Genomic DNA, 124155 nt, shown 5'->3' with positions numbered 1-124155 from the left:
GAGGAAAGCAGAGGCAGGAAGCTCCTCTGCCTCTGTTTTTGTAACTTAGCATCTAAAAGACGATGGGAAGGAACCAGCTCTACTCTCCCTGGTTTAGTGTCAGAGTCTGGCCCTTTAAACATTTCTTAAAATAATATAATTTCCCCAGCTCCTCTTGTGGCCGCTGCGTACGTATAACTGCTACCTGTTACACGATGCTATCATAGACTGGATACCTTCTAAAGCCTTCATGTAGCCAAGTTATCTGAACTTCACTTGCATAGGTAAGATAATCAGATACTTGTGAATTTTTTTTTTTTGCAGCTGGAAAAGTAGGCTTTTATTTATTTTCATTTTATTTACTTATTAATTTTTGGTCTGACTGTGGTTGAACTCAGGGTTTCAGGATTGAACTCAGTCAGGGCTTCTGCTTAAGCCATACCTCCAGTCCAAGAAACCTTTAAAAATCCAGATAGCCTTAAAAATGTGCATAGTAGCCGAGCACTGGTGGCTCACTCCTGTAATCCTAGTTTCCTAGGAGGCTGGGATTGGGGAAGGTGAGGTTCCAGGCCAGCCTGGGCAAATAGCTTGCAAGATCCCATCTTCAAAATAACCAGAGCAAAATGGACTGGAGGTGTAGCTCAAGCAATGGAGTGCCTGCTTTGCAAGCACAAAGTCCTGAGTTCAAATACTAGTCCCACAAAAAACAACAAAAAACTGTATCATTAAAAATTGTGTGGAGGCTGCTGGAGTGGCTCAAGCGATACAGTGCCTGCCTAGCAAGCCTGAGGCCCTGAGTTCAAACCCCAGTGCTGCCAAAAAAAAAAAAAAACCCAAAATGTAGAATATATCTCCTAGAGTAGAAAAAAGTTTGAATATGTTTTATTCCATAACATATTTATAGATATCAAATTTACTAAATGAAAAGAAAATAGATTAAATTGAAAGAAAATTTAAATTCCTAGAGATATAAGCTCTCTGAGCCGTAAGTCCCTGAACTATAATGAATTATGCTTTCCTTGCTCAATACTGAAAGTGGAGCAGCCTCAGGATGTATAGTTAGATATCAAAGAATTTGTGCATTGCCATTAGATCAAAAAGAATTGTGGGAGATATTTCCAGGAATTATTAAAAGGTAAGTGAAAGGGTGGAAAACACCATTTGAACAGCGACCATCCAGCTGTGTCTCCGTTTGCCTCATGCTAGTTTTTTAGTTTGTTTGACCTGTCTTGTCGGGTAGCAGCTAGCCATGAGTGATGGGAATATGCAAAGAAAAACACTTAACAGCCCCTGTTAGGATCAAAGTAGCCCACCAAGGTCATGGGTTGTCACGAGACATTTTTGAGTCACCCACCCTAAGGTGGGTCCAGTTCCTGAAATCATAGATCTTTACTTAACAAAACAAAGACACAGACTTGTAAACCATTTTCTAGGGTCAGGTGGAACCAACAGTAGCTTGTTCTTTGTAAATTTGTAGACTTACCCTAATCTCATGACCTTAACCGTGACTTCAGCCTCCTAGAGAGGGAACTAAGACTCCCAGCCCCTTCCACCTCAATAAAAACTGGTGCAAGTCATTCTCATTCTCACTCTAGAGACTTTCAGTCTATTGAAAGTGTATCCTGTCATGATAAACTTTGCAGATTTCTTCACCACTTTCCCTGGGCACAAGGATGGAGATAGATGGTTGTGCTGACTTTCCCCTAAGAGTGTGAGCTGCAATTTCCTCGGGTGGTCACTGCCATCAGCAGAATAATCACCTCCATCACCAACTAGTATCTGAGAGTTACTGTAAGTCAGTGGGTATACAAGTGCTTTCCACAGCGGATCCATGCAACCTGCGCATCAGCCCTTTCTTCCAGAGGAGGGACATGCTCAGAGGGGTTAGCTAGCTTGTCTAAGGGCACACAGCCCCAGTGAGGGAGCTGAAATCCAAATGCAAGCAGACTGAACCTGCCTCTCAAAGCTCAGCTGTAACTTTGGTATATTTTTAAACGGTACTTCCTGTTTCTGTTTTCTTCAATTTCACTTATTCAATAGTCAGGCAGCTCTTCCTCAAAACTCTCTAAAAAATAGTAACTGGCTTTTTTTTTGGCAATACTAGGGTTTGAACTCAGAGCCTCACACTTGCTAGGCAGGCGCTCTACCACTTGAGCCACTCTGCCAGGCCCTCAAGTTGTTTTATGAGACAGGATCTCCCTTATGTAGCCTACAACTCATGATCCCAAGTGCTGGGATTACAGGATGTTCCTCCATGCCTGGCTCAAACTCCCACTTTTTCTAATGTCTGTTCAAGCCTCTTACTCTGCTCCAACTCTCTCTCTAGATGGATCTCATTATGATCTACCCCATGGCCTGTGAGGTGCCTGAAAGCCCTTGCCCAGGTGCTGCCCTTTAGGCCTGGGTCACCCACGTGTGAAGGGGGAAGGGGCCTGCCTCAACCCAGCTGGAAGTCTATGGAACAGACTGAAAATTTGTGTTATTTCCTTAAATACAATGTCATGTGTAGTTATCTGTGTACATAGTTATGTCCTTCAATAACCTGTAAGAATAGAGAAGCCAGGGTAGCACTTCCTGTACTCCTTTTAGGAGTTACTGCTTCTGGAAGACATGGATTGTGGGCTTTTTTCAGAAGTGGGACTGGAGCTTCTGTGGCCTGGTGGGGTGGAATTTTTCACAAGATCTGCTCTATGCAATGGCGAATAGTGTTGGTGGGTAGAGGAGGACTAGCTTCTTTTACCATCACTTTACTTTGTTTTGCAAACACCAAAATGAAAGCTGTTACACCCCAGGCCATAGGAGTCAGCCTTGAGTCAAAGTCAGCACTGTGGACTTCAATGTTCTGCATGTTTACTGAACGACAACCATAATAAATAAATAAATAAATAAATTAAAAATCTGAGCTCTTCCTCAGTTCTGGAAAAGTCTGCTTCACAAGCGGAATTTGACCCTGTAAGTTTGAGGCTGAAATGTTAGGTAGTGTAGTTAATAAAATGCCAATCAGAACTGCCTCTGCATTTTGTCTTTTGCAGTGCCAATGTACTTATATCGTTGCGTCACAATTAAGAAATGTCCCGTTCCCTCCTTTACAAGGGTTCAAAGCCCTTCAGCGAGTGGGACTTGGAGGGGCAAAACACACTCCGTGGCCGTGGCTGTGGCTGTACACACAGACACTGGCTGAGGCTGCCTCCTAGTGTCTCACGGGGGTGTTGCCCAGCAGCTCGGACCTGAAGCCCTGATAGCAAGTGTGGGTCTGTGTGTATTGCCAGCATCGAACTATGGCTTAAAAGTTGAATTGTCAAATTAATCCATGGATCTCAAACAGGAAACCTCTGCCTTTTTACCACCAAGATTCAAATTGGGTCTAGAAGCTCCTATGCCTTCACAAGCATGGTCGGCCGAAGAGATTATGCAGGAGCGAAGGCAAAAGCATGCCCTTATGAAAATATCACTTGCTTCAGTGTTTAAAATGTCACATGAGCCCTAAACACCCTTGAGGACCACATCAGGGGCTAAAGTACCTGTGTGCACTTAACGGATTTTTTAAAAATTTAATTTAATTTATTTATTTTTGCAGTACTGGAGTTTGAACTCAGGGCCTTCACCTTAAGCCACTCCACCAGCCCTTTTTTGTGATGGGTTTTTTCAAGACAGGGTCTTGCAGAACTATTTGCCCAGGCTGGCTTCAAACCGTGATCCTCCTGATCTCTGCCTCCTGAGTAGCCAGGATTACAGGCGTGAGCCACCAGTGCCCACCCACTTAATGGATTTAAAAGGGAGAAAAGATTTGCTGTCTTGCAGACCTTCTGTTAGATTCTGAGATGTTGCCATAGCTAGTGAACTGCACTGCAGTTTGCAGACCAAGTTTCTTCTTTTTCCAGTGCCTGTCCCAGCACAACAATATGCCGTGATCTGTAACCACGATTGGCCTCATGGGCGCATGACCTGTAGCAACTGGATCCCACACTGAGGATGGTCCCACACTTGCTTCCAGGCTATGGTCACTGACTTGAAATTCCTAATAGTTTTTGAACCATGGTCTCCACACTTTCATTTGCTACTCCACCTCTCTCCTGCACGTTTACTTCCCACACTTTGGTTTTGGTACCAGGCTCTGCCCTAAGCCTTCCTGGGACCAGAGAAGAAACCTGGCAACAGCAGTCTGGGCCCATGTTTTGCCTCCCAACACAGTCCCTGAGATCAGAGCATGTCATGTGCACCTCCCAGGTCACCAGAGCAGCACTGCAGGGCCATGCACCATTCTGCTTTGTATCCCGTTACCATGTTTATTTCTGCTCCCAGCTGTTTCTTTAAACACAGGAGAAAGGCACGAGAGGCTGACTGCTCTTTGGCTCAGGGAGCTATTCCAATAGACCACACATGACCTTGTCTCCTTGCCTACCTTCTCTCCTGTCCACTGCTGGCAGATCTCTGCTCTCCTATATGGCTGTCTACCTATCTATCCTCCTACCTGCCTGCCTGCCTGCTTATGAGACAACATCGAATTCTGGCTGTGTGCCAGACACTGTGCATACTTTTCACCACAAACTACAAGGTTATTGCTGCATTTTCCACTTGAGAAAACTGCAGCTCACAGAGAGGGTAGGTGGAAGTCATCTCAGATTGTTCTGCATCCATAGCCCATACCTCTAATCAGTGGTTCCAAACGTGGGATCTCCAGATCAGCCCCTGGGAACTGGTGGGAAATGCAAATTCTAGAGCTTCAGACCTACAGGTTCTGACGCACTGGAAGTGGAATCTAGTCATCTGTGTAAGCAAGCTCTCATGTGACTCTGACACACATTGAAGTTTGAGAACCACTGTTCCTCACCTGACTCTAGCCCATTCTTGACTACCTTCCCATCTCTCAACATTCTGCAATTGGTGTTGGGCGCTGGTGACTGACTCACTCTTGTAATCCTAGCTAGGCAAAGACTAGGAGGCAAAGTCTAGGAGGATTGCGGTTCGAAGCCAGCCTGTGAGAACCTATCTTGAAAAAACCCATCACAAAAGGACTGGTGGAGTGGCTCAGGGTGTAGGCCCTGAGTTCAAGCCCCAGTGCCGCAAAAATTAATGAATACATAAATAAATAAATACTGCAGTTGGCCACCAGCTTGTTGAACTTGTGATGGTCCTCTAAAGTGAATCATGTCCCCTCTGCCCCTGTCCATAGCACTGGCACATGGGACTCAGGGTCCCTGCCTTTGGTCTTCTCTCTATCTGGTTACCCTACATCCCTATTTACCTAGCATATCCCAAGCCCCGCCTCAAACATGCCTCTCCCTCCACCTCCTTGGTCCCGGTTAATTCCGTCCCTTCTTTCCCATATTCCCAGGCTGAAAACCGGAGTTCTCTTTAACTCCTGCTTCTTTTGCTACTGCATGTCTATCATCTTAAAAATACCTCTTTCATTAAGCCCGGCTGTTCTTGCCCTCGTGGCAGCTCCTCATTACTTCTAACCTTCTGTTTCTTGCCTCTATTTCAGCCAGTCTACTCTGAAGAGTAGCTCCTGAGCTTGCCATCAGATAGAGAACATTTCAGTCATCTGGTCTTGCACGTGTCCACAGTCCTTTGTCCTTTTATGGACGCTTCCTTGAATTGTAGCCATTTGTGTGCATGTTGGATGGGATGACATGGTAAGAAAATGAAGCTGGTTTCTCATTTATAATCTGCTTCTGTTTTTTAAAAATATATATATTAGCTGGCTGATTGGACCTCTAACATTGGGAGGGCATTTGAGAGGTGTTCCCAACATTTTTGCAGACCGATAACGAACATTCCCAGTGACCCAGAAAAAACTCGGTAACCCAGAAACCACTTTTCAGTGGCTGCAATAAGAAAAGCCCTACGGTTGACAGGAGAAAGCCTTTTTAATGACCACAGAATCACTTTTGGAAAAGTTGCCTTAGGGCCAATTTACAAAGTAGACAGATCCTCAGTATTAGGTCCTTAATGACACAATTACTACCACCCTCCTTATTTAGTCTGATTCATTAGTCCTTGGTTTCCATGAGCTAAATCCAGTCCTTTTGTTTCTGGTTGAGGTAATAAATACTGAATGGCACCTTTCTCCTGCCACCCATTTGATTAGCTTAAAATGATCTCATACTACTTTTACACAGCAGCCTGACTCAGGCTGATGTCACCATGTCCTGTTCCACCACTGTTGATTGCCTCTTGGCAATCGGCACCTTCCAAAAGCTTCAGCACAGAGCATTCGGTCAGAGCTTTTTGTTCTCCCTTCTTTGTCTGGATGTGTAGAGGAGGTTGAGACTTAATTGTCTTCTAAGTTTTAGTGTCTTGCATGCAAACCACTCTTTGAGAATAAGCCACCCCTTCATTTCCAGTTTTTGGTAAAAGCTATCTACTAATACGACTAAGTGGAATTAAAAAACCTAGATCTGAGAACCAATTTTTGTTGGTCAGAAGACACCAGTGTGCGTCTCCACTCCTGAGTCACTAACAATGTCTGCATCTGCACCCTTCTCCTCCTCAATGCACTTTCTCATTCTTATCTCACTTGACCATCCAATGCTCCTTTCAGGTGGACAGCGAAGGCATTGGGATCTGCCCATGTTGACAGCGAGGGTGAGTGAGTTGATTGCATCAGGTAGCTGCTGAGTGGCAGAGGAAAATTCCAGAAAAAGGCAAGAGGATGATATTAATTTCAAAATGTTAGTAATATCTTAAATTTTTGAAAAAATTGGTTATCCTAGAAAATAGAGGGAGCAGGAGTGAAGAAAAAGAAGAATGAGGGGTAAGGGAGAAGGAAGGAGAAATTTTTCTATTAATGGATATCAAATCTTAGGCCCAGGGCCAATCCAGTTATGCTCATCAAACCTAACTTGCTTTGCTTGTCTTTAGTTGACTTTGAAAATTGCCATATATTATTAGACTCCCCTCCCACTGGCTTGCTGGCTTTGCTGTAGATATCGCCTTTGTCATGGGTCTTTTTTTTTTTCTTTTGCAGTACTGGGGCTTGAACTCAGAGCCTTCACCTTGAGCCACTCTGCCAGCCCTTTTTTGTGTGTGTGATGGGTTTTTTTGAGCTAGTGTCTTGCATGCAAACTATTTGCCCAGGCTGGCTTAGGACCTTGATTCTCCTGATCTCTGCCTCCCGATAGCTAGGATTACAGGTGTGAGCCACCAGCACGGCTTTCCTTTATGAGGTGCTTTAAAAACGTACACTAACCCATGAGAAGGGCAGAACCACGTGACTTCCGTCCACTAATCAGTTAGTGGGGAGGGCATGGTGAAGGTGGTGGTCTGGGCCATTCCTGGGCAATCTACATATGAGTCCTGAACTTTCCCTACTTGTAGCCTGCCTCAGAAGCAAACAACTGATCCCTTCCTGGGGCCTCTGAGTGGAGCATGACACCTCGAGGTTTGCCCTGTAACATTGATTTCAGTCTCCTGGCCTCCAGAACCGTGAGAGAATAAATGCCTGCTGTTTTAGGCTCCCAAGTTCGTGGTGATTTGGTATAGCAGCCACTGGAAACTAATACAAAATCCAAGACCTGATTCAGTGGCTAGGGCAGGGGATGTGGCTCAGTGGTAGAGTGCTAGCCTCACATATCCGAGGCCCAGAGTTCCAACCCCAGCACTGCCAGAAGTGAATAAATATAGTTCATGAGACCCTATCTTGAAAAACCCTTTGCAAAAAAGGGCTAGAAGAGTGACTCAAGGTGCAGGCCCTGAGTTCAAACCCAATAACTGCACACACACAAAAAAAGCCAATAAATGAGCAGATAAATGTGATACAGTGTGAACAAAGCTGAAGTGATTTAAGGAAAACGTTGAAATTGAGTTGTTGACAGTGAGCTGATTGGTCACAAAGGCCCCACATTCTCTCAAGAAAAGACTGTACCCAGATTCTGTTTTCCCAGAGCCAGCTGCTCCCACGCTGACAGGAAAGAGACCCCACCGCTTTGGAATCTCCAGAGAGCATTCCTAGACAGCGGGCACCCCACGGTAGATGGCTCCATGCTGGAGTCTTGGTTCTCCCCTGCCTCGTCTTCTCTGCCCACTGTCAATGTCTGTCATTACTCAAGGGCTTATTCTAAAGCCCCAGAAGGCTGTTCTGTCCAGAGACTTGGAAGTCCAGCTGTTGGAGGAATTAACTCCTCCCAGCTGTATTAATCATATTAAACGTTTTCAATATTGTATCATCATGACATCTTAGGCTGGGGGAGAAGCTCTACCTCTCTCTCTCTCTGACACACACACACACACACACACACACACACACACACACACACAAGTTATTAGACAACCCACCCCAAATCTTTTATGTGTAAACAAACAAATCCTGAGTCCATATCCCCAACCGTGTCTTTTATCCAAGTTCTATACACCAAGCCTATACTCCCCCCGCCCTAAATCAACCCAGTGCCAGGATCACACAAGTAGGGACAGCCCCTGTGCCTCAAAGCCTGCTGGAATTATTCAAATACTCAGTCTTATACTGTGTGGCTTGTCCTATGTTGTCTTTGCTTCAGGAACCCTAATAAGTGCTGGGTCTGTGCCTTCCCTCAGTCCTTTCTGCCTCCTGATCTAACCTGGCTATGCCTTTTATTTTAGGGGAGCAGTGAGTAACATTCAACTTGTCTTCAAAATGAAGACTCCAACCAGTAACTGGCGTGACTTGGTGCTATATACCGAGTGGTTTGATTTTAGAAATTTCATGCGGATTAGCTCCAGCTGAAAATCAAGGTAACTGGCTTAATTTTCAGCCTCTTTTTTGGTATTATTGAACTCAGTGCCTCACACTTGCTAGGCAAACATTCTTATGCTTGAGCCACTCTGCCAGTCCGATTGTCAGCCTTTATCCCCTTCCTGTCCCAGTTTGCACTCCAGATGTTTCCATACTTGCTAATAAGTCCTTGCATCATTGTCTTTGGATTTGCCTCTGGGCCACCTGAAACTAAGCCACGAGAGGAGACAGAACAGTGAACAGTAAGTACAAATTCCTAGAAAGGTTCCAAGTGTATAAAGATGCAGGAAGAGGGCACGAAGGAGGGTGTAGTCAAGCCTACCTGGCTAAGGTAGGATCAGCTGTGGAACAGCTGATTCTTGAGTTTTGAAATGAGTAGGTAGATAATAGGTGAGTTTTTAATTTTTTTAAGTAGGTGAGTTTTGAAATAAGGCAGTGTTTCAGATCATTTGAGTTGCTATAACAAAATACATGGACTGGGTGGCTTATAAATAAGTGACCTATATCTTATAGTTCTAGAGGCTAGAAGTCCAAGATCAAGGTGCTGGCAGATGCAATGTCTGAGGAGTGCTACCTCCTGGTTCATAGACGGTGCCTTTTGCTGTGTCTTTACATGGTGGAAGGGGTGAGCTAGCTCTCTGGAGTCTCTTTATGAAGGCTCTTAGCCCATTCGTGGGGCTCCATCCTCATGACCTAATCACCTCCAAACACCATCTCCTTGGGGATTGGGCTTCAGCATATGAATTTGTGTGTGTGAGGGGGAAATACAAACATTCAGGCCATAGCAGTTGAAGTGTGGGGTGGGTCAGGAGAAGGAATGACATTATCAAGGAGAGGATTCCAGAAGGGTGAGCAGAGATGTGAACCAGCACTGTGTAGTGAGTAGCAATGGAGTCCAGGCAAGAGGCAAAGACAGATCATGGGGTCTCAAGAAGCCCCTGAAGTGACTATCTCATTAAGAAAAATTATCCAAAACCTGCCAATACTGTAAAAGACCAAACCACACAGCTCTTCAATGACATCCAAGGACAAAGGCCTATCCAAGAGCGATTGATTACTTGGGGAATGGGCTTTGCTCAACAAACTGTTCATTATTGATTAGGGTACTGAGATTTGAAGAAGTTACCAGTTAACTTATAGATTTTTGTCTGGTAGAGATGCAAATGCTTTCAATTCAATAAGAAAACCCCAAAAGTTAAGGCCTAGTACCTGCTAGGGTATTAACCAGTTTTGGACCCATCAATCTCATCCTCATTCTTCTGTATTAACTTGCTTATAAATACCTAGCTCCTCATTTGTTCTTTGAACAAGTCTTAATTGTGGGTAGCAGATTAAAGCCTATGAGAACTGGACACAAGCAGGGCCCGAGATGCAGTTAATTGCTTTTACCTGTAGGCCATGAAATAGGGAAAGGCAGAACAGCTGTGTCTCCTAAGTTGTGTTCAGAGAAGCAGGCATGCAGGTTTCTCCTGTTGCAATGTCACGCCCGTCCCCTGTTCTGCCCTGTTTGCTGCTATAGAAGACCCCTGAAGGAGGAAGAGGGGCTTTTGCTTTTTAGGGCTTTACTTTGGGCTTTTTGCTTTGGGGTGGGGGCTTTTTGCCTTTGAATATTGGGAAGAAGCTTTTACTTTGGGCCTTTTGGTGTGGGAAGTTTTTGGAAGGGAAAAGAATTGTTGAAGGGGAAATGCTAAAGAGGGGTTGACAGAAAGTCTGCACCGAGAACTTTAACTTAGTCTTCAGAAAGCAAAGCTGAGAAAGAACTTCATGCATAGCCTTAGGAAAGCTAAGCTAAAGAAAAGCCAAAGAGAACAGGGGACAGTGCACAGAGCGAGTCTAAGGACGACACCTTAAGAGTTGTGCATGTGCAGGTTGTAGGCTCGGCTGTTTGCATGTTTGAGCACCGAGGCTTTGAGAGGGATAAAGAGAGGTGGGACAGTGCAAGCCTGGGGCAAAAGACTTTAAGAGCGATTGAGATAAAGATAAGCTGAGAGCAAACATGGGACAGTGGGATCCTAAGGAAAGAGGTTTTAAGCCAGGTTTTAAAGACTTTAGAAGCAAGGTTTTAAAGAACTGCAAGGAGTAAGGTCTTAAAGAATCAAGGTAGAGAAAAGAAGCAATGAGGGTTGTGTGTCTCCAGCCTGACCCCAAATTTCTGTCTGTCTGTCTGTCTGTCTATCCTGTGTCTTTTCTGAATCTCCAGTTGCCCCCAGTGAAGCCCAGTTAGGTCCAGTAATAACCAAGGAGCGAGAGAGAAAACCTCGCTCCAGCAAGGGAGGGAGCACGAGAAACAGCACCTCCTTCAGTTAATATCTTACCATTTCTCTTATTAATTAATGAGTTCAATACAATATTTGACAAGTGTTCATTCTATATTTACACAAGAATCATGATTTTACCCTTTTGAAAATTGTACTTGGGCAGGGGGCTTGAATGACTGCGGATGTCTGGCTTTGGTGACAATGTGAATAATGATGATTTCCTTCAGAAAGAAAATCTGGTTTGGCAAAGATAATAGCTTGTGTGTGCTTGAACTTCAGATGCCCTTGGAACAGTCTCAGGTAAATGTTTACTGAACTTCCTAATGGAGAGAGGAAAGCATCCTAAAGAGTGGGGCAGAGTGATCTGGGAACTCGGGATCTGAGTGGATGAGCACCCCTGCAAGTGTGGGGTCCACACCCACCCATCCACCACAGGCATGCACTCACACAGGCTGAATGAAACCACTGCGACCTGGAGATTGTTTTTCCGTCTAACATATGGAATGCTCCTTAAGCTTCTTCTTTTTTTTTTCTTTTATTATTCATACGTGCATACAATGCTTGGGTCATTTCTCCCCGCTGCCTTACCACCCACTCCGCCCCCTCCCTCTCCCCCCACCCCCTCAATACCTCCTTAAGCTTCTTGCACTGAGATGGAGAGTGTCCCAAGAAATTTTCTGATCAAATCAAATAGCACAATAATTACTCTCAATCCAGAGATATTTGGGGAGGGAATATTCCCCAAAGGGAAGGGGACAGCTTGAGGTCTGGTTTTCCTGTTGCACATGCATGGCAATCGCTTTTATTTAATGTGCAGACAGAACACTTAATCCATTCCAGCCAGGCATTTGTTTCCCTGTAACCAGTTTCAATAGCTATCATCTGTCTTAGATCTTTGACTTCCACTGCAGTTATCCCAGTCTAATTATGATGGGGCTGTGGAGATAGTGCTGGGGACAGGGCATTAGAGGATGCTGTAGTGGCAGGTTCTTTAAACAATTCTAAGAGAAATGAACCTATAGGATCAATATTCCCAACAAGATCAGCTCCTAATCCATAGAGCCTTAAGACAGATGGCTCTGTGGTCATAGAATGGGGATCATTTATGATAAGCTTAAAGGGGTTGCATTGGAGGGGCTGACAATTGGGAGGAGGAATAATTTTCTTAAGCTGGATTTTGTCCTTAATTCCTTTCCCCATTTTTCCTTCCCTCATGTCACCCCATACTTTGGTGAGACATATGCCTCAGGTGTAGTTGTCCATCCTATCATGTCCATGCACTGCATGGAATATAACCACTTTCATATCTACCGTCTGAGTAAAAGGGGGTGGGGTCTGCATGTGCACACGTGTGCACACACACATGCACACACCCATACACACACATCCACACATCTTGGCCCTGTCTGGACATAACGCTGGTTCTCAAGATCCCCACAGGGCATTATAATGCCTGTATCAAATTCAACAGCTATAGGAGAAGAGGACTGAGCGACACTGATAGTAGCCAGTTTCCCAGGTAGAAAAGGAATAACATCTCTATTACAGTCTCTTGAAGTTTACTTTTCTGTCAACAGGACTTGAAGACACAGTACATCCTTCCTCATTGGGAGCTCGTTTTATTTGGGTGTAGGGGTCCATCCCTCCTCAGTGGTAACTTCTGTTGTCTTGGTCATTAGTAGCACCTGATAAGGTCCCTTCTGGGATGGCTTGAGTTTCTCTCCACTCCAAGTCTGGGTCAGGATGTAATCTCCTGGTCGGTGTGGATTCACTGGAAATCCAAGTGGTGGAGTCCGGGCCAGCAGTCCCTATTGCCTACGGGATGATAGGGCTGAAGACAGACAGAGCACATAATGTTGGAGATACTGATCTTTGGTTTCAAAGGATGGGAGGCCAGAGGGTTGGCCCAAATAAGGTAGACCATATAACATTTCATAATGAGAGATTCCTATGTCCTTTTGGGGGGCCATCCTAATCTTGAGTAGGCTCAAGTACTCTTGGTCCTGAGTAATCTGGTCTCAGGAACTAGCTTAGTGAATTGTCTTTTAAAGGTCTGATTCATTCTTCCAACTTTTCCCAAAGAGGGTGGGTGCCATGGAGTAGAATATTCCCACCTAATAACTAATGCCCTCGCCAATTCTCTAATTACATTGGCTGAAAAGTGACTCCCACTATTTGAATCTGTTTTCAATAAATTCAAATCGAGGAATTATGTTGTTTAAAAGCATTTTAACTATGCCATTGGTTGTGGCACTAAATAGAGGCACAGCCTTGACCCATTTAGTTAGGAGGTCCTCTATAACCAGTAAGTACTTTAGACGGCCCACCTGAGGTAATTCAGTGTAATCCACCTAAACACTTTGGAAGGGCCTCAGGCATGGATTTCTTCCCCCTAGAGGTTGCCCCTTTAAGGCCTGTTTGTTAACCTTCCTACAGGTTAGACAGCCCTCAGTAATCTGTTTTGCTAGAGTATAGATTTCTGAACATATGTAATCTCTGAGAATGGCATCATAAACAGCCTGGCTGTCCCAATGACTTCCCTGCTGTAATTGGGTTAATATTTCTCTCACTATAGGTTTAGAAAGTACTTCCCTCCCATCTGGGTTACATTTTCCTTCTGAGGTCTGGGAGGCACCTAGCTTTCCGAGTCAAGCTTTTCCTGGGGAGTGAAACCTGGGGTGAGGGACGGGGTCTGCACGACAGGAATGAGATGAAGCATTGGCATCTCTGCATGGAGGGCAGCCTCCTTTGCACCTTGTCAGCTAAGCTGTTTCCCTGAGCCTCAGGGGAGTCCTGGGACATGGACTATTGCAATCTCCTCAGGAAGCGTAAGATTCTCCAGCAATCTGATAATCAGCTCCTTCTGTGCCACGTCCTGTCCTCTACTATTAATTAACACTCCTTCAGCCCGTATTTTCCCAAAAGGATACACCGCCCCAAATGCATATTCACGACCAGTATAGATCATTCCTTCCTTGTCCTTTAAGCACTTCACACTTGAGTGAGTGCAAATAATTTCATACGTCTGCGCAGACCAAACCTCCCTGATTCAATAACTTTTAATTTCACTCTATCTACCACAGAATATCTGTTATGTCTTTTTCCTTGAATAACCTAGAGGAACCATCTACAAACCGCCTAAATTCATTCAGGAAGGGAGTTTCCCTAAGATTGGGTATGATTTTAATCTGGTATTTATTAAGGTCCAGACAGCAATGCCCCATGGAGTCCTGGGCTTTCCCTGAATTTCTACTGTGTTTAAATAGTTTTTGGTGGTGCGAACCAAGTCATCCCTTTCCAGTAAGATAGCTTCATGTTTTAATATTCTGGAGTCAGTTATCTTCGTACTTTTTGCTGAAGAATAGTTCTGACCTGGAGGGGTGTGCAAACTCTCAAGAACCCTCCAAAAGTTAATTTTCGACCTTCAGTCAATAAGGCTGTAGTGGCAGCTGCTTGAATACATTCTGGCTGGTTTGAGAATGGGTCCCTGGGTCCCGATAAAGCAGAGATATTTGATTATTTGCTGATTCTTTTGGCCTTGGTTCGAGGATTATTGGACCAATATTTTAACATCTGTCCTAGCAGACTGTCTGGTGGCATTTTATTTTTAGTTTCACCTTCCTTAGAACTCTTCTTTTTTGTGGTGTTCCCCATCCTGGTCTGCTCAACCTCCCTAATTTCCTGGAGGTGTCTCACAAGCTACCCCGTGTGCTTCCTCCATCTTGGACAGATTCCCTCACAGGAGGATATCCAGTTGGTGGTGCTCCTCGGCAATAAGCAGGTCAGTATAAGCCCCTAGCTAGGTCCACATGGATTGCTGATAAGCCATACGTAGTTGCCTTGGTAGCTACAGAACTGTAGATTGGGACTCCATACTCGCCCTGTGTCTCATTCACTCTCACAACCTCCGAGATCCTCCCGACCATCAAGGAATACTTTGCAAATCGATGGCATTTCTTACCTTGGTCCATGCACAGAATTGCTTGGTCCCTGTGGTGTTTACTAAGGCCCGTTTCCATGCTTGCTGAGATAATTCAGGCCTGGAATAAATTTCCAGTCCAAGATCCCCAGTTGCCTAATACCCAGGAGCCACTGCAATGAGGTGGAGGCACCTGTCTCCCTCAGGGAGAAGGCTTCTCTCCCAGATGGAATCATCCCAGAGAATCCTCCAAATTGTTAGAAATAAGACCCCCTGAAGACCACCGGAGTCACAGTTGAAGATACAGAAATGGAGAATTGTCTTAGCAAGGCGAAATTTACTTCTGCAGAAGGGTGTGCAGGTGCACGGGCACAGCAAGCACAAAGAACAGGTGGTCTGTCTTCTTTTATTCCTGATGCAGTGGATTCTGCCCCTTTACTTGGATTGGTCAAGCTCAGTTTCACAATCTGCTCATGATCGGTTGAAATTTGACACTAGCCCAGGAAGGGACTAACATTTGTAGTTTTGCAGGCAAGTTTGGTGGGCAAATGGGGCTTAACAAGAATCCAGAACTCAAAACTGTAAGCAGTGAAGATGGTGACCCACTGTGATAAAAAAGACTGCTTCCCTCACACTGGGGAAAGTACTTTATTTTACTCCTATCTTCCTATTCATTCAACATGAGCCTAGGCACTGAAATAAACTCTTGACGTCTTCCAGGAATATGTGCTTTGGAGGCATGGCTCAAGCAGTAGAACACCTGCCCAGCAAGTGTGACCACCCTGAGTTCAAACCCCAGTACCAATTAAAGAAAAAATAACTTCTCCAATTATAAGGTATCATTATTTGTCACTCATCAAATATTCTAAAAACTCTATTAAAAGAATTTTTCTCAAAAAGCTGTTGTGAGTGAATAATGCACCTTGCCATTAGGAAATATCATCCTGCTTTTGTTTTTGTTTTTTTTTTTCTTTTGTTACCCCCTCCCCCCCATAGGATTCTTGAGATTTTTGCCTGGGGCTGCCCTTGGACCACAATCCTCCTACCCACAGCCTCCCAAGTAGCTGGGGTGACAAGTGTGCACCACCATGTCTGGCTTGTTGAAATGGGGTCTCATTTTATGTGTGGGCTGGCCTCCAGCTGAGATCCTCCCGACTTCCACCCCGGAGTAGCTAGAATTAAAGATGCATGCCACTGCAGCTGGCTTAGTTGAATTGTATTTATATCCCTGCAAGACTTTATATTATTAATCAAATCTTCTGGTTTTCCGTTTGTCCATCTAATACACTGACCAACACCAGTGGTAGCAATAGCTGACAGCCATCAGTCAGTCCGCCACAAAGCACAATTATTAGAATAAAATTGTCAGGACTTTTTAATTTTCTTTTCTCATGGAGTGACTGCTTTGACTACTAGACAGAGTGAAGCAAAAGATACGTAATATTTTGACTTGAATTGAGTTTCATATTTTGAATAACAGTCAGCCACAGTTAATAATTCCAAAACAGTTTTAAAGACATTAATGCTTTGGGTTACTTTGGGCGCTGTCATAAAGTAGAGAGGCCACATGGTCCCTTCATAGATACACATGGTGATTTCAAGGCTTATCTAGGCTGTTTCTGCCAGTGCAGTGATGTAGTAAAATCATTACACCTTTCATTTGAAGGTGAGTTGAGGAAAATGCAATAAAAGCTATTGAATATTAATCTGGGCCCTGGGGGCATAGGTCAGTGGTAGAGTCTTGCCTAGCATGTGCAAGGCTCTGGGTTCCATTGCAGACTGACAAAAAGAGAAAAGAAAATTTGGTTCATTTGCTGCTTTGTAATATTCAGAGAGGAGATCACTACAGTAAATGGCCAGTTCAACTACCTCCCTGGTTCCGGTTGGTCATTGAAAGAGAGCTGTGAATTTACACACATGCCAACCTTCCTGGTGAAAGACACTGGACTCTGAAGACCTATCATTCCTTGTCATGGTGCACGGGGCAATGAGGAAGCCAGAGACTCTGGAAGGGGCCATTTCAGAGAGGGAGAGAAGATGCTTCTCAAAGATCTTTGTCTACATTTTCTTCAGGTTGTTTTTCCCCGTCAGAATATGTTGTCTCTATGGCCTTTTGATACACTGAGTTTCCAGCACAGAGCTCTGCATGGACTCTATGCTGTGACCACGGAGAACCTAAGGTGGTGAATAGTCATCGTTACTGAGGATCTGAACAGGCAGAGCAGGCACCAACAGGGAAATGCATTGCCCGAGTGGAGAAGACGAGGAGAAGGGATGGATGTAAGTGGGGGTCAGTCCAGTCCACTTAATTGTGAAAATGTTTAGAAAGGTACCTTCAAAAAATCTCAAGTGTTGGTTTTGTAAAGGAGACATGTTTCCTGGGACCAATCCTAATTTTCCTGTACAGTAGAGAAGGGCTTGGCACGTGACAACTTTGGCCTGTGTATTCTGAATTCCACAGTCACTAGTAAGCTGGGGAATGTTTCCAATTTTTAATACTGTGTTGCTGTACATAAATCCTGAGAAGTGATTCTCCAGTATAGCCTGAGTGCTCACAGGTCTGCCCTCTCACAGCCATTCTGAAGGCCAAAAGAGCTCTGAAAACTGTTTTTTTGTTGCTGTTTGTTTCTGCTTCTTTGTTAAAAGGATATGGTCAACTTTTTGGCTGCCAAACCAGTGTGAGCCTATTTTTTGTCTTTATCCTATCAGTATGCAAACTCACGTTTCACTGCTGACATAAGAAATGGGATGGATGCAGGGTTCGTTTGCAGTCCTACTCATATCAGCGAAAGTCCACACATGAACGGTGTTACCTGGCAGAAGTCCAGGCAATTCCCATTTCCAAACTGCAAGTACCAGGGTTATGGATAAAAAATTGTGGAAAACTGTTAATTTTTTTTTCCTTTCATTTTTCTGGGGGGGGGATGGGATTGGGGTTTGAACTCAGGGATTCACACTTGCATAGCAGGTGCTCTACCACTTGAACCACACTTCCAGTCCAGTTTTCTCTGACTATTTTGGAGATGGGGGTATCACAAACTATGGGCACAGGCTGGCCTTGAACTGCCATCCTCCTGATCTCAGCCTCCCAAGTAGCTAGGATTACAGGCGTGACTGTCTTCTGCAACCTCAATACACCTCTCCCATTCCAAGAAAGGTCCCTCCTGATCTTTTTGTATGAGTGAGCAGCACCTGAAGTTGCTCTAGGTAAAGTAGTGACTATTTTTGTTTGCTGTGGCCTCACTGGAGCAGAGCACAGGCTATGAGGGAAAACAGGAGGGGCTCTTAAATCCATTTGGTGTCACCTAAGTTTTCCAACTCTGGAGAGGGGTATTTTTCAATGTTACTGATAAGCAAACTGAAGCTGAGGTTGGGTAACTTGTCCAAGACAACACACCTGGCCAGTGGCAGGGTGTTGGAACCCCAGGCAGAGGTACTCCTGAAGTCTGTAGAAAGGTTTAGACCAACACATCCTCCTAAGGGTTAAAATCACTTTCTAGAATATTCTGTGGTCTTTTGGGTTTGTCTCCATATGTTCCAGTACCTTCTTACCATAAACATTGCAAAGTCAAATAAGAAGGTGTTTTTTTTTTTTTTAAGTGATTGATCCCACAACTTAGCTTGAGAACTTTCGTCATTTTTCTCTTTTGTCGGCTGTAGAATGTCGTTTTTCTCTTTTGTCAGCTGTAGAAATCCCAGTGGGACTTATAAATACAACTGGAGTGCTGAGAGGGAAGCTGCTGCTGTAGGCTGGGGAACACACTTTTGGTGATTCATCTGCCCATAGATTGCTTGGGGGAAATCCTTTTGAATATCTTAGGATGCAGCCCCTGACACTTGAGAGAAGAAACAGAAGGCATTACCCAACTCAGCTGTTTTGGTGACACCATGCCGATTTCTTGTTAGTTTAGAATCCCCAGCCCACCCTCTGGCATTTCCAGGGGGCGGACAGAGGGACCACTGTCACTAACTGAACACCATTAAGTGCCAGACACACTGTCCACGCTGTTTAATCTCTGTACCATTTCTATAAGGTTGGCCTTCCCAGATGATTGAATGCAGCAGGTTTCAGAAAGGATGAGTAACATGCCCAGGGGAGCTCAGCAGATAAATGGCAAAGCCAGAATTTGAACCCATGGCTCCTCAGTACCACTCCTGCTGCTGCCCGTGAGACACCCAGCATTGCCTTGTTGCTGAGTGACAACTTTTGGTTCTTTCTTTTTTTTTTTTTTTGCAGTACTGGGGTTTGAACTCAGGGCCTACACCTTGAGTTACTCCACCAGTCCTATTTTTGTGAAGGTTTTTTCCAAGATAGGGTCTCACAAACGATTTGCCAGGGCTGGCTTTGAACTGCGATCTTCCTGATTGCTGCCTCCCTAGTAGCTAGGATTAAAGGTGTGAGCCACCAAGTGCTTGGCCTTTGGTTCTTTTGAATGAAAACAAGTGACCCCCACTGAACATAGCTGATCAGGATTGTGTCTGGGGAGTGAGCTGTTTTGGAGTCTGGTTGCTGCATTTGAATCCTAAATCCACTTCTAGTTTCTAAACCTGCTTCATCTCTCTATGAAATGAAGGCAGTGATGGAACCCATCTCATACCTACTGTGGAAAGCTGTTTTTTTGATGCTGGGGTTTGAACTCAGGGCCTTATACTTGCTAGGCAGGTGCTCTAGCTCTTGAGCCATGCCCCCAGCCACACATAAGACCTTGAGCACAGTGATAATTGAGTTTAAAGTGCAAGTTCCAGGGCTGACAGAGTGGCTCAAGTGGTAGAGTACCTGTCTAGCAAGTGTGAGGCCCTGAGATCAAACCCCAGTGCCCCCCAAAAATAAATAAAACAAAATGTGAGTTTGAGGGCTTAGTGGAAGAGCACTTTCCATTTCCCCAGCAACCCCCTCACTCCCAACACACACACAGTAGTCGCTAACTTAAATGCAGATTGAGCTCCAAATGTTCACTTTACATTCAGTCGTATGAACTCAGAGCACACTCCTCTATGTAAAGAATATTAGGCATTCTGCCTAATTACCCAAAACTTTATTTTTTGGGGGTCCTGGGGGTTGAACCCAGGGCCTGATGCAAGCCCAGCATACACTCTACCACTGCCCTTCCGCAACAACTATGAATGCAAGGCACTGACTGGCTGCATTGCATCCTGGGAGCGGGCCTGCAGGATGAGGGAGGGAACATGCACTACATCCCAGGGCTTTCTCCTAGGGTGCCCTCCAGTAGCCCTCAGCTTCAGTTCTGTAGGTTTTCAGCCTCAAAAATTTAATTACTCTTCTGCAGTAGTAATTAAATATTCAGTGTTTCTGGCTGTTGTCCAAATTTTAAAAAATAAACAACCCTCTTCTTCCCCCTATACCTTGTGCCCTGCATCCTCAATTATTGACTCAGGAAGCAATTATTAATTTCTGATGCTGTGTGTGTGCCCTGTATCCCTGATCTTCCGGGAGTTGTTCACGTCCAAAGGAGGGGTGGGATCTAGCATTTCAGGCAGGGACAGGGAGAACAATTCCAGAATCTGCCCTACTGGGATATTAACTCTGACCACCTTATGGGAATGAAGTGCTCCTTGGACAGGACCCTGCCCCATCTATTTGCTTGTGGCTCACCTTTGCTGCTGAAGGTACTTTGAGGCAGACCACACACACCCAGAAGTTCACCTGGGGTCCTCTCTCTCTCTCTCTCTCTCTGTCTCTTTCTTAAGCTGGTCCCTTTTTCTTCATCACCTCTTTCCTTCTTCCATTTCTTCAGCCAGTTTTTCTAAGAGCCTGGGAGCTTTTGGAGAGTTGTAGATGGAGTTTGGTACACACTGAGAGTGTGAGGGACCCTCTGACGGGGTGTGTGCCTATTCAGTGATTGTCAAAGATGGTGTGTTTGTGAGACATGATGAGTTTATTCAAGCCAGTGACAGAATGGGTGGCTCTGGATAACTGACAACTAAGGTTACATGAATTGTCCAAGCCAGAAACTGGGACACAGATTCTGACAAGTACAGATAAACTTATGGAGACAATGAGACCAAATAATAGAAACTGGGAGGTACGCCAAAGTCTGGCAGCTGACAAGCCAGCAGAAGACTGGGAAAAGGAGACTCATGGTGAGGTGACAAGAAGGTTGACATTTCTACATCTCTAAGTCAGACAGAGAAGAATAACCCACAGCTCTCCACACTCTCCCACGTGCAAGGGAGAGTCAGCCAGGTGCTGTCATGAACCAGAGCAATGAAGAAATGAAAAGCACCTGCCTCTGCCTAGTGCCACACCACCTCCCAGTCTCGGTGGCCTCTGAGGTGTCTCAGAGGGAGCCTTCTGGTTCTTTTCTGATCTACAACATATTGCTCCACCATGCCCAGGGCCATCCACTGAAAGCAGCAATGATTGCATTTTTCTTCCCTTCATTTTTGTTCCAAATGGTGCCTGACACCTCTACTTCTACCTCTGCGATGTCTTTATCAGTCCTATGGCCATTGTAGGACCAATACTAGAAGCACTGCTATAGTGCTCCAGTGAACTTCCTTGCAGCCAGTCTTACACTCCATACTTCTTTTGTGGTGAAGCCAGCCAGGAGAAATGATGAGTCCCCAGACCCTCCACCTTAGAGGGTCATTTTTACTTTTATTTCTCTTTTTCCTTCTGCACATCCGGGGGAACGGGATTAGATCCACCCTTGGGAAAAGCAGCTGGGAGACATCAGGCAGCCCATGGGACCCAGTGGTGTCTGTCCACCCAACATGTGCTTGGAGTTCCTGCAGAGGTTCCTGTATTCCATGGTTTCCCTCTGGGGCAGGCTGCTTTAAAACCGCTGTGCTGTTTTTCCTTCTGCCCCTCTCCCCGCTTCTCCCTTCTCTCTCCTCCCTCTCTATTCCCCCAGGCCCAGGCAGCATGGTCCAGGAGGCAAGCTAGCTATGGTGGCCACCTTCCCAGGCACTCAGGCTGGTTCCTACACCATAAAAAAATTAAGATTGCTTTAACTTTTCAGAAGGGGCAAAACCTCAATGTTCAAAGGTAACAAAATACATGGTGGAATTAATATGGCTATTATTTAAAAGGTTATCTAAATCCTTTCCTAAAATAAAAATTCAGTAAGCTAACTTAAAGCTGGCATCTAATTCTATCTTAAAGGTGTTCTCCTCTTAGTAATACTTGCTAAAAAATGACATAGGAGAGATTTTATGTTTTATCAGGTTAATTCTTTGTGAAATTAGGCTTTTGATTCTGTAGGAAACTGAGTCCTAACTAATCAGTTTATGTAAGTATCTGCCTTTTCAGTGTCTTTAATACATTTAACACCTCAAAAATGTGTGGGCTGAATGTGTAACCTTTATTTAAATGCTATCCAAAAGTTTACAGGGTCAAAGTTATATGAGTTTAATACAAAGTGACCAACACCCGGCCAATAGAAAACAAGTCTATTTGGGGGAACTGGCACTGTCTTCATAAGCTTGTAAGAGCTTTAAAAACTTTGATTTTTGTTACTGCCAGACGCCAAAGATTCCAAATTCCATTCAAAGGTAAAACCTAAATTACCATATATGATGTCTGTGTAGCTTTGGTATTAATTGTTGCTGTCTTTAAATGTTAAATGTACTTAAATCCTCTAAGTGTGTTTTCTAATATTAAAAATGGGGCATTTAATTAAAGATTGGACACTGGTCACCTATGAAGAATATCTGTAATAAAAAACATATTGTAACTTATTTAAAATTCATTTACTTTAGGCAAAAGTAAAAGGGGGAATTTATTCTATTAATAAGATGTCATTTTTTTAACACTAGAATGAGTTTTAAATATATACTCGAGATGAGGCAAACTTAATGGTACTAATTAATCTGTCCATCGTAATTATTATCCTAAAATGTGGCATACAATAAAAATTGTCTTGTCAAATTGCTAAACATTTAAAAACATTCTAATGATAACTGTTCTAAGTTTTTGTTATCTACAGTTTGGCAGTTTGGATCCTTCTCTAAGACATTTACAATCAAACTCCCAGAAAACCGTTTATTTCTCAAACGGTTGTCTATTTAAGTATTTGCCTATCATTGGTTTTGTTTTGCATTTTCCTTACAAAACGCTAACTGTTCTCTGGTGATATTTTGCAAAGTACAACATAAATAGCACTTTTTTTAAGTCCCATTACCTGCAGAGAAAAAAATTTGTCTTACAGCCAAGAGACTAAAAAGAATGGGTTCTTATGTGTGGGTATTTTGAATAGGCAACTTAGAGGTTTTATTCTTAACAATTAAATGTCTTCCATCATGATACTTGAATTATCAATAATAATAATTATTATTTTGCGAGGGGTAACATTAGCTCTAATGCTGGAAATTAATAAAACTTTGTTCTCTTTATCTCAGTGTAGTATGTCAGATTCTAAACTTACTTAGGGTCCTTTCCAAACCGTGGATCTGTAAATGGCTGGGTTCTATAGGATTTAGATTCCTGGCTTTCTAGGTATAGCAAAGTCCCTTAATGAGGCAACCCAGGATTTGATTATAAACACCTGGAGTAAACTGGACAAAAACAAAAGCCCCTCAAGATTTACTGACATTTGCCCTAGCCCTAGTAATCCTAAATTTAGATTAGCTTTTAAATCTAAAAGACAGGACATTATATTCAAAGAAGGAATAGTTCTGCAGCCTATGACTAATTCTCCAAAACTATCAAATGACAGTCACATCCAAGGAGACTAACAAAACATGTTAAATCCCAGCTTAGTTTGCTTCAATTTTTTGGTCTTTCCGTTAGCATGCCTAAGTCATGGACACAGTCTCCCAGGGGGAAGGACCTTTTAGGCCTATAACAGATTGCCATTTTGAGCCTGTATGTTGCATGTAACATGTCTTTGTGTTGCATTTGAGAGACCCTCTGGAGAGACCATGTGGTCACAGAAAATGCTGCCCCCATGATTGAGCTACCACATATTCAATGCCATCTTGCCACTCCCCAGGGATGGGAAACTCATGGGTGATGCTACCTTGCCATCCTCTAGGAAAATTACAACTAACTTGTGGTTAAAATTCTCTAATTTATACATAGTTTTTATACATGTTGTTAATGCATTAATCTGTTATGGTATGTTATAAACTAAGGAACCTAGCTGGCTAATCTACTAAAGATAATTAAAAAACTGATTTGTTTAAGAGTAAACTCTGACTTGATGTGATTGTTTTGTTTGTCATTGTGTGCTTTCTGTGTATGTCTTAGTCTATCTCCTACCTAAGTACTGGGGCCACTAAAATTTTGAGCTCATACGTACAATTATATTTGATGTTCTTTGGCATGCCTAGGTCAAAACATCTCTCTGTGTGTGTTTGGATGTTTTTAGGATAGTTCTTAAGCTACTTTTTAAAGTTAAGGTGCACAACTTTCTCAAAAGTTATCTGAAGTTCTAATCCCAACCAGGCCTAACTATCCTTTGCCTTAGGACTAAAGAAAATTTATAGATAATAATGTATCATTCTATCATGAGTGTAATTTACACTTAACCCTTTTATAATTAGGTTTATAACCCATGTGTTCTTACAGATTAAGAATATATATAAAAAGAGAGTTCAATTTAATTTTTTTCCTAAGTCTTTTAAGGTATAAGATTGCTAAGATTTTTATTAAAAACAGTGTTATCTAAATTTGGGTTTTTACAAAGGTTGTTTCAAGATACAAATTAAGGTCTTAAGGCTTATAAGTTTATATATGTGTGATTGGGTTGGCTATAGTTTAAAGTTTACCTAGAGAGTTTTCTAAGATCAATAAAAAATTAAGGTACTAATGTGTATTTAAAAATGGGTTTCTGTTTTATTAAGATAAATGTCAGAGATTTTTGCACCCAGTGTATGACAGTTCTGATGCTCTAATAGTTGGTTGACATTCAGGATCAGTGTCCCATTTAGGCACCTCATGCTGGGGGTAAGAAACTGGCCATTTAGAGAATGGTAGGAAGTTAGGGTACCCTGCAGCTTGTTCATGCAGAGATGTCTGCACGAAGACTTTTTAGGCAAGCCAGGTCTAGAGGACCTGCAACTGAGACTTCCAAGATATAAGAGGGATGCCTTGAGGATCTTGGAACTAATCTTGCTCTCACTCAAAGGGCAATCTCCCCTGCCCCCCAGCCCCAGCCAGCATAGGAATTCCATTCAGGAGCCTTTGTGCAGGGTAGAGGGGTGAAAAGATTTTCCTTCTTCCCTTTCTCTCTCTCCCTTTCCACCAGCAGCACAGGGGAAGCCCACATAGTCACTTGGTATCTTTAAGTACTGGGAGTGCTTTGATCCTGCTAACCAAAAATAAGATGAACTTCTCTTCATAGCCATTTAAGATTATTTACTATTCTTTGCATCCTGCCTAAATTAATCTCTTGACAGATGCAAAAACCCTAAGATATTTTTCTGGTAACACTGAGGAAACTAAGTTTAAACTAAGTAAAAATTCTTTAAAATGGTTCTAATACTGCTAGTGCCTTGTACATGTATCTAAATGTCATAAAATGTTTATAAACTTAAAAGTATACACATGTAAACATCTATAGTTCTTTTATCTAAGGTACATTCCATCTAATAAGGTCTTTGACATTTCTGCTCTTTATGACAAATGCTAAAAGTTCTGCCACTTAGGCCTGACATCTGTTTCATCTGATAAACATTGGTTTATCTGACATTGGTTAGATAAACATTGTTATATATATATGTATATATATATATATAATATTATGTTATTATATATATAATATTATATATTATATATGTTATATTATATTATATTATATATATATTATATTATGAAATTAAACATTAAAACAGAGGCTATTTGAACTTACTGATACTGCCTTCTCCTAACCATTGGGAAATTTAGGGTTTTCAATTGTCAGCACTGTATTGTCAGTACTGACAACCACTAAGTTATTACTTTACCTAACCAAAATTCAAGGTTTAAACTGTGATGCTGCTACTGGTCCTTTATATGTTAGGTATCTTTGTCTTCTTCAAGTATATAAGCCTTCTAAAATAGTTATAAAAAGACACTGTACCAAGTTGGTGTCTTAACTCTTTTTACAAGTTTGTGCATATGTTCCCAATTGTAATAAGGAAGGTTTAGTAATTCTATACTATTTATATTAATTGCTAAACTATTAACCATGGTTACTTTAGGTTTAGTCATTACAGTTCTAATCCTACTGGGACATTTACAAACGAGCCCATGGAATATGACTCTGACAAGTGCTTATTTGTCAACCAGGATAGACATTCTTAAAAATTGGGGGTTATTTTGTATTTTCCTTGTAACTGTTGTCAGTTGACACTTTATAGCAATTTACATCCCCTATGGGACAGTTAGATTAATTAAGGCCAGACTAAGGAGCCATTTTTTAATAAATCTTTGTTGTTTAATTTGGCCAGAAAGGTCACATTGGCACTGACTTCTGATCTGTTTGAGGTATTAACTTCCCCTCCTCTGTGGGACAAAAATCTGACTTTCCAGGAGAAGCTACTCCTGCTCCGTGAGACCAAACTGGCAGAATCAGAGACAACTGTTCAGAGGAATGGTTTAAGAGGCTCCGTGAGACCAAACTGGCAGAATCAGAGACAACTGTTCAGAGGAATGGTTTAAGAGGACGTGACCCCTGAGCAGTCAGTGTCCCCCAACTTCTTAGAAGAACAAGTGGCATTCAGCCACCTGAGACGGTTCTAAGGACTACACAAATGAGGGGACTTCTGCAGATCCAGATGCAGTCAATTATGCCAGACCTCTAAAAGTAACCAAAGCTGAGAGATTTTTAAAAGGGGGGGTCTTATGCATATGCTTTAGCAGAAGCCTTCTAGGCTTCTGACAAAGGGCAAATTCATGTCTTTGGCCAAGGCCTTCTGTTTAAGCAAAGGCAATACAACTCAATGGTATCTAACTTCTGCTTAGGGACACTGCGAGTCTTCTTTCTGTACAGAACTGACTCATTGATGTCTACCCTCTAATTGGACTGGCACCTGCCCCTGGTACATGTGGCCTCTAATGTAGATATTACCCCAAATGGTCAGCCCTTATCTGCCCACTACAGTGCAAGTCCAAACAGAGGGCCATCTGAGTTAAAAATAGCTATAGGTATAAACACGTATAGGTAAAGTAACCATAAGGTTCTCTGTCACTTTTCAAAATGAAAAGTTAGATTCTTTATCCTTCCTGCTATACCTGGCAGGGCTCCTTCTGATGTTCTGATCATTGTTCATGTTTGGGTCATGCCTTCCAAACGAGATTTATCTCTTCCAGGATAAAAGCCTTTAGGACCCAAATTATGAGGCAACAGGGCTGTTGATTTCTACAGACAAATGAGATTCCCATGAATAATCTTGATCAACCTGGACAGCAGACATCATCTGATTAAGTCCCTTGGGCCGGCAGTAGGAGGGGGTCAATAATCCCAATAGATAGGGTCTACAGCCCCTTGTCAGCTCAAAGCAGATACTGAAGATGGACCCCCTTCAGCAACCCCCAAAGCAGAATTTTTGGAATATTGTGTCTCAGGAGGAATTTGAAGCAGGCTAAATTAGGGAAAGTTCAGGACTCATAGAAAATATTCCATCTTAGATTAACCATCCCTTGGCTCAGGAACCGCCCTCACCTGGCCGGGACTCTCCATGCCCCTCCCAATTAATTGATTATTGGATGAGAATCACCTGGCTCTGCCATTCGCATAGATTATCCTAGGCTTTAAAAGCACCTGAGCAGCAGAACCATTCTCTCTCAGCTTCCAGCTTCTACCTGGACCTCACCATGCTCCCCTTTGTATTTTCCTTTCTTAACTTTTTTTTTTTTTTTTTTGGCAATACTGGGCTTGAACTGAGGGCCTTCACCTTTAGCCACTCTACGAGCCCTATTTTTTGTGAAGGGTTTTTTTCAAGATAGGGTCTCTTGGAACTATTTGCCCGGGCTGGCTTTGAACCACAATCCTCCTGATCTCTGCTTCCTGAGTAGCTAGGATTATAGACTGAGCCATCAGCATCTAGCTTTCCTTTCCTAACTTTTAACAAACTACATTTACACCCACATGTCCAGCCATGAATTCTTCCCACTGGGACAGAGAATCTGGAAGTCTTCTGATCACAGACTGTACCAGTCATTAACACTTTCATCCAGCAACACATACACACACACTGACACATGGGCATACAGACATAAAGGCGCAGACACAGATATACAGTGACATAGACACATACACAGACATATTGACACACACACACGGAGATACATACACAAAAGTATATTTAGAAATATACACTGAGACACATACACAGACATATCAATACATAAACAGACACACAAATACACATACAGGCACACAGACACATAACACACAAATAGATATACAGACATACAGAAACACAAACATATGCACCTAGACACACACATACATACACAGTGTTTCCCTTCAAAAAACAAAACCCTTGCATATTTATTGTCCAGAATGAAGTACACATCATGGAATAGAACTGAAGCTTTTCCTCAGTTGAATTTCAAACCATTCTTTCTATCTTCATCTCAACTAATGTGCCCTACGTCAGCTCACACTGCAGTACTCGCTGCTTCCTGAAACGTGTGTCAGTGCTTTTGAAGATTCTTGTGTTTTCTGAATGTCACCTCTTGCTGGTGCTTGTCCCAGAGCTTCAGGGTTGATGGTGTCCCCTCTCTGCTCCGTGAATGTTCCTCTGCGTGCCTGCATGTGCCCTTTCTCTGCACATCCCTGTAGCGTCCTTCAGTCCCCAGATCTCAGCCCACCACCAGCCTCTGAAAGCACTTAACAAATGATGGCAGAAAGTGTGCAGAAAATCCTTGTGTTTTGCAGAGCACAGCAACTGCATCTTGACCTTTCATGTCTGTATTAAATAAAAATGATAGGTGGCCATGGCTTGGACCCAGGCTTCTGCACTCAGCCCCAACAGACCACATTAAAAATCAAATTGGAGTCACTTTCACTGAAGTGCCATGTCACCATACTGAAATGAAGCTGTTTATCTGACTTTCTGAGAAATCAGGAGAGAGAAGTAACAGCCAAACTTTCTCAACAGGCCAGCCACCCTGTGCCTTAGTCTTCACACAAAGAAGGCCACTCGAAATAGCCTGCTCTTAACCAATCAGGTATTTTCCTATTGATCTGCTCCCTGTCCCCACCTCGCAAGGAAAGTGATGCTGAAACTATCAACCTGTTCTTGTTCTTTGTGTCTGCTTCTTCAGCCTTTCTCTGACTCTAAAACCAACCTCTTCTGCCCAGCCCATCAGGACACTATCTATTTTATGGAATTGTGTACTGCCTGAGTCTAGAATCAAAATAAAGCCAATTAAGATTGTAAAAGCACATTGTTGCAATTTTTCTCCTTTTACAGCTCCAACCACGCAAACAAATGCTGCCTTCCGTGACTTCTCACAACCTCTGTGGTGTCACCTGTTCCTTTCCTGTGCCAGGTAGGCAGTCCCTTGACTGCTCCAAGCTCCCTCCTGTGAAACCCCTTCTTCCAGGTTCTTCCTGCTCTCTTCTCTTGCCTCTCACTGGGTTCTGTCCACTCACTCTTAAAAAGTGATTCAATTCATTCCTACTCAGTTATTAAGTGGATAACAGATTAATGTGTCATCGGTCCCAAGATAATTGTATTTGAAGAGCAGCTCCTAGAAAACTCACTTGTTAACTAAAAGAACAGTGACATGTTGAGTGCCCTGGCCAGGCTAGAGAACCAGACAGTTCAGATCTGGAGGAGGAGAGAGCAGGGTTGGTGCTGTGACAAGGGAAGGTGGAACACATTGTTCTCAGGAAATCACTGGAAGTAGAAACGCCCTGTCTGCACAGAGGGAATGTGGGAGGGCTGGGGCAGGCAGCAGTGTGGGAGGCAAGGAGAGGCCAGAGAAGCTTCCAGAAGGACTCCATTGAAAGGTCTTGCAGGCCGCCATAGGAGATTGGGGTGGAGGATTAGAGTGCCTCCCACAGTGGGAGGGACTGCCAGTCTGCTTGGCATGATGGGGTCTGTTTGGGAAGACTATGGAAGTAGCCTGTGCAGAGAACATCTTTTCTCTGTGTGGCTGTCTTCTCCCTGGAGGACACAACCCAGATACTGGCCATTTAAATTCACTTTCTAAGGGAGAATTCATTGTGCCAATGAGGAATGACCGAGGTCAAGTGCGTGCTGTTGATTTAGTTTGGAGTACTGGTTCTTGGGAGACACTGAGGTTTGGATACAGTTTGTCCCCCAAAGGTTCACATGTTAGAATCTTAGTAGCCAGGATGCATGGAGGGGGTGGAACCTTTCAGAGGTTGGGCCTAGTGGAAGAGAATTAGGTTATGACCGGATCAGTGCTGTCCGTGGGAGTGGGTCAGATCTCATGGCATTGGGTTAGTTCCCCCGAGATTGGGTTATCACTGAACCTGCATCCCTTTTCCTTCTGTGCCACTCACTGCTCTCATAGGCACGCCCAGCATTGTGACACCATCTGCCATCAGAGCCCAGGGGATGCTGGTGCCATGCTCTTGAACCTCCGAGTGTTTCTTTTTGAAAGACCTAGCCTTAGTTGTTATTTATTTATTAGTGGGACTGGTGTTTGAGCTCAAGGCTTCATGCTTTTAAAGTAGGCACTCACAAAGCAGGTGCTCGACTGCTTGAGCCACATCTCCAGTTCATTTTGTTTTGGTTATTTTATTTTTATTTTTTTGGTGATACTGTGGGGCTTGAACTCAGGGCCTCATGCTTGCTAGGCAGGCACTTTAACATTTAAGCAACTCTGCCAGTCCTGTTCTGGTTATTTTGGAGATGGGGATCTCATAAACTATTTGCCAGGCTGGCCTTGAACCATGACCCTCCTGATCTTAGCTGCTCACATAGCTAGGATTACAGGAAAGAGCCACCAGTGCCTGTCCAGCTTTCAGTTGTTTTAGTATCAGAACAAAGGATGGATAAAAACAACAAAGAGGCCAGTGGGAAAAGGACAGGTGTTTTCTTTTGGGGGATGGTCACAGAATAGTGTTTGAGAAGATTCTACAACCCTTGTTGTGATCCTTCCCTTTCATAAGTATTGAGATACAACCATTTGCCAGTCCCTGTGCTTGGCGCTGGGGTCTAAGCAGAGAAGAACATACGATCACTACCTGTGCACAGCAGCCTGGCCTTTACCTTAGCCCTATTCACCAGGGGTTGCTTGTCCTGGACTTTCACTGCTACAAGACCAGGCACTGGGACCAGCTACATGATTGGCTGCATCCAGTGCAAAGTAAATGTCCAGGTCCTTTGCTAAAAAAGATTACCAAGCATTTCAAGCCCAGTATAGTGGCACACGCCTGTAATTCCAGCACTGATAAGGCCACAGGAGGAAAATCATAAATTGGAGGCTAGCCTGTGCTACAAAGTGAGATCCTGTCTCAAAAAAAAAATATGAAAACAAAACAAAACAAAATTTCAATATGGTTGGGGAGGAACCTTAAAGTGCGGTGCACAGCAACATCTATAGTTATCAGAAATGTATTCTATTTCTAAATTGTGAAGAGTAGATTTTAAATATCCTTGTCACAAAAAAATGGTAAGCATACAAGGTGATGGAGATGTTGATTAGCTTGATTTAATCCTTTCACAATGAATACACAAACAGATATACAGGTAATTATTTTTCAATTAAAAATACAATTATAAGTGAGACAAGACCAACAGGGGGCCCTTCAGAGTGCAGGCCCTATGTGGCAGCAACAATCACAGCCTATGGAGCTGGCCCTGCCAGGCACCATGTTCCAGCCCAGTGACTTGGGGCAGAAGGGACAGAAAGAAGTGGGGGAAGGCAAAGGAGTGCAGGAAGGGGAGGGAAAAGAAGACATCTTAAAGAATTGGACCAGCCTGGACTACATAGAAAAACCTTACCTACAAATAAATAAATAAATAACAGCCAGTGGCTCATGCCTGTAATCCTAGTTACTCAGAAGGCAGAGATCAGGAAGATGAAGTTCAAAGTCAGCCTGGAAAAATAGTTCACAAGAGCCTCTCTTGAAAAATGAATCATGAGAAAGGGCTGGTGTTGTAGCTCAAGGGTTAGGCCCCGAGCTCAAATCCCAGCACTGCAAAAAAAAGAAAAAAATAGAAAAAGGAAAAAGTTAGTAATAGTAAAAGCAGAAATAAATGAGTCAAAAACAGCAAAATAATAGAATAAATAAAGCCCAAAGCTTGCCCTTTGAAAAAAGATCCACAACATAGAAAGGCCATACGCTAAATCATCAAGAAAATAAGAGTAAGCAGGGCGCTGGTGGCTCACACCTGTAATCCTAGCTACTCAGGAGGAGTGATCAGGAGGATCATGGTTCAAAACCAGCCCAGGCAAATAGTTTGAGAGACCCTATCTCGAATACATCCATCACAAAAAAGGGCTGGTGGAGTGGCTCAAGGTGTAGGCCCTGAGTTCAAGTCCCAGAACTGAAAAAAAAAAGTCAGATTTAGCCCATTTGCATACAGTAAGTGTCCTGATCCCTTGATTATTTTCATTATCACATATGGGACCTGCTGTCATCCAGGTTTTTAACATTTTCTACAGGGGAGGACACTATTTTTCTGATTCCTCTGTACTAAAACTGAGGCGGAATGTTTGAGAAAAGGAATTCCCTTCCTCTGGAAAGGGGTGTAGAAAAGAGGGAATTGAGTTCTTCTCTGCTGCTACTGGACTACTGATGACAGTTTCAGAAACTGGCCAACAAGAGTTTGGTTGGCAGCCATTGTTAGATAGATAGTGAGGTCTGGTGGTGGACATCTGTCTGTATTGGTATTCAATAAAATACATGAAATAACTTATAAATGCTTGGGTGAGGTATAAAGTATATTATTTCGTTATAAAGAACATGATAAAGAACTGTATGTCTCACAGTTCTAGAAGTCACTCCATGAGGACTTGTTCTTGGCATTATTTTTACGGCCCCTTCCTTTGCTTGGCATTTTAAATTCTAATAGAAAGCTGTGTCCAAATGAATAAGACATTAACTGCTAAGTAATGTTTCCTTAGATTTTCAGAACCCAGAACATCTGGAGACCTTTAAACAACATCAGAATGCGTAATTCCGCTCTTTCTTCTTTAATCCTATGTATCAGCTAACACAAAGCCTTAAATAGTGGCGAGGTTTAACTTGCAGAAAGTAGTAAGTTTATCTAAAGACAATACAGGAACGAACCCCAGAAGGTCAAGGTTGATCGCAAATGCAATGTCCCTACCAGAAGGGAAAAAAAAAAATACACGCAGTCTGACTGACAAGTCTTTGCTTAGCACCTAGCCTTTCTGCCTATTGTCCCACTGTCTCTCCTTTTATAAGGCCCTGATAAAACCCTCTTTGTGTACCTGAGTTCCCCAAGATGGTTCTTTGAGGATGAGAGCCCCTTCCATCTACCCATGGCTGGCCTCGAATAAGTCTGATTTCCTTCCACTAACTCTCACCTCCAGAGCGTTGGCTTTTGAGTGGCGAGCAGATGTGGCTCTAGCAACAAAGGTTCTGGTATTGGTGTCTGGTGAGGGCTGTGGTCTGATTGCATGCTGGAGCCTTGACGCAGTCACTTCCAGAGACGGATGTTACGTCTTCACATGGCAGAAGGTAGAAAGGCAAGAGATTGCTTTCAAGATGGTCACAAGGAAGTCACAGCTTTTTGCATGTTGTCAGTGCAAAGCAACACAGCTTTTGGGTACTAATTGCTAAATAGAGGCTTATCTTCTTTTTCAAGGCAGAAATAAGGTAGTCAGCATGAAAGGATTGAAAAAATTTTCAGTGGTAGTTTTTCAGTACCTTAATGGGTTAAAAACTGATGAGGTTGACCTGGAACATTGGATTCTTATGTAATAACAATAATTGTAAAATCTTAACAATAACAAGGACAACAATAATAGCTCCCATTTATTTACTAGTTACTATGTATCAGACATTATTGTAAGGGCCTTACATAAATTGTCTCTTATTCTTCACACCAGCCCTGTGAAGCAGGTGCATAATTTCCTTCATTTTACCAAGATAGAAACTGAGGCATAAGAGGTTAACTCATTTGCCCAAGGGCACAAAACATGAAGCCAGAGCTGAAATTCAAACCAAGCACTTTGGCCTCAGAGCCTGCACCTTTTTATCAATAGGGACTATTTTAGCTTTGAATTACAAAAGCTTTAGTGCCATGACAATTAAGTGTCCTTGGTCACAAGGGAGAGCTGGTAAGAGATATGAATAATTCAACATAGCTGCTCTCCATTATGGAAAAAAGGTCTCAAATGTTACACAATACTGAGAATAGGCCTCTTTCAACCCTTTTCACAGCTTAATTATAATCCATGTAGCCAAAATCCATGTAACTGTGGTTTTGGCCACACAAATCTAAAATTAAGAGAATAATGACTGGGTGTGGTGGTACACATCTATAATCCCAGTAGTGGGGAGGTTGACGCTGGAGGTTTGTGAATTCAAGGCCACAAACATTTGTGTGTGTGTGTGTGTGTGTGTTGGGGTGGTTTGAAGACATCCCCAGCAAATAGGTAGCAAGACCCTATGTTGAAAAAAAACAACACAAAACAGAGCTGGTAGAGTGACTCAAGTGGTTAAAAAAAAAAAGAGGGAGAGAGAAAATATTACTAAGTAGAGGAAAGCAGGCACTGAGAGGGCAGTAATGATTTTGAACACTTTCTGTATTATGGTGTCTGTTTTTTTTTTTTTTTTTCAGTACTGAGGTTTGAACTCAGGGCCTTCACCTTGAGCCACTTCACCAACCCTTTTTTGTGATGGGTATTTTCGAGATAGGGTCTCTTGAACTATTTGCCAAGCTGCTTCAAATCGTGAGCCTCCTGATCTCTACCTCCTGAGTAGCTAGGATTACAGGTGGTGTGAGCCACCGGTGCCCAGCCTGGTGTCTGGTATTTTTATTCACCAACTTTATGTCAAAGAACGCCTTCCTTGAGGATAAGAAACTAAAGTTCAGAGATACTGAACTATTCATACAAAAGCATGCTTAAGTCTCTAAGACAGGATTTGAAAACAGGTCTGAGAAACTTTAAAATGTGGGCTCTCTCTGTACTGCAGTAAATAAGCAATACAGACTTTATACATTTTTTTGGTATAAATTAACTAACTAAACTATTTAGATTAAGAATATAGTATGTGTTGGTGCAGTGTATGAGCAAGTATGAGGCTGTGAGTTCAAACCCTAGTACCCAAAAAAACAATACAGTATGTTTTTATCTTAATGGATAGCTACTTATTGCCAGTTATATCAGAAACACAGTGACTGCTTTTTGCAAGCTACTCTTGCTTAGACTTCATTTTGCGCCCTGACCAAGCTGAGGCAAGGGCAAGGAATAACAAGGTAAGACATGGAAACCTATTGCAACTTTTTTTCTTTTTTTATGGCACTGGAGTTTGAACTCAGGACCTCACACTTGCTAGGCAGGCACTCTTACTGCCACCAGTCCTTTTTTGTGATGGGTTTTTTTGAGATAGGATCTCTTAAACTATTTGGGCTGGTTTTGAGCTCAATCCTCCTGTTCCCTGCCTCCTGAGTAGCTAGGATTACAGACATGAGCCACCGGAGCCTGGCTTACTGCGAATTTGCACCCAGTTTCCAGATACATATTACTGCATCTAGAGTTTGGTCTGGATAAAAAGACTCAAGCCCAGCAGGTGTGGGTTCCCATCTGACCTCCTTCTTCCTTGTTATTGCTCATTTGCTCCACCTCACTCACTCTGGTTTACCAGCACAACTTCAAAGGATCAAGTCAACATCTCATAAAGATTTCTGAATGGCTTAGTTTGGTTTCATTCATTTCTCTAACTATATGAGAAGTCCTGAGATGTTAATTCTTAAAACATTTTAGAATGAACATTAAGAATAAGAGAGACCTGGAAGGCCAATTTGTCCAAACCCATTGCTGTGAGATTGCTCAATGCCAACAATGGTCCTAACCTTTGGCAGTACACTGTCCAGATTGCTTGGAGTCCAGTTACACTACTCAGCAGTTTCATCTGTATTGGCAAGGAATTTTTTGTTGGCTATTCCTCAGTCTCCAGAATATATAGTAATTGCCTGATGGGAGTCCATAGGCATTTGTTACTAGAAATAGAAAACATTAAAAGGTAAAGAACTCAGAAGTGGAGAAGAGCATGTGTGATAAAAGTACTGGGTTAGTTAAAGGACTGATGGCTGGGAAGTCTTCCTGGCCCTAATGTATTTTATACCTGTGCTTACCAGCTGCTGGTTTTTACGATGCTTTAATGTTTTTCTGTTTTCTCAAGAGAACCTACAGAAAGTGCTCAGAAGGCAATTAAATTTTAATCTATGCTAATTTTAAAAGTGTGAGTCTTGGTTTTCTTGTTTGATTAAGAGAGCTATTTATAATATCTATCTCATGGGAATGTTCTAAAGATTGAATGTGATGATGTACTGGCCATGTTTTGTAAATCAAGATATTATTGTAATTCAATTCTCCATATGAACCAGGTAGGAAATTGTTACAAATAAAATGGAAATACTGTTTGGTAGAACAGAGAGACTTATTACAATGCATATCCCCAGAGTTCATTTCTGGATTCTGATCAGTGGGCATAGAATTAGTGATTGATTCTGATGAGCGTTGTTAGGAAGCACTCAGCTCTTTTGTCGAATGAATACAAAGAGTGGATATGAACTGAAATTGGAAGACCGAGTGAGCTTTGAACAGAGTCTGGAAGGACAAAGAGGATGAAGCAGGAGAAGAAGTTTCTAGACTGAGGGCCTGCATCACAATACAGAGGGTGTGAGGAACAGTGTGTGACTTGTTGTGTACAGACTTGTCCAGAGGCATCAAGTGAGGTGAGATTACAAAGGTAATTTAGTCGCAGATCACAGGAGACCAGGAATGCCATAGTAATGGTTTGAACGAGATTCCATAACAGGGAGAAAGAAGACTTAGACTTCTGTGTTTTTTGCAATGAAGTCTGTCATAGTTGTCTAATCTACCTGGAAACTGTCTTGAGAGGCAAAAGCCTGGAGTCAGGTCAGGGTGGCTAGTGGGGTGCTATTGAGTAGTTGATCAAGACCGACAGTAGGAATAAGAAACAGGGGGTAGAGCCACAAGGGAAGTGGTGGGATTCCATGAGCAGGACTGTGGCATCTGTGTGGGATAAGAAGAGAAATGAGTGAGAGAGAGCATGGAGGACCAGGTTTCCACCCTGAGTAATTGCCCCAGATGGAGAGGGAAACAAAGCAGGATTGATCTGAATATGTTCAGGTCTCTGAGTAATTTCCTAAACTCTCGTGGTTTTGGTCTGTTATAAACTCTCACACACTCTACATGCTTGGCCAATCAACTCTTGCTTGGACTACTTTCTCCTGCTGCTGCCAAGACAGCAGGGAGGTCCATTGAGTGCAGTGACAGGCCCTTCCTCTTAAAGGAGAATGCTGGCTACTCTCAAAGGAACGGGGTTCGAATTTTTTGGTCCTCTTTTCTCTGCATCCTCATGGCAACAGGGAACACACAGATCGCTCCTGCCTACAGCTCTGAGATTTAAGATTCACAGAGCTGGAGAGTCTTTAGTTTTTTGTGTTCTTTTTCTCTCTTGGCCCAGCACAGCTTATTAAATGCAGGAAATAAGATCGGACTGTTCAAGTACTCATGGACTAAATTCCATTTGATAGATGATCTCACAGCCCTCATTATTTTGCTCCTTCTCTGTCTTCACATGCATCACCACCAGCACTGAAAGGTGTTTAGCAAAAGTTTGTTTGAGAGAGTAGTGCTGTGATGATGCAGTGCTCAGAATGACGGACATGAAATAGTCCCATTGTCTCCCATGGATGATAGGCTAAATTTTTTTTTTTTTGTGGTACTGGGTTTGAACTCAAGGCCTGTACCTTGAGCCATTCCACCAGCCGTTTTTTGTGAAGGATTTTTCGAAATAGAGTTTCTTGAACTATTTGCCTGGGCTGGCTTCAAACCACGATGCTCCTGATCTCTGCCTCATGAGTAGCTAGGATTACAGGCGTGAGCCACTGGCATCCAGCTAGGCTGAATGCTATACAGGACCTGTTCTGTTTGCCATGTTTCTGTTGTTGGATGAGGGTGGAGAAGAAGGCTGCTGTTAAGAGAAGAAGCACAATAAAGAGATGCCTTTTCCTGCTACTGAAAGCAGCATTACAAGTTGAACGCAGAATACAAGTCAGGGAGGTAGGCTGAGCTACTCAAAGGAGAAAGAATCACAGGTTAATATGCATTTCATAGCAGAAGTTTTGCCTCTATTGGAGAGACAGGTAATTATCAAAGATTGTACTCAAAGTGTTTCTTTTTTTGTGGTACTGGGGCTTGAACTCAGGGCCTTCACCTTGAGCCACTCCACCAGCTTTTTTTTGTGAAGGGTATTTTTGAGATAGGGTCTCATGAACTATTTGCCCAGGCTGGCTTTGAACTGTGATCCTCCTGATCTCTGCCTCCTGAGAAGCTAGGATTATAAATGTGAGCCATCAGTGCTCAGCTCAAAGTGCTTCTTATAGAACTGGAGGTTGACACCAATGTGAGTGCTTTGTCCTAAGTGTTGTCAAAACAGATGCAAGAGGTTTCTGATGTATAGAGTACACAAACTAAGAAAAATGAAGGAGATTTTGGTGAGGCCTCTCCTGGCTGGCAGACAGCTGCCTTCTCATTATGTCTTTACAGTGTCTCTTACTTTTAATTAAAGTTTTTATTATCATATTTCTGTTGTACTGGGGGTAACTGTGACATTTGCCAAAGTGCTTACACTGTATCTTAGTTAAACTCACCTCCTCCCTCGTTCACCTTCACTCATGGTGTGTCCACACGAAATGGCCGTTTTCCCCTCCCTCTTCTTACTGATCAAACTAAATTCCAGCCAGGTATTGGCAACTGTATACAGCGGAGAACATAAGGCCCATCTCCAGCCAGATGGTGTTGCCTCCAATAGTCTAGGTCAACGCAGCACTGATGACTGCTTTTAGCACAGGCTGGTGTTACAGGTTGAACTGCATCCCCTGAAGAGATGCTGAAGTCCTAATCTTTGGTATCTGTAAATGTGATCTTATTTGGAAACACGATATTTGCTGATGTAAAGAAGTCAAGATGAGGTCATTAGAATGGCCCTAATTCAATATGGCTTATAAGAAGAGAAAGAACACCATATGAAAACACTGACAGAGACACAGAAAGAAGGCCATGTGACCATGCAGGTAGAGACTAGAGTGACATGTGCATATGGCAAGGAACACAAGGACTGCCAGTCACAATAGAGGTAGGAGACAGGGATGAAACAAATGCTCCCCTAGAGCCTTCAAAGACAGCACAGCCTGCCAGCACCTTGACTTTGGCCTTCTGGCTTCCACAATGGTGCCAGCGTAAGTAGTAAGCCACTCAGTTTGTGGCACTTTACTATGGCCCTAGGAAAATGGAGTTGGTTAATGAGACAAGAGGAACTTCTTGGAATGAGTTTCTTCCCTCTACCTCTTTGAAAGGGAACCATTGCCGAGGCGTTGCTCCCTGCCATTGTCCATCACAGTTCTGATGCAACACTGACACTGACAGCCATCTTGAAAGTACAAAGGGATTAGCCTGAGGATCAGGGGCGATGTGCAGAATCAGGTGGAACTGAATGTGCAGCTCAGGATGATGTTATTGAGGTGGTGAATTGTCTAAGAGTTACTGGATTTCCTGTTGCATAGGAAAATTGGCTCTCTCATGCCACTGCCTCCAAAAACATCTAATTTTTTTTTTAACATGGGGTCCTGCTATGCTTTGCAGACTGGACTCAAACTCCTGATTCTCCTGCCTCAGCCTCCTGAGTGCTAGGATTACAGGTGTGTAAACTAACATATCTTTGAGCCAGGTGCTGGTGGCTCACTCCTGTAATCCTAGTTACTACTGTGGTTTGAAGCCAGCATGAGCAAATAGTTCATGAGACCCTATCTTGTAAATACCCAACATAAAATATGGCTGGGGAAGTGGACCAAGTGGTAAGAGTGCCTGCCTAGCAAGTGTGGGGTCCTGAGTTCAAACCCTCAGTACCACCAAACAAAAACAAACAAAAATCTTTGATACCTCAAGTGCTACTGGTGTTTAGAGGAAATCACTGAAATCAGGAAATCTTTCATCTCTCACCAGTTGTTGATGGCTCACCATGCCCAGTAAAGAGTCCTATAAAGACTCTCCCTGAAAAGGCACACCTTTTATTACTATCCAGCCTCACATATCTGTAAAGGCTTCTTTCCTGGTGAATTGGATTGGAAAACATTTGAGCCTTGGTGTCCTCCTGGCATTGGTACATGTTTCTCATCCCAGAACTACTCTCCTGCCCCATAGTCTCCTTTTACCTAGCTGCTCTCTACCTACCCTCTGGGTTTTAGCTTAGACTACATTGCTTTGGGAGGCCTCCACTGATCCATAAGTCAGTGTTGGGGGGCTTTCTGGGTACCCTACCTTTGCCCATGTAGCATTTACCACTGTGCATTACGATCGCTTGCTTACTGGTGCTACTTTTTTTTTTTTTTTTTTTTTTTTGCCATACTGGGGCTTGAACTCAGGGCCTACACCCTGAGGCCCTTCACCAACCCTTTTTCTGTGAAGGTTTTTTTCGAGATAAGTTTTCATGAACTATTTGCCCAGGCTGGCTTTGAACAGAAATCCTCCTGATCTCTGCCACCTGAGTAGCTAGGATTACAGGCGTGAGCCACAGGCGCCTGGCTGGTGCTACTTCTTATTAGACTCTTGGGGACACATACTGTGAACATCCTTGTTACTGTAGCATGACCAGCAAAATCCAGTTCACAGTGGGCATTTGGTAAATATGCATTAAGTAAACGAACACAAAAGACATGGCTCTGCCAATAGTCTGTAATCTGGGAGTTTTCTAAGATGTATTGGCCAGGGCTAAATAAAAGGAGAGGGAGATTTGGAAGGACCTAGGCAAAATGCAAAGTAGCTAAGACAGTCTTTGCCTCTGGTCCTGGGTTCCTAACCTGGGATCCTCCACACCTTTCCTCTTGTCTTCTACTACTCTCTCCCATTCCCCTGAATATTTTCTAGGTGTAGGCCTTATTTGACCTTTGCGTGTGGAAAAAAAAAAAAAAAAAGATAACAAGTTACCATTATCTTTAGGTGTGGTCAACAAGCTATTGCTTTTCCTGTAGAAAAATCACAATGTTTTAAATACCTGTAAAAACTACACATAAAACACGTTTCTAGAAAGCTCCTAAGACATTAATGTCAAAAATTTGTATTAGAGCAAGAAGTAGGAAGAGCCCTTCAGTACCTTGATTACATAGTAGGTAGGTGCTTGCCTTCTGTAGTTCCTGGTTTTTCAAGATCCTTGCATGACTTAAATGTATTTACTGGTATGATCTTGGTGTGGTGTTGACTCCATCTAAGGCTAGCTATGTATGTTTTTCAGATTTTTCTTCTTAGAAGGAATTATGCAGTGCTCTATTCGATATGATAATTCTAACAGCAATTTTTTTTTAATTGAAGGCTCTTCATTCGACACTGGGTGCTTTCTCTGTGTGCATCAACACCCTGTTCAGCAGTAGGTCATCAATAGACAAGACTTAAACCCTATTCTAGCAGTCTATATCCAGTAGCTGAGACAGACTGCAAATAAATAAATAAATAGATAAACAAATAAATATAAAAACACTGCCCCAAGTATAAGGAATAAAACCAATATTGTTGAGACAGAATTAAGTGTGGGGACGGGACCTAGTTAGGGTGATCAGGGACAACAGTCCTCAGAAGATGGCACTTAAGCCGAGATTTAAAGGATGAGAAATGGGGTCACATTCACTGTAAATTAGTTAAAAATAATCCCCAATTTTTTCAGCAGCTAAATCGGTCGTGTGGGCGAAGAAGCCTCGCGGCCAACACTAAAGATGGAGGACGGGGGTGGGTAGGGAAACGCGTGCCCCGGAGCGCACATGCATTCTGATTGGCTGGGCATGGATGACGTCATGCGGCGGCGGCGGAGCATCCGGGCTCCTGGCAGCGGCGCTGTCGGGGCTCGCCGAAGAAGCCGCGCGCAGCGGAGCGGACGGCTGCGGGCGCTGTCGGCTGCCGGCAGGGCCGAGCGCCGCGCGTCCCAAGTATGGCTGGCTCTCTGCCTCCCTGCGTGGTGGACTGTGGCACCGGGTAAGAATCTCTCGGCGCCCATCCCCACTCCTCCGCGGCCCCGCTCCCGCCCTGCGTCCCGCCCTCACCTGGAGGGCTCAGGCCCCCGGCCACCTGGGCGGCCCCGCTCCCCCTGCACGGTGCCTGCTGCCTCACTCCAGGCTTTGCCTTGACGTTGTAAAGTCCCGCTTTCCCGCAGGGAGGACCAGGAGGGAGGAATTGAGGGCATGAGTGTGCCCACTTCTCGCCTCTCCCGTCTCGTGGTCGGCCGCGGGTCGCTGCACGCGCACCTCCAGCCCCTGTGATGTGGCCCTGGCGGGGACCCCGGCCCGCGGAGCCTCACCCCTCTGGTGCTCTCGCTCGCTGCAGAGCCGTTTAACGCCATGTACCCGCTAGCCGACGGTGACAAGAATGTCACTGGCTCTCATGCTGTGCCTTCGAGTGTGTCACTTTTCCCGGCTTGGTAGTTCTTTCCCGTCTGAGCCACCAACTTGGCACCTTTTTTTACCCACCACTCTGCTCTTTGCCAAGCTCTTGTTTTAGTTTGCATGGACTTCTCATTTCTCTTAAAAATGATGTGTTTAAAAAGACTCCATTTTGGAAACAGTCTAAATTTGGGAAGACCTTTTTTTTTTTTTTTAATTTCGTTTTTCTTCTTGGGTGTGAGGCTTTTTTTTTTTTTTTTTTTTTTCCTTTTCTTTTTTGATGTTATATCCAAAAGAGACCTTAGGAAATGCCCTTTCAGTGGTCCGGGCTCCACATTAGAAAGGTGATCACTGAATCCAACTAAATGGATTTGGAAATCTGAGCTTGCCTGCTTGCATTGCAGATGTATTTCTACTAAAATCGCCTGGAAGTAAATTTAACCTTTTAAAAGATTAGTCAGGAAGGGAACTTAATCATTTTGTCACGAAATCTTCAGTGGCATGTTCACCTTACCCATAATTCTCTTCTGTAGAAAAATGCACTTGGTTTCGTTTCCTTGACAACCTTGTGGGGGTGTCCTCTCATTTGCCACAGTCCATGTCTTACTGATAGTTCTTTCCTTTTGCTGCCGAGGGACCAGTGGTGGTAACATGCTGGAAAAAAACCTGCCTCTTTGCTTGTGCTAATTTTTTCTTTTTTGAAATACACATTATAGAGAAGTTTTGTGGTTCATTATTTTAGAAGTTGTTTTGCTACTCAGGACACAAGCTCAAGTCACTATTAATATTAAGCCACCTCCCCCATTTGTTGACTTTTTTTTTTTTTTTGCTGGTGGTATTGTCCCCACATGTGGGTGGCCCTAGGTCTATGGGGGTTATCTGGGACCTGGTTTGGAGCCGGCAGAATAGGCTCCGCAAACTTCCATGCTGGGGATGGAACCCTGGCCCAGGTGTTGGTTTCTTTATCCCCTCCTGCTGTCTTGGGCACCCCACACTCTCTCAGATCTGACAGTGTCAACAGTGGAGACAACATGTAAAAATAATTCTCATTTCCACATTTGCTTGTGAGAATTTTGCTTTTGTAATTTCGGTCTTGCCCAAACTGTTGAAATAGAAAAGCATTTCTTGGTGGTAGCAGCAAACTAATGCCTTCAGAATTTGTCAGACTTTTAATATTAGCAAGCTGGGAATCTTACTCATCCTTCTTGCTATAAATATCTAAAATGTTCTCAGTTTTGACCTTTTGAGGTAAGTGATTAATGTAACTGCTCCTGGGAAATTCACCTTTACTAGATCATTGTGGCCCAAAGCTGTGTTTCTGGCTGTCACAGACTTTGGAAGCAGTAGTAGTGAAACCTATTTCACATGGACATATTCTGCATTGGAAGCCCCTGTGGTTATGAATCCCCTTTTTCCAGCATTGGAAGCCACTGTGGTTATGAGTCCTGATTGTCTAGTGTGTGACCGAAAGGAGCAGCCTGAAGAGCCTAAATTTACCCACTTTATCATGTTAGGAATTCTTGTATTTGCAGAGAGCTAAAATAGTTTTTGAACTGTATTTTACCTCAAAATAGAACAAAAAGTGGTAAAATGTGGATAAAAATAGCCAGGACTAAGGAAAAGAATGGACCTGGGACATCACCTTCAACTTGAGACCACTGGTTGTTATAGTTGGTGCTCACATTTGGTCTTGGTCTTTCTGTATGACATCATCATACGAGAGCCATTGTTTTGTAATTAAAGTCATCAGGAAGGAAGGAAAATACCTGTATTTCAGATGAAAAAACTGCTTAGTACTAAAGTGTAAAAGAAAAAAGTGTGTGTTGAGCAAATATAGTGGGTGCCAATGTTTTACATGATGATATGCTAAACAGGTTTGTGTTTTAAGTGATGGGGACGGAACCCAGGGCCTCTAGCAGGTCAGGCAAGCATTCCTCCACTGAGCTAGATCCAAAGCCCCCAGTTTTAGCAAATACGTTTCATGCTGGCAGCCTTGAATCATCTGATAAACCCTGAGTGCTGGTACCAGGATAATGTGGACAATGGGATCTGTTGGAACCAAAAATAAAGCTTCAGCTATTTAAAGGGATGACTAGGCTACATGGCTTCTAGAGAATAGTTCACAAATCCAGTCTCACTTCTCCATTAAACTTTTTAAGTGCTTTTTACATTTTTGAACTAATTTTGAAATAAGTCCGAATTTACTGAAAACTGGAAGAGAACAAAAAAACTACTGTATATTATTTTTCTGGTTTCGTCAGCTGTTAACATTTGTTTTACCATTCTCTTTTTATCATACATATTGTACTTTTTGAACTGTTTGAAGATTGCAGACATAATATTTTTTATACTGAAATACTGCAATGTGTACTTTCTGAGAACAAGGACTTACATAGTCACAGACGGGTTATTAAAATCAGAAAATAGAACATTTATGCAATATTATTGTTCTGTATGCAGTTTTCAGTCATGTGAGCAGTCACATGTCTTGTGGAATCTCACCCCCTCACCGTCAGCACCATACACTGCATTTGGTGGGCATTTTTTTTTTGAGATGAGTTTCATTATGTAGCCCAGGCTGACCTTGAACTAGTGATCCTCTTACCTCATCCTCCTCTGTGCTGGGATTACAAACATACTCCACCACACCCTGCTGGTCATCGTGTTTTGTAAGTTTTATATAATCTGGACAGTTATTTTCTTTACCTTTTTTGTCTTTCAAGATTTGACATTTTAAGGCTTGTTTGATGTTTTCTGTGGTAGGTACAGATTATGTATTTCTGTCAAGACTGGCACAGAAGTGATGTTGATACTTATTAGTGTATCCCATCAAAAGGCTTAAGATGGGCTGGCGGAATGGAACCTACTGAGCATGTGCAGAGCTCTTGAGTTCAAATGCCAGTACTGCCAAAAAAGAAGTCCTTAAATATCTATTTGCCTCATTCTCAGTGATGTTCACTTGGATCAGTTGGATAGGGTAATGGCTGCTGGGCTTCATTTTACAGTACTGTTTTTCCCTCTGTACTGTCATTTGTGGGAAGATTTTTATGTAAACACCCTGTTCTTCCTTAAACTTTCACCCATTCTTTGTATCCATTGGTGATTTTTTTTTGTGTGTGTGTGTGTGTGTGCGCACGTATGTTATGGATTTTTGAACTCAGGGCCTCATGCTTGCCAGGCAGGTGCTCTACCACTGCTACTTGAACTATACCTCCACCCCATTTATTGACTGAATTGATTATTCTAGTGATAGTTACAAAGTGGTGATTTAAAAAAAAAAAACAAACCTTGAGTATTCTCTCTTCTTATCAGTTAGTATTTCACTATAAGCAAGAACTTCTCAGTATGTCCTGTTTATTGCTCTTGTGGATTGTTGTTTTATTCAAATCCATTATGCCATCCTCATTATATTCAGCAGGTTATCTGTTATTGGCATTATTTGTTTTGATGCTTAAATTATTCCATATTTGGTCAACTGAATTTCATTCAGGCTGGGTCCTGGCTTCCATCATTTTTTACATTCTGACATTATCAAGAGACCACAATGATAGACTTGTGCAATGATTGATTGCAGTGCTGGGGATCGAACCCAAGGGCTTGTGTTTGCTAGCAAGCTAGGCAAGCATGCTACCACTGAGCTACACCTCCAGCCCTTCTTTTCGTATTTTGTTTTTGTCAAAGTATCTCTAGGACAGATTCCTAGAAATTGGGTTTCTGGGTCAAAGAGCAAATGCATATGTAATTTGCTGCATGAATTCCACCCAGTAGTGTGCATTCTCACTAGTAATGTGCCAGAGAGTGTTTGTCTTATAGACTCACGGTCACAGTCCATTGCCAACTTTTTTGTTTCTTACCAAGAAATGGTATCTTGGTATAGTTTTAATTTGAATTTCTTGTTATAGGTGAACCTAAGTATCTTTTCACGTGGTTAAGAACCATTTGCATTTCTTTCTCTTTCTGCAGCCCATTTTCCTCTGGATTTTTGGTTTCTGCTTTATTGTTTAGAAGCTCTTTGTGTATTAGGGTACTTTTGGATGGAAGGCTTCCACAGACACCCTCAGTTCAGTGAAATGGAGAATAGTTACAAAGCAAAAACAACCTAGGGAAGGAATGCTGGGGGCCTCATCTGGAGGAAGCCAGGTGCAAGATTCTGGAGGCATCCCCTAGTGCAGCTATACTGGGGGCACTTAATTTCTCCTCATAAAGTTGTGACAACATGTGTTGCATTGTTTACAGGAGGAAGCTCATTAGACACCCAGTGCCCAAGATTTTCACTGGGGGCTGCTCATGCAGGCACCCTCTGTGTAGCTCATACCAAAATTTCAAGTTCCAGAAGGAAGGCAGGGCTTTGCTGTATACCACATTGGTATCAATAGGGAAAGGTGGGAGTCTTTCTGAGATGTAAGCTCCCAGATGCCAAAGGTCTCACTTGAAGCAGACCTTTTTATTCCCCTCTGGGACTGGGGTTTGGAAATCAGCTTCGTGCTTCCGAAGCAGGCACTCTACTGCGTGAGCCACACCTCCAGTCCTTTTTGCACTGGTTATTTATTTTTATTTTTTTGATGGTACTGGGGTTTGAACTCCAGCCTCACGCTTGCTAGGCAGGCAGTTTACCACTTAAGCCTCTCTGTAAGCTGTTACTCTTGTTATTTGGAAAATAGGGTCTCCCTGTTTGCTTGGGCTGGCCTGGAACCTTGATCCTCCTGATCTCAGCCTTCCAAGTAGCTTCTGTTATAGGCCTGAGCCCCAGGTGCCTGACTTGCAGTTGTGTTTATTTGTGGATTTTGTCTTGTGTTGCCTTCTTTGTGGGTCTGTTCATGTAGTAACACTGCAGAGCCAGAATCGCTGAGGTATTGAGAAGGGTGCCCTGTTTGGGGTTTCCCGTCTATTCTTGCTTGGTCTTCCAAATGAACTTTTATCATCAGCCTCTCTACTTTCTGGAGATAGCTGCCTGATGGTGCTTTTGTTGACATTTATTACATTTTAAGTTAAATTTAGGGGTGGTGGTGTGGCTCAAGTTGTAGAATGCCTAACAAGCATGAGCTCCTGAGTTCAAACTCAGGGTTTGAAAGAAAAAAGATAATTTAAGGAGGATGATTATTTATGATGTAGAGTCTTCCTGTCAAAGACCATGATGTATCTTTGTATTAGCTTAGGTCTACTTTTTATCTATTAGGAATATTGTGGGTTTTTTTTTTTTTTTCCAGATGTATTTCTTTTTCTTTCTTTTTTTGAGACCACGTCTTGCTACATAGCCCAGGCTGGCCTCAAATTTGTAATCTACCTTCCTTAATCTCCTAAGTGCTGGGACTACAGCTATGTGTTACCATGCTTTGCTGATTTCTTAAATTTACACCTGGGTATTTGATTTTTTTTTTTTCCCTCTGGTGCTGTATTGAACCTACGGCTTCGTGCCTGGAAGGTGGTAGCTCTCTACTACTGAGCTACACCCACATTCCCTTGACTTTCTTTTTGCTCTCATAAATAGAATGTTCTCTTTCATTTTACCTATTTATTTATTTATTTTTTTGGTGAGGAGTACTGGGGACTGGATCCAGGGCCTTATACATTCTACACACAGGTGTACCATTGAGCTGTACTCTCATCTCATCTTTTTTTTCCCCTTGACTGTATAAAGATTCGTTTTTGTTAACTTGATAACTTGTTGCTTTACAAAATGCTCATGTTATTGGTATGAATTTTCCCCTTGATCTTTTGGGATTTTCAGATATAAAATCTTACCATTGGCAAATACTGTGTTACCTTTTCTTTCCCACTTCTAGGCACTCAGATTAGTTTTTTATTGATACACTGCAGTGGACAGACCTCCAAAGCAGTGTTAAATAGGAATAGAGTTAGTGGGTATAGCTGTTTTGTTCCTGACTTTAGTGGGTTAGCTTCTGATGTTTCTAAAGTAAGTCAGGTGCTGTCTTTGGGCTTCTCTTTATGTGTGTACTTGAATACTGTATGTGAATATGGAAATGCATATGTGTACATTTGCACTTAAGTCATGTTAAGTCTCTGTCAATTCATGTTTTTTGGAATGTTTGCAAATGTAAGATGTGGTTACATTCTTTATCATAAATAAAGCATAGGCAGTTAATGGGATGGATTGTATATATTCATGGATTTAAAAACATCCATTAACTTCTGCATTTGTGGATTATCCCCACTCAATCATGATGCATTATATTTTGATGTGGAGGTGTATTATTTGTTAAAATTCTATTTAGATTTCTGTATTGGTATAAATGTGATTGGTTTATAGTTTTGCTTTTTTGGTGCAATCTGTTGGGGTTGGCGGTGAGTGTTACCCTGTCTTTATAAAACACTTGGTAAACTGTTCTTTCCATGTGCTCTGGAGTCATTTCAGTAGGCTTGGGGTCTTGATAGTAGTGAAGTGTGATAAGGTTCCCAGTGACACCCTCTGGGCTCTGTCCTTTCTTATGCGGAGTAAGTACTGTTCTCCCTGTGTCCTCTGTTTGGCTAAACTTTCTGTTTCTAAGTGAAATCAATTTTGGTATGCTGCATTTGTCTAAAAAAATTCATCCGGGTTTTTCATATGTATGTATGTAGAAGCTTCTTGAATTTTAAAAATCTGTTTTTTATGTTTTTTTCTCTGCCACTCATATTTGTGTATTATGTTTTTTTTTTTTGCGGTATTTGGGTTTGAAGTTAGGGCCTCATTCACACTTGCTAGGCAGGTTCTCTACCACTTGAGCCGTTTAGCTAGCCCTTTTTTGTGATGGGTTTTTTGAGATAGGGTCTCTTGAACTATTTGCCTGGGGCTGGCTTGGAACCACGATCCTTCTGATCTCTGCCTCCTGAGTAGCTGGGATTACAGGTGTGAGCCACTGGCGCCCAGCTTAGTATTGTTTTCTTGATGATTCAGCATATGGCCTTTCTGTGGTGTGGATCTTTTTTCAAGGGGACACTCTGGGCTTTATTCTATTATTTTGCTGTTTTTTTGACTCATTTATTTCTGTTCTTACTACTACTAATTTCTTCCTTTTTCTTTTTCTTTCTTTCTTTTTTTTCCCTCTGAGTGCTGGAATTAAGGTGTGCAGCACCACACCCAAATCAGTTAGTAATTTTATCTAATGGTTGCCTTTACCTATTTTTAGTTTTTTTATTTTTTTCTATTGTCTTCAACTATGAGCAATGATGAAACAGACTTGTAATTAATCTCTTTATTACTTTCCCCTTTCTCTGTCCCAGCATCCATCTGGTTTGAAGAAAAAGATCCTGTTACTTTTAACTAATAACTAGAAGACAATCAATAAGCCTATTTATTTATTTTTAAAATCTGTACTCTTTTTGAGTTGTGCTGAACCTGTATTGTTTGAGAATGGAGCCACTCATTACCACCACGTCTTAAGAGCTTCGTTTCTGAAAAGTTGTCTAAATTGTTAGTAGCACTGTTTTGTTGTTGTTGTTGTTGTTGTTGGGACTGGGGTTTTGAACTCAGGGCTTTATGCATGCAAAGCAGGCACTCTACCACTTGAGCCACCCTTCACTGTTTTTTAAACAGTGTGAGGCACACTCACTGTTTTATTAAAACTATATATCATTTCTTTATTTTGGTGGTACTGGGGCTTGAATTCAGGGCCTTTACCTTGAGCCACTCCACTAGCCCTATTTTTGTGAAGGGTTTTTGAGATAGGGTCTCCCAGTCTATTGGCCTGGGCTGGCTTCAAACTCATCCTTCTGATCTCCTGAGTAGCTGGGATTACAGAAGTGAGCCACCAGCGCCCGGCTCACAGATCCTTTCCATACTAAAGGCTTTTTGAATACTTTGTCACACATGATGACATAAATGCGCTTTCACATGGCTCCTCTTCCTGGGGCCCAGAGTGAGCAAACAAGATAAAAATAGGGAAGAAAACAGCTAAGATCCACACATATTTTATGATGTTTACAGTAAAATGCGGACCCTCTTGTGGGAGGATATTGGGATGTGGCATTTCTTCCCATCTCTGACTGGCTGCATGCATAAGTGACTGTCCTTGTTGGAGAGTTGGGAGGTGAGGATGGAGAAGCCATCACCAAAGAAGGCAGCTCTGGCAGCAGATCATGAGCCCGCTGACCTGAAAGAGGGACCACGCCCTGGAGATGTCCTTATATCTTTTGACCTGGCTTCCTGTGAGGATGACCATCTAGATCTGAGCAGGAGTCAAAGATGAGCTATTTCCTGTTAGTCCCTTGACTCCTTCCTGATCTCTCACAATGAACTTGGCAATTAGGCTTGTTCCCAGGATTTAGGATTTACTAGAATTACTAAGAAAGTAGACCATACTAAGATTCAGGCTGTGAGCGCCCACCATTCCAGTGATCTTTCTTCCTCCAAACACCCCAAGGATGGCTCAGAAGTCGCAAGGCGTTGGATTCAGTATCTCTAAGTGGGGAGGAGAGTTGTTTTGGTGTTGTGCAAGCAATAGGTCAGAGAGAACTGTACTCATTCAAAGCAGAAAGGATCCATCATGGGACTTATGTATAGAAAATAAGGGACAGGACAAGTAGATGCAGATGAAAAATACACTTTGGAAGAGGGAGCACTTCTGGAATCACAGTAGCGTTTTAGACAAAACTGTATAGTTCTAAACGTTTACACAACATGGACTCGAAAAAATGAAGAGCAGAGAAGTGATTCAAAAAGATAAAAAGGAAGGTGAAAGGAGGATGTTAAAGTAAACTGATGTATGTAAGTTTACAGAAGGAACTAAGCATTTCTTTTTTTTTTTTTTGGCAGCACTGGGGTTCAAACTCAGGGCTTCTTGCTTGCTAGGCAGGTGCTCTTACTGCTTGAGCCACTACACCAGCCAGACGTGATGGAAACTGCAAGAAGTAGTACCATTGCTCCTGAAATCTCAGTTACATGAGGATAAGCTTTGGGACATTGCAGAGAGCCCAGTAGAGAAGAAAAAAAAGGGAGAACAGTGATTAGAGAGTAGCTGGATGCTGTGAGAGAGACTCATCAATTAAAGTTTTCTAGGAGAGCCAGGCAGAGTCTTACATCAGTAATCCCAGCTGAGAGGCCAAGCAGTAGCATTGGGTTGAGAGTTCAAGGCCAGCCTGGGCTACATAATGAGACCCTGCCTCAAACAAAAAAAAAATACATTTTTTTTTTCCAGCTGGGTGCCAGTAGCTCACATCTGTAATCCTAGCTACTGGGGAGGCAGAGATCAGGAGAATCATGGTTTGAAGCCAGCCCCTGGCAAATAGCTCATGAGATGCTGTCTTGAAAAAAAAAACCATCACAAAAAAAGGGCTGGAAGAGTGGCTCAAGTGGTAAGAGTGCCTAGCTAGCAAGCATGATGCCCTGAGTTCAAACCCCAATACCACCAAAAAACAAGACAAAAAGAAACAAATTTTTCCTTTAATAAAGGGTCCTATAATTATGTAGGTATAAGGACTCACTGTGCACTGGTAGAAATTCAGTAAACAGACTTTAAAATGGAGATATATCTTGGTGAACTTACTAAACCTGAGATATAAAGAAGGAGTTGTACACATGTTTAAGCTGTAAAAAAAAACCCAAGTGAACTGGGTACTTACAATGGAAAAGATAAAACCAAAACAGTCTGGGACTTCTAAGCAGTGTGGGGCAGAGGAGAGGATCTCAACAAGGCCTAAATCCTAAAAGCTACCCACACTTGCTCCTCAGCCCTCTAGTTCCAGCCCCTCAGGCACCCGTGCAGCTGACTATTGGGCTGCTTCTAAGCTGGCTTCCCTTTTTTTTTTTTTTTTTTGGTGGTGCTGGGATTTGAACTCATGCTTCCTAGGCAGATGCTCTACCACTTGAGCTACTCTGTCAGCCCTTTGTGTTTGGTATTTTCAAGATAGGGTCTCAAGAACGATTTGCCCTGGCTGGTTTTGAACTGGGATCCTCCTGATCGCTGCCTCCTGAGTAGCTAGGATTATAGGCGTGAGCCACTGGTGCCTGCTGCTTTTTTTTTTTTTGGGTAGTGCTGAGACTTGAACTCATCAGCACTTGAACTTGTGCTCCTGCTAGGCAGGCACTCTACCACTTAAGCCACACCCTCAGCCCTGCTAGCTTCTTTAATGTCTAAGGTCAGTCATCAGCTTCCAAGGGCCAAAATCTTGCTGTTTTCTCCTCATCTGTGTGGGTTAATACAACTTAAAATTGTTTTGCTTTGGTTCTAGTGGGTTCTGGAAAAAAGTGAAGTGAGACCATGTTTACTACACCATTGAAGCAGTTGGAACACTGTCTTAAATACCATTTTAATCTGGAAGCTAAGAGTTCATCTTGTAATATTCAGAATCCAAAAGAGGCAGTATTTCTTGGTCTTACATTTACCATAACAGAGAGGAAAAAAATGGAATTAGGAAGGGAAATAGATAGCAGGTAATATAAAATTTAAGGGTAGATCAAATAGGTAAAAAAGATTAAATTTAGCTAAAGTAAATAAATTTGAACTTACTGAATTCTGTTCTATAAACAGACAGTTTTCTCTACAACAACCCAGGGAACATTTAAAAATGGATTGTATACTTACAGGACACAGTATGGGACTTACATATTTTAAAACTTTATCATTTAGATTTGGAAACAATTTTATTTGAAAATCTTAGGGAGGGTACTGTTGTTCTGGTTGAAATTTAGGGTTGAGACAGGACCTCGTAAGGGTCTCAAATCAGAACCTCCCTTCAGAATGCAGTTTACGAACAGTGTATAAATATGCAAAGATCTAAAACTGTTTTAAGATGTAACATTTCCACTTTTGAACATAAATTAATTGAGCTTACATTGTCACCTTCTGCTCAAGACACATGGTTGGAGGAAGAATTTCAATTATATATAAATAGATTGAGTTGATGATAGATTCATTCTCCTGACTTTGCGAAGCTAAGACTACATTACTGCTATTGAAAGATAGCGGTAGTTAGGAAGAGTAAAAGAGTCTTCATACTGAGACTTCAGAATGTTTGGGGCACATAAGGACACAGTACAGTTACAGAAAGAAATACTGGAAAGATACGCAAGTATAGGAAGTGGGTGGATGGGCGTAGGAGCGGGAGTGAGACTTCTCTATTCCTTTTTATATTGCTTCAGAGTTTGACTTGTGAGAGCATGCTTGTTTAAAAGAGAGTTGTGACCATTGGCACTGCTTTGTGTAGTTGTGGATTCTGTTCCTGTAGCCTCCTCTCTCCCTGTCCTGATTTTCATAGGAGAGAAGGTCTGGTGTGAGGTGGTGATGCATAGGTTAGTCCTGAGAATGGGGCTGGCAATCAAAGATAGTTTACATGATTTCCAGAGTGGTGCCTGCCTCCACCATGTTGGGTGTCTTTTGGAAGGTATTATCAAAACAGACCCAAGGGCTTTTCATGTAAAAGGTGATAGTCCTAAATGCTTACATACGTGTTTGGGAAAATTTGATTAGTATACGTCTTCCTATTTGGGATAAAAGAGATGGATAAAACCAGAGGAGAGCCAGATGGCCCGTGACTCATGCCTGTAATCCTAGCTAGTCAGAAGGCAGAGGTCAGGAGGATCAAGGTTCAAAGCCAGCCTGGACCCTATCTCAAAAAACCCTGTCATAAAAAATTGAACTGGCGGAGTGGCTCAGGGTGAAGGCCCTGAATTCAAGCCCAGTACCGCAAAACAAAACAAAAAACCAAAACAAAAACCCATGAAATTTTAGTGTGTAGAGGGACTTTCAAAGCAGAAACATTATCTACTTGATAGATTTGGTCACCTAGACTGATTAAATAGTTGTATCTCAGAAAATGACAGTCATGTCCTGTGTCCGCCAGTGTACTGCTTGTAAGGTGGCAGTTCCATAGATGATGTCAGTTTGGGAGGTCCGAGCTATCTTAGTTTGTGAGCTCTCTGATGTTCACACAAAATACAGTGCTTTTCTTGTTAAGTGGCACAGGGTTGTATAACTCAAAGTAAAGAATGTACTGAGAAAAAGTTAATGACATATTTGAGCATGCATTAATGTCCTCAGTGTGTAAAGAGTTCATACAAATGGTCAAGAAAATACTGAAACTCTAGTAGAGATATTTAAGGACAGTTTGTGGAAGACAGATCACTATGTCAAATAACATTCAGTAGTAAGTAAGTAAAATTATTGAACTGTGAGACTCAACATTTTCCTTTTGAATTAGAAAATATTTTCCAAAATGGTAAGATTTAACATTGAGGTAGACATTATTGCACATTTTACAGATGAAGAAACTGAGATACTGAGGGATGAATTTACTGGTCTAAAATCACATGGTTAGTGCTGGGATTTGTTCTTTTTTTGTTTTGTTTTAGATGTTTTTTGGTGGTACTGGGGTTTGAACTCAAGGCTTTAGGCTTGCTAGACAATTGAGCCACATCTCCAACCCAGGGGTTGGGATTTGGATCCAGTATTGCAGTTCTGTGAAATTGCCTCACGACACAAATACATAGTTTTCAACTCCTTTCAACTATGTTATATATCTGTTTATGGCAGTAACTATAAATCTTCCTTTGGACAGCTGCACAGGATTTATTGAATGAACATAATACTTATGTAGGATATCCTCTAATTGGAACGTTTCCAGTTTTTTGTTTTGCTGTTGCTGTGTTTCGTGTGTGTGTGTGTGTGTGTGTGTGTGTGTGTGTGTGTGTGTCTTTGTATGTGTGCAGATTGTTCCTGTGGTGTTAAGTTCCTAGACATGTCCTGTTTGGATGATAGGATATATGTATTTATGATACATAATATGAAACTTCCCCTTATAATGACTCTTCAACCTTTTATTGCCACCTGTGAACAACCTGCTATCACTTTGAGTATGAGCCTGGATTTTGAATGGTTTGCATTACATTTGTAGTTGGATTTCGTGATACTTGATTTTTCTTTTAATGATCTTGACTCTTTGTATATTAAGATGTCTCACTAGTCACAGTGGCTCAGGTCCATAATCCCAGCTACTTGGGAGATGAAAATGGGGAGCATCACTGTTCAAGGTCAACCCAGGCAAAGAGTTAGGGAGACCCCCATCTCAGTCATTAAGTGGGTATGGGTGTGGTAGTGCACACCTCTGATTCCATAGATAGGAGGATTGTGGTTCATGCCCACCCAGACAAAAATGGGAAATCCTATGTGAGAAACAACTAAAGCAAAAAGGGTTGGAGGTGTGACTCAAGTGAGATAGAGTGACTGCCTTAGCAAACAAGAGGCCCTGAGTTCCCCTGTACTGCCAAAAAAAAAAAAGTCTTAATTCCTTTGCTTTTTCATATGGAGAGTTCTTTACACATATGATATAGTTTATTAAGGGTAGTATTATTCTTTAGTTGTTGCCATTCCGAGTGAGAGCTTTTCATCCAGTGGGTGTTCTTACTTGTTGATTTTTGTCTATTTAATAATTAGTCACTTAATGAATTCCCTGTTGCTTTTAGCTTTTCACCTAATTTTCCTCAGGTATTCTAGGCATACAATCATTTATAAATAATTAGTTTTTGTCTTCTCTTTCCCAGTATCCCTTTTAGGGTTTTTTTTTGGTGATTTGTGCTAAATTCTTTCAGAACAGTGTTAAGTAAGTGATAGTGGATTTCCTTGGCTTAATTCTGACTTTAATAAAGGATGCGTCTACCATTTCATTATCATTTGGTTTGACAGACTCCACCCTAATCATTTTATTGTAAGGATTATGTGCTTCTATTTTGAGTTTTAACTTCTTTTTTGTGTTGGGTATTTTTGAGATAGGGTCTTGAACCTCGATCTTCCTGATCTCTGCCTCCCAAGTAGTTAGACTTATAGGCATGAGCCACTGATGCCTGACTGAGTTTAAGTTCTTTACACTATTAGTTAGGCCCAGATTTCTTTTTCTACTTTTAATTGCATACATAAATTGAACTGAAAAGTATTTTTTCATTGAATGCCTAAATACCTAAATGTTCTAAATAATAAGAACTGGCACACTAAGTTTTTTTTTTTTTTTTTGGCAGCACTGGGGTTTGAACTCAGGACCTCATGCTTGCTAGGCAGGTGCTCTTACTGCTTGAGCCACTCTGCCAGTCCTCTTCTGAGTTTCCGATCAGTATTAAAATTCATGCTATATATAGATATATTTTATTTGTTAGACTGTAACCTGAGGTTGAAGAGCTTGCCTTATATAAAAGTGTAAAGGTGGCTGCATGTGGTGTGGCTTTGGTCAGTGATTTCTAAGTTGGCCATCAGAACCCTTATGGAAGAAGCATGGGCTCTTAGAAATAGACGCTAGGCTTCTTCCCTTGAGATTCCTGCACTGGACCTGGGACTGTGTATGCTAGGATTTTCTCAGGCGTGGCTGATTCTCTCAGATGCCTATCCAGATGGTGTTACGCTTGTCTGCCAGGTACAGTAGGCCAGGCTACAACTGAGAAAGTAATAGGCAATAAGTACCTATTAGATTGTAATAGGTAAACACTTCAAGGACCATTCTGACTACCTCTGGGCTGTTCCCCATCCTCCTCCCTCAGTATGCATGGTGACTAAACACTGTGGGCTCTTTGGTTTATAGTTAGTTTCTGGTAACCTGGAAATGAGGAAAGTTTGTTTTTATAAATGGGAATGCGAACACTTCCAAATTTAAGAGTTACCTTTTACTTGATTTTTTCCCCTTGCTCATTAAATAATTGAGCTGTCAAAGATCATTTCTAAATGGGTTTGCTAAGTTTGCTTGGGACATGAAAGTCACTGTTTGCTTAATGTGACTGCTGCTTAACTCCTGGGGAAGAATTTGAGGTGAGCACGGTTATGTTACATTTACAGTGCTGCAGTTATGTTCTCATTGATAGTTCTGTGAGCCTGTTGATACAGTTGATTAGTTTTGAGTTTGAATGTATTGTCTTGAAAAATCATGTTAACATTCATTACATTGCAATTATTCAAAGTAACAAAACCTCAAGTGCATTTGATGAAGAGCAGCATGGGAAAACTGAAAGATATTAAATGACCAAGAAGTGTTCTGAATAGCCTGTGTTTTTTGTCACTGGGTTTCTTTCTTTCTTTTTTTTTTTTTTAAAACATGGCTTCAGTTATGCTGGGAGACTGGGAGTGGGTTTGTCTCTCAGTAAGTTGTTAGAACATAAGAATATTAATATATCTTCATGTTAGTTTGCTTAGTATTTCTGCTGCTTAAGGAGCCTGTGACTGTAACAGAGGCCTCTGTGTAGCAGAGTGCTGTGGCTGCACAGTCTGAATGTTCCTGCAGCTGTTGTTGAAAGGTATTGCCAGTATTTGGTTTAATTTTGGAGCTGTGGGCTAAAAGGGAGTGCCAGTCCATTTCTGAAGTCTTGTTGATGTGGGCCACAGTTAAGTTTCATGGTACAGAGCAGGAGAGGAAGATGAGGTCTAGCTGTTGGAGGATGTCTGGTATCTACTAGACCTAACATTTGTGTGCATTTCATCCCCACCACTCTGCAGATCAAACTGTTGATGGTGTACAGCAGAAAGAATGAACACTGGTTTGGAACACAGAACACATTTTTAACTTTTCAAAAATTTAAATGAAATATTTCAAACATACAGAAAAGTAATAGTAAAATTAATAACGGAAGCTTATGAGGATAGCCTTCTACTAGAGTTTGTATATATATATATTAATGTGCTCTGTATCATGCCAACTGGAAGAAGCAGCTTGCATTATTATCCCCATTTTACACATGGGAAACTGACATACAGAGGTAAAGTAACTGCTCCAAATTCTGCAGAGAGCAGAGCTGGGATTTGGATCCAGGCAGTCTGGTTCCAAAAAGTGCATGGTCTTAACTAATGTAAAATACTTGTTACAAAAAAATAATATAGCAGGCAAATGATCTGATTTTAATAAATGTTTACATCTTACCATATTTGTTTTAGGGGTCTTTGTCATTTTTTAAACCCATTGCACCTTCTTGCATGTTCTCATCTGTAAGTAGGCAGTCGTGTCAGCACTCTGTTGTTTCTGGTTCCATCCATCTTTTTCCTCCTTCAGCCTCCCTCTGTCAGACACTGTCCTTTTCCCAGCATTTGGACAGTGATGACCTTTTCTTACTTCTGGGAAGAACCTATTTCAGCAGATATTTAGGAAGTATCTCTCACACTACAGGCAGTGTGCTAAGGAAGTAGAGAAGAAGCCATGAGGAAGAATCCTATTGTTGACATCACAGAACTTATAACCTAACAGTGTGGGGAATGGGTTTATTTAAAATGATTAAGTGCAAGTAGATAAATTTTACGTTTGATGATTTTAGTTATTCCTGGCCTATCTGTTGGATTTAGCCTTGGGTCAGTAATTCATTTTGTTTATTTATATTGTCTGAAATGTGCTTTCAGCTGATGGTCAAATTGGGGATAATTTGGATTTTCTTTCTTTTTTTTTTTTTTTTTTTTGAGATAGGGTTTCTTTCTAGCCCAGGCTGGCCTCAAACTCCTAGTCCTCCTGCCTCAGCCTCCCCAGTGGTGGGATTATAGATGTATGCCACATCACCCTGTTGATCTGGAATTTTTGTAGTTCAGTTCGTGTTGTACCCATTCTAGAAAGGCTCTGGGGAGACCTCTGTCCCTGTGGCTCCATGAGCCCCAGAGTGGGAGGTTTTTGGGCCCACTTGGTTATTTACTCTGGTGTCAGCTGTGTAGTCTGTGAACTTGAAAGGGGTTCAAATGGGTCTTGACCTCTAGGGTCAAGAGGTGTCAGGGGTGGGCGTTGGCCTTTCCTGGATCCCATTGAAGCTGAGCAGTAAGTGATGTAGGACAGTCAATCTGCTTGTTTTCTCTCACCAGACTTTAACCACTCACTGCGTGTTCGAAAATGCTAAAGCTAGCATATGGCAAAATACATTTAAAAATCATAAAATGAATTTATTAGAATTAGAAATATTGTCACACCAAAAATTTAATCTCAAGCATCTTCAAAGAATTTGTAAAACAGAATGAATTCATAGTTATTTTCACAGTGCTAGAGAGCATTTTGCTCAATGTCAGCATCGTTGCAGTGGGAGGGGCTGGCTGTGCAGACTGCACTGTTAATTAGCCCTGGTCAGGAGGGGGAGCTGATGAGGCTTCTCAGTTTACCGACTGCTTCCAGCAGATGGTCGCAGTGGTGGTTTTCACCCCCCTTTTTCTATTTGGGAGATTAGCAAATGCTTTTGGAACAGATAGTAGTATTTTGGCATTTGTTTTAGTAAAGGCTTTTGGAATCTATCGTAGAGAATATCTTGACAGAAAGTGGGCTTCTTCTGAAATGAGGTGATAAAGAGACGCTCCTGTCAGATGAGTGTCAGGAGACGGCAGTAGCTGTTTCTAGACATATGCCACGACATCTTAAGAAAATTATATCATTTTCTAACCACCCCCCCCAAAACAAAAAACAAAAAACAAAAAACAAAGTTCTGGAAGTTGGGAAGTAACTGTACTTTCTACAGAGCCAGCACTGGAGTTAACCAGCACACTTAGATCTGGGTTCTTTGCTTGCAGTTCAGTTGGCTGCTTGGCCTTAGGCAGCTTGGCCGGCCTCTCCGCGCTCTGGGTTCCTCATCTGCAGAGTGGGGTACTGTCTGCTTTCTTCAGGGTTTTCTGAACCACTGAGAGTATGAAAGCACTTTTAAAATCGTTAGGGATACACAAATGTAATTTACGTGCTGACCGATCTGTGTTTTCTTTCTAGTAGAGGAAGCATATTACTTTAAGCTTTGTAATTACTTTATTTCAAATTAGTGTTTCAGTCTCAGCGTTGAGAATTTTTTGTTTTGTTTCTTAAATTTGAGTTAGTATTCTGAAGTTTGGTAGTATAGGAGTTGGTGCATATAATGAGACAGTAATGGAATGTGGACGAGAGAGCATTACCATCTAAACATGTGTTGATGACTTTGTGCTTTTAGGTATACCAAGCTTGGCTACGCAGGCAACACTGAGCCACAGTTCATTATTCCGTCATGTAAGTAAAGCTCTACCTGGGTTTTTAAAGGCTTGTGTGTCTTAGCATTCTCATTCTAAGCATTTCTAACTTTCCAGTTCTGTTTATCATGGTATATTAATTTACTTACCATCTAGCTACTGGGAAGGGTTATTTTGCCACCTTGTTCCTAAATGTTGCTATAAACAGTACCTGTGACCTAAACCAGTGTTCTAGCCCTTCTACTCCCTTCTGATACAACCCTTTGTCACTGTCACTGAAGTTTCATCTAGAATAGTAGGTAGAGGCGTTTGCTCAATCATCAATGTCTAAACTGCCTAGAAAAAGTCTGTCTGGGTCTCTATCGCTAACTTGCAATTTTAAGTAACTGTAGTTCTGTTGACTTAGCAGTTCTGTTGTGCTGTATTGAACAGTTATTAGCAGGATTTCATTCACTGTAATGAAAGACTTTTTTGGTGGAAATGAGGAGCCTGCTGATTGCTTTCATTTTGTGACAAGCCTTTGGTTTTTATTTAATTTTTAGTTGGTAGAAAGTAACAACCTTAAAAGAAGTGTCCTCACATTTTGACGTGAACTCATCCTGTCCACTCTTTGTTTCCCATGGGAGTCTCCCCAAGGTCAGATTGGTGTTTGTAGGTAACATTCTCTGCAACTATCTAAATCCCTGGTGGTGATTTGGAGACAGTTTGCCAGAGAGAAAGGTATATCAACCAAGAGTGAAGGGAAACCTTGGTTCCCTAAATATGGCTCCCATGAGACACTGTGAGTGATTAGCTTAGTGACGCTGTCATGACAGGATCTTATGACTAGGACTGAACTGAGGATGTGGAAGGTGGGGAGAGGAGGAAGGCTTGATTGGTATTCAAGGAAAGGATAAAGCTTTTTGGTGATTGTGAGTGTGCACATTGTTAGAAAGTGGCTCAGGCCTATAATCCTAGCTACTCAGGAGGCAGAGATCAGGAGGATCGTGGTTTGAAGCCAGCCTTGGCAAATAGTTCCCAATACCCTTTCTCGAAAAAAATTCGTCACTGAAAGGGTGGAGTGACTCAAGATGTAGGCCTGGAGTTCAAACCCCAGTACTGAAAAAAAAAAAAAAAAAAGTGTACTACAGGTTCCTCATTCTGGTTTCTTGTTGCTGTATCACTGACCATGGTTTTGATTTTCTTGATCTCAACACTTTGATGCCACAAATGGGTTATTCCTGATGATAGGCATTATTGGTCTGCTGTATCTTCATTTTAAGTTTATTAATTGGAATATTTGTATGTCAGGGCTGTCATAATAAAATACCACAGATTAGGTCACTTATACAAGAGTAGTTTATTTTATCACAGTACTGAAGGCTCAAGCCCAGGTTCAAGGTGCTGTCATGGTTGGTTTCTGGTGAGGTCTCTTTCTAGGCTTGCAGAGGGCTGCATTCCTTCTCAGCGGGTCCTTATATGGCCTTTTGTCTGTGTGAGTGTGTGTGTGTATATGTGTGTGAGAGAGAGAGAGAGAGAGAAAGAGGAAGGGAGGAAGGAAGGGGAAGGGAGAGAAAGAGGAAGGGAGGAAGGAGGTGAGAAGGGAGATCGAGAGAGAGAGAGAGAGAGAGAGAGAGAGAGAGAGAGAGAGAGAATATACATTGGGTGTGTCTTCTTAGAAGGCCACCCACTTCTACCAGATTAGGACCCTACCTTTGTAACTTCATTTAACCCTAATCACTTCCCTAAAAGTGTTTCCAAATACAGTCACATTGGGAGTTAGGGCTTTGGTATTTGAATTTTGTGAGGACATAGTTCAATCCGTAAAAACTGATACTCTGTAGGATGAATCAGTCTTGTGTGAATTTTATTACTGTGAGTGATCATTCCATGCTGAGTCAACAAATTGAACTTTTTGACTACCTTTCAAAGTAGAAGATTAGATTTTACCTTGTTAAGTGTATCAACTCTAAAAACAAAAAATTGGGCTGGGATGTAGCTCGGTGATACAGCGCTTGTCTAGCATGCGTGAGGCCCTGGGTTCGATCCCAGCACCAAAAAAGAAAAGAAAAAAACAAACCTCTCCCCCTAAAAAAAAAAACAAAAAGCTGACCTTGCACCTTTTTGGTTTATTACGCTGCCGTTTAAAACTGTCATGAGCACTCAGTTGGCTGTCACCATTTATAGAGAAGGGGAATTGAAGTTGTTAACAGGATTTCATTCTCTGCCAGCAGACAGGTGAGCTCTCAGACTGGGCTGTCAGAACCTTAGCAGTGGCAGAAGCTGCAAGACAATACAAGCCTCAAAGGAGTGGGAGTAAAAGGGCTCCATTGTAGGCTGAAATTATTACAAGAGATAGACATGCCCCAGGAGGCAAGGGTGAAGATGTTTGGGCAGAAGTGAGAGTCTTAGACCGGTGAAAGGCCTTGGTTACTGTGGACATGTACTGGCCTACTGCGGGTCTTTGTGTTGGGAGTGGAGTGGCTTTTCCAGAATGTATGTGCTGAAATGGCATCAGAAGAGAAAAGTTGGGCTGAATGTGCAGCACATCCTAGGGTGGTTGTCTGGTATATACAAAGCCCTGGGTTGCATCCCCATCACCGAAACAAAGATGGAGAGAGGGAAGGAAAGGGGCAGAGAGAAAGAGGAGAAGGGAGAAATGGAGGGAGACAGAGAGAGAGCGAGAGCGAGAGAGAGAGAAAGAAGAGCAAAGGAGAGAGAGAAGCTTTTGTGTTGGTGTGTGATGTGTGCTGAGGGCTGGAAGCAAGACTTTTGAGGGCCCTAGGATAACACTGGCCCTGAATCCATCCCAAGCTTTGCTTGTCTCTGGTTTGTTTGAACTTCTGTACAAAAATTGCCTGATTGTTTAAAAAAGGCTTAATTTTTATTCTTATCTGTGTATATCCATCCATCCATCCATCTATCCATCCTGGAGATGGAATCCAAGGTTTTTTGCATGCTAGGCAAGTGGTGTGCACTGAGCTACATCTCCAGCCCAAAGGTTGTTTAAGTGTTGGAGATTATTGGGAATCATTGAAAGCTTCAGGCAGAGGAGTGTGTGCTGAGCACAGCCGTAGAAAGAGGCTGGGTCAGGCAGTCCTTCTGCCCTAGCTCTCAAGTGGCTGGGATGACTGGATAGTTTCATTTTAAAGATTACTATTGTGTCTCTTCACTGCTGTAGCGGTGCTTTTAAGACACATAATTTAGATCTCATCCTTAGATATTCTGTTCCTGTTATCTTACTTTGATTTCTCTCAGTTGACTTTTTGGCTTTAGATAACTTTTTAGCATTTAGGAAAGTAGTCTTTCTCTTCTGATCACTCACAGTCTATATTCATACAATTTTTATTTAAAAAAAAACCTACAGAACTTTAAGAACATTATTCTTGCCAGGCATCAATGGCTCATGCCTGTAATCCTAGCTACTCGGGAGACAGGAGGATCAAGGTTCGAAGCCAACCCTGGCAAATAGTTTGTAGACCCTATCTCGGAAAAACGTGTAACAAAAAGAGGGCTAGTGAAGTTGCATAAGTGGTAGAGTGCCTGCCTTGTAAGTGTGAAGCCCTGAATTCAAACCCCAGTACCGCTCCCTCCTCCAAAGAACATTATTCTTTATTAAATTTAATCCCTTTCCTTCCCTTCCCTCCCACCCTCCCTCCCAGACTGCTCTCGAACTTGTGATTTTCTTGCTTCAGCCTCTTGAGTACTGGGATTACAGGCATGCAGTATAATACCTGGCCAATCATTTTAGTTTTGTTTCATTATTACAGCTAACAGGTGTTTTGTATTCTAGATTGTATAAATCATTTGTAATCTTTTTCTTTTTTTTTGTTTTGAACTAATTATAGATTCCTTGGAAGTTGCAAAGATAGTTTACAGGGGCCTGTGTGTCCTTAATGTACCCCAAAGTTTGCATCTTACACACTTGTAGTATAGTATTAAAGCCAGAAAATTGACATTGGTACAACGTGTGGGCATAGTTTTGTGTGTTTGTAATTGTTCCTTGATGGATTTTATGATTGCTCCTGAGATCCTTGCTTGATAATTTAAAATCTATGCGTCATGTCCCTTTTTTGCATATATTAATTGTACAAAGGGTTTCACTGTGATGTTCCCATCCAAGCATATGATGTACTTTGATTGATTTCACCCTCTGATCTTCAGTTCTATCCATTTTCCTGCATAACGATATAATTTCATTTTATGATGAATTAATATTCCATTCTGTATGTATATCACATATTCTTTATCCATTCATTGGTGGATGGGTACTTAGGCTGATTCCATAGTTTGGATATTATGATTGTGCTGTTACAAACATGGGCGTACAAGTATTTCTGTTGTATGCTGACTTACCTTTTTTTGGATAACGTACCCAGAAGTAACATAGCAGAATCATATTGAGTTCTATTTTTAGTTTCTTGAGAAACCTCCAAATTGATTGCCATAGTGGTTGCACTAATTTACATTCCCACCAGTCTGCCAGCATTTGTTTGTTTTCTTTCTTTCTTTTCTTTTTTTTTTGCGGTACTGGGGCTTGAACTCAGGGCCTTCACCTTGACCACTCCATCAGCCTTATTTTTTGTGAAGAGTTTTTAGAGATAGGATCTCAAGAACTATTTGTCTGGGGTGGTTTCATACTGCAATTCTTCTGATCTCTGTCTCCTGAGTAGCTGGGATTATAGATGTGAGCCACTGGTGTCTGGCCTGTTGTTTGTTTTCTTGATGATACTGTTCTGACTGGGATGAGATGAAATCTTAGTGTTGTTTTGACTTGCATTTCCTTCATAAGCTAAGCTTGTTGAACATTTCTTCATGTGGTTCTTGACCATTTGTATTTCTTTTGAGAACGGTTTATTTGCCCATTAATTAATTGGATTGTTTTTTCTTTTGATGTTTAATTTTTGAACTCTTAGTATATTCTCAACATTAGTCCTTTATCTGATGAGTAGCTGGCGAAGTGAAAAATCTGTGCCATCTTGATACTGTTGCCCATTGATTTTCTTCCTACTTAAGATGCTCCTGATTCTTTGATTTTGCTGTGGTGGAGAGTTTTCAGGTGTTTGAGGTATGCCTTGAGATTCTAGACCTCATTTTAGGGGGATGCCCCTTCGTTCTGCCAGTTTGGGGTCAGAATGAATGTCCTGTTTGGCCTCTGGACACTGCATTGAGGGACCTGTGTTATTGCTGAGTGGGAACAGTTGGCAGGGTTTGGTAGCGCACTTTGCTGGGGGTGCTGGGGCTACAGCTTTCTGCATTGCTTTCCCTCACTTCTTCCCTTCCCTCCCCTCTTATCTCTTCTCTTCCTTTCCATTATTTTTTGATTAAGACTTACTTTGTTGTTGTTTGAAATTTTGAGTGGCATACTTTCATTCTTGCTACATTTAGAATTTTGTGTGTGTATATATATATATATATATATATATATATATATTTTTTTTTTTTTTTTTTTTTAGCGGTACTGGAGTTTGAACTCAGGGCTTCACACTTGCTAGGCATTCGCTCTACCACTTGAGTCACCCTGCCAGCTGTGTTTTATGTTGGATATTTTTGAAAGAGGGCTTTATAAATGTTTTGCCTGGGCTGGCTTCAAACCTCAGTCCTTCTGATCTCTGCCTCCTGCGTAGCTAGGATTACAGCTGTGAACCACTGGTGTCAGGCAATAAAGGTAGTGGCTTCCTCTTCTCGTTAAATATGTTGGTCTTGAATTTTTGGTAAACTGAAATGATGTAATGAGTTGGAGAATCTTTTTTCCTCATCTCTTCACAGTCTATTATGTTAATTTTGCAGCTTAATTTTCTTGGTGGTCTGGGGTTTGAACTCCGGGCCTTGCTTGCGAGGCAGACTCTTTACCACATGAGCCGTACTCACAGCCCTTATTTTAAATTTGCATAAAATTAAGTTCGATCTTGCCTAGAGGATAGAATAATCCTGTATACTTTTCTTTTAAGATGCTGTTCTTTTTTATTTCTTTTTATTTTTTGGCGACTTTGGGGTTTGAACTCAGGGCTTCACGCTTGCAAGGCAGGTGCTGTATCACTTGAATCACCCTGCCAGCTGTGTTTTGTGATGAATTTTTTTGAGATAGGGTCTCATGAACTATATATATATCAAACTGTGATCCTCCTGATCTCTGCCTCCCGAGTAGCTAGGATTACAGGTATGAGCCACAGCACCCAGCTCAAGATGCCTTTCTAAGAAAAGGACATCCGGTTCACTCTTACAGCTTTGTTGTTATTCTTTATTTGTAATAGATTGGGGGTTCCAGATCATCTTTTTTCAGAAATAGTTGCATATGTGTGCTGATTTGTTTTGGAATAAACTTTGAGGTAAATTACAGGAAACTTAATAGCTTCCTATTTGAGAAAATTCTGTTGTTTGATTTCCCTCTAGAACTTTTCATATGGAGGTCACAGGGTGGACTGCTTTAGTTCACACAAAAAAGAATTGGTATTATTCTGCTTCCCCCCCCCCCCAAACAGATGAGAAACCAATATGCTTAGTAAAAGAAAGCAAAAATCCCTGTAATTCCACCACTCAGGGCTAACCAATGTTAATATTTTGGCTAATATCTCGTGTCTGTGAAGTTACATTAAGTGCACATGTGTAGCTATTTAAGTTTACAAAGTGGAGTCCTGCAATGCATATTGTTCTGAGACGTTACTTAGTAGCTCTTTGTAAGGATCTGATAATAGTTTACCTTATCTCTGACTTTAAGTCTATTAACCCCCAGCTTCCAGTTTGTTGCTATTGCATTTAATTCTGGAAAGAGTATCCTTATATCTGAACCTATATTTACTCTCTGATCACTTCTTTAGAATAAATTTGAAGAAGTAGAACACATTTTTATAATATTCTCCAGTTTCTCTGCAGACTGGTTTTATCTTAGTACCTCTTAGGTCTTCAGTCAGTTGCATTTTTGATCTCTATTTTAGTGTACATGGTACTGCTTACTGAGTACTACTCTGTAGCAGGCTCCCTGATCAGCACTCCATGTGCATTTTGCTGTTTAATTCTACAGTCCTGCCAGGTGAGGTGAGAATCCACAGCTCAGTAAGAACTTCCTTCAGGTCACCTCAGGTCAGCTAACCTGCGGGTGCTGCACCCAAGTTCGGACCAGGCTCGTGGGGTTTCAGAGTCTGTGCTTGCACTTCATGAGGCTGCCATGTGCAAAGTAAAGTTGGCTGGGCTGTATGAAGGAATTAACTCAGATCAGAAGAATTACTTCCCTGTCCTTAGATTCAGATACAAGGATTTTGATGCTTTAATTTTGAGAAACTTTGTCAAGCAATTAACTTGTTTTGGTTTTACCAAAACTGTATCAAGTCCGTAGTGAGAGTCTATTAGTATAGTTATGATGGTATAGTTTGGACATGTTCTACACTCTACCAAATGTCTTAGTGGAGTAGAATATTAATTTAACAGTATTTTTTTACTGCCTCCTCTGGTAGAGCCTGCTTTGTGCAAGCCCTGGCTGTGCGTCTTAGGCCCTGCACCTTGCCAAGGCTTCACCTCTGCATCCTGGAGACAGTAGCACCTACCTCAGGGCTATCGCAAGGACTAACCAAAATAGTCTGCAAGAAGAGACACTCAATGGAGTGCCGGACGCATGTAACCAGCTGTTATTCTAGTGATTGCCATCCACGCCTGCCACTGGGGAGCACTGAGGGACAGCTATCTGACCTCATGGGTCTTCAGTCTCGGTGGTGGGCTGATGGTGCGTGGCTGCAGTGCTCTGTAAAAAGTGCCCTATCAGGACGTGCACCTGCAGGCTCTCAGAGGCATGCCCTGCATCGCCAGGTGGTCAGGGAAGGCTTGGAGGGAGCAGATGGTGTTTGCAGAGACCTGACTGATGCTGGCTGATGGGCGTGTCTGAAGCTCCAGTGGACCAGCAGGGGTGAGGAGCATAGATTGAAACTGGAGTCTTCGCAGCTCATGAGGTGTTAAATTGTGGAGTGAAGTGTATATGATTATTTATTACTAAGTGCAGTCCCACATAAAAGTACCGTAAAGTCATCAACATTTGGGTTGTTACACAATGGAGTTGACTGTCGTACTTTTCTTTTTTCAGTAGATACTAGAGAACATCTTTTTAGTTTTTCCTTGTAATTGGAAGTCACAGCTTTTTCTCTCCAGTAACAAGGCTAAAAATAGATTTTAAAGCTATCTGAGGTAGAATTTTATTAAAATGACTTAAGAGCATGTAGACATTACTGTAACAATACAGATTTTTGTCCCCTTCTACATTCTGTTTTAAACTTTATGAATTGTTCATGTGTAATCTATGGGCATTTCACTTACTATCTTGAAGGAGTTTTCCAGATGAAACTGAAAAATTTAGTAACAGTGCTTCTGTGTCAACATTAAAAACAGACCGGCAGTCAGATGCTGGTGACTCATGCCTGTAAATCCTAGCTATTTGGAAGACTGAGATTGGGAGGACTGCGGTTCGAGGCCAGCCCTGGCTAAAAGTGCAAGAGACCCCGATGTCAACCAATAGCTGGGTGTGGTGGTGAATGCCTATTACCCCAGGGATGGTGGGGGGCATAAAATAGGAGGGTCTTGGAGTAGGCCAGTCTGGGCAAAAAGCAAGACCCTATTTCCAAAATAATGAGAACAAAAAGGGCTGGAAAGTGGCTCAAGCTGTGAAGTTTCTGCCTAGCAAATATAAGGCCCTGAGTTCAAACTCCAGTACCACAAAAACAATAACAAAAAACCCAGATCAGCCAAATTCCTTGTACCATGCTGAAAATAATAACTTACTCCTGTATTACTTTTTGTGCTCATTGACAGTGCCTTTTCTGTGAGCACCTTCAACCCCAGATAAAACCTTAACATTGAAAATTTACTTAGATATACATAGGAATTGTATTATTATGTTTTTATTCTTAATCAAATACTTGTGGAGAGTGATGGAAATCTTTGTGGTTTTTTTTTTTTTTTAAGGTATTGCCATCAGAGAGTCTGCAAAGGTAGTTGACCAAGCCCAAAGGAGAGTGTTGAGGGGAGTTGATGACCTTGACTTTTTCATAGGGGATGAAGCCATCGATAAGCCCACGTATGCTCCAAAGGTAAACTTCTCACAGGTGTTTGCTTAAGTGTAGAGCCAAGAAGAGAGCAGTACGATGAATGAGGTCAACTGGTAGGTTGTCTAGAAATTGTATCTGTGAGTTGTGGAGTTTGGTTTTTATTCTTATGCTTGCATAGAGGTGGTTTTTTTAATAGTTTTTTTTTTTTTTTTTTTGGCAGTACTAGGGTCTGAACTCAGGGTCTCATGCTTGCTAGGCAGATGCTCTACCACTTGAGCCACTCCACCAGCCCTTTTTTATGTTGGGTATTTTCTAGGCAGGCCTCTCGAACTATGTGCCTAGGCTGGCCCTGAGCTGTGATCCTCCTGATCTCTGCCTCCCAAGCAGCTAGGATTACAGACGTGAGCCACCAGTACCTGGATGAATAGTGCACTTTTGAGTGGAGAACCAAGTAAATTAACAAAGCCCTGAAAGGCAGAGTTGACTCAGGGAACCCTTGGCACCTGTGAAAGCAAGATCTATACTCTGGAAAATTGCAGGTTGACCAATGAACCTGTCAGACACAGAAAATTGAAGATTGAGTAATTAAGAAGAAACACTAAGATTATTTAAACAGGTATTCTTCAAAAAAAAAAAGGACTAGATCCAGTTTTATGGTAGATGAGCTGTCTGTGTCCCCCACCATTAGGTGGTTCTTTGTACTTAGACATGGTGGGGTAGAATATAAACAGGGTATAGTTTAGTCTTTCTGTTAAAGTACATATTTTCCTTACATGAATTAGCACTAACTTCACTCACTTCACAAGAAGGAGGCCTTTATTCTGTGCCTGTGCTCTGAAGTTGTTGCTCTTACGTATGAACTGAAGCTGGACACTTTCTTGCTCCAGTGGCCTATCCGACATGGCATCATTGAAGACTGGGATCTTATGGAAAGGTTCATGGAGCAAGTGGTTTTTAAATATCTTCGCGCTGAACCTGAGGACCATTATTTTTTAATGGTAAGTAATTGGAGGAATATGTTTCTGTAATTCCAAATTGCTTAGATTTTAAACTCAAGATATTCTTCCCTAGGGAGTTTTTCTAAAGACATCTGCATGAATCAGGTGGCTTTTTTGCATTTAACAGAAAGCCCAGTGAAAACATCCAGCACCAGAAGTTGCTCATGATTCTGTAGAGCAGGATGGCAGGACCTGGCACTTTTGGGCTGCTTGTCTCAGCAGCTCAGACATGGGGTCTTTTACTGTGGCCTCTTCTGTTGGACTCCCCAGTCCCCCAGTGGCTGCCCAGGTTTCTACATTACTTCTTCAGTGTTTCTGCTCAGAGGTAGAAGGGAAAGTTTTCCTTGCACATTGCCGTCTAGGAATTTAGAAACCCTTTCCTAGAAACCTTCCAAGGGGTTCACCCTCTCTGTCCATGCCTAACCTGGTTACTAGCAAAAGGAATGGAATTACCTCAACTGATACAGGTTAATAAAGATTCTCTGCCTGGGTTAGGGAGGGTGGCAACCATGGCTGATCACTTAGATCCTGGGAGGAAGGTAAGTGCCTAATTGGGCCTCCAACAGGAAGTACCATAGAAGAGACATGGCTTTGGGTAGGAAACCAGCTCTGTACTCGAGTATCCTTGAGAAGTAGACAGGAATTATAATTATTACTACTTCTTGTACCAGAGAAACTGAATCAAAATGTTATTTTTTTTCCCCAGAGTTTAAGTGCTATTGTCAAACCAAACTGAGTTGAGTTTATTTTGGTTCTGATTGAGTCTGACTATGGTACTTAATTATCTTGTTCAAACAAAACATTATGGAAAAGCAAGAACTATCTTGGTTATGGGATCTGTTCTGATTATTCTACTCAGTGTTTCCTTCCATGAAATACTCATTTTAAGTTAAAGTTAATTGCATGTAGAAAATGCTTTATGGAGGGCAGTTTCATATAATATAAGCTGCATATTGAAATTAATAATTTAAAGTTTTTTTTCTGTGTAAATACAGTATCAAATGGCACCAGATCCAGTTACATGACTCTTTCTGTTTTTATTATTGTATTGTTGTACTGGGGGTATATTCTGACATTTACAAAAGTTGTTACAATATATCAGTTGAATTCACTCCCTCCATCATTGTCCTTTATCCTCCCTCCCTCCTATATAATTCTTTCTGATGTGAGAATGCAAGATATTCTTTGTAACTATTTAAGAAAAGTAAAAAGTGTTAACTATCAGGCTGATTGCTAATGGCATCTACATATTTAACATCTATTAAAACAGGTCCTTGAAAGTGCTGTGACCTGTCCTCCAGCTGTATCTTCACCACTGGAATTATCAAGTATGGCTACTATGTTTCACAGGCCTCTTTGTGTTTTCTCTCCTGTGCACATACAGTGGTTTATCTTAAATAAGTGGAGCCAAGAAACTGACAGTGTGTGAGTGGCTTTGTCTTTATGGCCAAAACAAATCACAGATTCCCACCTGTCAGATTTGGCATTTTTTTCCTTCTCTAGAATACCACTAACTACCTGTTGGACAGGATTTAGGACCAGGCACCCTGCCCAACTGCTTCCGTCCGTCTGCTTCACCTTACCCTGCCAGAAGTTCTCCTTCCTCCACTTAAGGGGCATCTCATCTTAGGTCTGTGGAGCAAATGCAAACCACCAGGGCACAGTCCACAAGATACTTCCTAAAATACTTTTCTTTTTTTTTTCTGATTTAGCTGGCATATCTAGATCTCTGTCTGTTCTCTCTCTCTCTCTCAATCTCTCTCTCTCTCTCTCTCTCTCTCTCATCTCTCTGTAAATACCATCACTTGTCAGGAAGGAATTGGAGATGGTGTTTTGTGTGCACATGGAAAAGTCCACTTGGTAAAAATGTGTACCTGTTCAAAAAGAATCAAATTTATTATTAAAATACTGTATTCCATTCATTGTGTTTTGAGCTCTGTAAGTCTGATGTGGTTGAGGAAGTAATACAGTTGCTGGGTTTCCTTCAGGCTCGTGTCCTTAGTCGTGGGTTGATGATAATGAAAAGGTTTAAGGATTGAAGCAGGTAGAGGGATCTGTGCCAAGCCACACAGGTGAATTGAAGACATTATTGAGCTGCTGCTTTAGATGATGGCTTCTTGGCTTAAGAGAGCCTAAGTGACTTACATTACTGGTCCTCATGCTTTAAGGAGTTGGAGTTGAAATTGAGCTATAACTTCAGAAGAAATTTATCAAACTTCTTGAACATAACTTAGACAAGAACAAGCAAGCAGCTTGTGCAAACCAGCATCAGTGAGGTAGTGTGGAGACTGAGGAACTGACAAGGTTAGTAAGACTAGAGGGCCAGGGAGAGAGATGGGTAGTGGTGAGAAAGGGAGACATGGGGCAGCCCTGGTGTGGTGTGAGGTTGCTTGGTATTTGAGAGAGTGGTGATAATGACATGATTGGCACAGGGTTTTTTTTTTTTTTTTTTGGTGGTGGTACTGGGGATTGTCCCCAGGGCCTCAAGCATGCTAGGTAAGAGCTCTACCACTTGAGCTACACCCCCAATCATTTTATTTGTCTTTTTTTTGTTGTTGTTTGGTGGGACTGGGGTTTGATCTCAGGGCTTTACACTTGCAAAGCAGGCTCTCTGTTATGTGAGCCACACCTCCAGTCCTTGTCTCTTATTTTTGAGACAGAGCTCACTAACTATGCCTGGACTGGCCTTGAACTCACTGAGTAGGTGGGATTATAGGTGTGCACCACCATGCCTGGCTGATTGGCACAGTCTTCATGATAACCCAGTGAGAGGTACACTTGCCTGAACAAAGGGAAGAGTGGGCAATCTTTTACAGAGTTCTTAAAATTGTGGAAGGTCAAAATTATAGGCAAAGTCACTAGTGAGAATCTTTTTGGAAGGGCTCGTGTAAGAGACCAACATAATGGTTCTCAAGTGGAAGAGTATTTTTCTGCAGCATGGAGGAATTTTCTTCTGTGCCAGCTGAGGTAGTTGACATATTTGGAGTAAAGTATGTGTTATATGACAAGCTTGTATCTTTTGTTAGAATTATTCTAAGTTCAACAAAATGCTCACACTTTGAGAATATATGGAAATTTAGACCAGCGAGAGAAATCAGACTCAAGAGCCAGTCCTCCTTAGGTAGAATGGGGCAGAATCATTTGTAGGAGTCACACAGTTACTTCTGCTTTCGTATTTGGCTCATCGTTCTTATTTGTGTACTCATGAGCTTATATGCTGTCATGTTTTGAAGAAAATAGAGTTGGTTAGGACAAGTTCTATATATGTATCAGAGGTAGAGTGTTTTTAATATATGGCTTTTTTTTTTTTTTTTGGTGATACTGGGGTTTGAACTCTGGCCTCACACTTGCCAGGTCGGTGCTCTGCCCACTTGAGCCATTCCACAAACCCTTTTTTGTGTTGGGTATTTTTCAATACCCAATTGCTGGCTGGCAGTTAAGAGAGGCATCAAGGATGATTGGGATGTTTAGATGGGCTGAGATGGGGAATGCTAGAAGAAAATCACTGCAGGGAGGATGAAAGAGAGAGAGAAAGAGGCCTAGCAGGAACCTGCCCAAAGCTGAAGTGGGGACTGAGGAGTCACTAGCATTTACATGTTGGTTACTGCTTGCAAGTTAGTCCTGATCACCTAAAATAAAATGCATCATCCTGGTATTTAAGAGATGAACGTGTGAATCCATGATTATCTTGAAATTTCTGGGTGCAGTTTAGGTGATAGCTGTGTGAGAAAACTTTTTTTTTTGATGAGCTTTGTGAACTTGAAATTGATAACCATTTAAGCATTGCTATAGATCTGACTCACAATTGTGGTATGTCTTGACCTGCTCTAAAGAGTTCCGTTCTTGCATTTTTTTTCACTTCAATAAATTATTTTAATTTGATTTTTCCAAATAGCAGGATATTTTTATTGTTTTATTATTCATATGTGCATATAAGCCTTGGGTCATTTCTCCCCCCTGACCCCACCCCCTCCCTTACCACCCACTCCGCCCCCTCCCTCTCCCCCCTATCCCCTCAATACCCTGCAGAAACTATTTTGCCCTTATCTCTAATTTTGTTGAAGAGAGAGTATAAGCAATAATAGGAAGGAACAAGTGTTTTTGCTGGTTGAGATAAGGACAGCCAAATAGCAGGACTTAATTTACTTGGTATATACATTGAGTAAGTTTTCTGATTACATAAAAATCCTAACCTTCTTGCATTCTTGAGGATGGGGTAGACCTGCTCTGTCTAGTTCAGACGAGATCGACTGCCTTGGATCTGCTCAGGGAGCACCAGTCAGGAGCCTTCTAGCTTGCAGCACGTGGTGATGTCCTCTCTTGTCCTCTCTTCTTTGAGTGCTCAGATACTTAAAAACATTTCTTTACTGTAGTTATAGGGGGATTTGAAGGTGGAGTAATACTGGGAGCACGTGTTCAATTTGTTGTCTCTATCAAGAAATAATGGGTGGTTTCTCATGATACTCATGAATTATTCATTTTTGAATCAATGTCAGGTGATAAGTTTTACTATTGTTATGAATTAAAACATTTATGTAGTGGTCTGCTCATATGCTTCAGTGTTTAAAAAAAAGAAAAACTTAATATCCCCAATTTGAATCTTGGTAAAAATAATAGTTTGAGAACATTTTATTTAAATTTGCCTTCTGAAGGGGTAATTACTATGCCTGTGGTGGTAGACATAGAAGAAGTGGAAGACAGAGGAAGAAACAAGTTTGTGATCGTGGCTGTCCGAACTCATGAAGATACAGACTTCATGATGCTGAATTTGATTCAAGAACCAACAGAACCTAATTATTTGTTAAACATTTCCTTAAATGGGAGCATATAGATTTTAATTCTTTAAAGATGGAGAATTGTGTTCAGCACTGAATAATAAAGGTATAAAAATAGTAGTTTAAACAAGTTGGGGGTTTTTAGTTTTCTTAAAATTAATTTATAGAAGGAGGTCCAGTGCTGGCCTAGCATTTCCCTTATGATTAGGGGGTCTCTCTTTAGTGTTTTTAATATATGGCTTTTTTTTTTTTTTTTTTTGGTGATACTGAGGTTTGAACTCTGGCCTCACACTTGCCAGGTGGGTGCTCTGCCCACTTGAGCCATTCCACAAACCCTTTTTTGTGCTGGGTATTTTTCAAGAGAGGTTCTTTGGAATTAGTTTCCTAGGCTGGCTTCAAACCTCAATCCTCTTGATCTCTGCCACCTGAGTACCTAGGATTACAGAGGTGAGCCACCGTCACCCAGCTCTTGCATAGTTTTACAATCATCATTTTAACAGCTTTATAATAATTGATCCAAGTAGATAGTTCCTGTTTGGTAGTTCTGCTATTTTTAGACATTGATTTCTGCTCCCAGTTTCTGAGTTTTATAAGAAATAATGTAATCTTTGCACATACTTCCTTATTCTATATTTAGAGCACTTTTTATTTAAAAAGAATGATCTGTGCTTAATTATGGGATTCAAGAGTATTAATAATTTTGTGAGTCTCTAGGCAGAGCCTTCTGTTTCACACTGCCATCAGTACTGTACAAGAGGCCGACTTTATATTTCTGACAGTATCGATAATCACTTTTGAATAGTTAGTGGATTAAAATTTTACCTTATCAGTGGTCAAGTGCCTGCCTAGCATGCACAAGACTCTGGGTTTGATCCCCAGCACTTTAAACTTTTTTTTTGAACTCAGGGGCTCATGCTTGCTAGGCAGGCGCTCTACCACCTGAATCACTCTGCCAACTCCTTTTTGTCTTGGGTATTTTTGAGATAGGATCTTGAAAATTATTTGCCCGGGGCAGGCTTCGAGTCATAAGCCTCTTGATCTCTGCCTCCTGAGTAGCTAAGGTTATAGGCGTGAGCCACCAGTCTCCAGCTTGACCCTAAACTTTTTTTCACATGTTCATTAGTTGTATTTCCTTTCCATCCATGAGTGCCTGTCCATGTTCTGGGCTTTTTAAATTTATTAGTGTTTCATTACTTCTCTCTCTCTCTCTCTTTTTTTTTTTTTTGGTGAGATTGGGGTTTGAACTCAGGGCTTTGTGCTTGCAAAGCTGGCACTCTATCACTTCAGCCTCACCTCTCATCCATTTTGGTTTGATTATTTGGAGATTGAGTCTTCTGAACTATTTGCCCTGGCTGGTCTTGAACCTTGATCGTCCCAACCTCAGCCTCCCAAATATTAGGAGTACAGGCATGAGCCATCAGCGCCTAAGGTGTTGCACTTCTATGAACATTTTTTTTCACTTAATTTTTTTCTTTTTTAAAATTTTTATTTTATTTTCCATTAACAGATAATTGTACAACATTATGGGGTACAGTACAAAAATTTAGTACATTTATATAGGATATACTGGTCAACTCAGGATATTAAGGTTATGATAAATAATCTTGAATATTTATCATCTTAAATATTTATCATTTCTTTGTGAAGAGGACATTCAGAATCCTTCTGGTTTTTTATTCATAAGATACAATATTGTCAACTATAATCACACTTCTATGTAATAGAACAACAGAGCTTATTTCTCATACCTGGCTAGTGACTTTGTGACCATTAACCAGTCTCACCCCTTCCCCATCCCTACTTTCCCTTTGCTTGCATTTTTTACTGTGGTAAAATATACACTATAAATGCTACCATTTTTGAATTTGTAGTTTAAGGTGGCATTAAGTACACTCATTGTGTGCAGCCATCACCACCACCCACCTCCACAATCTTTGCCTTTTCCAAATCAGAGCTCTCTACCCATTAAACAGCTCCTCGTTCCCCTCTTCCCCAGTCCCCAGGAACCACTAGTTTCGTTCCTTATGAATTGGATGACTATAAAGACCTCTATTAGCAGAGTCATGCAGTATTTGTCCTTTACACCTGGCTGTTTTCACTTTGTATAATGTGTTCAGGGCTCATTCATGTTGTAGTGTAAAACACTATCTTTCTTTTAAAAACAGAATGAAACAGGTGCTGGTGGTTCATACTTGTCCCCCCATGATATGTAGGAGGCTGAGATCTGGAGGATTGTGGTTCCAGGCCAGTCCAGACAAAAAAGTTTGGAAGACCCCATCTAAACTGGAAAAGAAGTTGGCCAGGGTAGTACATGCCTATTATCCCAGTGATGATGGGAAACATGAAATAAAAGTGTTATGGTCCACTTTGGCCTGGGCAAAAAAAGTGAGACCCTATCTCTAGAATAACCAGAGCAAAAAGGGCTGGGGGTGGTAGAGCACCTGCTTACCCTGAAACCCTGAGTTCAAATCCCAGTACCGCAAAAAAAAAAAAAAAAAAAAAAAAGCTGAATAATACATTTTCTTTGTAATACCACATATTGTTTATTCTTTGACCTCTTCCATATAATTAAGATAGATAGGAAGCTTTTATTATATTTGTAGCAGGTTTTTTTATTATAAAATTTTTTATTAGGCTATATTCATTATATGGAGGGGGGATTCATAGTGACAATTCCAGTTAGGCTTGTATTGTACATTTGTTAGATCATCCCCATTGTCTCTCCCCCTCAACTCCCTCCCCACCCCTGTTAAAGCAATCATAAGCGGCTTCTTTGTTCAAATCTATTAACCGTATACCCTTACCCTAATCTTCTTCATTCACCCTCTACGCTGCCATTACTATCCCCCTAATGTACCTATTTTATAGCCCTGTCTTTATTAATATTTAAGTTGATGTTCAAAGGGGTGTCTCAATGTGTCCCCACTGTGTGTATACTTTACTTTGGTCCATTCAACCCCTTCCATTATTCTCCCTTACTCCTTTACCTCCCAACCCCCATTTTTCAACAGCTTTCAATGTATATCCTATATCCTCTACCTTCACAGATGTTATATTTTGTAATATTACTAATGCTGTCATACTCTTTTTCCTTTCCCTCTTTCCCCAAGTTCCATAGAGTAGTTCCACTGTTACAAACATGTTCCGCATCTGAGTTTGTATATGATCATGTTTGGTTTTGTGTTTATCTTTTGGGTCTGTCTTCCATGTATGAGAGAAAACCTGTGGCCTTTGTCGTTCTGAACCTGGCTGGCTTCACTTTAACATGGTGTCCTCCAATTGCATCCATTCACCTTTACACCACATGTCATTATTCCTAATGGCTGAGTAAAACTCCATTGTGTATATAAATCCACATTTTCTTGATGCATTCATCAGTTGTAGGGCACTTGGTTTGTTTCTGTAGCTTAGCGATTGTGAATAGTGCTGCAGTGAACATTGGTGTACGGGTGTCTCTGTTGTATCCTGTTCCTTTGGGTAGATGCCCAGGAGCGGTATTGCTGGATCATATGGCAGTTCTATCTTTAGTTTGTTTTTGCCTTTTTTGGTTATTTTGTTTGGGCGTCTTTAAATTTTCATGTAGTAAAACCAGTTACCTCTGATGCATGTAACTGAACATTCCTCTATCTGAGTGGATTATTACTTGGCACAGAATCTAAACCCAGAGACAGTGTAGGGAGCCAAGATGAACCTTGTTCTTGTTACCGTCTTTTTCTAAGGCTCCTTTTTTGCTTCATATCAGACAGGCACTCTTGACTGGCAGGCAAGAGCATTTCCTCCTTCCCTTTCCACTTTTCACTTCTTTCTGACCCTGCTCTCTTGTATTTTCCCCTCTGAGTGCTGCATTTTTAAAGTCAGCTTACATGTCAAGGTGAGGAACATTACAGGTCTCCTTAATGTATATTATTTCTTTTGATACAGCACTATTGGCAATTTGATTATTGAGTTGTTGAGCCCTTCCTATGTGTCCAGCCCTGTTGTTTGTATTTAGAAGTATTGACTCATTTACTTAATCCTCCTAGAGCCCTCTGAGGTAGGTAATGTTATTAGGTCCCTTTTTCAGATTGGCAGGAAGGACCTTAAGAGATACATAGTAGTGAATTCTGTTGGCCTCTGCAGCTATTGTTCATGGGCTTAAGTGAAGGAAATCTAAAGCGATGCTCACTGTCATTTACAGCGCTGACTATGTTCTGGTCACTTTACCAGTGCTAGCAAATTTAATCTTCAGCTCCTTGAGGTAGGCACATTAAAATAAGTTACGTGTTGTTAAATGACTTTTAAATCCTTCATTAGGGTCAGTTTGTGAACATGACTTAATTGTTTTCTCTCCTACCTTTTATGGTTACTTCCAGTCTACCTGCAGGGATTGTTGATTCTCACTGCAGTGACTAAGGCTTGCATGGCACAGCTTGCTTGAGCTTTGCACCAGCTGTTGCCCTAGTGTCTTAACTAAGGGACCTGGCTAGCTGGTGGACAGATATGCTGGTTTGTTGGAAGAGTGATAACATACACAGCCAAGAGCAAAAAAAGGTGCTGAGGGTTTTCCAGCAAGGGCGTCCCCACCTCTTTCTGGCACCCAGCTGCAGAGGAAGCCATCCCAGCTGGCTTTAGCTAGCAGATGTTCATCTTCCAGAGGTGATGGACGGTGTGTGGGGACACAAGTTTACACAAATAGCAACCAAATATACACACACCTTTTTTATTTTAATACTTTTCTGTTCAAATTGTTAAAATGTATGTACTATACATATATTTTAACTTACTGTATTAGCCATTTTAAGTATATAGTTCCTTAATGTGAACTATAGTCACATTGTTTTGTTGTGTAACAGAGCCTAGGATCTTTTCTTTTTGGAAAACAAATTCTATGCTTATTGAAAAACAGCTCTCCATTCCCTATAACACCTTATGCTTTATTTCATTCATTCAAGACAGGGTCACGCTGTGTGGTCTAGGCTGGCCTTGAACTCTTGATCCTCCTGCCTCAGCCTCCTGAGTGCTGGGATTACAGACATGCGCCACCATACCTGGCACTTTTTTAGTTCTAAACAATATATTTTGGTTGTGTGCTTGCTAGAGCACAAGGCCCTGAGTTCAAACCCCAGTGTTGACAAAAAAACCCCCCAAAACAAAAAGATATTTATGTATATATATTAATATATGTATATATATATCAATATATCTACATCTATCTGTCTGTCTATCTGTTGATTCTATGATAGGAGGACATCAGTGTCTTTCTGCTCTTTCCTCTCTGTGTACACCTTCCAACTTGGTGTTATTTCTACTGTTAAAATTTATAACATTTACATTGTGTTCTATAATTCTCAGAAAAGAAGACTATGTGGCCCTACATCTTAAATGAAGCCTTTGCTTGCTTTCAGGCTGTGTCATGCTTTTGACATTTTTGGTGGACAAGGTTTGTCCTGATGGTTACTTCAGAAGGGCTCATGGGGACCAAGTCCCCCAGGTTCAGACATGTTTAAAGGAACTTTGGTTTTGCACCTTACTTGATTAATAGTGTGGGCGGATGTGGATTCTTGGGTTGTCTCCTCTTGCTGTGAAGACTCTGTAAGTATGGTCCCATGCGCCCCAGTGTTAAAAGTGTTAAAAGTAGCTGTGTTAAAGTCTGAGGCTGGCTTTTCTTTTCCTACATAAGGTGTTGTTAGTCTGCTCTGCTGCCATGACAAAATACCACAGACTAGGTGACTTAAACAAGAGAAACTTATTTTCTCACAATTCTGGAGGCTGCAAGTCCAAGATCAAGAAGGTGCTGTCAAGGTTGGTTCCTGGTGAGGGCTCTCTTTCTGGCTTTTAGATGGCCACTTTCTTGCTGTCTCCTCACATGGCCTCTTCTCTGTGCTAACATACATCCTCTCCCCTCCCCTCCCCTCCCCTCTTTACCCCTAGTCCCATATGACTTCATTTAACTATAATCATCTCCTTAAAAGCCCTGTCTCCAAATATAGTTACTTGGGGGTTAGAGATTCAATATAGGAGTTTTGGTGTCAGGGGCTCAGTTCAGTCTAGAATAAAGGGTAATGTGAACTTTTTGCTAAAAGGTCCTGAAAATTTTTTTTCAGTACTGGGATTTGAATACATGGCCACTCTACCAGCCCTTTTTTTTTTTTTTTTTTTTCCTTTTTGATGAGTTTTTTTGAGATAGGGTCTTTTGAACTATTAGCCCGGGCTGGCTTTGAACCATGATCCTCAAGTTCTCTGCCTCCTTAGTAGCTAGGATTATAGGTGTGAGCCAGAATTTTTAATGTTTTTTATTTTTGGCACTTTAAATATGAGATGTAGATCTTTATTTTGACATGGAAAAATGTTCTTAGCATATTGCCAAATGACAAAACGTAAGTTCATTTACTTTTTATATTTCTCTTACCTTGTGATTTCCTCTTATTTGATAATGACTGTTGTTTTAAAACAGATCTTTGACTTGGGGAATGTCTCTCAGAGTTTTCATCAGTTTTATTTTTATATTTTTGTAGGTACAAGTTGCATATTCCCTCTTTGAAATGCTTAGAACCAGAAATGTTTTCAGATTTTGGATTTTTTACAAAATTTTTGGAACATTTGCACATATGTGTTTTTTGTCTGCTATTTGTTTTTTCCTACCCCTTCCCCACCTTCCCCCATGCTAGAGATTGAACCCAGGGCCTCATGCATCTACGTAAGTGCTCTTCCGCTGAACTACATTCCCTGTCCTCTCTTTTTCTTTTAGTATATTAAATGATCATTGGCTGCTGTCTTCATGTTCTCTACTTATGTTTGAATGAGGAGAATTCTTCCTGGACTTCACTGGACCTGGGAGGTCCAGTGTTTGGGGGACACTGCTTCTGCCTGGACTCTTGCCATCCCTGGATGGTAGCATTTGGCTCAACCCAGCTTCCTGTGCTGTTCTGGGTGTTGGGTGGGGGAGTTTGGCTGCTGCTCACGTTTCTCCTTTGGGTCTCGGTGGAGAACTCATTTGCCTGAGTTTTAGTCACTGGTACTCACTTCTGGTGTCTTCAATGACTGTGGTTTTACTGCTCTTGGCAGCCAGGGTCAGGGGTACTCAGTTTCAAGGTGTTAAATTACTGAAAACTGAGTCTTCTTTTCTGTGACTTGTTCCTGTTTGGGCCCTATTGACCAATGTAGAATGAAGCCTTCATTCAGGTAGGTCTTCACTCTGCCACTTTGAAGATTTTAAGACCCACAGTCAGATTTCTTTAATCACCTTAGGGGTCCTCTGTAAGAAATAGGGAGTTGTATAATATGCTGGCTATGTATGATGCCTCCAGGTTAGCCTTTCTTACAACTGTGACGTAATTGCATGAACTTAGGTGAACGCTAAATACAATGAATGTTTCTTACAGACGGAACCTCCACTGAATACTCCAGAAAATAGAGAATATCTTGCAGAAATTATGTTTGAATCATTTAATGTTCCAGGACTCTACATTGCAGTTCAGGTAAAAAATAGTTTTGTGATTTTCAAAGACCCATAGCTGTCTAGCAGGGGATGAAATGGTAATGGCAAAGGTTCTCAGGGTTGGGGGTGTGGCTCAAGTGTTAGTGCATCTGCCCAGCAGGTACAAAGGCCCTGAGTTCATACCACAGTACTGCCAGGGAAAAAACAAAAAGGTTCTCTGTTGTAAGATTGTGCTGTGTGTTCTTCCTCAGTGTACACACCTCCACATGCTGGAGAGACCGGGCCCATGTCTTTTATATTATATCACCAGTACACACTTGTGTGGCTCTGCTTTTTTCATGCAAAGATTAGAGTGTTTTTCTCTGGGTGACAAGACAGAATTGTACATGTGGTTCTCTTTCTAGCTTCTTCCACTTCAGATAAAAAACAAAACATACATACTGTACAGTCTGTTGAGGTCCCTGTGTGGATTCGACCTCTTATTAGTCTGAGTGTGCTCCCTTGTTTCTGAGAGACCAGAGTCTCCAGGAGCCTGCAGAAATCCTTTTGGAGTCCTTGTTCTCTGCATGAGGTCTTATTGTTGCCTTTGCTTCTATGTCTGCCACCTTACACAAAGACAAACACTGAAGTTTTAGGGAGTAAATGAGGTAGGCATTCCCCTAATTTTCTCTGTAATACTATTCCCTTCTAAGGAAATGGAAGAGCTCCACAGAGAAATCAATTTCGGGGCTGTGGTGTACTGTGCTCTGCAGTTTCCTTGTGATGATTCAATGTGCCTGTTGGATAGTAAAGTCTTTGAGAGCTCCTGTTAATTCCAGCACTTTCAAATTTATTTAATAAGTCTTCTACCCCCAAAATAGCTATGTTCGGTAGAATAGGGAGACACTTTAGAAAATGGGGCTGATGGTTCTCAGAGTGGTCTGTGCTTCTTAAAAAGAGTACACATTCTTGGGCTCTGTCTTAGAGCAGTGTTTTCCAGCCTCTTTGCTTTGTGTGTGCCCTGTGCAGTGCAGTGTGCCTAGCAGCAGCCTGGCCTCCCTCCCCACTCTCCACTGGCAGCCCACCACAGCCTCCCCTCATCGATAGTCGTTGCAGTAGATGCTGCCCTGAGCAGCAGAGTTGTCCCTGGCTGAGAGCCAGCATCCTACACCTGCCAGGTTAGAATTTGTGGCTGGGAGGCCTAGTCACCTACACTGTAAACAACTCCACGAGTGAATTTATTGCAGTTTTCTGTGGCCCCACATAGAAAGTCTGTGGATTAGACATTAAAATCTTCTGATTCTATAAGGAAATTCTTTTTCACTGGCTTTTCTCTGTAAAACTTTAGAAGTCTTTATTGAAAACCTGACTCTTGCATTTTAAATACATGAAGCTTGCATGTTAGTTGTGCAAATTGGGTTTGAAATTTTGGAGAAGGGAGTTAGAGAATAGGGAAAGGAAAGAGTTTCTCAAACTAAGTAAGAAAGAGTTTATTGATTGAACCTCTGTAGCAGGCTGACTGCCTGAGAGCAGGTTCCCATGGGCTAATGGTTCCCGTGTCTTCTCTCTAGGCAGTGCTCGCTCTAGCAGCCTCTTGGACGTCTCGACAAGTTGGTGAGCGCACGCTAACTGGGATAGTCATTGACAGTGGCGATGGAGTCACCCACGTTATCCCTGTGGTAAGCACAGTGCTTCCTAGTTCATTCCCAATCCGAGATAAGGAGAGAAACTGAAAAAGCAAAACAAAACCCAACACCTTCTGTAATTAAAATACCACTTCCTAAGTTGGTGTGTTTTGAAAAGATAACAGGAATTTAAGAACATAGGAATGTAAGGAGTGCAAAAGACAGCCAACATTTGTGGCTTTGGCACTTTTATAATCATGGTAGCAAATTTTGTAGTCCTCTCTGCAGTCAGATTATCAGTGGCTGGGATTTCAGGGCCTCTGCTTCGTTTCCATGGGAATGTGTCCGGCTGACAGTCTGAGCAGTGGGGAGACTTGTCATTTGATGTCAGATTTGCAGGAGCAGTGTGTCCATTTGAAGATTGTGTCCTGGGAAGAGATGAATGGCTTTAATCAGTTCATGCTTTAGAGAGTCTTCTCTTGTTTTTAAAATTTATTTAAGGGCCAAAAAGGAAAGATTAAATATTTTGACTTGCAGAAAGCTCTGCAGTACCACCTTTTGGTTTTAATTTTTTTAAATGTTAGAGAAGTGATTCCTAATTCAGATTTTAGGAGACCTTTTTGGTCCCTAATGGATTATTTGGATTATAAAATTTTTTATTTTTTTTGAAAATTAACTAGTCATCCAGTTAAAAGTCAAACTCATTCCTGATCTTCCTGTCAGGTCTCCTCCATGTATTTGACAGATATATTTTCTGCGTATATTGGGGTGTGTATACACCTTCTTTGAAAAATGCACAGTAGTTGATCCTGACACGCTGGTACCTGCTATAATCCCAGCACTTCGGAGGCTGAGACAGGAGCATCATAAGTTTGAGAACAGCCTGAGCTACACAGCAAGACTATTTTCAAAACAACAAAAAAAAATTCATTTATTTTAATTGAAGAACACAGTCCCCGTTCATTTCAGTAAATTGAAGGAATGAAGTGGCCTAGCAGCACTTTAACACGCCAGTAGTCAGAAACTAAAAGCACTGTGGTGGAAAGGCTTAGTGGTTGACATACCACAGTCAGAAGGAAAACCCCCAGCTCTCCCACCTCCACGCGCCTGCCAGTGTGGCCTCTGCATGGGAGGCATGGATACTTCTCCTTGCAAGTGGGCGCTCCACTTGAGTCCAGTCCCAGGATGCTGGTGTTCTGTGGGTGGCTGGGAAGTATTGATGCCACTTGATAAGGAAATTAAGGCCTCTGGCTTTCTTTTTGACATGGTGTCCTTAAATAGCACTGTAGACTGAGATCCAGGATGAAAGGCTTTGGGCACTGGGAACTGCTTTTCTTTGGGTTTTTTTGGGAGGGGGGGGTGTGGGTGGGTGGGACTGGGGTTTGAACTCAGGGCTTCATGCTTGCAAATCAGGCATTCTAATGCTTGAGCAACACATCCAGCAGTCCATTTTGCTCTGGTTATTTTGAAGATGGGGATTTCACAAACTATTTGCCAAGGCTGGCCTCAAACTGTAGTCCTCTCAATCTCAGCCTCCCGAGTAGCTAGGATACAGGTGTGAGCCACTGGTGCCCAGCATTTTTTCAAGACAAGGTTTTGTTGAGTAGGCAGACTGACCTCAAATTTGCAACCCTCCTGCATCAGCCTCTTGTGTGCTGGGATTACAGGTGTGTGCCACCATACCTGGCTCTCTTGGGTTCTTCATCATGCTCATATCTCTGATTTGGGAAAAGAAAACACATTTCACAAGGTGTTCTGGACCACGGATAAACTTGTTTTTAAATTCTAAATTAATTTCATTTCTTTCTCCAATTATAAAAATTACATTTATTAACCAGGCTCTGGTAACTCATGCCTGTAATCCTAGCTACTTGGGAGGCTGAGATTAGGGAGATTATGATTCAAGGCCAGCCCTTGCAGGTAGTTCTTGAGACTCCATCTCCAAAATATTCAGAGTAAAATGGGTTGGAGGAATGGCTCAAGTGGTAGAGCGCTTACTTTGCAACCATGAAGCCCTGAGTTCATACTCCATTCCCACCAAAAAAAAATTTGTTGTTAATAAAATAGAAAACTGTAAGAAAATGCAATTGTCCATAAACCCACTCAGAGAATTCCATTATACTTTTAGTTATGTAGCCTTTCAAGCTTTCTCTTAGACACAAATGTGTATACACAATGAACACACATACACATTTTAAGCAAAAATTGGAGTATCCTAGTCTAATTTGTATTCTAAATACATAATATCTTAAAATTATATTTTTCATTTTAATTTAATCATCCTCCTTTTCTCTTATGGCTAAATACTCTGTGAAAATATAACAACTATGTGATAACCTGCCATGTGGGCACAGAATTGACTCACCTTTCTCTATCCTTGTGTTGGGTGTAGTGTTTTAATATTGTAATGTTATGATGAAGCTGATACTTGTTTAACACTGCTTCAGTTTATTTCAGAGAATGGTATGTATGATACTTAGAATGTAGGTGTGAGTAGTTTGTGTTGCAGGAAGCTGATATTTTATGGGCTTAAGTTGATCTGTATTATTTTAATAACATATGTATCTTTTATCTCCCTCTTAAAATATTTTACAAATACTTGAGCCCTACAGAAAGGCCAAATCTTCTTTTGCATCTAGAAGCTACGTGCATCAGGGAAAAGCATGGGAGGAGTTCAGACCATGGTCCTTGCAGCTCCACTGGTGACCCCATGTAGTGATTCATGTCAGTGCACCTGCAGCATGGAGGCAGCGGCTCATCTCCACACTCCTCTGTCTCTGTGAAGTGCTGCAGTGTGAAGCCTGACTGTGGCACTGTTCGCTCTGACAAGCAGTGCTTCCCCACTTGCACCCCTGCAAACAAGCTGGACAGGTGGCCAAGCCAGTGCTGCTGTGAGCCATGTGACTTTTGGCCCCTGCCCTGCTAGTGATGGACTGCAGACAGAGCCATTGTGGTTCCTTTCTTGGCCCCTTGCTGACATGCCTTCACTGGCTAAGGAAAGCAATGGAGAGAATCCAAACTCTTGAGCCATGCCACTCTTCAGATGGTGCATCCATTGCTTCACTTACCAAAGTTGTTTCTCAGTATGATAAATGGGACCGTTCGTTGAGTTGAGTGGTTAGTGTGTGCCATATAACAGTACTGCCTGCTTGGCATACAGGAGTTTACTTATTTACTGTCAATGCCCTTGGGTAGCATCTACCCCAGACTGTGTGTGAGGGTACTGAGAACATGCAGCCGACAAACGTGGAACCAGGATTTAAGTCCAGGTTGTTAGAATTCAGTCCTGTATGTTCATCACATCGTGGACTTTCCTATGAGTAGATTTGTAATTGGTTTAATAACTTATAAAGATAAAGCTTTCTTCTTTTTGTTGAGAAAAAATTTCTTAGATTTACTGTTCTTTTGAAAATTAACTATTCTGAGTAGTTTTCCTCTACTTTCCTAATTAAAGCATCATTTTGGTTGCTTAGGGAGCCTCTGGATATTGGAGTAACTGAGAATTTGAAATATTAATGGAAAACTGCATATGCAGTCATTTAGAAAGACCTCCTGCACTGCGCTTGCACAGAATGGGAGCCAGAGGGACAGGCGGGAGGGTAAGGCTGCAAAACTCCCAGGTCTAGAGGGCTGTGGCCTGCAGGTTACTGATGTGGACTCTTCTGCCTCCTCTTCTCCAGGCAGAAGGTTATGTAATTGGAAGCTGCATCAAACACATCCCGATTGCAGGTAGAGATATTACGTATTTCATTCAACAGCTGCTAAGGGAGAGGGAGGTGGGAATCCCTCCTGAGCAGTCGCTGGAGACCGCAAAAGCCATTAAGGTAAAAACAGGTGGGAACCTGGCTGGTTTGGGGGTGAGAGAGAGAGATGGTGCTTGGAAACTTCCCTTAATGCCATCCTCCCTATTCCTGCCTTCCCTCTTCTCCTTCCCGCGAGTATGGGCTTTGATTTGTTGACCATGAGTTAAGTGGGCTGAGTCAGCAGTGTGTGCAGTGCCTAATTAGACAGAACCTGTAATTAGCTGAGTGCAGCTTCCAGCCTCTCTTTGTGCTTCAGTTTGGAATCATGAGGCAAATCACAGCAGCCACAGTGACTGTGGGGAATCCAGTGGAGGATCCCTGTGCTTGTGCACTGAGAATACACCTCAAGACCCATGCTGTTCTAGGAGCCAGAATCATTAAACAAAACACCTGTACTTCTAGACTCTAGTTACTACACTAGAAAAGTTATAGGAAGTTTTGGAACTTACTAAACTTAGAAGAAAAGTGACTCATTTAGAAAGTCTCCTTGACCCAGTCCATTAGTCTTCCTATTACTGTGTGCCTCACAATTCCAGATCCTTTAAAGGAATTCTTCTCAGGTTGCAAAATCAAGACATATTTAAAAAAAATCTAAATGCAAGAGATCCGGAAAACTCCATGGTTCATTATTATACAGATGCAGAACACAGCATTTTGTTTTGAGGAATTTGAGTGTGGAGTGCAGGATGGTCTCAAGCATGTCCTTCACGTACTTCACAGATTTTTGAGCTGTAAGGGAGTTGGGGCGGGGTGGGGGGTTGGGGTGAGTTTTAAAGCCTCACTCTCACTGGTTGTTTCCTCCCATTCAAGCCCCTTGTAACAGGCTGGTTGAATGATGGGAAGCACCAGGTAATGTTTTCCAAGTTTTGATTGACACCAGGTGAAAACAGGTATTTTGAGTATGCTGGCAAGTACGCAGCAGGCTCTTGCAAGTAGGGTACCATCTGCCCTGGAGCTGGAGTTTGTAGGATGGGGTTTCTCTCAGTGCTAAAATGATAAAGTCCTGGGCAAATGGGGGAGAGTTTTCCAGAGCCTGTGGTAAGACCTTTTTTGGGGACTAAAATATTCCCAAAGTTTTTCTCCTCCTCTTCTTTGCCTTTCTTCAATGGAAGAAAACTTGGATATTTGATTCAGGCATTCTTGCTTCTCCAAGTCCATTACAAGTACGAATCAAAATCGAACCTCTTGCTTGGCTGATGTCACTCTGGGAGTTTAGTGTTCCTTTCTGTGTCAGGATTCCTGACTGGATAACTGATGAAGTAGCTTTCCTGAACCTCATGCTAGTTTCTACTTTGTGTGCTAGCTTTCTCAGTTCCAATTCTGACCCTATTGTCTGAGTGGCACATTCAGGTTTTGACTACCACATACCTGTGAAGGTTGGAGGTGGAAGAGACTCCTTCCATAGATTGTAAATCAGCTGCCCTGCCCAGTGTATGGTCAGCCTTGTCAGCCCTCACCTCACTTCTGCCTTCAAAGGATGAGATCCTGGAAGAGTGGCTTCAAATTAACCTATCTCAGGTCACTGCTGAGACTTCCTGAAGTTAGGAGCAGGTCTGAGAGGTAGGAAGTAGGAAGGAGAATACACCATCCTCGCACTGTGAATCTGGAGCCTTAATATTACCACTGTTAACCCGCACCCATCTTTACAGAAGCATTTCATGTCACCAATTAAGTGAGTGAGATGCTAAAGGACCTTGATCTGACAAAGACTCAGTGTTTTTGTCTCCAGTCTTACAGGCCTAGAGTTGTACTGACTGACACACTCGCCATCTCTACATTGTTAGGTTCTCACTCTGCAGACTTATAGTTCTGCTAGAGTACATGAGAGATGCCCCGAAGATGGAATTAGAAAGTATTTCAGGGCTTCTAGGAAACTTTTAATTTGAAAACAGCTGTGGAGGTCCTTGGGCAAGCCATTCTTTCCCAGGTGTACAGTGAGCACCTGCTGGATACTGATACTCCTCAGGTGCACAGCAGGACACCAAGCTCTTGCCTGAAGAAACTGGTATGCAGGTGTCACCTGCTGCTTCACTGAGGTCAGTTCTACAACTAGATGGTTAGGACAAAGATCCCAAGAACTTCCGTATTACATGAAACACTTCTTGCATCTCAGCCTGGGTGTTGGTGCCCGCTGGAAACCACTTGCCAGGTCTCTTGTAGCACCCAGGTACTGGTGACTCCAGTCCTCTTGCCTGACTGCTTTTTCTTTGTCCATGGTACCTGTCACCTTAGTATATGCCATGCCATTGATTTATTGTAGTTGTCTAGTGTCAGGCTCTCCGCAAGAGCCTTGTCTTGCAGTGATCTGTGTCTCACTCACTTATGCATCCCCAATGCCAAGACACTCAGTGGATGTGTTGATTGAGTGCTGTAGAAAACCTGACCAACAAGGTGCACTGTCTACAGGTACACAAGGAGCCAGAACACTCCACTCCAGGTGAAGGAGCAGCAGGTGAATAGAGTTCACTCCCTTAGGTGTTAGAGTGGACAGTCACCACCTGAGTAGATTAGGCCAAGTGTGGTTTGCTGACCCAGAGGTGGACAGCTGCAGGTGCATGGCAGGCCCCAGGTAGGGAACCTGAGGGCTCCCCAAAGACTAGACAGGCACCAGCTGATGATTCTTTATAGACACCTTCAGATGTTCTTTCAGACTATATGGCCGCAAAATTTGAGAGACTAAGCCTGAGATTAATAGCCAAGTTGCAGGGGAAGCAGACTTAGCTGCCTAAAGTCCAAGTGTAGTCATGTATAAGGAGAAAGAGATAGACTATGAGGCTTCATAGGACATCCACACTGGAGTTACGGTGTGGGCAGACCTGAATTCAGGGGTGTCTTGAATGCATGGGGTTGCTGTGTGTCTGTCAGAAGGCAAAGACACGAGGCAGTCGTTAATGCTTGGTAACATCTTTCTGTGTGTATGCAGGAGAAGTACTGTTACATTTGCCCTGATATAGTCAAGGAATTTGCCAAGTATGACGTGGGTCCCCGGAAGTGGATCAAACAGTACACGGGCATCAATGCAGTCAGCCAGAAGAAGTTCATTATCGATGTTGGTTATGAGAGGTTCCTGGGACCAGAAATATTTTTCCATCCAGAGGTAAGGTGTTTTTTTCTTCTGAGTGTCTTAGCGCTCAGTGTGTGTGGAGCGATGCTGCCCCCCAGTGTGCACAGGAGCAGTTCTCAGTGACGGCCCAGGAGCAGGTTGGTGGTCTTGCAATGGTGCAGCCCTGTGGGGTCCGTGTGCCTCATTGCCTCACCATGGACTTAACCTCCGTAATATCTAAGAATGGATTATTCCTTGAGAGGTTAGAAAGAAGTTTTAAGAACAATGGAAGATAATGGAATTTAAATTAATCTCAGTGGGTGGTTAATTGAACAACTAATTAATCTCAAGGATTTTATGCAGGTTGCCTCTGCATAAGAGTGGAGTAAAGCATAACCTTTGCAAAGCTCCTATCTGAAGGCTGGCCTTTCTATTATTTAGGCAGTGTACAAGGGCGGGGTGGGGGGAACATGATTTAAGTGGTAAAATGCCTGCCTAGCAAGCACAGGACCTGAGTTCAAACTTCAGTATAGACCAAAAAAAAAGAAGTATGGATAGTGTACAAATTATACATGTTGCCACAAGGAATGATTAGTACATTTGCAAATATTCAGTAATTAAGAGGCAATATTTTAAGTCTTATATACAATGCATTTTATTTGTATTTTGCTATATTTTCCTGCCTAATTCAGTTTATATTTGGTAGGTAGGTTACAAACTGCTGCCTGTTTTTATTTATTAATTATTTATTTATGGTACTAGAGTTTGAACTCAGGGCCTCACACTTGGTAGATAGGCACTTGACCGTTTGAGCCATCCCGTCAGCCCTTGCTGCCTGTTTTTAGGTGCATATATGACCATTTTATACAAGGAAATGAAAAAAAAGTATAATGTCACTGATAATCTAATAGTTGTCATCACCTAATAGTAATAATCCTATAGTGATGCTCATGCTTTGCTAGCACTGACACAGGCCAGACATAAAACTGGCAAATGCCAGCAGGTGCTTTCCTTTTTTTTTTTTGGTGGGACTGGGGTTTGAACTTGGCTTTTGCTTGCAAAGCAGACACTCTCCCATTTAAGTAACACATCCAGTCCATTTTACTCTGGTTGTTTTGGAGATGGGGTTTTGTGACCTATTTGTTCCTGCTGGCCCTGAACTACAATCATCCTGATCTCCGCCCTTCAGGTAGCTGGGATTAGAGGTGTGGGCCACTGGTGCCTGGCTTTCCTTGGTTTTTCAAATGTAGTTGAGCTTATACTTTATACTTTAGCTTATGAAATTGAACCTATAAGATGCTTCCTCAACATGATTGTTATATGGCTTGTTTTATTTTAAAGCCACCACCATCAATTAAAACCAGCCTAATTAGTCTCTCATTGAGCGTATTTTTCCCTTCTATCCTGGCTAATTTTCTCATGATTTTAACATCACAGCTGACACACTTGTGTGTTTCTCACGGTATTTCACTTAGCTTGGACACATGCTTCCCTCCTTTCTGTTACTGGCGTGAGTCCTTATGTACTCAAGTAGGACTGGCCTGTCCTTCTTCATGAAACCCGCATGTCACTCCAGGCACAGGTGATCAGTCATGGGGTTTCTTTGACATACCTTCATTTCAGAGTCACATGCTTTTATTTATAGTGTATTTGTTGAAGTTACTTTTTAAAAAGAGTTTTTGTTTTGTGATGTTGGAAGGAAATGTATAATGTTTCTTTTATGTTTTTATACAATTTAGTTTGCCAACCCAGACTTTATGGAATCCATCTCGGATGTTGTTGATGAAGTAATACAGAACTGCCCTATAGATGTACGCCGTCCACTGTATAAGGTATAAGCTGCTTGGGTAAGGTACTTTGATTGCATCCCCAAATTAAACACCGGTAGTTCTTAGGTTATTCATATCAGTGTGCAGACTTTCCTCTTTCACCTGTCCTCTGGGATGGAGGAGATGACTTAAATATTTGGAAATATGACACAGCTGGTAGGATTTAATTTAAATATTGTGCTGTCTTTTCTTTTTATTTGGACGTTATAGTTGAAGTTGGACAATTTTAGCCATATGTATCTACTAAAAGATGAAGTAATACCCCTCATGCTTTTTGTGAAGTAGTCTTGTTTCAGCCTGAAATGGAACAAATAGAAAATGCTCATGAAATGATTCTTTGTCTGGAATTCTAAATCTTGGAATGAGAAAAATCTAGTACATGTAATTATGTAATCTTACCAAAATGGTAAGATTTATTTTTATCTTATTGGGAAGAGAATCCTGATGTCAATGTGAACGTTAAGAGGCTTATCGTAGTGAGCGAGTAATGAAGGCATCGATAGAAATGTTCTGTGTTGGCAGATGCACAGATACTAGGTGTGCATCTAAAAAAAAAAATCTTAAACACTCTGCTGGTTAGCAGATACCCTGAGAATACTTACTACTTTTTAACATGTCTGTTAGTACATATTAGTTGTACAGGGGAATTTCACTGAGACACTCCCAAATATGCTTACAATGTACATTGGTTAAGTCCATCCCCACCATCATTCTTTCTCACTCCCCCACCAAATGATTTCACCTAGTTTCATTGTTCTATTTTCATACAAGTATGTAAAGTACATTGACCATATACACTCTCATTCACCCTCCCCACTAGTATCCTTCCCCTAACAGGACCTGTTTGACATTCCTGTCCTTCATTGTTCAGAGGGGTTGCACATTAACCACTACTATTGCTCTCCTTACTGTTTCCCCACCCCCTATTATTCAGGAGCTTTTAAAGCATTTTGTTACACCATCTTCCTACACAGATGTAATGTATTTCAGTATTATTCACCCTCTGTCATTCTCTTTTCTTCTCCCTCCTCTTCCTTGTCTCTTCAGAGTCCCACTATTGCAAACATGTCCCACCCTTTCTCTCTCTCTCTGTATAAATGTATACACAAATACAAACATGATTTGTATATACATTTATTTTTTGTATCTGTCTTCCACATGAGAGATAACACATGACCTTTGTCTTTCTGAACCTGGGTTACTTCACTTAACATGATAATCTCTATAGTTTTATTCATTTACCTGAAAATGACATAATTTCATTTTTTTTGGGGGGGGATGTGAGATTGGGGTTTGAACTGAGGGCATCATGCTTGCAAACCAGGTGCCCTACCACTTGAGCCACTCCTGTTTGTTTTGCTCTAGTTATTTTGGAGATGGGGTCTTGTGAACTGTTTGCCTGGGCTGGCCTTGAAGCATGATCCTCCCAATTGCAGCTGCCAGGTAGCTAGGATTATAGGTGTGAACCACCAGGACCCAATTCAAACTATAGACTGTGGCTCCCTATTTCTTTTAAACCTACTTTATGCATACTTTTTTTCTTTGTGGGATTGGGGTTTGAACTCAGGGCTTCAAACTTGCAAAGCAGGCACTTTCCCGCTTGAGTCACATGTACAGTTCTTATTCTTCTTTATGGCATATGGCACATGCCACATTTCTTAATCTGTTCATCAGTTATAGGACATCTGAACTATTTTCAGAGCTTGGCTGTTGTGAATAGTACTGCAGTAACCATAGGTGTGTAAGTGACTCTGTTGTATCCTGGCTTACTTTCCTTCAGGTGTATGCCTGGAGTGGTATTGCTGGATCTTGTGATAGGCCTATTTTTGAGGCACCTCCCTCCTGCTCACCATAGTGTTACATGAATGTACATTGCATGAGATTCTTTTTCCCTGCATCCTCACCAGTATCTGTTGTCGTTTGTATGACAGCCTTCTAACTGGAGTGAGGTGAAATCTTAATGCCATTTTAACTTGCATTTCCTTTGTGATCAGGGATTCTGAGCATTTCTTCCTTTGAGAACTGTCTATTCAGTTCATTTGCCCATTTACTCATTGGATTGGTGACTCTTTGGGACTTTTGGTTTCTGAGCTCCTATAAATCGTGATAAGTAATTCCTTGTCAGATGCATAGCTGGCAAATCCAACATTGCTCTCTTTTGTTCAGGATTGCGTTGACTATTTGAGGTCTTTTGTGCTTCCATGTGAACTTTAGGATTGACTTTTCTTATTTATTTATTTTTTTTTTTGATGGTACTCAGGTTTGAACTCAGACTCTCACACTTGGTAAGCAGGTATTCTAGTACTGGAGCCACTCTTGCGGCCCTGGGATTGATTTTTCCACCTCTGAAGAATGTCATTGGAATTTTGATGGGGATTGCATTGAACATACAGATTGCTTTTAGTAGTATAGCCATTTTTACTAATATTAATTCTGCTGATCCATGAGAATTGTTTTCTTCAGTTTCTTTCTTCAGTGATTTATAGTTTTCATTGTAGAAGTTTTACACTTCCTTCTTTAAATTTATTGCTAGGTATTTTAGTATTTTTGAGGCTATTGTAAATAGGATTGTTGTCCTGATTTCTTTCTCAATCTGTTTGTTGTTGGTATATAGAAAAGCCACTGTTTTTTGTATAGTGATGTTGTATCTTGCTACTTTACTCAAATTGTTTATGATATTTGAGTTTTTGTGGAATTTTTAGGGTCTTTTAGGTATAACATCAAATCTACAAATAGGGATAATTTAACTTCTTCCCCATTTGAATACCTTTGATTTCTTCCTCTTGTCTTATTGCTCTGGCTAGGAATCCCAAAACTATTTTACATGAAAGTGGGGAGAGTGGACACTCTTGTCTCGTTCTTGACTTTAGCAGAAATGGTTTCAGTTTTTCCTTGTTTAGTATGACTTGGCTATGGGTTTGCCATATGTATGAGTTTGTTGTAAATATATTACGTTGAGATACATACCTTCTATTCCTGTTTTCTTGAGGGCTTAATCATGAAATGATGTTGAATTTTGTCAGTTTTTTTCTACATCTATTGAGATGATCATATGATTTTTGTCCTTGATTCTGTTGATCATGTTGTATTACATTTATCAGTTTATGTATGTTGAACTATTCTTGCATCCCTGGAATGATGTATGATCATGGTGTGTGATCTTTTTGATGTGTTGTTTAATGTGGTTTGTCAGTGTTCTATTGAGAATTTTTTTATTGTTTTATTATTTATATGTGCATACAAGGCTTGGGTCATTTCTCCCCCTTGCCCCCATCCCCTCCTTTACCCTCCCGTTCCCTATTTCTCCCCCCCACCTCAGCAGAAACTATTTTGCCCTGATCTCTAATTTTGTTGAACAGAGAGTGTAAGCAATAATAGGAAGGAACAAGGGTTTTTGCTAGTTGAGATAAGGATAGTTATACAGGGAGTTGACTTGCATTGATTGCCTGTGCATGTGTGTTACCTTCTAAGTTAATTCTTCTTGAACTAACCTTTTCTCTAGTTCCTGGTCCCCTTCTCCTATTGGCCTCAGTTGCTTTAAAGTATCTGCTTTAGTTTCTCTGCATTGAGGGCAACAAATGCTATCTAGTTTTTTAGGTGTCTTACCTATCCTCATACCTCCCTTGTGTGCTCTCGATTTATCATGTGCTCAAAGTCGAATCCCCTTATTGTGTTTGCCCTTGATCTAATGTCTGCATATGTGGGAGAACATACGATTTTTGGTCTTTTGGGCCAGGCTAACCTCACTCAGAATGATGTTCTCCAATTCCATCCATTTACCAGCAAATGGTAACATTTCGTTCTTCTTCATGGCTGCATAAAATTCCATTGTGTATAGACACCAAATTTTCTTGATCCATTTGTCAGTGGTGGGGCATCTTGGCTGTTTCCATAACTTGGCTATTGTGAATAGTGCTGCAATAAACACGGGTGTGCAGGTGCCTCTGGAGTAACCTGTGTCACAGTCTTTTGGGTATATCCCCAAGAGTGGTATTGCTGGATCATATGGTAGATCAATGTTTAGCTTTTTAAGTAGCCTCCAAATTTTTTTCCAGAGTGGTTGTACTAGTTTCCATTCCCACCAACAGTGTAAGAGGGTTCCTTTTTCCCCCGCATCCTTGCCAACACCTGTTGTTGGTGGTGTTGCTAATGATGGCTATTCTAACAGGGGTGAGGTGGAATCTTAGTGTGGTTTTAATTTGCATTTCCTTTATTGCTAGAGATGGTGAGCATTTTTCATGTGTTTTTTGGCCATTTGAATTTCTTCTTTTGAAAAATTTCTGTTTAGTTCACTTGCCCATTTCTTTATTTTGGGAGAATTTAGTTTTTTAAGTTCCCTATTTATTCTGGTTATCAGTCTTTTGCCTGATGTGTAGCTGTCTGATGAGCAGAAGCTTTTTAGTTTTATGAAGTCCCATTTATCTATGCTAGCTCTTAGTTGCTGTGCTGCTGGGGTTTCGTTGAGAAAGTTCTTACCTATACCTACTAATTCCAGAGTATTTCCTACTCTTTCCTGTATCAACTTTAGAGTTTGTGGTCTGATATTAAGATCCTTGATCCATTTTGAGTTAATATTGGTATAGGGTGATATACATGGATCTAGTTTCAGTTTTTTGCAGACTGCTAACCAGTTTTCCCAGCAGTTTTTGTTGAAGAGGCTGCTTTTCTCCATCATGTATTTTTAGTGCCTTTGTCAAAGACAAGTTGGTTATAGTTGTTTGGCTTCATATCTGGGTCCTCTGTTTTGTTCCACTGTTCTTCATGTCTGTTTTTGTGCCAGTACCATGCTGTTTTTATTTTTATTGCTTTGTAATATAGTTTGAAGTCAGGTATCGTGATACCTCCGACATTGTTCTTTTGACTGAGTATTGCCTTGGCTATTCGTGGCCTCTTATGTTTCCATATAAATTTAACGGTAGAATTTCAATTTCTTTGATGAATGTCATTGGAATTTTGATGGGAATTGCATTAAACATGTAGATTACTTTTGGGAGTATAGACATTTTTACTATGTTGATTCTACCAATCCATGAGCATGGGAGATCTCTCCACTTTCTATAGTCTTCCTCAGTCTCTTTCTTCAGAAGTTTATAGTTTTCCTTGTAGGGGTCATTCACATCTTTTGTCAGGTTTACACCTAGGTATTTGATTTTTTTTGAGGCTATTGTAAATGGGCTTTTTTTCATATATTCTTTTTCAGTTTGTTCATTATTAGTGTATAGAAATGCTAATGATTTTTCTATGTTGATTTTTGTATCCTGCTACTTTGCTATGGCTATTGATGGTGCCTAGGAGCTTTTTAGTAGAATTTTTTTGGGTCTTTAAGGTATAGGATCATGTCATCTGCAAATAGGGATATTTTGACAGTTTCTTTACTTATTTGTATTCCTTTTATTCCTTCTTCTTGCCTAATTGCTCTGTCTAGGAATTCCAGTACTATGTTGAATAGGAGTGGAGATAGTGGGCATCCTTGTCTGGTTCCTGATTTTAGAGGGAATGGTTTCAGTTTTTCTCCGTTAAGTATAATGCTGGCTGTAGGTTTGTCATATATAGCTTTTATAATGTTGAGGTACTTTCCTTCTATCCCTAGTTTTCTTAGAGCTTTTATCATGAAATGGTGTTGGATCTTATCAAAGGCTTTTTCTGCATCTATTGAGATGATCAAGTGGTTTTTGTCTTTGTTTCTGTTAATGTGGTTTATTACATTTATTGATTTTCATATGTTGAACCACCCCTGCATTCCTGGGATGAAGCCTACTTGGTTGTGGTGAATGATCTTTTTGATGTGTTGTTGAATTCGGTTTGCCATTATTTTGTTGAGGATTTTTGCATCAATGTTCATTAAGGAGATTGGCCTATAGTTCTCCTTTTTGGAGGTGACTTTGCCTAGTTTTGGGATAACTGTAATACTGGCTTCATTAAATGTATTTGGCAGTTTTCCTTCCCGTTCTATTTCGTGGAACAGTTTAAGGAGGGTTGGTATCAATTCTACTTTAAAGGTCTGATAGAATTCAGCAGAGAATCCATCAGATCCTGGATTTTCTTTTTTGGGAGACTCTTGATTGCTGCTTCAATTTCATTTTGTGTTATAGATCTATTCAGGCGATTAATATCCTCTTGGTTCAGTTTTGGATGATCATATGTATCTAGAAATCTGTCCATTTCTCTAAGATTTTTGAATTTATTTGAATATAGGTTCTCAAAGTAGTCTGATGATTTCCTGGACTTCCATGGTGTTTATTGGTATCTCCCCTTTTGCATTCCTGATTCTACTAATTTACGTTTTTTTTGTCCTCATTTTAGTCAGGTTTGCCAGGGGTCTGTCAATCTTGTTTATTTTTTCAAAGAACTGACTTTTTGTTTCATTAATTCTTTGCATGGTTTTTTTGGTTTTTATTTCATTGATTTCGACTCTTATTTTTATTATTTCTTCTATTTGTTTTGGAATTTGCTTGTTCTTGTTTTTCTAGGAGTTTGAGATGTATCATTAGGTCATTGATTTGGGATCTTTCAGTCTTTTTAATATATGCACTCATGGCTATAAACTTTCCTCTCAGGACTGCCTTTGCTGTCCTGAAAGGAAAGTTTATAGCCATAGGTTCCGGTGTTTTCATTTTCATTGACTTCCAGGAACTTTTTAATTTCCTCTTTTATTTCATCAATGACCCATTGTTCATTAAGCAATGAGTTATTCAGTTTCCAGCTGTTTGCATGTTTTTTGTGTTTACTTTTGTTGTTGAGTTCTAGTTTTATTGCATTGTGATCAGATAGAATGCATGGTATAATTTCTATTTTCGTATATTTGCTGACGCTTGATTTGTGCCCTAGGATATGATCTACTTTGGAGAAGGTTCCCATGGGCTGCTGAGAAGAATGTATATTGTGTAGATGTTGGATGAAATGTTCTGTAGACATCAACTAGGTCCATTTGATCTTGTATATTTTAGATCTAGGATTTCTTTATTGATATTTTGTTTGGATGACCTATCTATTGATGATAATGGGGTGTTAAAGTCTCCCACCACCACCATGTTGGAGTTAATATATGCTTTTAGGTCCTTCATGGTATGTTTGATGAAATTGGGTGTGTTGACATTGGGTGCATATATGTTGATAATTGTTATTTCCTTTTGGTCTATTTCCCCTTTTATTAGTATGGAATGTCCTTCTTTATCTCGTTTGATCAATGTAGGTTTGAAGTCTACTTTGTCAGATATAAATATTGCTATTCCTGCCTGTTTTCATGGGCCATTGGCTTGGTATATCTTCTTCCAGCCTTTCATCCCAAGCCTATGCTTATTTCTGTCGGTGAGATGGGTCTCCTGTAAGCAACAAATTGTTGGATCTTCCTTTTTAATCCATTTCATCAAGCAGTGTCTTTTGATGGGTGAGTTAAGTCCGTTAACATTAAGTGTTAGTATTGGTAGGTATGTGGTGATTCCTGTCATTTAGTTTTCTTAGTTGTTTGAAGGTTTGATTGTGTTTACCTAAGTTGAGGTTGCTCTCTTACTTTCTTGCTTTTTCTTTTCCTGTGGTTTGGTGCTGCCTGTCCTTTCATGGTTATGTTGGGTTTCACTTTCTGTGTGCAGAATCCCTTGCAGAATCTTTTGTAATGGTGGCTTTGTGGTCACATATTGTTTTAGTTTCTGTTTATCATGGGAGACTTTTATTGCTCCATCTATTTTGAATGATAATTTTGCTGGGTAGAGTATCCTGGGGTTGAAGTTATTTTCATTGATTTCCCAAAACATCTCTCCCCAAGCTCTTCTTGTTTTTAGTGTTTCTGTTGAGAAGTCTGCTGTGATTTTGATGGGTTTACCTTTGTATGTTATTTGTTTTTTCTCTCATACAGCCTTCAATATTCTTTCTCAGGTCTCTGTATTTGTTGTTTTAATGATAATATGCCGTGGGGTAGATCTATTTTGGTCTGGTCTGTTAGGTGTTCTGGAGGCCTCTTGCAGTTGTATGGGAATAGATTTCTCTAGATTTGGGAAATTTTCCGTTATTATTTTGTTGAATATATTATGCATTCCCTTTGCTTGCACCTCTTCTCCTTCTTTGATGCCCATGATTCTCAGGTTTGGTCTTTTGACGGAGTCAGTGAGTTCTTGCATTTTCTTTTCACAGGTCTTGAGTTATTTAACTAATAGTTCTTCAGTTTTTCCTTTAATTACCATTTCATCTTTGAGTTCTGAGATTCTGTCTTCTGTTTGTTCTGTTCTGCTGGATTGGCCTTCCATTTTGTTTTGCAATTCTGTTTTGTTCTTTTTTCTGAGGTTTTTCATATCCTGAGTCGTTTCCTCTTTAATGTTGTCTATTTTTGTCCTGAATTCATTAATCGTGTTCTCTCTTTCAGTTTGGTGTTTATACAGTGTTTGTATGGTTTCTTTTACTTCTTGTGTTTTTTCAAATTCTCTATTTTTGTTGTCTTGGAATTTCTTGAGTGTGTCCTGTACATTTTGGTTGGCCCTATCCAGTATCATCTCTATAAAATTCTCAATGATTATCTGTAGTATGTCTTCTTTTAGATTATTCTTGTGGCCTTCATTGGGTTCTTTGGCATAGTTTCTCTTCATTTTGTTGGAGTCTGGATCTGAGTATCTGTTTTCTTCATTTCCACTGGTTCCTGTACTAATTTTTTGCTGTGGGGAAGCTGTGTTCCCTGTTTTTTCTTTCTTCCCATCATTGCCCTTGGTGATGTTATTGTCCCTGTACTGTGTGTAATTAAGTATTTTCTAGCTTGTAGTAATAACAATGGTGATATTTAGAACGGAAGGGTGAGAGGAGAGGGAAAGCAAAGACGTTAAAGAAAGAGGGAAAAACAAATAAACAAGTAAAACAAACAAACAAAAGATATAGACAGGTAGAGACAGTGTACCAATCAACAGTAAGCTGAACAGGCATTAGAGAGACAGAGAGAGGATTAAGAAAAAAAAATAAAATAAAAATAAAAAAAATAAAAAAATCTTCAAGTTCAAATGCAGTACAGTTTCAGTCTTAATAATTTTGTATTAGTCCCTCAGCCTCCAATCCTGGAGATGGTGTCTCAGAAGTAGTTCTGTCGTTGTCTCATCAAAGGGGAAAAAAACCAAATAAAACAAAACAAAAAAATACCACCAGGTGTCCCAAGTTCAAATGCAATACAGTTTCAGTAAGTTTTTCAGCATGCAGGTGTAGTTCAGTTGTTGTCTCATCAAAGGAAGAGAGAAAAAAAAGAGTCTGGAGACAGTTCTGAGAATGGTATCTGCGGCTGTGGCTTGCCTGCCCACTGCTGTCAGCCTGCTGTTGCTGGTGGCGTTATTTATGCAGATCTCAGGGGTGAGCTTAACACTCACCTGGCCCTGCAGGCTTTGTTTGCTCAGAGTTCTCCTGTGCGCCAGTCACTGCTACAAGCTTTCCCCTTTCCAATCACACTGGGGGAGGTGACACTGCACCTGCTTTCTCAGGCCTGCGTGTTTATTTACAGTTCATGTGGGAGGTGGACCTTTTCCCCTCTCCTGTGGAGTTTTCTTCCATGGCCACTTTTACAAGCTTTCCCACTCCTGGTTGCTGGGCGGGTGCAGCCTCTCCTGCCCTCTCCTGATGGCTTGTTTATTTATAGTTCCGTGAGGGATGGCTCCTTTCCCCCTTCGGCACTCAGGGTGCCCCGCCCTCTTTGCTACGTGTCTTTTTTGTTATTGCTTATTACTCAGTTTCTCTTTTTTCCCCGGGTGGGCGTTGGTCTGTCCAGGGGGCTATGCTGATCTGGCCCAGGGTTGTCTGGGGGAGTACTTTGTGCCGCTTAGCTCACCTGGTTTATCTGTTTAACGTGAAGTGGAGATGCTATGTGTGGGCTGGAGGTGTGGAGGAGTCAAAGTTTTGCCTCTTCTCTGTGGTTTTTCCTGTAAGGTGTATCTCCAGTGTCTCTCCAGGATTTTACTTTAGGAAGCACGCTTTCTGCTTCCTCCCTCTAGGTGCCTGGGAAGTCTTCCCTTTTCTTTCCTTTTTTCCCTATTATAACTACTTTGTCTTCAAGCCCTGAAATTATCTTCCACTTGTTCTAGTTAGTGGAGTGGCTTTCAACTGAATTTTTTGTTTTTTACTTAAGGGGCCTCTCATTTCCAGAGCTTCAGTTTTTTTTTTTTGTAGTTTTTGGGGGCCTTGCTATATTTTTATTGAATTCTGTCTTGTTTCTTCTTCCTTATTCATTTAGCTGTTTATTTGTATCCTCCTTCTATGAGTCAGCTGTTTGCATCCTCTCTGAGCTCATTTAATTGTTTTTTTAATTCTCGTTCTCATTGAATTCATTTAGCTGTTTTTGTATTCTCTTTGATTTTAATGGCTTGCTTTTGAATGTCTTTTATGTCATTAATCATTCTTATTCTTTTGAGCTCAGAAATTGAGATTTCATCCTCTTCACTAACCACCAGATCATTTTTTGTGTGATTGTTTACTATTTGAGGAGTCATTCCCCTGACTTTTCATATTTCTTATGCCTCTATTTTGATATTTGCTTATCTGTAATGAATTGGTTGGGGATCTTAGTCACCTACAGTCTTTCCCCTGAATAATTTTCTATGTTCTGGCAGGACAGGTTAGTGGTGGCCTGGTTGTTGTGTCATTTTTTACCACTAGCCTGGGAGGTATAACTTAGCTTTAACAAATTCATCAATTCAAGACCAAAGTAGGTATTTACATGAAGAAGAATAGCATTGGGTATTATCGATCATATTATATGTAAAGGGACTTACCTTCTTGTGTGGTACAGTTGGGGATTAGAAAATATACCTTTTGCATAGAAGTTAAAACTTAGGTTGTAAAAATAAGGGGGGAAGGAGATGATGGAAGAAGGAAGATGGGAAGAGGAGTAATGTGTGAGGGCTGTTTGTAACAAAATCCTAGTATGTAGAGATATGATTCAATTTTTGTGGAGAAGGTACTATTGTCAGGGATTCCAAAAGGATAGAAAGGTTGAGAGTGATATAAGGAGGAGATAGAATAAATCATCAATTGAAAGGTTTGTAAACAAGAGATAGGAAAAGTAAAGCGAAAAAAGAAAGATAAAGGAGAAAATAAATGAAAAAAATAAGGAGAAAATACTGATATTGTAAGAGAGTTAAACAAATTAAAACTTAAAAAATTTTTTTTCAAAAAAGTATTTCTTCCTTGTTGAGAAGAGTAGATGTCTTCTGTGCTCTGTCAGTATATTGGATACTCTCCTCCTCTTAAGTTCTGATCCTCAGGTTTTGTCTGCAGTTCTCCTGTTGTGTTTACTCATGTCACCTCAGAACCTTGGACTACCTAGGTGGGTTAGAGCAACTATGGAGTGATGTGAGGACAGTTCCAGGCATGTGACCCATTGGGGTCTGTGGTAGGTTCTTCAGGCATGGTTAGTGTTTTAGAAAGCACTCTGCTCTTTCAATGCCTATGCACTTCCCTGTTCAGGGAATTCAGTAACTCTTCTGGCTTCACCATGATGAGCTCTCCCCCACGTTTCCACCTAGGCCACCAGTTCTTTAATGTTTCAATTAGGAAATGAGGGGTTAATAGCTCTGTCGTGTATGTGTATGTGTACACTGTTGGGTTGGGTGGTAGGTTAATGACTCAGTAGGCTAGCCAACTTGCCTGGATACCCTCTTTGTCTTGGGATGCATACCTGGAAGCTGAGCTGTAGCCACCCACCCTGCTGTCTTCCTGCCCCTCTTTTGGATAGAGATGCTGGGCTGAGCCACTTCACTTTATGCCATAGGCTTTCTGAGGGGAGAGGTCAGCTTTAGCCTGGTTAGCCATAGCATTTTTCAGGTGTCAGATGAATTTGCTCCCATGCACTGAGGTGGCCTGTGCAGTAGCCTTCAGGACTGAAACTGGCTAGCTCACCTGATCTTTTAGGCTGGTCTTTTTTGGTCTCAGTGGCAGTGGGGATGTTAGTTAGAGTTGGTGTCTCATGTAAGGCTTTTTTATCTGCTCTTAGCCTTCCAGTTGTTTTTCATGCAGGGTGACCCTGATGAGTGGCTCTTGCCAGTAGCAATTCAGGCCCAGACAGAAAGAAAGCAGTCAGTCAATCCACCAAAACTCAGGCAGAGGGGCATGAGATGAAGTAGGTTCACACCCACATGTTCGAGGTGGATTTGTGTTGTTAGAGGTTGGTAACTCTAGCTACTGTCTGTCCTTATGCTGGCACCCTCTTTTAGCATACTTACTGACTTGCCCACCTCTCCATGCAGCTGCATACATGAAGTTTTATTTCAGATTTATAGAGACTCGGAGAAGTGGTGCCTGTCAGCAATCCACCATCTTGTTCCTCCCCCCGCCCATACTGTAAATACTTCTCAGCACATGTGGACATCTTTTGCCAGAGAGCTAAGCATCCATTGTCTTTAGGGGGTGGGTCTTTCCTCTTCATTCTTGTTTCCTGCACCTTCCCTTCTCTGTTTATCAATGTAGCTCCCTACCTGTTGGGCCTTTTCTTACCAGTGGCCCAGTCTTTCCATGCTGAAACAGCATTTAGTGGCTTATGTAGAAAATGGATCAGGCCCAGAGATCTCACAAAAGGAGAAATAACACATCTGCTGGACCCTGGTGGATTATCTACACAGGTAAGATGCTCTCTCTCAGGAATGAGGATTTTGGATTCCTGACCTCAGCTCCCTGTGTGCCTTCCCTCTAGTCCCACAGCCTTAATGTGTAGCTATGTGTAGCCACATTAACAAGAGTAGAACCATGGAGACTCCGTGGGAAAGAGTTTGTAGCAAGCTTTTTGGTGTCTTGTTCAGCATCTGCCAAGCCTGCTCCTTCCTGGAGACCCAAAACTGCAGGCCCAGGCTCTTATATTCTCCTAGAGTCACAGTCACATAACTGATAGTGGGGGTTTACTATGATAAAGTGTGGAGGAGGAGGCTTACTTTAGGTTTTACTTGAAACACCTGAAGCTCTCTTGACCCTTACTCAGGCTGCTAGACAAGGGGAGAAAATGGGGACAGTAGAAGGTCAGAATAAAAGGTGGCTCTGAAAACTTAAAATGTTGTCCCCCAGCTTTATATAATTGGCATATAAAATTGTGTATATGTAAGGTATACAATATGATTTATGTGTACATTGTGGGGTCTTCAATGGTCAAGCTAATTAATATACCCTTTACTTCATACATTTAAAAATATGTATGTGTATGTGTGTGTGTTTTCAGAGCACTTAAGATTTACTCTCGGAGCAAATTTCCTTTGTACAATACATTATTGTTAGACAGGAGCCTGGGGTCCTGCCTCACAGGTTCTGGTGTAGTTGGGCTTAGGCTAGGGTGGAGCTGTTCATCTGGATGTTGAAAGGTTCCTGGGTGATTCTAGTGTTTGGTTAAATTGACTGCAAGCAGCTAGCCCGCTCTTGGATAAGCTGGTGTTTAGTAACTTTGTGTTTTCCTTACGGTGAAGCCAGTTTGAGGTGATTTCTAATTAATTGGATGTCTTAGTTCTCATGTTCTTGAGGTGTCTTGAGGGCCTGCTGGTACAAGACACTATTGTTGTTAAATTTGAGGGGATTTAAGTATGTGTGAGGTATGGTTCTTGTCTTCAAGAGCTTATAAAAAGCTGACAACATTGAAGTAACTCTAATGGGAGCCACTACAAGCTAAATGTCATTAAAGTGAATCATGCAAATTACGGTAATTGAAAGAAGGGGCAGATTGCATTTAATTAGAGGGATCAAGGCAGGCTTTGAAAAGGTGCCATCTAAACCCAGTCAGGCCTGGCCTTTGAGCTGGTGTGGGGGAGACCAGCCTGGGATATGGAAGATCATGAGCACAGTCAGAAGTGGGAGCTGGGGGATGGACAAGGAACTTGCTTCCCCCTTACCTGGGATTGTGTAGGAGTCTGGGAGGTAGTGGGAAGCAAGTCTCACAGGGAGGGTAAGCCAGTGAGAGAATGTCTTTAAACCTGTTTTGGCAGTGGATTGGAAGTTGTTACAAATTCCTATTCATTATGTGTGTCAAAAAGATGCAAATTCATCTCGATACAGTTCATGGTTGATTTTTCTGTAATAAATTCCTACAATTGGGTTTATATATTATAATTATCTCATGGAGCTTTTAAAATCAGAAGAGCATGGTGTAAAGTAAATGTTGTACATATTATCTCTTACTAATGTTGAATGAATTAAAATATCTTCAAATGTGAAACAGAAAATTAGAAAAGATACACATACACTTACACATATATATATCTACACATACATATATATATGCTACATGTATGTCATTATTTTTTTATCCCCCCGCCCTTTTTTGTAGTGATGGGGATTGAACCCAGGGCCTCATATATACTAGGCAAGCACTGTCACTGAGCTGTATCTCCAGACCTTCATCCTTTTCAAATAGGCAGCTTTTTCAAATTAAAATTAAAAATTTTTATTATTGTTGTACTGGTGGTACAGTGTCACAATTACAAAAGTTCTTCTAATATATCATAGTTAAATTCACTCCTTCCATCATTCTCCTTTATCCATCTTCCTCCCATTCCTGGAATAGTTTCAACAGGTCTCATTTTTTCATTTTCATACATGAATACAGAATATATCTACCATATTCAGTCTCCTACATCTTTCCTTATATCCTCCCCTCTCCCACTGATACCCACTCCCACTGATACCCACTCCCACACAGGACCTGTTTTGCCATCCTGTTCTGTTTTTGTTAAAAAAAATGACATTTTCATTTGTTTAAGGTAGCTATACAATGTATTTCATTGTGACATTTCCATGTATTGTAACCTGAATTAATTCATCCCCTCTATTTTTCTCCTTTCTAAATCCCCTTCTTTAGATGATTGCAACAGGTTTAAAAATTCTATAATCATTCTTGTATAGGAAGTATATCAACCATATTCACTTGCTTAACTTCCTTCTTCTACCTCTCTTTCCCATATGTGAGCTCCCCTTAGCATGACCTATTGCTCATAATAGTGTTTATATTTGTATTAGGTCTGTATTCCACACATGACTTTTCCAGACCTGGCTAACTTCACTTAAGATGATGGTCTCTAGTTCCATCCATTTGTTTGCAAACAACAAAATTTCATTCTTTTTTATGGCTGAATAACATTCCATTGTATATAAATACCACATTTTCTTAATCCATTCATCAGTAGTGGGACATCTTGGCTATTTTTATAGTTGAGCTATTGTGAATAATGCTGTAAAAAACCATGGGTGTGCAGGTGCCTTTATTGTAACCCGACTTACATTCCTTCAGGTATATCCCTAAGAGTGGTGTTGCTGGATCATAAGGCAGTTTTATTTTTAGTGTTTTGAGGGGCATCTATACTGTTTTCCATAGTGGTTGTACTAACTTACATTCCCACCAACAGTGTATGGGGTTCCTTTCCCCATATCCTTGCCAACATTTGGTATTGTTTGTGTTCTTGATGACTTTTGAGCCTGTGAAACATGACTTTTGCAACTGAGGAGCAGCATTTTAAATTTCATATAATTTTAATTGATACAAATTTAAATTGATACAAATTTCAATGGGCATATGTGGCCGATGGCTACCTTGTGGGACAGCTCAGATGTATTACAGATGCCAGGGAATCTCAGAAAGAAGAGAAGAAAATTCTGGAAGTCAGGGAGAAGACAGCTGTTATCAACCCTATCAGGTGACATTGAGAGGCCCACAAAATGAGGGTTGACATGTGACTACTGGTGTCCTCACCAGGAGCAGCCTTGAGAGAGGATCGGACAGAGGCCAGATTATAGCAGCTGAAGGAAAAGGGAGCCACTGGAAGAGAGATGTGTGGATGATTCTTACAGGAATTTGTCACTAACAAATTAGAGCCAGCCCTGGAGATTCACTTGGACTTCATCAGGGTAGGGCTGGGCATTGTGCAGCCCATATATTGCACGTAGATTTGCTGAATCTTTTCTGGGATTGCAGACTTTGGATTCAGTTCCAGAATAGAAAACTTTAGTTTCTGAAAAGGGAAGCATTTCTAGAACACGACATAGTAGTGACAGGGGCTTCTTTCTGGTAGCTGTAAGCTGAACCTGCAGTCGTGTGGGCATCTGAATTGTGAGAGAGAGGAGAAGAGAGGAGAGGGGAGGAGAGACCCTGTCTGTGAGCGAGTGCCTGCGGCATGCTAGGCAAGCACCCTTTGTGAGTGTTCCTTACTGTCACACCTGTGGTTACGCACAGTGGCTGATAGATGGCGCCTAGTGTCTGTCAAACTGAGTTAAGAAGAGAACCTCTACCACAAAATGGACTTAGCATTATAGGAATAGGAAGTTTTGTAACTTCTAATAATATACCAGATATTAATGAATGAACTTACTGTTAATACAGATTTTACTTTAAACTTTTCAGACAAATTACAGGAGACTGAGAGGTTGTGTTTTGTATTTATAATGCTTTGTGCTGTGGCATTCCTTATTGACATAAAAACAGGACCTTTGCATTTGCAGAGGTAATTTATAGTGAAGATTTATTTGACATTACAATATACACATTTACACAGTAAAGTAAGGCGCATTTGTAATTGTTGAGGACTCTTGAGAAATCCAGTCAACACAGTAAACTTAATAAACACATGACACCTTTGCACCAAGCTAAAAGGACACTGTGCAGACAGGAAGCCAGAGCTACTCAGAGGGAAGAAAGAGGGTGGAGGACTAAATTGTACAAACCCAGCTTCAGTGTGGGGAATTTAGACTCTACAGGTGAGCAAAGTTCATTATTTCTGATTGAAAAATACATGTTCAATTTGGAAAATCTGAGATGTACCAGAAACTTTAATCAAGAAAGATGAAGTTATTCTGTAATCATTTATTACTTTGACTATTTTTTCCTTTCATTGTACCGAAATACAGAATGGGTAGATGGCTATAACTGTATCATATTTATATTTTATATTTTATATTTTAGCCTTTTGTTGTGAGCATTTTCTTAAGTAATTAAAACTCTTCATAAAAATTGTTTTTAATGAGTACCAGCCCTTTTTCTGTATATTACAGGTATTTGATATTGTTTTACATTATCAGGACGTGTGTGTGTGTTTTGGCATAGTCTGACACACGTGGGAGTCTGTAATTGAAGGTGCTTTTTGATTGAATGGTTCTGATGTAAGAATGTGCTGACTTGAGTGAAGCAGATATTTTTGGCTAAAAGGCTTTCCTGGCTCCCCAGGTCTTTGAGTACATTTGGGTTTTCAACCAGAATTTTTTTTTTTTTTTGTTGTTGTTTGTTTGTAGATGGGGTCTCTGGAACTGTTTGCCTGGGCTGGCTTTGAACTGTGATCCTCCACATCTCCAGACTATCTAGGATTACAGGTGTGAGCCACCAGCATCCGGCTCAACCAGAATGCTAAGTGGGTTTGTGGGAGGGAATAATTTGGTACTAGGAAATGCTTTTCCAGAAGAGTACTGAGAGCCCATGAGATTTACTGGTATGCTGATGAGAAGCCATGTTTTCTCAGTTAAATTGCCTTTGAAATGAGTCACATTGATTTTGGCTTTTGTTGAAAAAGCCAACAGTGGCTAAGAGTGGCTGCTCCGGAGCCCCATGGCTGCGTTTTTATCTTGACCGAACCACCTCCTAGCACTGTGATCGCCTAATGCAAGTCCTCTGTAGGCCGCTGCTTCCCCAGGCACAATATGGTTCCCAAAATGTTGCCATCCTGTAGAACTGTTGAAGATGGCTTAGGTCATGCATGCGTAGGCTGAAAACACACTGCTTGGTAGGTAGTAAATATGAGGCACTATGGAGCACTTAGCAGTAAGTACTGAGTCACAGTAATCATCTTAAGTCCTTGAGCATGGGCCTGGACTTAGCAGATCTGTGGTTTCCTAGCTGTGAGGTTTGGGCTAGTTAACTTGACTTTTGGCCATTGGTACTTTAATGTGTGAAATAGGATGCTGATCCCTGCTTACAGACTCCAGGAGGCTTAAGTGATACCAGGAGTAAAGCAAGTGGTGAGTGAGCCCTAACAAACTAAAATACATGAGACACGTAGAGACAAGATGTCTAGTGTGAGGTTGTGTGTGAGCAAACGCTTGATGGCGTGGAGCAGGCTGTCAGAAATGACATGACATCAGTTTAGATGCAATTCAGAGAATATGCTATTTTATTTTTATTCCAGTGTAATAGTTACACAAAATATGTTTCTTACTTGAATCAATTCCATTAATTAATTTTCTTATTTGAGGGGAAAGAAATTCTGTTTTGTGGTTTTATAGTAGATAAGATTTGACTTGGCTTTTAACAGATTAGTGCATTTTGAGTTTTTACTTCTTGTGACAAAGACTGTAACAAAAATTATATAGTATGGAAATGAAGGGAGCAAAGGTCCCCCCTGGGCTGAAGTTACACTGAGGGCCCAGGGCAGGAGTCGAGGCCTTGGCTGAGTGGAGTTAGAGTGAGCAGGTGCCTGCGCTGGCCTTGAGACGTCTGCTGACTCATTTATTCACTGAGTGATGTTTAGGGGACCTGGCTGTGACCAAAATGAGAGCAAAATCTCTGCCACTGTGGGGATGATGCTGTGTGGGCAGCAGGCAGATAGTCGGTGGGTGAGTGAAATACACAGTGGAGTTGCTAGGGAGGAAAGTGGCATAGGACTGCGGGGAAAGGAGGGCTGTGGTTCTGGGGTGCGGGGCTCAATGTCCCCAGGGCACATGGGAGCAAGACTAGAGGAGCCTCTGTGTGCTGAGGAGTGGGCGCCTTAGGAGGCACAGGCTAGAAGCACAGGGAAGGCGGGGGCCAGTAAGTACTTGTTAAAGAGTTAGTTCCAATTTTATCTTAAGAATTCATGTTTTGACTTGTACTTTACAAACAGTGAAATCGAGTAGAAGTGTACGCTTTTCGTTACTGTGAGCAATATTAGATAGACGGCATTTTAAACGCACTGTACTAGATTCTCTTCTGGGAGCTTTCTCTGAACACTTGGGGCGGGATCATCTGCAGAATTTTCTGTGAGTAAAGGGGTTTAATTTTAGAATATTTGAATTTCATTACTTGTGATATATATATATATATATTTTTTTTAAGATTGCCTTAGAAAAATACTTATTTTCTCTTCTGTGTGAAAATTGGTTGTGTACTGCTAGGCTACTTGTTACATTTCTGAGATGCAGAATCATTAAAGAAAGCTCTCTGGCTTTCCTTTGAGATGAGATGGAAATGATACATTTTGGGTAATCAATCTCACTAACTTTGTCTTTTTTCATTTCTGTTTTGTCACCCCCGCCCCCCAACCGTTCTGATGATAAAACAAGCCTAGGTTGTTTTACCATCAGATACACCAGCTTAGAATAACTGTGAATAGAGTAATTGGGTTGAATGTAGTAAGTTCAGGCAACATATTAATGCCTGTAAAAGACCAGCTAGGAAACCAGCCTTATTTTCATGTAGGCGTGCTAGATAGGTTATAGAATAGGAGTTGTAGGGACGTGAGTAGGAAAGGTGTTCTCTCCTTACACTGTCCTTCTCTGATTCTGGGGAATCTCCTGGCACTAATACGTTTTAGGAAGGACAGGCAGGTTCTTGCCATGCTGTTTTCTCAGGGAAAGTTGGGTTGGGTATTGGTAATAATACTCCCTGTGCTTGCTGTACTGAGGATTGGTGAGGGGCTTTGGATGGCTTTGGTTGTGGTGTACGTTGTGGCCTATTTCTTGTGTTTTGAAGTACCAGGAACAGGGTACTCAGTGTCCATGGGGCACACTGTCCTGGGGAGAGCCAGTGTGCCAGGGAGATGCATGGGGGCATTACCAGTCCGCCAAGAAGGTCAGTGCTGACAGATTGTGGTAATGGTCCTGAGCTGCTTGCTGCCCTAGCAAGCAGAGAGAGCAAGTCGCTCTTTGTTCACCCCGCACGTGTCTGCCAGACTCTGTTCAACTGCAGGCCTACTCTGTGTGCAGCAGTCGGGTTCAGGGAGGGATGACGGATGGGGTGCAGACCTTCGTCTGTGCAGTCTTCCCTGTGGGATGGGTGTGACAGTGAAGTAAGGGAAGCAAGGGCTCAGTTGGCATTCCTGCTGGTTCATGCTGGGACTGCTGCCCTGGGCCAGGTGCTGACTTTTAAATTTTCCTCACAAATCCTGTGAGCTCCCTGAGAATGTTATTTTATAGGTAAGGATATCGAAGCCCAGAGAGGAGCCACTTGCTTCAGGGCTCAGAAATCATGAATAGAAGAGGGAGTATCAGCCACTTTTGGACTTTCTGGCATGGTCAGAGCTGAGCATAGGCCTGGGGGTCCAACTGTAGAGGACTGGATTGCCTTGTTGGGAGCGCAGGATTTTAGGCCAGTGTTTCTTAATCTTTTTAAAGCTTGTCTTCTGCTTGTTTTCTTGCTTTTATTTCATATTTCTGCCAGGCAGAACAATCTGATAGATCCTATCTTTGTGCAGTATGTGTTATAGTTAGATAGTATTTGTGTGTTTCTCTGTTCTCCACTCTCCATTCCTGTTCTGACAGGTCTTCCTTTCCTCTTGAAGAAAATAGGGGGCAAGAAGAGCTGCAGTTAGGAATCAGCATGAGGGACAGTTTGGGGCAGGTATTAGGCATTGGACTGTCAGTATTTCTGTGTAGGAACTGGTGACAGGGACTATCAGCAAGAAGTGTCCTCCGGGGCACCTCTGCTCTGACCAGGCTTCCCCCGATGGTCATTTGAGGATGTGTCTACACAGGGACCTTCCTAACCTGGTGGCTATAGTTACTCTGAACACAGAACTAAGTTGGTGGGGGTTGGGGGTTGGGGGACAGTAGTTCTAGGCTGAATCTCAACATGATGAAAGAATAGAATACTTTGGGAACACAAAGTTAGAAACAGTACCTGAACACAGCTAAGGATGATGCTGGCTAAGGATGGCTTGCAGCCTGCCTGCATATGAACCTGCAGGAGACCTAATCAGCACGTGCTATTCTAGGTCTTGGACCACCATGTGTGCCACAGCAGTGTAGGCAGCGTTCAGAGCCCTGGCTGGAGCCCTTACCTGCCTGGGGCATAGACATCCTCACTTTTCTCCTGTGTAGAAGAGGGGGTTCACTAATGGGCAGAGCTAGAATAGCTGAACAGTTATTGCAGGTTGAGTGAATTGAGATTGTGGCTTGCTCCTACTGAAACACTCACTGGTCTGTTGAATTTACTGGATCACATTGGAAGTTGTGAACACACAGTAAGGCGTGGGGTAAGGTAAGAGGTGGAGGTTGATATTAGGAAAGTCTGGAAGCATAGTGTCTATTTTCCTGTTGTCTAGAGTGACTATTGCATCTAATAAATTAGATGATTTGCTCTAATCTTACGTTCTTGTCGAGGTAAGACCACAGACAGTGGTCTAAATGTGTGAGCCCTCCTGAGGGTGTCCTTGTCACTGAAGTTCGGTTGTTATCTCTACATTGAGTTCACCACTGCCCTCTGTCACTGTCTACCGTATTGCTCCATTTTCAAAAGTTCATCTCTGAGATAAGAATTGAAGTATGGCAAAATGAACCTGTTTGGAGAGATTTGACAAAGTTATGCACCCACCATGGTTAGAACATAGGGCATGGCCATCACCCTCAGAAGCTGCCCTGTCAGAGAGCTGGTTTGTTCCCCGCCCCTGTGAACGGGATTGCACGTCCTTGAGTTTCATAAAAGTGGAACATACAGTGTGCTCTCGTTGTTTCTGTCTTCTTTACCCACTTAATACTTTGGAGTTGCATTTGTCAGTTCATTCCTTTTTATTACGGAGTAGCATTCCAACACATGGATGTACCATAACTTACATTTATCCATTTTCCTGTCGATGGGGATCTGGTGCGTTTCCAGTTTATGGCTATTACAAAAACCTGCTATGAACATTTGGATACGTAGCTAAGTGCTGTGTGGATAAGTTTTATTTCCCTTGGGTAAATACAAAAGTATAATTGATCTTGTTCCATGGTAAATGTGTGGTTAGTTTTATAAAAACTACCCAACTTTTTCCCAGTGTGGTCATGCCATTTATACTCCCACCAACAATATACATTTGTTCATATCTTCACCTAAAATTGGTGTGTAGTGTATTATGTTTGTGAGATCCTGATTCCAAATGTTGTTGACAACCTCTCCCTGCCCCACCCAGTGCTGGAGTTTGAACTCAGGGCCTCATGCTTGCTAGGCAGGCACTCTACCACTTGAGCCACTGGGCCAGCCTTCAACTATTGTTCTTGGGTACTTGTTACTGAAACTTTGGTTCTCTGAGCTCAGTTCCAATTAGATGAAACTTTTATTAATTTGCCAGCAAATTAAGTTATACAGTGGATTTAACATCCTGAAGACTCAGACCCTGGCCCAAGGAGAAGAATGGGTTTTTAAGGGAGAGCCCAGAACTCAGAACTTCCTGGACTGCTTATCTCCCTTTGGTGTTAGTGTCCATTCATTTCTGTCCATCTCCCCTAAGTGGTAACTTGTGAGGTTGAGTCTTGCTAACAAAAGATTTTCTCTAGAAGTAAGGGGCATGATGGCCCACGAGGTGATGGCTCCTTAGGTGACAGTAGGATTGTTAACCTTGAAGTCCCTAATATAGGGGATGAGGAGGGGTGGAGAGAGCAACAAAAGGAAGGAAAGGAGAAGATTAGACTTGAGCAGTGGGCTGGCTAGTGAAGTGATTTAGTTACTAAAATTGTGACTGTGAACATTCTTAGGTGTCTGTTCCTGTTATACACTTACTGGTCATTTGTTGTGTCTTTTGTGAAAGTCTGATCTTTTGCCCATTTTTACTGTTTATTATTGAGTGGTAATAGTTATTTTAATATTCTGGATACAAGTATTTTGTCAGATGTATTACAAATATGTTTTTTCCTAGTCTGTGCCTTGTTTTTTCAGTTTACTCACATCTTTTAAATAAAGGGTTTATGTTTATGAAATCAGCTGATAAGCTTTTTCTTTAATAGTTCATGCTTTTTATGTACTATCTAAAAATTTTACCTATCCCCAAGTCATGAAGGTTTTTTTTTTAATTTGCTTTTTAGAATATTTATTATGATATCATTTTTACATTTACTTGCATGTATATACATTGTATGGGCAACCCCTTTCCCTGGCCCCTCCCCAAAAGGTTTTTCTTTATATATTACTTTAGAAATTCTGTAGCTTCAGCTCTTACATTTAAATCCACAATCCACTTTGAGTTAATTTGTGCATGTGAAGTAAGGCAATAATAAGTAAACATTCATTTTCCTCTCCTGCTGGTATCAATTATTCCAGCATCATTTGTTGAAAGACTGTTCTTTCTCTCTTGAAGTACTTTGTCAACTTTGTCTAAAATCATTTAACCACATTTTCATAGTGCTGCTTTTATGATTGTGAATAAGCCAAAAGAATGAATCTTATGTATTATACCTTTGAAGACAACTAAGGATCTTGCAGTGCTTCTGAGGTATCACAGTGGAAATTTATTTTCATACCCCAGTGAATCATTTTTTAATTAAAAAGTCTATTGTAGAGACATGACAAGTTATTGTAAAACCTGACTGCATCCTGGGCTGGAGGAAAAAAAGGTGCTATAAAAGAATATTAGTAATGAAGTGACAAGATTGAAATGGGAACAGTAGATTAAGTTGACAGTTGTATTGTGGTAACATAAAGGAATGCTCCCATTTTTAGTAAGTGCATACTTAACATCTTTTGAGTAAAGGACCATGTTGTACATAATTTACTCTCAAATGATTAAAAAGATTTGTGTGTGTATGAGGGGAAGGGTATACCTGCAATAAAGTCACTACCATGAGTATTTATAGTAGGTTAATCTGAACTGAATCATATCACTTATGCTAAATTTGATAGCATTTAATAAAAAAAGTCCAGTACTGGGGATTGAACTCAGAGCTTCATGCTTGCTAGGCAGGTGCTCTTCCACTTGACCATGCATCCAGCCCTTTTTGCCTCATGTATTTTTTGCAATATGGCCTCGTGTTTATGCCTGGGCTGGCCTGGACCATAGTCCTCCTGTTCCGATTCCTGTTTAGTTGGGATGATGGGTGTACCACCACATTTTAAAAAATGTATTATGATGATATCTTGAATTGAGAAATCTGTCTCTGAAATCCAGCTCTCAGTTCTATTGGGCAAACTGGCTTATTAGGAGTTTCTGATGAATTTTATCTTCTTTGATATCTTTGATACCTGGTTTGATTGATTTGAATGGTCTTATTACAGAGCCATCTGTATGAGAACCCTTGTGTTTATCAAGAAAAAAGGCACACTGTCCCTTGTTCTTCCTGCAGAATTTGAGACAGTCATGAAAGCACCACCAGTGTAAAAAGATGAAATAGCAGGAGGAATCTGACTGAGAAAAATAAGGATGGCAGAGTAATGCAGTCTGGCAGGCCAAGGGCAGAGGGTGCACACCACCACCATGAGAGAAGGGCTCCACTAGCTTTGACCTTCCTAGCAACCGGGGAGAGGGAAGCCTACTCTGGAATGAAATTGCAGGACCTGTGAGACATGTGACCTTAGAGGCCCTGCTCTTCCTAACACTGAGGCTGCAGAGAAATTTCTTCCTCTGATGTTCCCCAGGACACTTCCTTACCCCAAGAGCAGGTGGTGAGGGGACTTCTCCCTCTTCCAGTGGTCTCTTGCACTGTTTATAGTAGAAATAGTCCTTTGGGGGACACAGAACATTGAACACAAGGAGTGTTCCAATGGTGTGTTTGAGGTAGTAGTAAAACTTAAAGCATTACAGGTGTGGGCAGACTCCTTCCCAGTGTTTCTCAAAGGAACAAAAGCCCACAATTTTAGCCTGGTGCCAGTGGCTCATGCCTGTAATCTTAGCTACTTGTGAGGCTGAGATCAGGAGGATCTTGGTTCAAGGCCAGCCCAGGCAAATAGTTTGCAAAACCCCCATCTCCAAATTAACCAGAGCAAAATGGACTGAAAGTGTGGCTCAAGTGGTAGAGCATTTGCTTTGCAAGTGTGAAGCCCTGAGTTCAAACCCCAGTCCCACCAAAAAAACCGCAGACCCTTGTCTTTGGTCATCATTTGAGTCTTTCTGTGATAATCGAGGCATCTGGTACTGAGGCCCTCTCCTTTCTACATAGAGGTGAGCAAGTGAAAGCCCCCAGACAGGGCTCAGGCTCCCTGGGCACTGTGTGGGATTGCCTGTCACACAGGCTCTTATTAACTGTAGCCATGCTTGATGATCTCTCCACTCTGGAAATCTCATGTTCTTGAGCGGTTTCGCCACATGGCAACAGAGGAAAATAGGGGACCATTCATGGCATTGATCTAGGGACAGAGTATGGGTGTGGAAGCTTTAACAGTTTGTCAGGAAGGAGGCAGGTGCTCAGGAAACCCATGGTGTCACACTGGTGACTTGAGTGTCAGAAGACCCCATCTCCAGGAAGGGGGTTGACAGCAGCTTGCGTTCCCTAGTATATCGGTCTTCTAAGCTTTTAGGACCAGGCACATTTGTGACATTGAGGCCCCTGGGAAAGGATGGCTCTGGTGGTCGAGAGCCATCGGCAGGTGGTTTGTCTAACATATCTGTCACTCTGTGGGCTCCACGAGGAAGGGGAGGGTCCACCCTGCTCAATGTGGTTTCCTTTGGGTGGATGCTGAGAAAAGCCCCAAGGGATTGATCAGGGCTCTGGCTTCCAGAGTCATCCTCTCTGCTGTAAAGGTCATGGAGGGTTTGTCTCAGAGCCAGCCTCAGTCCTCAAGCACAAGCCACTTGGCTGCTGCCATGGCCTTTGCAGAGTTTTAGCTTGTGACAGTCCTTTGCAGCCCAATGACGGTTAGTGCCTGATGAAGGTTACTAGATGTGAAATTCCCCTCTGTGGAATTGGAATGGTTCCCAGGCTGAAGAGCAGATTTCTGGTAGCTTCTTGTGGCTCCTCTCCTCCTCCCTCACTCCCTTTGTTCAATTCCTGTTGCAGGAGTCAGCTTGGAGAGGATCCTGCTGCCCAGCCCTGCCTGTCCTTCCCGAGGGCTGCAATTCACAGGACAGGCCTCCTCCCAATTTGTGTAATCTATAACCTGGGCTCCTGGTGTCAGCAAAGTGCATCCTCCCTGCCCTGTTTCCATGTGATACCCCCTTCCCCATAAACTTGGTGAGGGGCTTGCTAGCTCAGATGGGCCAGCAGTTCCTCGAGGCCTTCAGGAAGTGCAGGGTAGGCGTGGGGCTCCAGGGTCTTGAAGGAGGGCTCTTCGTCTAGTTGGAGGATGATTTTATTTTCTTTAGTTTTGTTAAATGACATTTTCTGCCAGAAAGTTAAGTCAGGTCCGAAAGAATACAACATTTATCTTTCATCAACATCTGATGGGTGAGCTGATGACTCTTACCCTCCTTACCCCCACACAAGTGCTCATGGGTCCACATGGCAGAGCTTGGTGTGCGGGGGGGAGTGGGCAGAGGGATGGCTTGGCTGAAAACACTTCTCCATGTATTTTGGGTGTGCTTTCTTCCAGTACCAGCCCTCTGAATGGCGTACGTGTTAACTGGAAGAACCTTTTCCTGCAGTGAATATCAAGGCAAGCCTGTGAGAGACCCAGTGTTAGTAACTGGCCTACGTCCACTTGTCAGTTTATTCAGTTCAGTTTGACTCCTTGCTCCTTATGAGGATGCTGCCTGCTGCAGAGGGAGTAGTGGGAACAGAGTTGCTTTGTGCTTTCACGTAGCTACAATTAAAGAAAAGTGCTTAGGGGAATGATTGGTGACACATTGTCCCAGAAGGAAAATGTCTGTGCTTTTGTGATACCTTTAGCTGCTTCGGTTCCTATCTTTTCATCTGGGGTCAGTGTGTCAGTCACACAAGCGATTGAACGGTTGGATGTGGGCGCTCTGTGTGTGGGTGATTATTGGAGCATCATGGGCCGATAATCTCAGTCTGTACTGCCCTCCGCTCTTGTCTTTTAGAATGTCGTTCTCTCGGGAGGCTCGACAATGTTCAGAGATTTTGGACGGCGACTACAAAGAGATTTAAAAAGAGTGGTGGATGCCAGACTGAAACTGAGTGAAGAGCTGAGTGGTGGCAGGATAAAGGTAGGAGGCCGAGTCTCAGCCTGGGTTGATGTGTGCACTTCCTGACAGGGAGGGAGCCCAGGAGCTCGTCTGGGTGGCATGGGGTACAATGAGCTTGGCTTGCTGTCTTGGCCACACTGAAGTCAAGCAGAGGCTTGCTGCCTGAGCTTGCTCCCAGCGTGCAATTAGGACTGATGCTCCTGCTGTCCTGGCTGTTTGCCAGTCATCTTGTTTTGTGTGGTAAGCGCTCAGGTGTGAGTGTAATGACCAGGGTTCCATGCAGATGGAGTAATCATCTATGCTGAGGATCTTTAATGTCCTTTGGAAATGCTCTCACTGGGATAACTGATAGGAGGGTGGAGTCATAGTTCTTTGCGAGCTGATTTTATTTGGGCTTCTAATCAAGATTGGCTTTGGTAGGGAAGTGGAAACAAGCAAGAAATTCCACTGATGTAGGACCACCTCTTTGAAAAGCACAGTTCTTTAGTGATTTTGGAATTATCTCTATAGTGCTAGGCCATCTGATTTATTTGCTCAACAATTCAGTTAGGTTAGTTGCTTGGAGGTTTTTGTTTCTTAAATGCTTTTTGTGTTGTTAAGAGATGACCTCTGCTGGCCATGTTCTCTGTTCCCTCATCCTCGGGGCCAGGACTGCAGTCTGGTTATTGTCACTACAGGAACCTGAAGGTGAGGAAGGGCCTTACCGTGGAAGAAAGGTCCCAAGGAAGCCATTGTCTTGTCAGCTGACAGTCGATTAGAAAAGGGATTTGTTTGGACTGAACATAAATTACTTTATTTTCCAGCCAAAGCCTGTGGAGGTGCAGGTGATCACACATCACATGCAGCGCTATGCCGTGTGGTTTGGAGGCTCCATGCTGGCCTCAACTGTAAGTCCTTTCCTAGATTGTTCTGTATTTTCATTTCTGCATTCTCTGTTGAGTTCAGATAAATGTGGTCCATGAAAGTTAAATAGTGTGTGTTCCATTTGTGAAGCTTTAAACAGACATACATTTAATGCTATCAGATAGAAAAGCTATTTTAATGGTCATTTAAATCACACAGTGAATTCATAAGTATCCTTGCTAATTAGGGTCACAGATAGCCATGGATAAGTGAAACCCAAAAGTAATCTATAAACCTTGCATTAATCATTGACCCCAGGGACTTTCCCAAGTAAGTCTTGACTATTTCCTTCAATTCGTTAATAGCTAATACGTTGCTCATTTAGGGCCAGCACATATTTGGTCCTAAATAAATGGAGGCTAAGTAAATGTTTGGTGTGGTGATGGGGATCAATGAGTATATTCATAAAAATGAAATAGACTCCTGTTCAGTAGTTCAGTATGTCAGAGAGGTCAAACCGCACTATAGTGGTGGTGTTGGTGGGGAAGGTCCTCGACAAGGAGAGGAGTTTCTCCTTTGCTTGATGGTTTATTGCATTTATTTCCTCCTGAGCGCTCCTGTTTTCCCTCTGACTGCTGCCTCTTGCAGCCCGAGTTCTTTCAGGTCTGTCACACCAAGAAGGACTATGAAGAGTATGGCCCCAGCATCTGCCGCCACAACCCTGTCTTCGGAGTCATGTCTTAGTGTCTGCGTTGAAGCCACCGTTTGGCAGTGTCGTGCTGGGGAACAAGTGTCCTTCAGAGCCCAGAGAAGCCACGGCGCCTGTCCACACCTGTGTGGTGCTGGTGTCCTGCAGTGTGCTCACATCGCCCAGTGCATGGGACCCAGTGCAGCCTCCCTGTAAAGCCATTATCTGTGTGCAGCTGCTCTGTGTCCATCCCCTCTTCCCCCAACCCCTGCCCATGTCTCCTCTCTCTGTCTGAGCTTCTCCTCAACAAATATAATTCTGAAGGAATTAAACGCAACTTTTAAAACCATTAGCGAAGAAAAGGTGCGAAATGGTTCCCCCAGGAAGGAATGTGGGGAGAACCTCGTCCTCCCAGCCTATTTTTGTAAATAAAATGTTATAAACTTGAAATACAAATCAATGTTTATATTTCCTATCATTTTGTATCTTACAGTATTTGGTACAACTGGCTAATACTAAGCACGGATAGATTTTGATGTCATGGAGTGCTGTAATAAAAAGTTTTTAAATGTGAGGCATGTTCTGATTTGTTTATAGGCAAACAAATAAAGCAGCAAACTTTTTGCCACACGTTTGCCAGAAAATGATTATCCCTTTCTGGGGTGACATGAAGTCTGAACACTAAACAGTGTTGTATGAGAGTATTTTAGGTAAGGTGTCTGTGAGTTTCTGTTTGAACTTTCTGGAGCTGTTTTATAGATGATGGTGGTTTGATGTTTGGTGCGTGCTAGATGAATATTACCTTGCACATTGTAATAAAAGCTGTTAGAATCTTTATACATATTTTCCTACTGCAGTGTGGTGGTCTTTTGGTCTTCTTCCATAATTTTAAAAGAATATTGAAATTCAAAGTTTGTTTTCCATTAATAGATTTCCTGATTAATAAGTTTGTGGTAGGAAATGACTTCAAATGACTCACTGTACCTATTCTACAGTGATGCTCCCTCACTGAGAGTGGATAACTAGCCGTGTTAGGTGTGTTTTGGGCCAGGGGTGTGTGGAGACGGATGTCCTAACAATTTCCTGTGTCCCTTCCTAGCAGTTCAGGATTCATGACTTTAAGCTTTCAGTAACTACTCTGACATTTGCTGAGTAGCTTGCTGGCTTGAGAGGTAATTTAACAGATTTAGGTGTATTCCATTCTTCTAATCGTCCTTGTGTTTTTTTTAATACTTACGATATTTAAGTGGTGAGGTTATGTTTTATTGTCAGAAAATTTGTCACCATAACCAGGTGGCTTTAGTATTTAAACTTGGAAACAAGTTTAGGAGTAACAAACTTGGTAGATCTCTCTTACCTGTAGTTTGTTACCCACAGTCAACTGAGTCTGAAAATATTAAATGAAAAATGTCAATGATAAACCACATGTACATAACATTACAGTATATTCTTCTTCTTCTTCTTCTTTTTTTGTTTTGGTGGGACTGGGATTTGAACTCACGGCTTCACAGTTGCAAAGCAGGCTCTGGTTATTTTGGAGATGGGGGTCTTGAAAATAACTTGCTTGAGCTGGCCTTGAACCTTCCATTCTCAGCTTCCCAAGTAGCTAGGATTTACAGGCATGAGCCATTGGCACCCAATTATTGTTGTTATTGTTAATTTCTTACTGTACCTGATTCGTAAATTAAACTTTATGTGTATGTCAGCTTTTTGTCATTCTAATGAAATACCTGAGGCAGGCTACTTAAGAGGAGACATTGGTTTAGCTGGCAGTTTGGTAGGTTGAGGAGCATCAGCTCTGTTCTGGTGAGGGTCCTCTCCGCTGCTCACTGGGGTGGATGGTGATGGTGGGAGCACAAATTGGGTATGTTTGATACAGGAAGCCAGAGAGCACTGGGTGGGGTCAGGCCCAGGCTTTCGTAACAGTTTTTTCCAGAGAACTACTGTGATTCCTTTTGAGGGCAGGGCCCAGTGACTCAGGGGCCTCCTGCTAGCCCCACCTCTTATCCATTCCACAATACCTCTCAGTCCCAGTGCCCTGGGGACCGAGCCTCCGCTACATGAAACTTGGGGAACAAACCACATCCAAATCACTGCCATGGGCATGTATGGATAAAAAAAAAAAAAAAAAACCCAAAAAACTATGCAGAGGCCATAATGCTGTGTGTTCAGGACATCCCCTTGGATACTGAGACCGGAGTTTGCCATGCCTTGCAGGTCTGTCCTCTGTGTTGCTGGTCTTACTTTTTTGGTACCACATAGTTCGTCCTTCATCCAGACACCATGTTTCTTCCCAATTCCTTGGGTGTGTGCCTTCTTGGGAGTTTTAGTTTTCATTGTTTTGGTTTCTCATGATATTCCAGCTACATTGGCCCATGCGCCTCAGCCACACTGCATCCTGTGCATGGCAGAAAGAACAACTTCTTCTCACACCATATCATCTTAGTTTTGTGCTCTTCAGAGCTGTGGTACCTCCCCAGAAACTCCCCACATCCTAATCAGTCTCAGTTACCAGTACCTGGGCCACGTGCCCGGCCCACATGAGTGTGCTCTGTCTCAGGAAACATGCTTATTTCGGCCCCTGCTCTGCATTTGTGCATCCCAGCTGCTTTGTTGCATGCTCTCCAAACACCTGGAATAATGCTGTGTCAGTATTGCCACCAACAGTGGCAAAACCAGAGCTAATAGAGCCTGTTTTTAGACCAAGAACACCTAAAGCTTCCATTTTCTCTGTGACAAGATCATCTTAAATGTGTAGGGCACAGTAATCTATTGGATGTGACTACATAGTGCTGTGCCTCTCAGTCTTGGCCAAGGCCCATCTCAGATCCAGAGTGAGAATGCAGGAGTGGGCCCAAATGAGGAGGGAAAGCGCCCATGGTTTCCTTTTGTCTTCAAGCTTCTTAGGTGATGCCACTCTGTAGCCAGGGCTGCAAACCCTGATGAGCAGAAAAAAGAGCTTTTGGCCCAGAGT

At 41.7% G+C, this 124155-nt stretch overlaps 1 protein-coding gene across 6 annotated transcripts; it reads left to right on the top strand.

Moving 5' to 3' along the window:
• Nucleotides 1–41833: 41833 nt before the first annotated feature.
• Nucleotides 41834–122016, top strand: Actr3b (actin related protein 3B). 6 transcript variants are annotated; one of them, XM_020167385.2, is made up of 12 exons: nucleotides 41834–41987; nucleotides 60228–60283; nucleotides 69169–69293; nucleotides 70139–70249; nucleotides 82386–82481; nucleotides 83992–84099; nucleotides 87726–87869; nucleotides 90772–90945; nucleotides 92631–92723; nucleotides 119546–119671; nucleotides 120454–120537; nucleotides 121142–122016. In XM_020167385.2, the coding sequence occupies exons 1-12, from the start codon at nucleotides 41944–41946 to the stop codon at nucleotides 121235–121237; spliced, it is 1257 nt and encodes a 418-aa protein (XP_020022974.1). In that variant the 5' UTR covers nucleotides 41834–41943; the 3' UTR covers nucleotides 121238–122016. The 6 variants fall into 6 exon arrangements, with proteins under 6 accessions (XP_020022974.1, XP_020022975.1, XP_020022978.1 ...); XM_020167386.2 differs by lacking the exon at nucleotides 60228–60283 and having other exon boundaries at nucleotides 41837–41987; XM_074060206.1 differs by lacking the exons at nucleotides 41834–41987; nucleotides 60228–60283 and adding an exon at nucleotides 69568–69867.
• Nucleotides 122017–124155: the final 2139 nt, after the last annotated feature.

This window comes from Castor canadensis, chromosome 2 (genome assembly GCF_047511655.1).
Source record: "Castor canadensis chromosome 2, mCasCan1.hap1v2, whole genome shotgun sequence".
NCBI lineage: Eukaryota > Metazoa > Chordata > Mammalia > Rodentia > Castoridae > Castor > Castor canadensis.
The sequence above is the reverse complement of the archived record's forward strand: the minus strand, read 5'-3'. Positions and strand labels throughout refer to the sequence as shown.

Excerpts from the sequence above, each read along its gene's own strand:
- Actr3b (XM_020167385.2), top strand. The coding sequence starts at position 41,944 with ATGGCTGGCTCTCTGCCTCCCTGCGTGGTGGACTGTGGCACCGG. Across the intron at positions 70,250-82,385 it reads AGGACCATTATTTTTTAATG|ACGGAACCTCCACTGAATAC; the intron begins GTAAGTAATTGG and ends TGTTTCTTACAG. Across the intron at positions 92,724-119,545 it reads TACGCCGTCCACTGTATAAG|AATGTCGTTCTCTCGGGAGG; the intron begins GTATAAGCTGCT and ends CTTGTCTTTTAG.